This window comes from Rhododendron vialii, chromosome 10a (assembly GCF_030253575.1).
Source record: "Rhododendron vialii isolate Sample 1 chromosome 10a, ASM3025357v1".
Classification (NCBI taxonomy): domain Eukaryota; kingdom Viridiplantae; phylum Streptophyta; class Magnoliopsida; order Ericales; family Ericaceae; genus Rhododendron; species Rhododendron vialii.
Window position 1 is genome coordinate 37,182,915 of NC_080566.1, and position 140,907 is coordinate 37,323,821.

Below are 140,907 nucleotides of genomic sequence, written 5' to 3' on the forward strand. Positions count from 1 at the left end.
AAAAAGGATAGTCATTTGATGATGAAGATAACAGGCTGTCAATTGATGAAAATACCCGGCATACGTTGGAAAAAAAGACTACAGAGAGAAGGTACAATTTTACACGCGTCCACTTTTTATTGAATGCTGTCAAAAATGCTGTACCAGCAGCATTTTTGTTTTGAGTGAGAGTTGACCCAAAATAGTTGTCCGAATACCCGCCATGACCCTTATATATACGCCCCCATCTTTTCTATCCCTCTCACACACACTTTTACGCGCAAACAGACACCTAGAATCTTCAGTTCAATTTCAATCGCTCGAGTTGCTCCTCGATCCGGTCTTTCCAATTCGAAATTTCTACTCGACTATACCTACTGCACATAATATGGCATCCTCCTCAAAAGCAGCGAGTTCCTCCTCCCACACCCTCAACCTCCCTCTCGAATCCAACCCCCCCCAACACAAAGTCGGCATCTTTTCCGCCCTCGCCATCCTCGGCAGAGTCTTCAGCTACATCATCCCCATCTTCATGGTCACAGTCAGCGCAGACGTCATCCCCATCCCCGACGCCTTCAAGCAATGGCTCCGCGAACCCCTGGGCCTCACCCTCTGCATCTTGATTCTTTTCTTCACCTCCATGTACCAGATGATCGTGGACCTCACCAAACCCAAGACCATCCGAGAGCACTTGGACTTCCCCGAGCGCTCCGATGCCGGAACCGTGACTTCAAAAAGAAAGCAAAAAAAGAGGTCTCGAAAAAAAAATCGCCGCGCCTCATCTGGTGTTCGATCTGACGAGAAATTCAATCAAGGAGTGGACGCAAGTGAAGATGGACACAAAATTGGTAAATTTTTTGTCTCCAATAGAGAGATTGATATGGGAAGCAATGGCATCCTACTCGAGGGAACTTATGACGGTCGTCGGGTTGCTGTGAAACGCCTTGTCAAGGCCTGTCACGATGTTGCTTTCAAAGAACACCTGAATCTTAGTGTATCGGACGGCCATCCAAATATTGTTCGACTGTATGGAATAGAATCAGACCGAGATTTCTGGTATCTAGCACTGGAGCGTTGCACTTGCAGCTTAAATGATTTAATTCAAAGGTCAACAGTTAGTGAAGACCAAGCTACGGAAGTTAAAGTCCGTTTGAAGGGCACTTTTCCAGAAGTTAAGTTGTGGACAGACAAGGGCTATCCTTCAACCATATTGGTCAAATTGATGAGGTTAGTTGAGTTTTTAGATTATACTCTGAGTATTCTACTGTTATTTTTGCATTAGGTCGTCAGTTTTCTTCTTCTTTTCTTTTCTTTTTTACATCCACAAGATAGGTGCTACCAAATCCTCGAAGCTTGTTGTTCCAGACTTCCAGGGTAGAATTCCATTTGATGCTATTTTTTAATGAAAATTGTGTTACTTACAATTTACAAGTAGAGTAGATGTATCCATTCCTTTTCCCGTTTGGATGGAGGATTTGTTTTGGGTGGATATAGAATAAAGATGGATATGTAATGAGGTGTAATATGTTACGAAGGGTGGCCCCACCTCTTAAGAAGAGTGGATTTGTAATGAAGTGTTTGGATGATTTTTTTAGAAGGAAAATTTGGAAGTTGGATATGATAAGATAAGATATCAAATAACTTAATTGCCCTTGTGTATAATTTAATGTTTAAAATACAAATAATTGCAATGTAATTATTATAGCCCCTGATTTCCCAACCCCAAAATTGTATTTATTATACTTATCATATATATTTACAATAATGGCAATTTAAAAGTCATTTTTATATATGTATGTATATGTATACCGACAGTATACTCCAAGTCCCAAACCCAATCCACTGGATTCACCCACGCACAACCCCATCCACTGGATTCACCCACGCACAACCCACTCCTCTGCCTTCGTCGGCCGCCGATCATCACCGCCGATCGTCACCACTCAACTGTTCAGTTTTCAGCCGTAAGTCTCTCTCTCTCTCTCTCTCTCGCTCTCTTGTTTTGCACAGATCGATCGAGTAGGTCGAGATGGAGTCACCAGTCCTCTCTCTCTCTCTGGTCTGGTCTTACCTCAGCCCGTTGGTCTAGCCTTTTCTCTCTCTTCGTTGGTATGGGTTTCAGAACGATGAAAGAAGAAATGAGATGAAAAAGTATAAACGAAAGGGGGATTTGGAGGGGTAAAATCGTCTAAAAACCCCCGGATTTGCCAACGACGGGTCGGACCTCCCCTTCTCAAATCCACCTTCAGCCAGAGATGGATCCTCTACAGTGTTCATCTCCCCCTTTCAAAAAACTGAACCAAACACCGGATTTGATGGAGAGCCGGACTACAAATCAGGGGGCTTACATATCCCCCTTCATCTCCTCCATCCAAACAGCCCGTTTTACAGCTTGTTTGGATGGGGGAGATGGAAGCCGGATTTGGAGTCCTAACCCCACATAAAGAGGCATTGTGCAATGTCCCATGTATTTTTTATCCAATTCCTAATGCCCACATAAGTTCTGGCAGCCAGTACTATTCGGAATTCGTAAACGGCCATATATAAGAATCGATGACCGGATATGTGAGCTATTGAGCTACATCAAGAATGCGAAAGCCAGCAATGTAATCTTAAGTTCCTATGGCAATTTTAATAATGCAGTTATAAGTTTATGCTAGATTAATGTCTTGTTGATCTTTTTAAGCACACTGGTTTAAAACTTGTCCTTTTAATTAGACTGCATCTCAGTATTTGCTTTTATTTTCTTTTGTAATACAGGGATGTGGTTTCTGGGCTTGTGCATTTGCATAAATTGGGGATGGTTCATCGAGACTTGAAGCCTCAAAATGTGCTGATATTGAAAGAAGGATCTTTATGTGCAAAGCTTTCTGATTTGGGTATCAGCAAGCGTCTTGTGGGGGATAAGTCTTCCTTAAGCGATCATGCTACTGGCAAGTATTCTTGACTAGCTATTATGGCTGCAACCGCATAGATCCTCCATTTACTTTATGGTCCGATGGAATCTGCCACTTGATTTGCTTTGCGAGATTTTAAACCTTTATGCAACCAATTTTTTTGATTTCTGACTCGTGTACAAAAATTTGTTAGTAATAATTTTCCAGTAACCATAATAATGTTCAAATTTATGATTTATATAGAACGGCCCTTAATTTGTGGAAATTATTTTAATTGCCATTATTGTCTAGAACTATTGCATGATCCCACTTGTTTCCCATAAATTACTGGTAGCATCACTTCATCAAGTTATTAGATATGCAAATGGCTTGTTCTGTCGTCCAATTCTAAAATCACAAGGCTTATTTTGCTTATATATATATATATATATATATATAAATATATAATATGGGAAATGCTAACCACCAACCCAGGGTATACATCTAAATTATATATGGTAGTGTATTTTTTCACATAAACTACCTAGCTTCAGTATTCCCATTCAAATTGTTTATTGTTATTAATCCTATTGCTCAGTATTTAATTTCATTATCTGTTACAGGTTGTGGAAGTTCAGGATGGCAAGCTCCTGAACAGCTTCTCAATGAGCGCCAAAAGCGTGCTGTTGATATGTTTAGCTTAGGCTGTGTCCTCTGTTACTGTATGACCGCTGGTGGACATCCGTTTGGTGACCGTCTTGAGCGCGACAACAACATTGTGAAGGGCAAAGTTGACCTCTTCTTAGTGGAGCATATTCCAGAAGCTGTCGATTTGTTATCCCGTTTATTGGATACGGATGCGGAATTAAGGTAAGACGTTGTCCTGATGACTTCACAGCAATAGTTGTGACTTGTCTCTTCTTCAATATGTTGTCCTCCGTGCCATTTGGAGACAGCGAGATGCTAAGCTATTTCTTTGTTTGCTGTGAAGGGGAACCACTAATGCTGAGTTTGATATGTCTAAATCGTCAAGTTTTTTTGCTTTCTAAATTCTAAGAAAAAGCCAGCTAAAGAAAAGCAAAATTGTTTGGGCTAAAGTGCATTCTTTTTATAGCAAAGTTGTTTTAGTCATTGACTCCATGCTAAGCTGTTTGAGCTGAAAAGTAGAGCTTTTTTGTGTTAAGATAGAACGACAAGCTTTTGTGTTTTAGCCTAAAACGACTAAATAGACAACTAAACACTGTCTAGGCTGTTTCATAGGCTTAAAAGGTCATTATACTTCCATTTTAGAATTTGTAAAAAGTTTTTTTGCCCAATCAACAGATAATACAGTAACCTTAAGTGAGACATAAGGCACGTTCCAACTTGGTTGTTGATTATAGTTATTGCAGCTCTTACATTTAGTACACGGATCTTATTCTCTTTTGTAGGATTCTTAGTTCTTTTTCTTTGATTTCATTTTTTTAAACACATTTTATGAGTCTAATTTTTTGCAGGCCGAAGGCATCGGAGGTGCTTAATCATCCTTTGTTTTGGGATTCTGATACGAGATTATGGTTTCTCCATGATGTGAGCGATAGGTTAAGACTGGAAGAAAGGAAAGCCAACTCTGATATTTTAAAAGCATTAGAGAGCGTATCTTCCCTGGCTTTTGGCTCAAAATGGAACAGAAAGATGGAAAGTGCATTCCTTAACCACATCAAAAAATACAGGCGGTATAAGTATGACAGTGTTCGTGACTTGGTGCGAGTCGTGCGGAACCAGCTGAATCATTACTTAGAACTTCCTCTTGAAATTCAGGTTCATTTCTAATGCCAACTCTTTGAAATTGAATTTGTACACTTAAAGAGTTAAATGTGTTATAAGATATTTGACAAATTGAATTCCCTATCAAACTTTGACTGCTGCATACATAGAAGTAAATACTTGTTCTTCTTTCTACGCTTTCTTTACCAAATTGGTATTGGTACCCACGTACCAATCTTTTGAGTTTTCGAGGACCAGTCTTATCATTCCATTGTAGTTGATACTAGTTTGATTATGGTGTTCTTTTCAGAAAATTCTTGGACCAGTAAATGAAGGATTTGATGGCTATTTTCGGAGTCGGTATCCGAACTTGTTGATGGAAGTGTATAAAGTCATGCATCAGTACTGTAGAGAGGAGAAAGGGTTTAACAAGTATTTCAAAGGCAGTGTAGTTTGAGTTTATGCTCCAATAGAATGCAACCTCGGTTTAACAAGTAGTATTTCAAAGGCAGTGTAGTTTGAGTTTATGCTCCAATAGAATACACGAGGTTGCAGGATGCATGATATTTCTTCCTTCTGATCACTGATGGATGTGTGATCGTAATCGATCATCACTTCTTACTTGTGCCCAAATGTAAATATGCGGCTGTAATTGGATTATAGTAATTGAAGTTGTTGTGTCTAACAGAATACACGAGGTTGGAGAATACACGAGGTTTGAATTTTGAAAAATGATTGTTTCGTCGTCTTCTTTTTTAAAGTCGTTTTGTGGTTTTTTCGATTATGGAAAATTTGATCTTGCCCTCTTGGGTTTGATTCACTGATTGGGTTTCACTGTTAGTTTTCATCTCTGCTAGAATCCAGTCCGTTTGGCAAGCTAGGAGAAAAAAGAGCAAGGATTAGGTAGAGAAAAAGGAAAGAAAATTCAGGATACTACCAATCTTTCGATATTGTCTGGTTATTAATGATTTTATTAAGATAAAATGAAGGGAAAGGATGGTGTCATATTCTTTTGCTTGAGAAAAGTAAAGATACCAGTATCCTGCTTCAAGCATCTTTCGAAAGATAGAGCAGAGAAAATAAATGAAGATGCAATTTTACTATATATGGCCCTATTCTGGTAAGATTTTTTTTTTTTAAATACTTATTTTTCGTTTTACGAGACAGATCATAATACATCACTTTTAATTCAAAAAATAAGTATTTATTTGAAAAGGGAAATGGTTTTTACACTTTCTGTTTTACAATTCACGCCCCATCTTTTGTCTTTATCCAAATGAAATTACAATGTTGTCCTTGGATGTGTGAAAAAATGTGTTTAAAAAAGGGCAACATAGTAAATTCAAATGAATAAAGACGAAAAAAAGAGAGTGTGAATGATAAAAAAGAGAATGCGAAAATCACTTTGCTTTGAAAAATAAGTATTTATTTTAGTTAGTGGAATATACCTGCCATAATTGTTTGTGAAATAGTAAGGACTCAGTCGCCAATAATTAATTCTCCCCTAAATCCGTCCCCTTGGGAGAGATTTTGAAAGTGAATTTTAACTTTGCAAATGGGTCCAAAAACATCTGTGGTTTTGGACTATTTCCGAAATTATGTTTTGATAAAAAATAAAAAAAAACATAAAGATCAATACCCGGACAGCGAACTGATTTACAACGGAACATGAGACCCAACCGGATGGATTGACGGAAAACAAAAATGGAAGGGAAAATTACTGAAACGAAAGCAAACAGAAACGTCTCAAAGTGAATGAAGAAAGAGACGATAGAGATGACACAAAAAGGGAGAATGGCAAAAAACGAGAATGACGAAAATAACCTTACAAAACGGAAAAATACCGGACACAAAAAAATAAAACCAAGCCAATTTTTAAGGATGCAAACGGAATAATGAAAGAAGTCCGAAAACCTATTTTACTAATCTGGAAATCGAATGAATAGTGCATGAACAGTTTGTGGCCCCCACCACCAAAACATGCGAAAAGACAGAACTACCCCCAGCCCACAATATGAATCCACCCAGCCGAAGGACAAAATTGGAGAAATCAAGCAAACTTGTCCAAATCGGTTCTAAACATTAATCATCCTCTTATTATTGCCCGCAGGGAGGATTTCTCTCCACTATACAACCAAGTGTTTTGGGAGGGCTGAGTTTTTTCTTTCCTTCTATTTTCTTCTCTCTCCAACTCAGCCCTGTCACGAAAACTCTACATCAAATGTCCAGTTGCCTTGTTTGAGAATTGCGACAGATGAGTGAGATTCGTAAGGAGATGCGATTAAGATTAGGATTGATAATGAGATGAGATTGGTAATTTTCATGTTTTGTTTAACACCGGATTAAAAGAAAGGATTGTTATTAGTACCATATTTGTTTCACATGGATGGAATATGATCGGACTGAAAGTATACGTTTTCATATTTATCCTTGTGCAAAACTGAAGCATAACAACCATATCCTCATGTTTCAAATCTCTCATTTGGTAAAGAACTACAAATCAATTTATTATTGCGACAAAATGAGGACGTACATTTTAATCTATTTTTCTTTCTCAGCTTTCAACCCCAATCGTTCGAAATCTCCATGCCCAGAATCTACAATCCTTCAAAATTCACAAGAATCTACCATAGACTTATTAATCTCAGATTTTAAGATGCTGGTAGTGCTTGGTGTTGGAGCAAGGGTGGTTGCTTATGGTGTAATTTTCTAGTTTCTTTTTCTTCCTTCAACGTTTCGTTGGAAGATTTGTCTCTTTTCCTCGCCTTTCATTCTGCTTCATGGCTTTTCATGTTGCTTATGTTAGACTAGGCCCTTTTCCCTCGATGTATCCGTTATTGCGTTTTTATAAATTTTCGTTTTGCCGATCACAAAAAAAGTTATGTACTTGAAATGGTAAACTTTTGATCTCTTAATGTGAAAGGGAGAACACTCACTTATCCATGCGGATAGCCATCGGAAAACAGAGAAGAGTATTAGTGTTTGTCTAATCAACTTGAACTAGCTGAGAAATCAAGCTTTGGCAAAATTGATTGTCTCATGGCCCCATGGAGCCTAAGTTCAAGCCGCACGAGGGGCAGGTTTGGGGTTCAGAATTATGTACAGCCTCTGAACCACCTGTTAACTAATATACTAACACTCCGCTAACCCTCGCTGATATATAAAGTGTGACAAAAAAAAAAAACTACGAACTAGTTAAAGTGGCCAATCTTCGGCTCATACATCGGGAGTTTGGGTTAAGTGTGTGTGTTTAAAAGGGTCCTCATACCCCTCCCTAGTCAGCAATTGCCGAGTGGAGGTGGTAAGTGAAATTACCCTCTTACCCTTCCATGTTAAAACAAAAAAAGACAGAGTCTTGGCCCGCCCCCATGTGGGAGCTAGATCCAAGTCTTAGGCCCGTTAGTCCGATCATTATAATCATGCTAGTATATGGATAAGGTTCTTGGGCCTGTGATCTGGGTTGACTCCCACATCGGAAATTTGGGTTAAGTGTGTGTGTGTGTGTGTGTGTGTGTGTGTGTGTTTAAGAAAATCCTCATAACCCTCTCTAGGAAGCAATTGCCTAGTGAAGGTGGTAAGTAAAATTACTCTCTTATCCTTCCGTTTTTGTTTTTTCTTTAAATGGCCAGTCTTGTATATTCTTTACGGTCAAGAATTGAAGTCAAATTTTATCGGAGGAAAATAGTTGCTTAAGGGTTCTCCTGCATAGTAGTTTTTCGTTATTTACTAGTAGTTTATTTAGATTGTTGCGGACTAGAAGTTTGGAACCTCACATGATTAATTGTAATATCCTGTAATTATTGTAGTGTTTGAATGCATAAGAGGGGGAGAAATTCATCAATCAACTATCAAGATGAGATATTTAGCGGGCGCACCGGCGTGGCCCCATATACCGACCACACCTAAATCCTCATAGCCACAAACTTGATCAAACTGGTTCCACAGGAGCCTTCAAAATCAAAACCCATTGTCCTCCTTCTCTCTCAAAAAACCCATCCTCCTCCCCCTCTCTCTCTCAATTACATACATTTTTTTGATCCTTCATCTCCATCGGCGGATCTTCAAGAATCGAAATCCTCCACTCCACAGTCCACCCACAGAATTGGCAGATATAAAAAACCCCATCTTCTCTCTCTCCATTATATACGTACTACTACACAGAATATGACGACATCCTTAAAAAAAGTGAGTTACTCCTCCCACACCCTCAAGGATGCCCCCATCCTTCTCTTCGGATTCATCGCCGCGAACTTCTATTACCTCTCCGTGAGCTTAAGAGTCTGCATTTTCCTCGGCTGTCTCATCCCCAGCTTCCTTCTCCTCTACGGGTACATGACGAAATTCCACACCCTCAACGTCCCTAATGCCCTCTACATCATATCCTTAACTTCGTATTCTTCAGCACGAGCTTCCTATACTTCCCCGAGAACTTTAGAATCTACATTTTCCTCGGCTGTCTCATCACCAGCTTCTTCTTTCTCCTCTACCCGACGAAATCCCTCCTCGTCACTGGCGCAGGCATCCTCGTCATGACCATCGTCACCATCCCCGACGTCCTCCTGGTCGTCCTCCTGACCATCCTCCACGTCGCTCTCACAGGCATCTTCGTCTTCATCCCCATCCTCAGGGCAACCATACTCGGCCTACCTTTCACCTTCAAGCCCATCAAATGGCTCTACGACCTCCTCATCCCTTTCACGTTAAATGCTAGGAAAGACGGTGTGGGGAATAAGCAGCCCAATGACTTAAACGCAAGAACCGTGCCTCCCAAAGGAAAGAAAATAAAGAGGCCAAGGAAAAGTAACGGCCGTACCTCATCTGGTGTTGGATCTGATGAGAAACTCAATCAAGGAGTGGACGAAAGTGTAGATGGATGCACAATTGGTAAATTGTTTGTCTCCAACAGAGAGATTGCTATGGGAAGCAATGGTACCATTGTACTCGAGGGAACTTATGAAGGTCGTCCAGTTGCTTCCAAAGAACACCGGAATCTTAAATCCGGACCACCCATTTATTAAATTAATTAATAAAATAAAAAAATAGCTTAGCAAGTTACAGGTTGTTCTCTCCTCTTAGACTTTATCTTTTGCCAATCTTTTCAATTGTGCCCCTCAAATTGGAGAGCCTTTGGTTATGCCATTCGGGGTAGTTTCATCTTTCCGGTTATAATTTATTGATATCGTGCACGCGTTTGGATCTTTGGTTTCTCTCTTCGTCTCTTAAAGCGTAGATGGTTCCAGATGATCTCAAGAGCTGTTGGGGGTTTCTTGGCAGTCAAAATTCCGATCAGAAATCTTTAATGCCAAGGTCTAAGTTAATAGAATTTGTTAATGTGTTTTGTTACTTGAATATTAGACATTGATAAATTAGTTATGTTTTATTTCTTAATTACTAATTTAAGCTACCATTCATTATTGTGCAGGAATTTGTTCGAAAACTATCTCCGGTTCTTCATAATTTAAGCTTGGATGAGATTTCAATCAGAATGGGCAAATGAACCTGGACCATTCATTATAATAATATGTCTCTCAACTATCCTATCTTTGGTGAGTTTATTGAAGCGTTACAGCTCGAATGGACAGGTTTTATCTTTGTTGCAATGCCGGCAAACCACGAAGTTAGGGTTGTGGTGTTTGATGCAATACAAGATAATGAAAGAATATTTGAATGGTTATGAACATTTGGTAATGCTATGTTGCATTTGACACAGGTGACGATAGTAAAAGACAGTATAGAAAGCTTTAACTTGTGCGGTAGCATCTCTTGCTTTCTGTTTATTGTGATGAAATCTGAGTCAATATATATAAAGTGAAGGTCTTGGTCTTTACAAACTTATTTCAGAATGTGTTAATTATAGTATTGCATAATTGTAGAAGAAAGTAACAAAGACTGCTTTTGACTTAGCTTATATGATGTGCGACCGTGTCTATTGTTAGCTTCACTATCCTAGAACTTTGAAAACAAATTTTTTGGTTTGCATGATTTGCTTTTAAACTCCTGCACTCTCTCCTTGTGTAACTAAATCAACTATGACTTATAAGTACATGCAAATATATGCAGACTACCTCCAAACCATATTCTACTGTAAATAGCTTAAATTTAGAAAACTAGGCACGAAACTCCTCGTGCTGGCACGAACCAATCACCTAGTATATATATACACAGCGTCATTTTCAAATGAGAATGTCCTTATTTTAGTTAAATTAAAGGACCTCTCCATTTCTCCCATTTTCCGTTCGAATTTCGATGATTCAAACCGCACAATGTGCTCAGAACGTGATTTTAAGAGTACCAGCAAGGAATCAGCAAAAAAAAAGATCGAAATGACTTCATCCGAGCAATTTTTATTTAAACCATTTGATAAAAAATAAACAAAAACTGCTTGGATGAAGCCTTTCCGGTCATTTTTTTTTGCTGATTTTTCGCAGGTACTTTTAAAATCACGTTCTGAACACATTGAGAGGCTTGGATCATCGAAATTCTATCGGGAAAGGAAGGTCCTTATAATATATATATAATATTATATATACAGTCAAGATCAAGTCAGGAGGTGCGGACCGGAGCTCCGGTCCGCACCACCCCATTTCTCACATTTTCCGATTGAATTTCGATGATCCGAGCCACTCAATGTGATCAAAACGTGATTTTAGGGGTACCCACCTGAAATCAGCAAAAAAAATGATTGGGAAGCTTGATCTGGGCAGTTTTTTTCTAAACGGTTCAGAAAAAAACTGCTCTGCTCAGATCAAGCCCTTCCTGGTCATTTTTTTTGCTGATTTCTCGCGGGTACCTTTAAAATCACGTTCTGAACACATTGAGCGGCTCGAATCATCGAAATTCAATCGGGAAAGGGGAGGTGCGGACGGGTGCGGACCGTAAGGGTGTGGACTTGATCCGGACTGTATATATATATATATATACATATATATATACACACACACACACACACACACACACACACACATACATAGATACACACACACAGCGGTTCTAAGAATACCTTAAAAAAACACCTCATAGTTTTCAGTCAAATTTTGATGATCCGAACTGTTCAATGTGTTTAAAATGTATTTTTAAGGGTATTCGCTAAAAAATCAGGTTAAAAAAATATCGAGAAGGGTTTGATCCTTGCAGTTTTTCATAAAACAGTTTATGTAAGCATTTATGAAAAACTGCTCAGATCAAATTCTTTTTGGTCATTTTTTTGTCGATTTCTTGTGAGTACTTTTAAAATCACATTTTAAACATATTGAACGGTTCAGATCATCAAAATTTGATCGAGAAATATGAGATTGAGACTTATATACACACTTAGCAAGCAAGAGAACCCTACTCACAGCATCTTGTCCTAAGATTCACCTTTACCCCTTTAAATTCAAGATTTTGTATTTCCATGATTTTCCTTCTCCTCCAAGACTACAAGCCCTAGGAAAATCCCTCAAGATCTAGAAAGTGGGAGAGAGAGAATTCGGTGGAGGGAGAGTGCTGTGTGAGAGAGGAAAAGTAAAAAAATTATGGTCTAAACTTAATTTTTTTTATAAGAGTTTTTTTTCTTTTTATCCAGAAAATATGCGCATTTTCTCTATTTAGTCCTTAAACTATCAATTTAACGATTTCATCCCATCAACTATCATACCGTTATCTACTTAATTCAATAGATAACGGAAGTTAGGAATTTAGACAGAAAATGCCCTGTAAGGCCTATTTGGGATCCTGTATAACATATACTTTATTATAAGAGTCTTAGAGGTAAAAATTAATTATGACCATTTAAGATAAAATGATTAGAAAAATAAGACCTTCGCACTGGTTTCAACAGATTGAAAATTGAAACACTTAATTTTGTAACCATATTTTTTAGTATATAAACATTTTAAAAAAATTAAGTGCTCGAATTTTCAATCCGTTTGGAATGGTGTAAAAATCTTATTTTTCTGATCATATTATTTTAAAAAGTCATGATTAATTTTTATCTCTAGGGCTATCATAATTAAATATATGTTTTTTTATTTGGGACCCTTTAGAGCAGGTACTTGATTATGAGAGCTCTAGAAAGAAAAATTAATTATAACCTTTTAACATAAAATGATCAGAAGAATAAGATTTTCACACCGGTTCACAAGGATTAAAAATTAGTGTGCTTAATTTTTAACCATATTTTTAATATATAAAGAACTCAGTAGGTAACGGTATGTTAGTTGAGGGGATGAAATCATCAAATTGATAGATTATGGACTAAGTGAGGAAAAAATGCATAGTTTAGGAGATAAAAGTGGAAAAACTCTCAGCCAAAAAGGCTTTACTAGTAGGAGTAATATATGATTGGAAATTGATTTTAGCGCTCTAAAAATTGATGGTGGGGCTCCAAAACGACGTCGTTTTGTACATCAACACAGTTCAATTTTGGAGCTCCTCCATCAATTTTTAGAGTGCCAAATTCACAATCCTATATGAATTGGTCCACTCCTACTTCTCCTCCCACTCCCTCCCATCGGCAACTTCTTATCGTTCTCTTTTCCTCCAGGACCTCCACTACTTCTCCTTCTCCCACATCCACAGTTCCACTCTCACCGAAGAAGTACCTCAGTTGTCGTCGTCGTCGTCGTCCTCCTCCTCCATTTGGTAATTGGGGGTTTTAATCGAGATCCGCCGTTTCGCCGACGCCAACATCTCCTTCTTCCTCCTCCCTCTCCTCCTCCCTCCCTCTCTCTCTCTCTCTCTCTCTCTCTCTCTCTCTCTGTCTCTGTCTCTGTCTCTCTCTCTCTCTCTCTCTCTCTCTCTCTCTCTCTCTCTCTCTCTCTCTCCTCTATTTCTTCCTCACCTCTCTTTCACTCTCTCATCTCTGCTTTGGTCCACCTTTGTGGACTTATCATTGGACTCCCAACTCCACTGGAAAATTTCACTCACATCTCTTATCCATTCCTTTCCGCACCCTATTATTCTTTCAAAAAACAAACAAAACCCACCATAGATTTTTTTTTTTAGTAATTGGAGTGTCTGAACCAGTTTACGCGAAAATGAGATTTAATTGAGAGGATATAGTAGTATCTAGATGGCAATCCTTGGACAATTGGGCGAGCATCGAGCCGTGGTTCAACTCGTGGATCTCCGAAGCCTTCGCGCGCAACACCGAAACCCTGACGAAAGCCCTGCAAAAGTCACTGTCCAACAACCACTCCGCCGCTGTGGACAGTAGAGGCGCGGCGGCCATCTCTTCCTTCTTTAGGGATGGCAACGGGGCGGATCGGAGGCGGACATTGACATATCCGAATCCAAATCCAAACCCTCCACCGACCCGACCTCCGAATCCGCCCCAATCCCATATCGGATATATTTTTGGTCCTCCGTCCCCGCCCCAAACGGAGAACGGGGATCTGATCTAAGATTCGGATATCCGAATTTGAAAAAAAAAACTAGATTTTTTTATCAAACAGAGTATTCGGGGACAAATTGGAGGCGGATTTTTTATTAAAAAAATAGATTTTTCTAGTATACGGGGACAAATCGGAGAGGATCGGGGATGGAGATCGGATTCCAATCTGATCTCCGGGCGGATCCTCGTAACTGTGACTCCAACAAGAAACATTCAAACATTCAAGAAAACATAATGGCCGCACCTCATCGGACCGGGAGACCCTGCTTGGCAGGGGTGCCGAGCGCATCTCGACCATCCAAAAGTGTTTTGGACAGCCCGGATGCAAAGGTACGGAACGGATTTTAAAAAAAAAGAAAAGGAAAAGGAAAAAGATGTTTCGATCCGGGCCGTTGATTCCAAGATGAACGGCCGGATTGGCTGCTCGGCACCCGCGCGACAGGGGTGCCGCTCGGCAGGGTCCTCGGATCCCACCTCATCTGGTGTTGGATCTGACGAGAAATTCAATAAAGGAATGGACAAAAGTGTAGATGGATGCCAATTGGTAAACTTTTTGTCTCCAATGGAGAGATTGCTAAGGGAAGCAATGGTACCATTGTGCTTGAGGGTACTCATGAAGTTCGTCCTGTTGCTGTGAAACGTCTTGTCAACGCCTATCACGATGTTGCTAACAAAGAATACCAGAATCTTTGTGTATCAGATAGACATTCAAACATTGTTCGATTGTGGAGTTGAAGAAGACAAAGATTTCGTGTATCTGGCACTAGAGCGTTGCACTGGCAGCTTAAATGATTTAATTCAGATGCAGTTCTTAGATGCTCCAACCACAAATGGGGACCAGCTATGTGAGTCAATATTCAGTATAAAGTCCATTTGCAATCAATGAAGGGCACTTTGCCAGAAGTTAAATTGTGGGAAGACAATGGCTATCCTTCACCTGCGTTGTGGAAATTGATGAGGTTAGTTTAAATTTCAGATGATGTCCTTAGATTATACACTAGATCTGTCACCATCTCATGCTAAGTGTGCCAGTATAATTTTTGTATTGATGAGGTTAGTTGGAATTCAACTTATCTCTCAGTCGGTCAACTTTAAGCAGACTGGATCTATTTCATGGTTCTCTGCATTGATTCTGGAATTTCCACAAACTAAGGGGTCGTTCTATATAAATCATAAATTTCTACATTATTAGGGGTACTAGAAAACTATTAGTAATAAGTTTCTGAACACAAGTAAGGAATCGAGAAAAAAATTGGTTGCAAAAAGTTTTAAAATCTAGCAAAGCAAATCAAGTGGTAGATTCCATCTGACCATAAAGATTCAAATAGAGGATCTATGCAGTTGTTGCCATAATAGCTAGTCAAGAATACTTGCCAGTAGCATGATTGCCTAAGGAAGATTTATCCCCCACAAGACGCTTGTTGATACCCATATCAGAAAGCTTTGCACATACAGATCCTTCTTTAACCATGAACACATTTTGAGGCTTCAAGTCTTGATGAACCATCCCCAATTCATGCAAATGCACAAGCCCAGAAACCATATCCCTGTATTACGAAAGGAAATAAAATCATATCAAGCAAATACGGAGATCAAAAATGATACTAACACAAACTCCACACACACTACTATGTGTGGGAGTATCATTTTTTATCTCTGTATTTGCTTGATATGATTTTATTTCCTTTTGTAATACAGGGATATGGTTTCTGGGCTTTTGCATTTGCATGAATTAGGGATGGTTCATCGAAACTTGAAGCCTCAAAATGTGTTGATAGTTAAAAAGGATCTGTATGTGCAAAGCTTTCTGATATGGGTATCAACAAGCGTCTTGTGGGGGGATAAATCTTCCTTAGGCAATCATGCTACTGGCAAGTATTCTCGACTAGCTATTATGGCAACAACTGCATAGATCCTCTGTTTGAATCTTTATGGTCAGATGGAATCTACCACTTGATTTGCTTTGCTAGATTTTAAACCTTCTTGCAACCAATTTTTTTCTTGATTTCTTACTTGTGTATAGAAACTTATTACTAATAATTTTCTAGTACCCCTAATAATGTGGAAATTTATAATTTATATAGAACGGCCCCTTAGTTCGTGGAAATTAATTAATTGCCAATATTCTCTAGAAATATTGCATGATCCCACTTGTTTCCCATAGATTACTGGTAGCATCGCTTCAAGGTATTAGATATGCCAATGGCGTGTTCTGTAGTTCAAATAAAAAATATTAAGGTTTGATTTTTGTTGATATATACAGTACTATATGGGAAATGCTAACCACCACCCAATGGTATACATCTAAATTATATATGGTAGTGTATTTTTTCACATACACTTTCACTATTCCTATTCAAATTATTTATTTCATTAGCTGTTACAGGTTGTGGAACTTCAGGATGGTAAGCTCCTGAACTGCTTCTCTATGGGCACCAAACGCGTGCTATGGATGTGTTTAGCTTAGGCTGTGTCCTCTTTTACTGTATCACCGGTGGTAAACATCTGTTTGGTGGCCCTCTTGAGCGCGACATGAACATTGTGAAGGGCAAAGTTAAACTCTTCTTAGTGAAGCATATTCCAGAAGCTGTGGATTTGTTTGACCATTTATTGGATCAGATGGCGGTATTGCCGCAAGATGCAAGGAGATTGTTGCCTTGATGACTACACAACAATAGTTATGACTTGTCGCCTCTTCAATATGTTGTCCTCCATGCCGTTTGGAGACGGCAAGATGCGTAGCTGTTTCTTTTTTTGCTGTGAAGAGGGACCACTAAGGCTGCGTTTGATATATCTAAAAAGTCAAGTTTTTTTGCTTTCTAAATTCTAAGAAAAACGCCAGCTAAAGAAAAGCAAAGTTGTTTGCGCTAAGAAGTCGCGTATTCTTTTTATAGCGAGGGTGGGGCTACAAAAATCTAAGCTGTTTGAGCTGAAAAGTAGAGCCTTTTTGTGCTATAGATAGAATGACAAGCTTTTGTGCTTTTGTGTTTTAGCCTAAAACGACTAAAATAGACAACTAAAAATTGTCTAAGCTGTTTCATACAGTTTACGAGCTTAAAAGACCATTATACTTCCTTTTTAGTATTTGTAAAAGTTTTTTTACCCAATGAAAAGATAATACAGTAACCTTAAGTGATACGTAAGGTAAGGCACATTCCAACTTTGTTATTGACTATACTTACAGCAGCTTTTGCATTTAGTACACTGATCTTATTCGCTTTTGAGGGATTTTTAGTTCTTTTTCTTTAAGTTCATTTTTGTAAAACAAATTTTTATGAGTCAAAATTTTTTGCAGGCCAAAGGCATCGAAGGTGCTTATTCATCCAATGTTTTGGGATTCTGATAAGGGATTATCGTTTCTTCGTGATGCGAGCGATAGGGTACAACAGGAAGACTTTGGATCTGCTATTTTAAAAGAATTAGAGCACAGAGCTCCCCGTGTTTTAGGCATAATACCAGGATCAGAACGAGGCAAAAACATGGTACTATTAGAATGGGACAAAAAGATAGAACCAGCATTGCTTAATGAAATCGACAACCAAAGGTGTTATTACTATGACCGTGTTCGTGACTTACTCCGATTCATCCGGAACAAGAAGAATCATTTCTTCGATCTTCATCGTGAAATTCAGGTCACTTCTCATGCCAACATTTGGAGATATTTGAAAAAATTGAGTTCCCTTTCAAACTTTGACTACTGCATGCATAGAATTTGTTCTGCTTTGTACTCTTCCTTTGCCGAATTGGTATTGGTACATAATTACCAATCTTTTAAGATTTCGAGGATCAGTCTTGTCATTCCATTGTAGGTGATACTAGTTTGATTACTGGTGTTCATTTTAGGATACTCTACAACCGGTATTTGATGGCTATTTTAGGAGTCGATTTCCGAAATTGTTGATGGAAGTGTATAAAGTCCTGCATAAGTACTGTAGAGAGCAAGAATGGTTTAACAAGTACTTCAAAGGTAGTGTAGACTGTGTAGTGTAGTTTAAGTTTATGTTTATGTTCCAACAGAATACATGAGATTGCAGAATGCCCGGTATTGCGTCCTACTGACTGATGGATGGATGTGTGATCGTAATTGATCATCACTTCTAACTTGTGTACAAATGTAAATATGGATGTACCTTGATTATGATTGAAGTACGTTGTTGATGGATGTGTGATCGTACTCGATCGCCATGGTTGGCCCCAGGGTTCCTCCCGACCTTCGCATACGTCTTCAGCACCATCGGCACCCTCAACCTCTCTGCCTTTGCTTCCCTCACCTACCACTGCACGATGCTCAACGTCCGCTCCCAAATGAAACGCGAGCAATCCCTCCGCTTGTGCGGCCGCATCGGCAGGTTTAGCGTGGACGGTAAGGGGAATAAGCAGCCCAATGACTTAAATGCAAGAACCGTGACTACAAAAAGAAAGAAAAGACGGAAGTCAGGAAAAAATAATGGCCGCACCTCGTTTGGTGATGGATCTGAAGAGAGACCATGGTTGAAACTCAATCAAAGAGTGGACGAAAGTGTAGATGGACGCACAATTGGTAAACAGTCTGTCTCCAGCAGAGAGATTGCTAAGGGAAGCAATGCTACCATTGTACTCGAGGGAAAAAAAATTATTCGATTGTATGCAGTTGAATCAGACCAAGATGTCGGGTATCTATCACTGGAGCGTTGCACTTGCAGCTTAAATGATTTAATTCAGATGCACTTAATAGATGCTCCAAACAGAAGTGGGGGCCAAGCTATGGAAGTCAACATCGAGTATAAAGTCCGTTTGGAATCAATGAAGGGCACTTGGCCAGAATTTAAGTTGTGGAAAGCAACGGCTATCCTTCACCTATGTTGTTGAAATTGATGAGGTTAGTTGAAATTTTAGATAATGTCATTAGATTATACTCCTACACTAGATCTGTCACCATCTCATGCTGAGTATGCCACTATCATTTTTAGATAATTTACAAATAGAGTAGATGTTGTATCCAATGCTTTAAGGCCATGAAGTTTGGTCGTTGTCCATAGGTGGGGAATCTCTATGATATTTTCTGGTACTTCTAGTACTGGATAACGCTTAATCTCTTGCTCACAGATCATAGATTAGGATTTCATGAGCTGATTATGTTTAAGATTTGAGACGTATTGAACCGAAAAGCAATTTGTGAATCGACATTGTGCAATGTCCCATGTATTTTTTTTTTTTATCCAAATCCTAATGCCCACATAAGTTCTGGCAGTCGGTACTATTCGAAATTCGTAAACGGCCATAAGAATTGATTACGGGATATGTGAGCTACTGAGCCTACATCTAGAATGCAAAAGCCAGCAATGTGCTCTCACGTTCCTATGGCAATTTTAATAATGCAGTTATAAGTTTATGCTTGTTTCTTTTTCTTCTTTCAACGTTTCGTTGGAAGATTTGTCTCTTTTCCTTGCCTTGCATAGACTTCATGGCTTTTCATGTTGCTTATGTTAAGCTAGGCCCTTTTACCTATGTACCCATTATCGCGTTTTTATGAATTTTTGTTTCGCCGATCAAAAAACCAGTTGTGTGCTTGAAATGGTCAACTTTTGATCTCTTTATGTGAAAGGGAGAACATTCATTTATCCATTTGGATAACCATTGGAAAACAGAGAGAGTAGTGTTTTGTAGTCTTTGAATGCAATTATAGGATGTGGGGAGGGGAAATCATCTATCAAGATGAGATATTTAGCGGGTCGTATCATACGGGCTTTTGCTTCAGCTTTAATTGGGCCCCTCATTAGTGGATGGTGGAATTAGTCCTCTAGAATTAGTCGAGCTACATACGAGTAAGTTTGACTTAATAATGATAGAATGACGTAAGAAATAAGGAAAATGGCATGTAAATACTGAATAGTCATTGCAAATTTCGTTTTCATAGCGTAGATATTACTATGACTTTTGAGTTGATAATATTCATTGCATAAGAAATTAAGGATTTCTTATCGTACACTTGACTCAAAATAATCTATCTATCTAATGTCTAAATGAAAATACATGGGGCCACGCTTTCTTTTCCAAAGCCAAAAAGCACAATGAACCATATGAGACACCTTTACTTTAAAGGAAAATATAAGAACCATATGAGACACCTTTGATCCATGCTCCGTTTGTTTCGATGTAAAATGTTTTACGATATAAAATGTTTTATCATGTAAAATATTTTTCATGTAAATATTTTTTCAGTAAATAAACTTCAAACTTTTATTTCAGTTGTTTGGTTGGCGCTTAAAAATATTTTCAGAAATCAACAAAATAGTGTAGGTGGGCCTAAACGGTGGAGAGATCTGAAAATATTGTTATTGAACGTGAATCAGGACTAACAATCGAGGAAATTGATCAATAAAAATTGCAGTAGAAGACAGCGGGTTCATTTTGGAAAATAACTTTCGGAAGATTTAAGGGTAAATTATTTTCATCTAATTAATGGAAAAATTTTTACATGTAAAATATTTTTCTCATTTTTTACACAACCGAACATTGGAAAATAGGTAAAACATTTTATCGGAAAAATATTTTACGCCCAAACAAACGGAGCGTCAGTAAATAATATAAACTATACTATCTACTAGTATGAGATTAAAATTGAAAACAGTACCTAAAAATTTAAGCAAGTATTGGATTTGGGAAAATGGTTCTTTATGCGTATTTATTCATTTTCTTTATCTAAATTTTCAAGGTTTTTCTCTTTCGCTCAAGTATAAAAAAAATAAAATCCAATTTTCTTTTTTCAACAACCCCAAAATATCACTTTCACCATAACTATCACTTTCAAGCACCATCATCGTACAATATACAATGGTTGGCAACTTTAATTCTTTTTTTCTTTTTAGAAAATGCATTTCATTATTTCCCCTCCCCTCTTTTTTTATTCGTATAATAAAGTAAGTACTTATTTATCAGCATCAGCATTAATAAATGTTGTGATAAACCCAAAATATATTTACATTTGCGTTTTTGCACAAGTGAATAATCCAGATCACGTGGTAGTCTAGTGGCTTATGGCTTACTCTCAAGATTAGGGTGGTCAAGAGGTTTAAGGCCCCGTTTTAGAAATCTTCTTAAAAAATTAACAGTTTATTTTACATTTTCAAATTCAAAAATAATGGTTTACGATTGTTACATTCAGCGTCCCCTCCTCCAACCCTTTATGAAGAAAATTGATAAACATGATTAATACTATTTTCAACGGGTGTTAGAAGTAACCCGGTTCATTGTTAAAATGAGCCCACAAAACCCAAAAAAACGAGTCGGCTTGAACGGTCGTGGAGGGAAGAAGTGCTAATCCCTATGGACTTTACAATAATACAAAGCAGGATCGGATTAAAAATTGTCCACTTATTAATTACTAACACATAGTGACAAAACCTACTATATTATTTATTCGTGGGTTACGTAAAGGAATAATTCCCAAGTGTCGGTAAATTTGTTACGTTTGTAATATCCAAGGTTTTTTTGTTGTTGTTACAATAGATATCTAGCTTGAAAAGGGATATCGCTAAGCGACATACGGATGGTTTGTTAGAAATTCATTAGTGTGTTAATTTCTGGTCGAAATCTATCTATCATCTGGGTTCTTGTTTTTTTTTTCTTTTTGGCTAGCAATGTATTCTTTTTGAGACTGCTATAGGATATATGAATTTTTCGCTCAGCAGAAGGTGCGTCAGGCGATGCCTGAGCTGGGGATGAAAGACATCAATCGCTTCGTTCTTTCTCATTATGTATCAATTAGATGATTAATTTGACTTTGTCCAAGTTATCTGTAATGAATTTCGTTGTGTAAGTGCCGTTAAGTTTTATCAGTGCAATACCTCTCATTTTTGTCCCCCCCCCCCCCCCCCCCCCCAAAAAAAAAAAAAAGCAGCATACGAGTTGTCAGTTTTTTGTTTATTTATTAAAAAATAATAATAATAACACATATTTGGTGACCATAATAGTTTTTATTTTTTTGGCTGCCGAAAGTGTTCTCAAAATAAATGAAAATGAGATTTTTGTGTTTCTAGAATTTTCGTAAACTAGTGGAATTGATTATGTATTTTGTAAACAAAAACAGTAACACAAACATGTTTATGGTGTTTGTTTCAAAAAATATCAAAAACAAAAAAAATTGGAAATAACAACTTTTTCAAACAGAAGCCTGAAAGATGATTATTTTTTATATTTATTCAAGAAATATTTTACATGTTAATTTTGCGTTAATTTTTTGAAAAGTCATTAATTTGTCTCGAAAAGAAGATCTAAAAAATGAAAATTTATGATCGAAATTTTATTAAAATTTGCCAAAAAAATATAATCCAAAACAAATAGACTTTTGGATTATTTTGTGTTTCCTAAAAATTATGGTTTTAGTTAGGTTTCATTTCTTTTACCCCTCTTGTCAAGATGAAACAGTTTTACTCTACCAAAAAAAAATTGATGCAAATATAATGGAGTAGTAGAAAATGATAATAATAATCATAATAATCATTTTAAATTATTACAGCGAAATACCCCAAGTAATTTTTGTGTGCTGGGTGGGTACCACATCACCCGATGATGTGGTGCCGAGCACCCACATTCGGATCGTCCAAGAATATGTTGGATACACTCTCTCTCCTCTTTCTTATTCCAAATCCGAACAGTCAAAAACCAAAATAAGTATATCATGCACTAAGCGAGCACCATGTGGTATCTGCTAGGCACCGAAAAATGTCTCATCCATCAGGAGAGAGAAACTCATTCCCTCGTCTCATCTTCCTCCCTGTCCTCCTCCTTTTGCAGACAGAATATATCTTCTTCCATCACAATTCCAAAAGCGCTCTCTCTCTCTCTCTCTCTCTCTCTCTCTCTCTTCCATCCGATCCTCGAGAGAACTGAAATCCTCTCTCCTCCTGAAGCCTCAAAATTGAACAACAAAAAACCCATCAAAACCTCTCTCTCTCTCTCTCTCTCTCTCTCTCTCTCTCTCTCTCTCACGCACACACACACACACACACGCTCGCGCGTTGTTATATCAATCCCTCAAGTTACTCCTCGATCCGATCTTTCCAATTCGAAATTTTCTACTCGACGCAGCGAATTGGGCAAAACCCCCCATACATCCTTCTCCTCTCCCTCGCTCTCTCTAGATTATATATTTATATTTCTGCTACGTAAAGAGATGACAGTTTTTTTTGATAAGTGTAAAGAGATGACATTCTCAAAGGAAGCTTCCACATCCTCCCACCAAATCACCGTCCCTCTCGAATCCACCCCTCTCCTCCCCAAATCCCCACCCCCTCTCTCCTCCAACCCCAAGACCTTCGCCAACGTCTTCATCGCCATCGTCGGCGCCGGCGTCCTCGGCCTCCCCTACACCTTCAAGCGCACCGGTTGGATCCTCGGCCTCCTCACCCTCTCCGCCGTCGCCCTCCTTACCTACCACTGCATGATGCTCCTCGTCCACACCCGAAAAAAACTCGAACAATTCGGGAAATTTACCAAAATATCCTCCTTCGGGGACCTGGGTTTTATCGTGTGCGGCCCCATAGGCAGGTTTAGTGTGGACGTGATGATCGTGCTTTCCCAAGCTGGGTTTTGCGTCAGCTACCTTATATTTATAGCTAACACCTTAACTTATGTCTTCAACTGTTCGACGAAATTCCCCAGTGGAAATTTTTTGGGGATGTCGTTGAAAGCTGTTTATATTTGGGGGTGTTTTCCGTTTCAATTGGGTTTGAATTCGATACCCACTTTGACCCATTTGGCTCCCTTGAGTATATTTGCTGATGTTGTTGATTTGGGAGCTATGGGCGTTGTGATGGTGAAAGATGTAATGATTTTCTTGCAACGAGAAAGGCCTGTTTTGCAGGCATTCGGTGGTTTTTCGGCGTTTTTGTACGGGTTGGGGGTGTCTGTGTATGCATTTGAAGGGATTGGGATGGCTTTGCCGTTGGAATCGGAGACGAAAGACAAGAAAGAGTTTGGGAAAATTCTGGGTTTGTCAATGGGTTTTATTTCGTTGATGTACGGAGGGTTTGGGGCATTGGGTTACTTTGCTTTCGGGGAAGAAACAAAGGATATTATCACTACCAATTTAGGGCAGGGGTTGTTGAGCAATCTGGTGCAGTTGGGTCTGTGTGTGAATCTTTTCTTCACTTTCCCGTTGATGATGAACCCGGTTTATGAGGTGATGGAGAGGAGGTTTTGTGAATCGAGATATTGTGTGTGGATGAGGTGGGTTGTGGTTTTGGGGGTGAGTTTGGTGGCACTACTGGTGCCTAATTTTGCTGATTTCTTGTCCCTGGTGGGGAGTAGTGTTTGCATTGTGTTGGGGTTTGTTTTGCCTTCTCTTTTTCACTTGATGGTGCACAAGGAAGAGATGGGTTGGAGTGGGATGGCTTTGGATGGGGCAATAGTGGTGTTAGGGATGTTTCTAGCAGTGTCTGGAACTTGGTCTTCCCTCTTGGAGATATTTGGAACCAAGGCTTGATCGAGATTGAAATTCTTGTTCCAAATTGCACTAAAAAAATGATGAAACGAAGTGTGGGTAGGGTTGTTTTTAGCAGGGTCTGGAACTTGGTCCTCCCTCTTGGAGATATTTGGAACCAAGGCTTGATCAAGATTGGAATTCTTGTTCCAAATTGCACTTCAAATATGATGAAACGAAGTGTGGGTAGCTACTTTTGTTTAAGAGGAATTGTGAAACAAGGTATTTGTGACTTGTGTTACGTGGCTTCTAAGATCATAAATGGATTATTTGGTTTTGTTTCTCCTTTGCCTTGTAGCGATTTTATACTGAAAGTGTGTTTCATCTGAGAATTTATCCTTGCTACTGAGTACAAGTGATCTCTTTTCAAAGAACAGGTTGCTCCATGTTTCATGTTTGAATTGCGAATTAGAGTAGGTGTTTACCCATCAGAATGGGAAATTTTCCCGTTCCGTTTCGAAATCAATAATGCTATATACACAACAATCCAAACACAGCACCATCCACAATTCCTTACAATTGCAATCCAAATTGTCGTAGAACAGGTTGTTACAAGTGATTACTTTTATTCATCGGAATTCATGGGTAGGTACTACTCCAACCGCACAAAAAAATCCTTTGGGCCGGCTTAGACTCGAGAGTAGTCGAAATGTGTGTAGGCTGGAAAAAAAATCCTTCGGGCCGGCTTAGACTCGAGAGTAATCGAAATGCGTGTAGGCGTGTAGGCTGGTGGTTCCTTTCATGAAAAAGGAAAAAAATTGTTCCGATTATGACAAAAGGAAAGACCTTGCGTGCACAGCCAATTGCAAGGTGGGATTTTGACTGGACAAAGCATTTGGACGGTCAAAATCGGAGACGCAATCTCCTTGTTTTTTCAGCCAGCACTTTCCCAGCAAATTACATTGATAGATACTAGTACATACAAGCACCTTTTCATAGGGTTCGATCTCATCTGTTCCAAAAATTGAGGGATTTTTGGGCAGTTAAATTGTGCGATTTTTTTTTTATATTTTAAATTTAATGGTCAGAAAATCCCTCCGTACAAAGGCAAAGGAATTTTCGGCAAAGAGGATCCGGCCTCCCTTTCTATATGCATGCATGTACCGAAATTTTGTCCAGGTGACATAATTGAGTTTTGCTATTTGTCACTTTCCCCATTATTCAGAGTTCCTTTTTTGACAACTCGTTTATTTCGTCGCTTCGTGGAAGCATCACAATTCACACATGCAAAACACACTTTCTCATAAATTTGGTTACTCTTTCTTTATTTCATCTTGTAATAGATCCACGAATCAAAGAGTTTAATCTCATTAGGGGGGGAGCAATGCTAAACACAGCTTTAAAATATTATGTTCGGAACAGTTCAATGCACATCGGTCCTATGCATCAAACGATTATAAACACAATTGTGTTTTAAAGTTGTGTTCATAGACTCCCTCAACTCAGAGTCCCCCTCCCTCTCACATTTTTGCAAGTGGTTGGTGATTCAAATCTTCACTCACATCTCTTTTTATTCATTCATGTAAGTCCTGACTTTTTAATCGTTCATACAAAAAAAATCAACTCAATTGAATATCAATAAATACTTTATGTTTAATTTTAGGTTAGATTAAAATGCTGATTTTTTTTTTGAACAGCCTAAAATGCGGATTAATAGCTAACGCCTAACAGAAATAGGATGGAGTTAATACCAAAAAAGATGTAGAATGGAATTGATTCTCTACAAAAAAAAATGTATAACTAATCAAGCCCTTCAAACCTACGTATTGATTTCATTTTGTATCCTTGTGATGAATGAAATTACTTTTGTCGATAAAAAGAATCAAGCCCTTCAAAAATGAATCATCAGCTATTCTCTATAAGCTTCAATTAAGTGAGGAATGCAACAATGAGGAACCAAAACAAATACAACAGATACTTGTCCATACAAAAAAGTTCGTTACAATGAAATAAGGACATCCAAATTAGAGAGAGGAACAAATAGAGAGGTGGATGAAAACCAAGCCACAAGCTTCAAGTCTTGATTAATGAATAGGTATCCAAAACAACTTGTAAAAATATACATGGGTATATGGTACACGTCTAGGTAATACAGTACAAATTGAACCTAAACCAACAGGAAAAGAAAAGAAAAGAAAAGAAAAAAAAGAACTCTTCATTACTATATATAAAAGAAAGATGAAGAACAAGGGGAAACCAAAATCAGAGCGCCAAAAAATAGATGTGCTAAAACCATAAATCACGAGCTTCAACTCACTGTCACTTCGTATCTGAATAAAGAACCGATTACGATACCCAAACCCACAAACCTCGCATGCCGGCTTCAAAATGGGAACCCAGAAAGCGAATACGAATCAGAAAGATGTACTATCACCAGACTAAAAAGCCCTCCATTGATCTGAATCTCTCCTGGGAGTTTGAGTCTCTACTGACGTCTTAAACGGTCCACTTGACCCAAACGGATCAGCATCATCAAAAGAGTGGAAACCGCGGGTATCATCAGAGTAGTCTGCGGTGCTACGGATAGAATCAAACCTAGCATAGTCTTTAGTTGGGAAGAACCCCTGACTATTAATCTCAGAGTCTGCAGTGCTTCTGAACGAATCAAATCTTGCAAATGAGTCTTTTGGTGGGAAGAACCCTTGATTATAGTCAGAGTCCCTGGTGCTGCTCATGGAATCAAACCTAGTGAGGGAACCCTGAGTTGGAAACCCTTGATTATAGTCAGAGTCCCTAGTGCTGCTCATGGAATCAAACCTACTGAAGGAACCCTGTGGTGGAAAACCCCCGGTGCTTTCATTGAAGGAATCAAATCTTGAGAAGCTGTCAAATGCATGCTCTTCGTTGCTATAATTATAAGCTGGGGTGCTTGGAACAGAATCAAATGCAAATGTGCTCTTCTGTTGAAACAGGTTGTCTGACAGTGGGGTGCTCGGAACAGAATCAAACGCGAATGTGCTTTTCTTTTGGAACAGGTTATCAGCCTGTGGGGTGCTTGGAACAGAATCAAACGCAAACGTGCTTTTCTTTTGGAACAAGTTATCAGCCTGTGGGGTGCTCGGAAAGGAGTCAAATGCAATCGTGCTTTTCCTTTGGAACAGGTTGTCTGTCAGCGGGGTGCTAGGAACAGAATCGAATACAAATGTGTTCTTTTGATAAATGTTGTCTGCCTGCGGAGAGTTCCCAGAATTGAATAGAGGGGTGCTCGTAACAGAATCTCCAAAGGCAAATGGGCTCTTCCTTTGGTGGGAGGAATCTGTCCTTATAGGAGGTAAACCCAAGTCACCAGCATCAAAGAAGGCACTTCCACTATAATCCATTGCCTGATAAAACAATTCAGTTAGAACGAATAAGCAATGCAACTAAAAAATGTCACATTCATAACGAAAATATTGAATAATGAAGTTTAAAGAACTTTTAAGCAAATAAAAGGGAGTATGTTTTCCCGTGAAGAAGTGGATAAAAACCACAAGATAGGTGGTTATTTGCCAACACCCTCTGCTAGTAATCAATGTACTATTTTATTTTGAAATTGTCCAATCATTTTTTTATTTTACAACCTTTTAGTGGGGAAGGGGGTGGAAATACATTGCTCCCAATTGCGCAACTTGTCTGTGCATACCTCGCGAGATAAGTTCAAAAGAACACTAAACCATAAACGCTGGGGAAAGGACAACATTCCAGCACCATAGAGAAAAGGAGGGAAGTGATCGGAGTGAAATAATTATATAGAATGAGGTGACAAACAATAGTAACATCCGATTAAAGCATGCAAACCTGCACTGAATAAATCTATGCAATGCACAGAGCAAAGTACCTCACACATCAAGAAGTGTTCATATACCTTCGTGGGACCAGAACCGAAGTCCCAGGCCGAGTCAGTATCATAATGAGTATCAAATGCACCCAAGCTTCTTTCATCAAAACCTTTGTCCCCAGAGAGCACAGATTCAGCAACTCCACGTTCACTGTACTTGTAAAATCATGGAGAACTTCAGATAAACGGGGGAAAAAAAGGGTTTTGTGAAATATCAAGTTGTTTGAGATATTCGTACACCACTATTACTTTGAGATATATGGAAAGATCAACCTCTCCCATGGACGTAGTCTAATAGAGCTGAACGACATAAATCTAGTGTCTTCTTGGTTAATGGTTCTTGTCTCCATTTTAGTATTTATTCAACTTTTTAGTAAATGCACCAACACACCATCTTCACGTAGATGGCATGGAAACGTTTTGCTTCTGTGCTAGAGCATCTGAAATGGAGGTTGGCGGAGGACAAGATAGGATGCCACGGTAATTTAAGGATTGGATATCATTAAAAACATGAAAGCCCATCAACAAGGTTTAAGAGCAAGAAAGATACAAATAAAAACCGTACCTCTGGTACTCTGTAGCATGGGGTGAACCATCTGCATTGAAGTTCTTTCTTGAATTAGGGGACTTCTGAGATGGGCTATCGACAGAATGGGCTGGACTTTCAGGTGGACTCCTAGCTACTCCCTCTTCATTGTGATCATCACCAGGGACCCTTTCCCCTCCATTCGGTAAGGTCTCTGACCTGCTATCAGAATTTCTTGATTGAACATCCACACCCTCTTTTGCTGAAGATGATTTTCCAACAGGCAAGGATTGCTGTTTGGGAGGGGCTATGATATTTTGCACATCAAGGCTAAGCTCTTTGACAAATGTGAACCCTGGAAGTGACAAGAGTTTATTGGAAGTACAATATAGTTATAGCTTACACACCATGGCTTCAGAATCCATATGGCAGAAAGTTTTCAGGAAAAAGAGTACGCAGATCAGAAATGGGAGAATTTGGTTTACACATCAAGAAGGGCACCACTAGGTGAAAGCTCATGATCATCAAAAAGTTTTCACCAAAAAAAAAAACACAAAAACAAAGAATAACTCAAAGGTGATTGTCACTTGATCCCCAAAGTAAACCGTTTGACATACCTTCATCTTCAAACTTATCCCAATTTTCGTCCCAATCTGCTGCCTCTTCTTGGAGTCCAGGTTGCCAGCCTTAAACAAACCAAAAAAATTAATTAATTGGAAATCACAACACAACAAAATCATATGCTCCAGAGTACATTTATTTACCAACATGGAAGCAGCCTTGTCAAAGGAATTACATGTCTTACTATTATAAACTCTGTGATAGTATGTCATGTGCTTCAAACAAACATAACACTTACAAAGATTCAAAACCCAATACAAACATTCCAACTACATAGCAAAGGATGTGAAAGGCAAAAAATGAGAATTACAGATTAAATGTTGATCTCATATGCCAATTACTGGAGTGACTGCTATCACCTAATAATAGAACAAACTCACAAAGTTATTCGGAACTGTAAGTTCTGAATTTAACCTCTTTTGGTTACAGTAGACGCAAGAAATTTGCCAATGCAAGCATGGAGCACCATAGATGAGGAGAACAATCTATTTCACCCTTTGCTCGTCATGTTTGTAAATAGTGTACTAGTAGATAGACAGTAGAATCTAGATCGGACATAGTTATTAACAACACTAAAAGGTAAGCATTGTAGAAAAAGTACCGAAAGGAAGTTCGACCAGTGTGGTTGGCTTTGCACGTAAACCATAACTTTTGCAACGTTCATTCAAGGATTTTACTAGCTCTTCAAGTTCCGATTGGATTCGATCGGCATTAACCTGCAGAGGCCAGAGTGCTGCAATCAGACAAAGTCCGAAATGGCCTCAACAAAGCATTTGGCTCTTGAATATACCTGAATATTATCAGGTTTTCCATCTTGCCCCATTTTGACAATAGCCCGATACAGCTCCATTTTTTTCTCCTACAAAATAGTCAGTGCCAATATATTACTTGTCTGACAGCGAAGTTGAGATTGCACACAGCAAAATAGTTACTGACCATCATTCTATGAAAAAAGGTGATAGATATACCTGAATATCACGAAATGTAGCCTCTTCAAGAGGTAATTTAGAGGCGACATCTCCAATCTGCTTGTATTTTTCTTCGTACTTCTTTGCAAGCGACTCAGCCTGAAAAATAACTTGGTCCATTAATCCATGAAATAAAACTTTCTGTTGAGGACATCGGAGTTCTGAAAACAAAAAGAAGTACCTCGCGTTTGTCCGCAGAAGTCCTTTCAATAATCTCATTTAGTCGATTGTCGCATCTGCTTTTGTATAAAATCTGAAACCAAATGGTACAACATTTAGCAGCACTTTGGTACAAATAAGCATTTTGACTTGCAATATTAGTCACTCAAAAAGAAGCCAGGTGTAAAGCAAAAACAAACAAAAACTGGTTGGGAATCACAAGCTTAGTGTTTTACCATTGTGCTTCTTTATTTATCTTACATATCTTGAATTCACTGAGTATTTAGATTGAGAAACTCAAGGCAGATATTCAGAACAAGTCACTCACAGCAGGAAACTAATTATCTAGTAATGGAAACACCATCAACGGTTTATTAACACTGTGTTGTGACAAACAAAGGAAGCCTTGACTAGATTGCACTACGGTATAGCTGTATATAACATCTGGAATTGATTATTCTGATGTCCTTCAGTATAATGTTGGAAGTCTAGAGCCACATCTCTACATTTGTCCAGCATCGACAGCAATAATGGATAAAATGACAAGATATTTATGCAATGGAAAACTTACTGTGATAGTGTAGAGAATGAGAATCAGTATCATCGCTTACCATTAATTTTAGCCAGAATGAGAACACAGTTAATTTTCTTTATTAGCAGGTTGAGGTATCCAAAAAATATAGGTTTACTTCTACTGACACCCCAAACCATCCAAAAGAAGAGGTCTATATTTCATTTTGGATACAATGAAGTAACGAGCAGTTGGAGTACACATGTTGCACACCTTTACAAATTCCAATACCATGCAGTGTTTCCTTAAGTCAATCAACGCTGTTACTAAGAAAAAAAGTAGTAATGTTGTACCAAGAAATGAAAGCTCACTTAGAATGGGACATGCCGATCAAAAACACAAACCTGTGAAATAGAGAATTAGAATACTTGCTTTCTCACACTTTCGTTTTTCCATGTTATAGATCTGTGAAGACAACCTTAAAAAGGTACAAATTCCGTCCAGTCTAATCTAAGATGTATTTTCATCAACTCTGACCATAAACAATGCAATTTCCTACATTATTTTTGGATCAATATCACATGTATCTGCTGCCCCATCATTATCTCAATCAGGATATCCAGTTCCCGCCCCACACAGAGAAAAGCATACCCTTTTCTCGCCCTTATCCAATTATGTGCTCAGATTAATTCTGCCTTAGAATGTAAGCATTTAATTCATAATACGAAAACCAAAATTTACCTACAGATACATCAAACATTTCATTTATCCATCAACAAGGCTAAAAGGTGTAGAAGGAAACATTGGAGAAAAAACTTACAAGTTCCTGCATCTTGGAGCGGTAGAACTGGTTCTTCTCCCTAGCATCTAAAATTTCCTTCTCCAATTCTTCTACCTGTAATTCAAAAAGGAAAAAAAAAAAAAAAGTTGGATATTACCGAAAAAAATTGAAGTTTTATTTTGCACCCACCAATTAAGTGATGCCGAAAAGTTAAATTGATGCAGTTTCACCATGTCAACAATACAACAAGCAATGAAGTGACCCTAGCGATTGGAAATCTGCGCCGATTGTCAGGTACCCATCCCTAATGACAAGGGTTTGGGGATCAGGGGAGAAATAATTGGGGTAGGGTCAGATGTTGCAAACTAAGTTGCAAAACCAATGCGGGTTGCTTCCAAGTTATCATAGTACACATCAAGGTCATGTTTATCCCCAAAGTCTAGGAGCTCCCATCTGCCCCCTTCTCTCCCTAAGACTCCTCAAATACCTTCTCTCTTCACCAAACATCCTCTCTGTTTCAATATTTTGAGGGCTAAGGAAAATTCTAGGACTTGAATCGACCACAATAGTCGCTGCTTGATTCCATGTATAATGGCATTTGATTTCCTTTTGGCTTTGTTTGGAACTTGGGGATGAAAGTGGAAAAGGATGAAAAATAATTAAGAAGAAAACGAGAGGGAAAGTTAAAGAGAAATTAGAGGAAAAATTGAGTTTGTGTTTGAAATTTTCTCCTCTTTCCTTAACAACCAAACAAAGGAAGAGAATTTTTTTAAAATTTTCCATCCATTTCCCTTCCATCCCCAATTTCCAAACCAAACATTTAGAGATTTAGTTTAGGAGACTACAACTTAAGTCTCTTTATTGGAAAATGTGACTTAAACCACTTCATGTCCCCTAATAAGATCCGAAACAACTTAAATTCCCAAATCCCATGATAAAGAGAAATAGACAGTAAATTTGGAGAAACGGGATGTACCTTTTTATTTGCCTCAGATGCCTCTTGGAACTTGGAGTTCAGCAAATTCTGCTCCTCTTCACTAAGTTGGGTCACAAGATGCTTCTCCAGAACTGGAACTTTGGACTTCTGCTGAGCAGGCTGCATAGCGTCATCTGGCAGAGGAACAGGAACTGGTTTTGGTGGTCTTCCTCTAGCAACATGAGTCACAGGCGGTGCACCAGGCCTCACTTGTGCCTGTTGCAAACCTACAATATACGCAAAAACATGATCAAAGAGATGGCTAAATTACTTGATGATGATGGGTAGTCAAAACAGACCTCAAAATACTAAATAGTCATACCTGGAGTAGGTCTCCAAGTTGCATTGCCATAAGCAGCAGCAGGTTGACCAGAGGCAGAGAACAATGCCTCATCAAACATACCATTTGGAAGTGTTTTGGGGAGAGGGCGGCCATCCCTATACCGTTCCATCAGATAAAGTGCTATACAGAATTCTCTGACAGAAAGCATGCTGTCACTATCTTGATCAGATAGATCCCAAACCTGCTTTAAGATCTCTGAAAACCAAAGAATAACAGCAGAATCAAGACAATACTACCAGGGAATATAGCAACTGCCTCTCAGGACAATAGTAAACAACAGAATATCTAAAATATTGTCAATGTCCACATGCTCCCCTACTAATGAGTTTAAGGTAACACAATCCGTATGTTCTATATTTCGTAACAATATTAGTCCATACCAAAAAAGAATAAAGGAAATAGGAGTTGTTCGCCTAGAGGCACTTTACTGGTCCCAAGAGAGGATTATGAGAAGTTATTATGGTTCCATAGTCTTCCACTTGCCCCAAGGATGGGAACCAAACAACCAAAACACAAGTAATGAATAAGCCCTCCATTTTCAGCCTTCAACACCATCCAAACTCCTATTTTCACCTCTAATGCAAACTCCTATTTTCACCTCTAATGCCAATTGTCCTACATGTGAAATCTAACTGTATGTCAAAAAACAGACTTCCATTCAAGATGTGCACTTCTATCAAGGACTCCAAACAGAGCTTCATGCACACTGAGTTCTGAGTACCAAAAGACAATTACCTACTTGACCCACCATACATCCCGAATAAAACCTCCAAAATGGTTTCCTTAGATATAGCATTTTGACCTGGACCTTTATTATTTTTAAGCAGTAAACAATACATATTAGGACCCACATCCTGAAATATGGACTAATAGTTGGCAAATACAACTCAGGTAGCTGTTATAAACCCAGAAGCCAACATAGCTTATCACCGTAATATTCATGGAACTGGCAAATACAACTCAGGTAGCTGTTATAAACCCAGAAGCCAACATAGCTTATCACCGTAATATTCATGGAACACCGGCTCTCACAAGTTGGCAACTAAGAGTGTAAATCACTTGTAACAATTGTCATATGTTCAGAATATCATCCAGTCCTTGTAAATTCAAAACTTTAGAAGGTTTACACCCAGAAAAGTACCTACTGGAAAGTATTAGCAAACCACTTTCTGGTCTATCTGTAATTTACAGTATAAGGAGAGGACCTGCAAAATATAGGTTATTTATACTCACAATTTCAACTTTTAGAACCCAAGGGCCAAGAGTCTTTATATCCCATTCCCACCCCTCAGTAGTCCATGAGAGAAGAAAATTGTCATGAGATTTTAAGGCATAAAGCTCAAAGAGCTCAGTTTGTGTGAAACTCACACATGTCACAACCCTAGTGTTAAACTAAGCTGAACAGGCCTTGACCCAAATTATTTGTGTTTTTTTGGATTTCTCTCGTACTCTCATTCTTTCAGCATCTCCAATTATGTTCAGCCACTCATACACAAAGCACGTCAGTCAGTTGACAATGCACAAGATTATACAATATAAACTAAGTACCTGAGATTTCTTTAATTAAACACACTTTGACTTCCTGAGATTACATCAATAGCTAGTTGTATCCCTCTTGTAAAACCATCTTGCTTAGCTACGTATCTTCTTAACACGTGTTTTCATGTAGTTGGCAATGTAGAAATCTAAAAGAATCATATATCTGAAGCAGAGAGAAAAACGTCAAAGGCTATGGTGTAATGCGGTTCACATTCAAAATCTATATAGAACTACAGAAGTACTAGTCATTTGTTGCAAGAATCCTAGTTTGGCTGTCGGTAATAGAAGATTACAACTCGGGCCCAACATCAGGATTGGTCCCAAGCAAAGTCCATCCACTCTAACAAGCTAGATTCCTTGAAGTAGCGTCCAGCACAAACCTATAGTGCTTCGCTGATTTTCCGGACAATATATTTATACACCCATACATTAACAGAGTCTTAAAAAATCAAAGTGATCAACTTCCAATATAGGATTAGAATGAAGCAAATCCTACCTCGTGGAAGCCTCCAACTTAAGAAAAGGTTGCGCGCCTGTTCACCAGTTATTTTTCCATCTCTATCAGTATCTACTTCCACAAATACTTTAGTGTACTTCTGAACATCAGACTGAGTCATCCTTGGCCATGGAACCTGGGATTGGCCAGAAGCAGGAATTCCAGCCGCAGCAGGCAAACCAGCATTAGAGGAATTAAAAGCTGTTGAACTCTGTACTGAAACTTGTTGGTTTCCATTGACAGTTGACTGAACTTTCTGATTCTGACTGCCCACAGGTTGCTGAGAAAATGCATTCTGTAAAGATCCATGTGGACTTGGCTTAACTGCAGATTGAAGCCCAGTGGAGGCTGGAACAATGGCTGGTGTAACAGGTAAGCCCCCAGAAGAAGATGCAGGTAAAGGTGCATCTTGCTTTGGTTGGGACGAGGTTACTGAAAAGACATCTCCAAATACAGAGTCAGAAGCAAACCCATTCCCTGCATCAGCCAGCGGTTTGGAATCCTTAGCACCCACGTGAGAGGATGGCAAAATTGGATCATTAGGTTTCGGTGCAGCAGGTTGCACCAGCCCAGAGTTTGCATTTGGTGTAGGTTGTGCAGAGGTGGTTAATGGCATAATCCCTCTGTTAGCAACTTGAGTAGTCACTCCTGCTGGGGAGCCAGCTGTCATTCCACCTAGCCAATCGGTGGAGACGTTTGTACCTAAAGCTTGAGAAGCTGCAGTAGTACCCATCCCAGGCATTCCTTGACTTCCAACAACCTGCTGCGAGCGAAAGGCAGTATTCGGAGTTGTAGGTCGAGGTGGTCTTCCCATTTGATTTTGCTGAGGTGGAAAAAACTGTGGACCCATGCTTGCATTTGAAGGTACCGGGGGCCCTCTAACACCCATATTTTGAGATGGTGATTGAGCAACACCACTCAACTGTGGGACTGCTGCGCCTGCTGCAGGATTCGATGGAGGTGCAGGGACAGCTGAAAGATTTATCTGGGGAGCAGGAATTTTAGATGAAGCAGGGCCATATAGTGCTGCCTTAACCATGTCTGGGGTGAGTTCTCGCTTACTTTGAGCCACCGTGACAAGTTTAAGAGCATTATAGAACTCGGCTCTGCCAAGGAAACCAGTTTTATGTTGATCAGCATGCATCCATATCTGCATCAAGAGTGAACAGATGATTGCCAGTGAGAAGGGAATTGCACAAAAACACATAAGGAAAGCTTTCCAAAGAGTTACAGAAGTATCCTAAGTAATCACAACTTCCTTCTAATAAGTATCTTACATAAATGGACATGTTAACAGGTCTTATCCAAATGCATGATCCATCAATGCAAGAATCATGCGTATTTTGACAAAAGGGGGGCAAATTATTTCTTTCATTGCAGAATGATCAGAGACCCCATTTGCTTAAAATAATCCTGTTCATGTAGGAAGACAAAAGGAAAGCAGCAACAGAAGGATCTTACAGACATCTCTTATGCTATTTATTTACCAGCATCAAAACTGCAGTGACACATTCACATCTATCTATCTAATAAATTACTCAAACCACAACACGCTCAGCAATACATCTTTTTCCCAAGATAAAGAAACTAGAAAGTGAAGAACCATGTTAGAACTCCTATTCTTCCTCTCTAGGTCCAACGTTTTAGGTTTTCCTTATGCTAATTTTCAAATTCAAGTCTCAGGTTTAAAATTCAATCACAACTTACCAAACCAAACCGAGCCTTACGTCCCAATCACTTGGGGTCGGCTACATGAATCTGTTTCCTCCATTGGACTCTGTCAAGTACCACTTGTTCACACAGACCCATTATACTCATATCTTTGCGCACTACAGCATCTAATGTCAATGGTCTACCCCTCCCCATAACATTGCTACCTAGAGTTATCCTATCCGCTCTTTTAACTACTGCATCTTTTGGTCTACAGTAGATATGCCCAAACCACATTAGCCTATTTTCCCTCAACTTCTTCTCTATAGGTGCTACACCTACCATCTCACGAACTGTTTCATTTCTAATCTTGTCTCGTCTAGTCTTACCACACATCCACCTCAACATTCTCATTTCTGCTTCACTCATTTTGCTCACATGTTGTTTCTTAATAGGCCAACATTCTGTCCCATAAAGCATCGCTGATCTTATGGTAGTTCCATAGAATTTTCCCTTCAATTTTGTAGGTACTCTCTTGTCACATAGTGAATTTTCCTACAATTCAATCACAACTTGCAATAAAAAAACAAAGTGGATCTAATACACGAACCAAACAAAACCGAACCAAGCCTTAAGCCCCAATCAATTGGGGTGGAGTACATGCATACCTTATCTCCATTGAGCCTTGTTGAGGATATCGTGTTCCGAAATATCAAACAAACCTAAATCCGCTTCAATTTTGGACTACCCCCTTAGTGCTACCCTCTACGGTGTAAAATTAAATCCCTCGGTAAAACCAGGAATAGTGTTTCTTACATGGTGCCATGTATAATTGCATCATAACAAGAGAGTTTATGGCCCTGTTCTGTCATAAACTCGAACTACTAGATATGCTCCCTATGTAAATGTTTTATACAATCAGAACAGTCAATGCAACATAGGGAACACTTCACCAAGAATAAACATACTCCATTTCACACAAAGGATAGTTAATTCACCACATAACTAGCGAAAATGGATGGATAAGAATACAAAAAGCACAATTCAGTACACACTCTAAATCATGGTATCCACATTAGTAGACCCAATTAGATCGAAACCAGAAAACATTGAGTAGAAGAAAAATCTGATTAATTTCGAATAGATCTACTTTCCGCCCCACCATTCCCAATTATACACCTGTATCTCTATCTATATATGAACCAAGAGATGAAAATTCTGAGTAAAATCGCAAACTGTTTTGAGCCTTGTTCTGCTATAAACAAGAACTACTAGTTATGCTCCCTATGTAAATGTCCAACTAATTTATACAATCAGAAGAATTAATGTAACATAGGGTGCACTCCACCAAGAATAAACATACTCCATTCACACAAATTCTCAGCGTGTAGTAACTTTAAATCTTGAATGTGGTTCTCTGACAGGTAAGTCTACAGTATACGATTAAACCACAACTTGCCATCAAAACCTTAATCGATCTAACACTCGTGTAAATTTAAATCACAATGCTAAAACCAGGACAAATGTTGTTAAATGGTAACCACATACACATTCATCATAACATGACGGTTTATGGCCTTGTTCAGCCTTTAACTCAAACTACTAGTTTGCTCCCTACAAAAATGTCCAACAATCCATACAATCAAAAGAGTCGATGTAACATAGGGTACACTCCACCAATACTAACTTCCACATAAAATTCCACGGTGTAGTAACTTTGCTTCTCGATCGTAACCCTACGGCACAGATGATAGTGAATTCATGACCAAATACCTAGTTTAGATAACTTAGGTGTCTGGCCAGCTTACGCGCACCTCGACTAATCCTGAGTACTAATCCCACCACTCCTGACGGGGCCCAATTAAAGCCAGAGCAAATGCCCGTAAGAACATCTCCAAATACTAGTGAATACCAATGAATTGGAATAGAAAATGTGATTAAAGTATCCACATTAGTAGACCTAAAACGTGAACTCATGTGTCTGGACCAGCTTACACACACCTCAACTAATTCGGGGTATTAATCCTGAGTACTAATGGGACCCGGTTAAAGCCAGACCAAATGCCCCATACGAACTGGCCCATCACCAAAACACCGAGTGAATACCGACGAATCGGAATAGAAAAAGCCACAATTCAGTATACTCCGCGTCTGATCAAGGCATCCACATTAGTAGCATTAGTATACCTAATCGGATCGAAAACCGGAGAAAAAAAATTCTGAGTTGAACGAAGTACCTGAGCAAGTACCGGTTTGGACAAATTGGAGCCGAGGAAGAACGAAACGGCCTCGTTCCCACTGATCCGGCCGTCGCGATCCAAATCCGCTCGCCTGAAGTAGGCGTCGAATAGATCTACATTCTGCCCCGCCATTTTTTTTTCTCCCAATTGCGTATCCTTGTCTGCGCAAGAGAATCGAGGGATTGGAGTGGTTTGGGGGAATCGAGGCGGGGGAGAAAACGAGGGAATGGAGAGTGGAAACCCTAGTGCCAGACCGGTGTGGAGCAGAGAGATTGGAGATGAGAGCGAGAGCGTGGGATCGGGCGTTTGGTCGGTCGTATGAGAGAGAGAGAGATGACGGTAGGAATTTTCAACGGGGACTTTGATGCAGAAAATCAATAATACTGAAATAATTTGGCGCACACCATAATGCGATCGGTCCTCCCATTTTATTTTTGCTTTCTTTGATGGCTGTACTGTGACAACACACGGGCTGACAATGACCTTCGACCCCGTCGTGAGCGTTTGAGATTCAAGCTATGAATTCGACCCTGTCGTGGACGTTCGAGTTTCAAGCTAGTATGAATTACCCTGTTAACCCCTGTCGTGGGCTTTTGAAATTCAAGTTATGAATTAATGCATACGATGTTGAAAAAAAAAAGAGGGTGATCATAATGAAATCCAAAATACATAAGCTAAATTACAATATGGCAGTAGTAGTTATACAAAACTTTTACGTTTCTATCGATGCTAAGTGTAAAGAGAAGTTTGGCTTTATAATTTTGGTGGATTATCTATGGGAATTGATTTCTATGCTCTTTTTTATAATCACAATCCTTTTTTTGAATTTTAATGTTGAAAATGTATGTATTTTTTTTGCTAAAAGACAAAAAAAATGAGTGTGGATATAAAAAAAAATGAGAGTATAAATCAATTCTCATTATCTTTTTATCTTCATTTTAATTTTTGTTGTCTTCGTTAGATTTCTATTAATTTTTGTGAATTACTCCGCTATTTGTTTCAATGAGAGAAATCTAAGAAGTAACAAAATTATGAACGAAATCCTTTTCTTTCTTTTTTTGAAAAAGGACAACAACAAAAAAAAATTGTGTTTCGGATTATTATTGTCTTTAGCGAATTTTCTTAATATAGTGATTTTCACACTTCCTTTTATGAGAAATGCACTCCATTTTTTGTCTTTTTAGTAAGCTTTATTGAATTTTATCCATGTTGACTAGTTTGGCTCTATGAATTGGGAGAAGACAACTATGCCCTTTGCATCATCAAATGAGGTGGGCCGTGTGGAACATTCGTTGAGTAATTTAAAATTTAATATTAAAAAGACTATGATGCCCTTGTTCCACTTGAGTTGAAATGTGGGTATTACTAATTATCTTTCTTATATTACTGTATATTAACACAACAATAGTTGGACAATCGTATTTAGTTGGCATATATTATTTAAGCTGTGTGGATCCGCAAAGCCGCAACAATAAGAGTCAAACGTAATATAATAATTACATTTAATAATGTTAGAGCAAGGAAGTTACTTTGATGGTTAGCATAAAGTAATTGACGATGAAAACAATCGAAATTATTCGAAAATAAGTTTCAAGACACTAAAATATGAGACACGTAGAACCAGATTTGATCTAAAAGCACCTCAAATCCAGTACAAACAGATTTTAAACCATTTTCGGCTTCTATAAATTCCTAGAATATCCAAATATGCTGGCAAAATTTTTGACCAAACAAGAAGAATTATTTTTGAAAGCCTAAAATCTTGATAGAAAAATACTAGTAGTTGATTGGTATGGAACAACCTCACCCTTGTCTTTTCTCTCCTAGGATAGGATAAAATAGAATAAGATTTTTTTGATCTGGAAGATATTTTCTTTAGATAAAAAAACAAAAAGTGGATTGGAATGGAATGGAACAACTCCCACCACCAATTTACTTCATCCGTCGTATTGTTGGTTCAGTTTGTAAAATGATATTTTAAAAATAATATCTTTTAAAAATAATTCAAACTTTTTTCATAAATTAAAAAAATTCATTGATATCTAGTAAGTTGTTGAAAAAAATTAAATCTTTCTAGCAAAAATTGGATTATGTTTTAAGATTTCGTTTTGCTGACCGCACAAATATTACAGGACGAATGTGGTACTTCATCACAATCCTAAACCCAAAATTGGAAGCATCGACAGAGAGGTGGCGGTTTGCTCTCTGAAAAAGGAGAGAGACAAGTGGAGAAAGCCGCGTGGGTAAATTGCTATTCCCCCTCCCCTGACACCACACCACTCCCAGCCCCACCCCCTTTTTCCGGCACTACCCCCGCCCGCCCCCCCCCCCCCCCCTCACAGTTTTTAATTTCTTTCTTTATTTAATTACTTTTATCTTATTTATTTAATTTTTATAAATACACTATTTCTATATGAAAAAATATAATTCAAGAATTAAGTGCTTCAATTTTCAATTTAATTTGATTGGGGTGAAGATCGTATTTTTTTTTATCATTTTATTCTAAATGGTCATAATGAATTTTTTGCTCTAAGACCTTTCAACGAGCACCCTATGATTCATTATTTAGTTTCAAGATTCTCTTAGGGTGTCCATTGAAAGGTCTTGAAGCCAAAAATTTATTACAACCATTTAAGATGAAATGATCAGAAAAATAACATCTTTATACCGGTTCAAACTGATTGAAAATTGAAACATTTATTTTTTTACACTTATTTTTTAAACTATTTTTTTAATATATAAACGGTGTAAAAAAATAAGTGTTTCAATTTTCAATCCGTTTGAATCGGTTCAAAGATATTATTTTTCTAATTATTTCATCCTAAATAGTCGTAATAAAATTTTGGCTCTAAAACTTTTCAATGGGCATCTCTAAACTAAATAAGGAATTCTAGGATGCTGCTCGTTAAATGGCCTTAGAGTCAAAAATTTACTACGACCATTTAGGATGAAATGATCATAAAAATAACATCTTTGTACCGGTTCAAATGGATTGAAAATTGAAACATTTATTTTTTTACAATTATTTTTTTAATATATAAATGGTGTAAAAAAATAAGTGTTTCAATTTTCAATCCGTTTGAATCGGTTCAAAGGTATTATTTTTATAATTATTTTATCCTAAATGGTCGTAATAAATTTTTGGCTCTAAGGTCTTTCAATGGGCATCCTAAGAGCTCTAAACTAAATAAGGAGTTTTAGGATGCTCGTTGAATGGCCTTAGAGCCAAAAATTTACTACGACCATTTAGGATGAAATGATCAGAAAAATAACATCTTTGAACCAATTCAAACGGATTGAAAATTGAAACACTTATTTTTTTACACCGTTTATACATTAAAAAATAGTTAAAAAAATAAGTGTATTCTAAAATTTACTACGACCATTTAGGATGAAATATTTAGAAAAATAACATCTTTGCACCGGTTTAAACAGATTGAAAATTGAAATACTTTTTTTAACTATATTTTTTAATATATATATATATATAGGAAAAAAATAGTTAGATTAATTTTTAACTATATTTTTTAATATATAAACGGTTTAAAAAAATAAGTGTTTTAATTTTCAATCCGTTTGAATCAGTGCAAAGACGTTAGTTTTCTAAGCATTTCATCCTAAATGGTTCTAATAAATTTTTGGCTCTAAAATCTTTCAATGGGCACTCTAAGAGCTCTAAACTAAATAAAAAGTCTTAGAGTGCTCGTTGAACTGGTTAATGTTGTACTTATATATATTCGTTTTTTTATATAGATTTTTGAAAGCATAGAAATATATTAGCTGGGGCGCAAAACGTTGATCTTAAATATGGTATTGTGGTGGTTAATTGAAAATAGAATTTCAGTTAATCAAAAAAAAGAGGAGGAAAAATAGGAAAGAAAGCAAATAAAGAAAAAATTGAAAATTAGAAAAAAAAGAAGAAGAAGAAAAAAAAGGAGCGCGGGGGGTTAAAACGGGAAGGAGGGGGTGGGGTCGGGAGTCGGCTGTGTCAGAGGGGGTGGGAAAAGCAGCTCTCGCCATGTGGATTGTGGGGAAAGACCAACACACAGTATTAACCCGGGCCCCTCCTCGTCAGCTTCCCCTTTCTCCTTATTTCCTTTGGATAACTCATGTGTCCGGGGTCAAATTTATGCATATTTCGATTAATTTTGAGGTTAATTTCACTGCTTACTCACGGGAAGTCTAACTTCTTTGAATAATTTTGGTGTTTGGATTAACTTTTGCGTATCTCGGTTAATTTTGAGACCGCCAATCTCACTGCTTATTTGCGGGAGTCCAATTAAAATAATAACTTAGATGTCTGGATCAATTTACACGCATCTTAACTAATTTTGTGATCAATCTCACTGCTTATTTACGGAATATGTTCTACTAACTAAAATAACTTATTTTTTGAGGTAAAAATAATGTATTGGGTACGAAAGAAGGAAGAATCTCGTAAAATGAGAAATAAATACTTAAAACTTGGCGGAACGGAAGGGAAGGACCGAAGGAGAGAACCTTCTCCCTCTACTACATCCCTCCGTACACGCATACATCTCCGTCCCCTCTCTCTCTAGATCATTGGCAAATCCCAACGAACAACTATACAAACTGATAAGAAAATCAGTTCGAAATCGGACACCGAAGAAGTGATAGTGAGAGAGAGAGATCATGTCGTGTTCGTCGTCCAGTGGGTCGTCGGAGGAGGAAGAGGGCGTGGATTCATATCGTAAGGGAGGCTACCACGCCGTGAGAGTCGGCGATTCGTTCAACGGCGGCCGTTATATCGCCCAGAGGAAGCTCGGGTGGGGCCAGTTCTCCACCGTTTGGCTCGCTTACGACACCCGATCCGCCGTACGTCTTTCCCCATTTCCATTATTTTGAACAGTTTTTAATCATTTCCCGTTTTTTTATTAATTGGATACAAACAATTTTTGATTGGTAGATTTGTCAATAACCAAGTTTAGGGCTGCTAAACGAACCAAAGCTACTTGAATCGAGTTTGAGCTCGTGTTAGTTCGTTCAAAATTTGTTCAAGATTGATAAACAAACCAAGCTTGAACATGTTTTTGGAGCTCGTTAAGATTTTAAACCAAGTTTGAACATGCTACTACTTGGCTCATTCGGCAAAATTCAAGCAGCTTGGGATCGGCTCATGTTTGGCTTGATTAAAGCTCGTTTAAGATCGATTCGTCTCATATAAACAAGTTAAGCGCAAACATATTTTCGTAGTTCGTTAAGTTTTCAAACCAAGCTTGATCAAATACCTGCTCGGCTCGTTTGGGCTCGTTTGGCTCATTTCTCACCTCGGTCTCTTCTTGTTTGTTTTTATTTATCTTGCTCCAAATTTAGTTTTTATTTACTTTAGGAGACGGATTTTCATTTCTGTAGTGGAATATTTTTGGAACTGCTATTTACACTTTGATGGTTACCCTAGACGACTAAGTCCTGGTGATACGTTATTCATGCGTATTTCTTGCACATCCGTTCAAATATTAGACAAACAATGATTAGTAGTAGGAGCAATACCTTGCTAAACTCGACCTTACAGATCTGCACTGCGGTGTCCTTTCGGGAAGATTGAATGAAGGCAGCTTACAAACTATTGATCATTGATCGGGCTAGTCATGAGGGGAAGTGTAAACCAATAGGACGAGCAGTTGGACATATGCATCCTCCTCCACTCGGCCGAAAAAACTGTTATTCCTGACGTGGTTGGCTATTCTCCACCTTTTCAAGTCTCTAGTCCACCTACCCGAGCCGAACCCAGCTAAACTCCGCTACCCTCTGCATCATCCCTAGCCCACTAGGCCTTTGCCACACCCAAGTGTGTGTCGATTTATCACCAGCTCTCTCACATGAGCAGTCTCTATTTCTCTCTGATCTCTCCCACAGTCTTTCTTAATTGCGATTGATTATATTCTTTTCAATCTTTTTACTTCTGTTTGCCTAGTAAGGGGATGGTGTTCTAGACTCTTGGAAATGAGAACACTGACTTAGAGCGTACGCCCACATTTGTTCCATCTTTAATCTTTTCTCTTCACTCCTGTAAATGAGAACAAGACAACTTTGGGTTTTTATTGCATACGCTGTTGACGTAAATTATGGAACCAAAAACCAGAAGCATGTAATTTCTCACAAAAAGGGTGTTCCTTCACAATTGGGTGCTTTCTAGTGGGGTCGTTTAATCTGAAAAGATAATCTATATGTTTTAGAAAACCCGGCCTCTGCTTGTTTCTTACATGAAGTATTCCTTTGCAAAAGGAACACCTGCTGGGAAAGTGTTTTGCGATCTTATGAGCTTCTCATTTGAGAATATTATACAATGATTTTGTGCTGCATCTTTTTTCCATGTTCTTAAGGTTACTAACATTATACTTGACCAGATCTGTCTCAGGACATATTGTACTGACGATATTGTTGTTTTTCTTCTTGTAGAGGTACGTTGCTCTTAAGATTCAGAAAAGTGCACCCCAATTCGCTCAAGCTGCTTTACATGAAATTGAAGTTCTCTCTGCTATTGCTGAGGGTGACCCCTCAACTAGCAAGTGTGTTGTAAGATTAGTTGATCAATTCAAGCATACAGGCCCAAATGGACAACATTTGTGCATGGTCCTTGAGTTTCTAGGTGATAGCCTGCTCCGGCTAACAAAATATAAACGTTATAAAGGTCTTGAGTTGAATAAAGTGAGGGAGATATGCAAATGCATTTTGATTGGACTGGATTATCTGCATCGAGAACTTGGTATAATCCACACAGACCTGAAACCTGAAAATATTCTTCTCGTTTCCGCTATTGACCCCGCCAAAGACCCTATTAGGTCTGGTCGCGCCCCTATTCTTGAAAAGCCTGAAGGGTATCCAAATGGCGGGGTCACAATGAATTTTATTGAAAAAAAGCTAAAGAGGAGGGCAAGGAGGGCTGTGGTAGGGATATCAGAGAGACGTGCTTCAGTGGGTGGGATAGGAGGAAATCCGACGGTAGAAAGATGCCTGAATGGGATTGATATGAGGTGCAAGGTTGTGGATTTTGGAAATGCTTGTTGGGCAGATAAACAGTTTACAGAGGAAATCCAAACAAGGCAATACAGAGCCCCTGAAGTTATACTTCGCTCCAGGTACTCCTTCTCTGTTGATATGTGGTCATTTGCTTGCATCGCCTTTGAGCTTGCTACGGGGGAAATGATGTTTACTCCCAAGTGTGGACAAGGATTTGATGAAGACGAGGTACTATAGTTTTGCCTCTTGCCTATAATACTGGTATAGTACCATTGTTATATGATATCTTGTAATTGTTGTTATGTGGAAATGAACGAGAGTAAGGCAAGCGCATTTTGACAGCCTCATTAATGTCTCTCTAAGATGATTGATATGAAGTTGACATCAAGTTTTCACAAGCATGATTCAGCAAACTAGAAACAGGAATAGCTTAGGCTAACTATAAATGATGACCATCATGTTGCACTTTGTTTCCACAGTTATTTTACTATCTACCTAATATACGTTTTCCTAACTTGTGAGAGAAGCTGCGTTAATACCCTTCATAACGTCAAAAGGGTATTACAGTTTATGAGACGATTACTCCCTACTGGAACCTATTTCTTTTTAGGATTTTGCTTGGCCGGAGTGTTTCCGTGGACCAACTTGTTACCGGAAATGGACTTCATTGTTCACCAAAAGAATCCAAAAATAAAAGTGACTTGGTTGTTGCACTGTGATTTGGGAGTACTATGAACTGAAAGGTCTCCTTAGCAACGGTATTTATTGTTTGCATAGGAAATATAAGCACTTGTAATTCTTCTTGGAACTGAGACTTTACACGTGATTATTTGTGACTCGCCCATAATGTGTGGAACAAGTTTGTTACATCAGAATGAACTAGCTTTGCCTGTTGGTGTGAACGAGTTTTTTGCCTTTTTTTTGGCAGGATCACCTTGCTCTAATGATGGAACTCCTCGGGAAGATGCCAAAGAAGGTGAGTCACCACATGACACGACACTTGTTGGCTGGGTATTCACTTGAATGTTTGCATGTTTTTGTCTTGAAATATATGATTGCATGTTTTCTTTTCTCCACCAAATGGTCTATATTAGAAGTCTAGTAATGACTCCCTACTTAAAGTTCTGCATATTATCCCCTCTTTTCAACGGGGAACCACCCAAGATGACGATTCCCATTTGTATTTGGTGAAACAGATAGCCATAGGAGGGGCCCGATCCAAAGACTACTTCGATAGACACGGTGATCTGAAGAGGATCCGGAGGCTGAAATACTGTCCGCTTGATCGTTTTCTGGTCGACAAATTCAAATTCTGCGACAGCGATGCTCGTGAGTTTGCAGAGTTTCTAACTCCCCTCCTCGATTTTGCGCCAGAGAAGAGACCAACTGCTCAGCAATATCTACAACACCCATGGCTCAACACAAGGAACCTGATCCAGAAAGAAGTGAAGAGTGAATCTAGTCTGGGAAAAGTAGAAGTGGGGATAAGCAAACTCCAGATAAAGGTGGGCAAATGAGGCATGGTTTTGCTCTGACCTCCTGCATGAGTAGTGCTTGTGATTTAGTTTTTGTATTCTGTTTTGTTGGTTTGACTTTTTTTTTAAATATTTTTTATTAACAAAGATGTAGAATATGAAATGATAATTGTGAGTAAATGAGATCAACGAGGAATTTGACATAGGTGTTGGTAATCTCTGCCTGTATGCATCTGTTGAACTCCTTCATCCTATCAGTTCTTTGATCCTCGTCTTACACGATTATTTGAAGTGACAAACGACAGAGTTCGGTCTGGTTGCATGCGACAATAACCAAAGGGCTTGCTCTCAAGAGGTGGCAAGATTGAGACCAAACGTTTCAAACTTTGGGGTCACTGGAGGACCGGTTGTTAACTTTAGGAGCTCGCAATTAGTCGAAGTCTGCGTAATCTGGCATGTACGCTTAGTTGTCAAAAACATGGAGCATTTGAAGTGACAAAAACATACAAGAGAATTGGCTGATGGAAACTTAAATTGGTGCCTCATGAGAAAGGAGAGCGATTTTGTTCAAATGTAGCAATTGGAGTCACATGGAGCAACCCACTTTGTGTCTTCTACACTCTACTCTGCATCGATGATTAAAATCGTTTATCTTGAACGATTTGTTTCTATGTTATTGTTGTGAAAAATTGAGTTCATTTAAGTACTAGTAAAATATTTGTATCAGACTAAAATTTTCTCTTAACGAGAATAATAAATTCTTTACACCGCCGGTGTAAACATTTATTTCCTCCAAATCAATTACATTGCGCCGCGTTGTAAAACAGTGGTCCCAACTCCCAATCAATAAAACATGGCGACGTAGCGCAATATAATAGTACAATTTCCCTTGACCATATGTTTATGTTTCACTGGAGGCCGGGTCCCTGTGGTGCTTGAAAAGCGCTGCTAACAGCAGCCCCTCGACAGGTCGTTGTTTGGGGCCAAGTTAGACATGCCTTTGCTCCTCTCTCTCTCTCTCTCTCTCTCTCTCTCTCTCTCTCTCCAATGCGCAGATTTAGTAAAAGAGAAAAGAATTTCCCATGATTGAGAAAATACAATGACTGCTCGGAGGAAGTGGAGGACAAGTAAGCTCTCGTAGTCTTGCTCTTTATCAGGAATTTAAGGTTCCTTCCTCACTGAATTTGCTCTTTATTAAAGAATGCTGATTTTGCCACTTTTTTTTTTTTAATGTCACTCCACTGCAAGTGTATTTTTGGTGCAAATATATACTTACAGGGGAGTGGCGTTAACAAAAATATGGAGTGGCAAAATCATTTCTCTTATTAAATGAGCATGATTTTTCTTCTCTCACCGGATATCCTAATGTAAATTCGTATGGCCTGAGGTGTTTTCGTGGGTGTATGATTGTCACCTATTCTGGGGTTGTGAACTTGTGTTAGAAAGTTAGATTTGCTTGCGTTATTTCTCAGTTTGATTTCGTTGTGTTATCTCTCGGTTAGATTTGTGACCCCTTCTTGAGAACTAAGGTGACTCAGTTCTGGCACACAAACATACCTTGAAATTAGATAATTTATGGAGTATATACCTTGAGGCAAACTATGGCCTTGTTCGGTTGAGGATTTGGATTTTGGCCTTTATTATTATTCTACTCCAAAATTCACTCATTATCCATATCTCAAATTATTACTTTTATATTTATCTCTATCCCTCTCCAATCATTACCCCTATCTCCCCACCCTAATCATTACAAAATCAAATTCAAAATCCTCAAAACAAACAACAAGCCTGTGACTTGTTCTTAGCTTCAAGGTTCGCTGCCAACGGATTGTTTTCGCACCGAACTGGTTGGGTAGTGGGGTGCTTCAGGAAATTTCCGAGGTGGTGCTTATCCTCCGTATTTGACGAGTACGAGTGGTTTGCGACGGCCAATCTGTAGGATTTCGGATCAGAGTTGTTAGATATTTCTAGCTCCGAGCATCCGCCAATGTTGTTTTCATAGTAATATTGGAAGAGGTAAACTGTGGATCAAAGTAGCATCCAAAAGGTGATTGCTTCGTCAATCATTACTTGGAAAAACATTTTTGTTCATGCTTTGGATTGGATGAATTGGAAAAGAATACTGATTTTATGGAATGCATTTCAACACCAAAGATGAATTGGTAGGTAACAGTAGTAACAGGCCCCACTAACGATTTTAAATTGTTGTTTGCAGGAACTTGAAGGCAAAGCCAAACATGTCAGCCAGCCTTGGGTTCGGGCGGGCAGGCAACGTTGAAGCTTCTGAAGAGGAACAAGATGACGAGGATGTAGTAGATATCTTAAGTGAAAGCTTCTTTGCTGCTTAATTTGTCTCTGACTGACTTATTATGTAATCCTCAAGGAGCCGCTGCTAGCTTACAGAGTTAACCTTTAAGGACTTTTGTTTTTGGGTAAACTATAGTTAATCCCCTCTAATTAAGCCTCGCGTGCACTTTGCTCCCTCTAACTTTTTTTTTTGGCACTCAACCCCCTCTAACTAACTGAAATTCAAACGGTTATAACTTCAAACGGTCATAACTTCTTTGTCCGAAATCGAAAACATGCAAATTATATATCGATTTCGAGGTCTTGAAGTCAGCTTTATAATGACACCAAAATCACATCACGATTCAAAGCACGCAGAAAGTTTTGATCAATACGGTCTTTCTGTCTACCAGCCCTTACTCTTTTGATCATAACTTTCTGTGTTCTTTGAATAGTGATGTGATTTTGGTGTCATTAGAAAGTTGACTTCAAGACCTCGAAATCGATATATAATTTGCATGTTTTCGATTTTGGACGAAAAAGTTATGACCGTTTGAAATTATGACCGTTTGAATTTTAGTTAGTTAGAGGGGGTTGAGTGCCAAAAAAAAAGTTAGAGGGGGCAAAGTGCACGTGAGGCTTAGTTAGAGGGGGTTAACTGTAGTTTACCCTTTGTTTTTTATGTTCTTCTTTTAATTATGTTAAGATTGTAAAGGTGTCTAGACTTGTGGATAAGCAGCTTATAATATAGCTCGGGCTGCTCTAACTCGTGGATGTAATTAGTTTGGTGTTTAATGCTATGATCTTGTTCGTCTAAAAAAAAAAAAATTTCCTACGACTTAATGTGTGGACTTTAGAATCGTCAACTTCATATGTACATAAATGTAGATTATCAGATATCGATCTACCCACCGGAACAACAAGCCTCGAGGAGGAGAGAGTTTTAATTGTGCGGGTAGATGGGAATACCAAACTATGTTTAACTTTTAAATGGTATGCACAAAAATAATCCACTATGGTCCTGTAAAATGATGCTGGTATGTACAAACTATGCTTAACTTTAGTGTTTTTCATTCCATGACTACAAAATCGGTTTCTTTTTCAGAATTACTATATCAACAATTCTGGTTCTCATTTGTGTTGGTATAAAAATCATAACTACCGATTATTATTTTCCATCCGTATCTTAACCCAAAACTTACATTCATAGCGATGTCCATGCATACCAAATTAATACATTGCCTAAACATATCATCATTACCATTTGGTCATACCTCCTCACAAACATTCATGATTAATTCAACCTCCAAATTTTACACTTACAAGCTCTATAAATTATCCGAGAGAAAATCAAATCAATGGACACGATTATTTCGTTCAGAGCACGTAGCCTTTATCCTAGTACGTTATGTAGAAATACATTATCGTAGTACACCCATATGAAGCAGAAGAGGACTCAGATCCCCTGTCCTATAACCCCTCTATCCCACCCTCCTACATTTGTCACGTTTCCCCTCCTTCATTTCTGGCATACTGGTTTCCCACCAAAACAGGGCGTTTGATGTCCCTCTCTACAACATCGAAGAGTTGAAGAATTCTCCTACACCGAAGAGGAGAAGAATTCTCCAACACCGTTTTGTGATCACTGCAACATTAGCGGTGAGTTTCTTTGTTGATTTTGTGAAAGATTCAATACATTAGTGGTGAGTTTCTTTGTTGATTTTGTAAAAGATTCAATTTGAGACTTTATCTGAAATTTTTTCAGATAAAGGAGATGTTTTGTCTAGACTTGTGAATTTTTCAAAAATTATTAGGAACTAGTGTTTTCAAATCGGGATACGTATTGTGTATCTTTTTTTCATTTGTATAGATTTTATCGGGATACGTATTGCTTATCTTAAGATACATTTGTTAGAAGAATAAGAGTTTCTATTGTTTAGTTGGACAAGATTAGTTGGCCAAGATTTTTGGAAAAGGGATAATACTGGAGACAAGATAGTTCAGAGTGGGGGCGCTACTGTCCCCTTGGGGCAGCAGCTTGCAGCTGTGCCCAAATTTCTGGGCCCACTCCGGTCTCGCTCCGATGATCGGAAGCGTTCACTTCGTAGAGCTTTTCGAGTAGAATAGTTATGCAAAAAATCAGCTTAATTGGATATCATTAAGTGTCTGATTGGAACCCATATAACTCTCGGTCCATGAGTTACAATGGATTTGATCTAGTGTTTCGGATCCATTTTTTTCAAGATAAAAAGGTTCCAATCCGGCAATGATATCCAATTAGGCTATTTTTTGCATAGTTATTCTACTCAACGAGCTCTACAAAGTGAACGCTTCCGATCGTCGGAGCGAGACCGGAGTAGGCCCAGAATTCGGGCACAGCCGCAAGCTGCTGTCCCCGCTGTCCCTAAGGGGACAGCAGCGCCCCCGCGTCCAAGATAGTTGGACAAGATTTTTGGAAGATGGAGAATAAAGACAAGAGTGGGGAACGAGAGTATTTATATTACACTTGAACTCAAACTTTTATTTTGGTTTGATATTTTTGTATAAGATAAAACTTTGAGATAATTCTAGAATTACATATATGACTAATTCTCACAAAAAACTCTAGATATTTCATAAGGAAATTCTAGAACTTTTAGAACTAGATATTTTAGAATTAAAGTAGTTTTTCAATAATATCTTCCCACGCGGATCAAAAAAAAATACTCCGTAATAATAATATCTTCCCACCAAGGGACCCAATTGGAAAAATTAGGCCGAAAGTGGACAGACATGAAATCGGCTTCATGGGCCTTTATTCGGGGAATTCTTGGCCGGTCTCATATTTTGTTTGGGGTTCCGTGCGGACCTTTTTTTTAGAGCTATTTCGTCTAGCCCCTTTTTAAAGATTGTTTTACTATTTTACCCTTTTATAGAATTTATATTTTGCCCTTTTGCGGAATTTTGGGGGGCTTGATCCACCACTTTGATAGTTTATCATTTTTCTTTCTAATTATGTGTTTAAGTCTCATAAATAAAAGGTTAAGAAATATTTTCATGTTTATTTGTTTCTTAATGTAGTTTAAAAATCATATATCATTGTTAGTGAAGAAATTAATTACTACAGCATTATAAATAGGAGTTGATAAAAATTACTAGTTAGTTTAAGCTAATTGAAAATGGTGGAAATTGTGGTGCTCGCAAAATGACATTGCATTGGTGGAGCAACACTGTCACTTTTTGGCAAAATGACACTGTACACTACCAAAAAGTGACTTCGGCAAATGGCATGAATGGGCACACATGCTCTAATTAACCAACCAAAAAAATGCTTCCCATTATGAATTGAGTGCCAATCTTTGAACTTGAGTGTGTGGCCCGTTGATTTGTTACACTCCCTCGCTTTTATAATCGCTTTTAGTTTAGAGTATAAAAGTTTTTCCTCGTCAAAAAATAAAAAAGAAACAACAATTCAAAAAATGCTTTTGCTTCTGGGTGTTTGGGAAACAATTATTTTTAGATTATAGATTGTGCATCATATATCATAAATCTATGAATGATAACAAGACTATGTAGAAGTATTTGGATGTTATGGGCAGAATAAAATTTGCAAAAAAAAATTGTGAGTGAAAGTATAACTAAAGTCCAAAAAACTCATTTAGATGTGATTTTTGAATCCCGTCGGTATTATTTCTGATAATGCCTTTTTGCAGAATTCATTCTATAACCAGCTCCCAAATCGTTAAAAATCCAAATCTGAAAACATAGATTGCAAAATAGAATAATGGGACGACCAAACAAGTCCTCCTTTTGGTTGGAAAGAGCACCATCAAAAGTCAAAACAACTAGTACTATAGTAGAACACCTCAGACTTGAGGAGTACAAATATCACCAGGCCAGGGCTCATCCTCAATCAATCTTCTGAAGTCAAGGAGGCAAGAAGGCTCAACAGTCAACACATACGTTCTCTACTACATTGACAAAATTCACTAAATTTTGACACAAAATTCAAGATCATACTTTAGATGTTTCCGTTTCGGACCCGGGGATGATTTTGTAGTGCAGGGACGCACTATGGGATTGTAGTGCGGTACTCCAACCGTTCAAAAGTATTTCTAATAGTTAAACTTTTTTTAAAAGACTCTTCCCGAAAAGAAACTACTCTTACCTAGAAGAATTTTAGTGCACCCCTGCACTACAATATCCCCTCATCCGTTTTGAGATACTCTTACCTTGAAGAGTTTTAGTGCACCCCTGCACCACTATATTGCCTGATCCGTTTTGAGATATGTACAACCCAAGTTACTTCCTCCGTCCCGGTTTGTTTGTCCACTTTTTGACTTTTTGAGAGCGTTTGATCTCTCAAAGAATTGGCTATAATTTTCAATTTGTAATGTTTTTAATATGCAATATGGATCTTGTTTGATAGATTTCAATTAGTTTTATTATACAAAATCTTCAAAATTAGAAAAAACATTATAAAATATAAGATATAAGTATATTTTTGAAAAACACGTATTTCGACAATTGGACAAATTGGGACGGAGAGAGTATTTATTTGTGGAAAGAAAAACAACAGATGCTAACGATTTATGGTCTAACCAATAAAATTCCTCCCAGGACCTCACTCCATGTTTTCGGACATAAGAATTTATAAAGAACCATTTAAATCTTTCCCAAACCAAGGGGTTAGCTCAAGTGGTAGAAAGAGCGGTGACAAGCCAATGCAAGCACAAGTCTTTAGTTCGACTACCGCAAAAGCATATTCTTTCGGGCCGTATGCGATAGTTTTCTCTTTTGAATTCTTTATATTCAGCGTAAATGAGCTACCTTTGACCTGAGTGGGAAGTATCGACACCGCTTCCTCTAAACCAAAAAAATAGAAAACTTTTCCAGAACATTGCAGGTAAGGTGTCAATGTTACAAACCCTAACTCTTACATAAAATAAAAACTACGAACACGAAAATTGAAGGAAATTTGCTCTCAACTTACATAACCACACCAAACACAGCAAGAAAAGATCAAGATTAACGAAGATAATAAGAAAACATCACAAATGATGGCCACCATATTGCAATTTCTATTACTAGCACAACTCCAAAGATTAGCATATCACCAACATTACCCAGCAATTTCTCTCCTCATGTTGACACAAAACCTATCACTACTAATAAGATCCAAAAATACCAATTAAACCCAACCCACTAAAATCAATTCAAAAGCATATCCGACATGCGGATTCTTAAAAAACCAATGATAATGTCAGTAAGACTGCACCTCAAAGGCTAAGACAACTTGAGTAATTAGAAGTACGTATAATATACAATGTGAAGAAGTAATTAGAGAGGGATAAAGATTCAAGAAACCTTCATTATCCATGTAAAGGATGGCAAATCAAATATTTATAGTCGATACCGAAGGTCAATCCGTCTATGTCATAATGGGTGAATGAATTGAATGTACTGCTGATGGCATGTGTCAAACTTACTTCAATGAAGTTTTGTCAGGTTAGCCTAATTTCCCTTCTCATTCTGCATTGGATTCTAATTACAATGAGAAAGGTCCACCAAAAGCGTTAACGACATCACAATGAATGTATTTAGACATGCACCTCATATCAGGACTAGAAGACGCACAAAAGTTTTTCCAGGAGGAATACAATCCAAATTTGTCAAAATTTTGGTTGATAATGTCGGAAATCTACTAACATCAACAAAGTACAATACAATATAATATACAAGTTGCATATGTTCGCTAGCTTTGCTGCCAAACAAAGAGGCAGGAAACATACTAAGACATGATGCAAAGGTGAGGGCAATTCAACAGTTAAATATACATTCAAGTGAGTTCAAATTTATTACATAGCCACAGACAAACAGAAAAGAAAATCAAAAAACCCAAAAAAGAACCATATGCATGGGAAAAAAGCATAAATGAATCCTACCTCGGCTAACAACTTCTATCTTGTAGCCGCATATCATGGCAGTAGGATAGGAACATCACGACTGCACGACTTTGTTTTGTTTGACACACGCCGGTGCTTTGAAAGCTTGACACTTCCACATTGATGATGTCTCAATTGGCATCAAGGGCTTATTATTCGAAGTAGGTTTGCCAGTGTTGTCTTCAGTAGAGGGAGAGCTCTCAGATTTCAGCTCTTCCTTCGGACTACCCCGATCCCTAAAGGTACAAATGCTTAATGGCAATTTTTTCTGCTTAAGTCTTCCCCTCTTTCTACATATATCATCTGGTGATTCCAACATCTTTTCTTTTGACTGGCTTGTTTCTGCTTCCCCATTTCCCATCTTTAACCTATCTGTCTTAAAGAATTTTGATATCTTGTCATCTACTCTAACAGTGTATCCCTCCTTGATGGTTACCCCATTCCCGTTGCTTTTTGAAGTGGCGTTTCTGTCCCAAACTACACCTCCATTTGAATCCCTAATTTTGTCCGAATCACACAAGCCCTTCAGTCTCTTATGTTTGTTATTCTTCGATTCAGAAGTTGGAGAACTCTTGGAAATTCTTGGGGAACTATTGATGACTCTATGCAAATTACGGGCTAACTCTTCATCCGCCTTGCAATTCTGAACACGACGGTGATTATTGTACAACATCTTAACAGGAACTTGCTTCTTCATCTTATTCTTCTTCAAGTATCTTTCATTACTAGTTGCCGCCTCAGAAACTGTTGCAACCAGTTCCAAAGCACTCTTTGCAGCAGCAATTGCCTTTGCTGCTATTGCAGCTTTCTCGTCAGCCACAACCCTTGCAGCTTTTGCCACCTTAGCTGTGGCAACAACCGCTAATCTTGACGACTCCACAATCTCATCATGTGAAAAATTAGGGTTACTCAAATGAGATCTCATCAATCTACTAAGATGGGAGTTTAATTCAGTCGAGTTACTAGAAGTCGGCAGCTGGTGGGAGTTGACATCGGAATTCTGTTTCTTCAGTCCGGCAAGAAGCCGTTTTCGAGGAGGCAAAAGGACATCGGAATCCAAGTGGTTAATATCACACAAATTAGCTTCCATCGTTCTCTACATCTGTGCACCAATTTGATCCACTTTGCTCACTAAAAACCAAAAATTCACAGCGTTAGTATGAGAATCTTAACCCTACCAACCAATAAATCTGAAATCGCAATGAATTTAAGAAACCCATTTGGCCATTTCAGATTCACGTACTTCACCCAACAACCATCAATTTTTTCAATCTAGCCAAACTGAAATTCAAATTAACTCGTTGAAATCCAATCCAAAACAGAGCATAAATAAACACGACATAACGTTTAAATTCGCGTGCAAAGCTGTGTACTCGTGTCCACTGATGTGATTCAATTAGATTACACTCACCAAATAGAACAAGAGGAAAATAACCAAAATCCACAGATTTAGTATGAATTCTTAACTACCAACCAACAAATCTGAATTCGTGGTGAATTCCAAAACCTAAGTCAGATTTTTCATACTTCATACCAAAACCAACAACAATTCAATCACCTCCTCATTCCAATTCAAAATTCAGAGCTTTACTTCGATATTCGTAACTATACCCACCAACAAATCTGAAATTCATCATTATTATTCAAAACCCATTTCTGATGTCGTATACTTCACCCAAAACCAACAGCAATTCAATCAAATTCCCAAATCAGATTCAAATTAACTTGCTGCAATCCAATACCGAAGCATAACATGTTCAGACATAACCTAACTCAAACGTGCTCATGCAAAGCTGCTAAATTCCTAACCTTATAACATCCAAAACAAGGAATTCTACAACAGCAAACCATAATCTACAAAGTAAGTACCTTGATTCAATAGAATTAATACGATTCTAAATTGGGTTCCTTTTAAAAATTCAAATCTAGATATTCGGATGAGAAAGAAACCCATCAAGAGTGGAGGTAATGAGGGGAAGTGCAATACCTGATCTTGTCATCTGGGTTTGGTTTGGAGAGAGAGGAGGAGAGAGAGTACGGCGAGTTGAAATTAGGGTTTCAAAGAGAGAAGAGAAGAGAAGAGAAGAGAAGAGAGAGAGAGAGAGAGGTGGGAGAAAATGGTGAGTTAAATTTCAGCTTGAGATGAAAATGTGAAGATCATTTTGTTATGTTATGACAGAAAGGATTTCGATTGGTTCTAGTTCTAGAAACCCAAAACGCAAATCTCGTAAAAAATGCGAACTTGATTTTATTGATAGTTTGACCTCAATCTTCTTCTAATTCACGTTCATGCCATTTGGGGTGGCCAAATGCCCAAATCCTCTCATCCACAAAATGGAAGAGAACAAGAAAAAAGGAATAAAAACTATTTTTTGTTTTTTTTGTTACGATTCAAAAAAAGAAAAGAAAAGAGGAATAAAGTAATTTGATTTAACATATGGCCCTTCGTCATATAATGCGCATGTGTGACCGCAAGCGGAAGCGGGAGCGTCAACGTGAAAGTATCCGTCCGAAAAATTCCCAAAACTTCTGAAATTCACGAGTAGGAATGATGCGGAAGCATAGAACAAGAATGAAGATCCAGATCAAAGAGTCCTATAAAAATGATGTAACTTAGAGATGTTTGAAGGAAATGATTTTGTCATTCTCTTTTTTATAAACGTCACTTCCTTGCAAGTGTATTTTGGGTTGGTACCAAAAATACACTTGCAGGGAAATGACGTTAACAAAAAATGGAGTAACAAAATTAGTAGCCATGTTTGAATTGTGTTTTTTGCAAATTTGACAGGGAAAAAAAAAGAAGGAAAAAGTGTTTTTTGGTAAGTAGTCGTATTTAGTAATTCAAATGAAACTGACATGGCAGTGCTTAACATAAAAATTATTGCTCGATAAACGAGGATGGAAAAAGCATTATGCCCACTTGTACCTAGGTGGTGCTGTGGTGACGGCCTGTCTTCCCGGACAGTAGCTATGACTCAAACCGGACATTCCACAGCGGGTAAGGAGCCCCTATGGTCACGCCCAAAGGGGGTTGCTACGCTGGTTGCCCCCTCCCACCCTTTTTTCTGATAAAAAAAAAAAAAAAAAACGAGGATGGAAAAAAAAAAAAAAGGATCTTTGTGCTTATTATTATTATTTTTTATCATTATCTTTGTGCTTATTTATTGTGCATGAATTTTTGTTATAATGAATATCTTAAGAATTACATAACATTTAACTTTTGAGAAAATCTAACACTACTGATTAATATAATTTGCAAGGAATGATCCGTTAATCACAATAACATATATTATGGGTTTTAAACTCAAAACCTCGATAGCTAAAATTGTTGTTGGATAATGACTTTTGCAATCCACTTTCTTACAAATTCATTCTAAGACTTTTTTGGGTAACTATTCATTCTAAAATTGATCATTTAGTAGTTAAATTTACACACAATACTGGTACTACAAGGCAAATTTTGGAGTATATTTATAAAAAATTAGAGTGCAAAAACCAAATTTCAATATTTTATTGTTCACTTAATTCCATAAGATTGCATGAGCATTGACAATATCAATTTTGATATAGGAAACTACTTATAACAAAACTATTGTATCTACCATCTGATAGTTGAATTGACACACACACACACACACACATATATATATATAAGCGGATTTTCAGTGCATATAACTTACTAATTATGTTGTGAGAGAGCTTTTTGCTTCAATGGTTAATAGTAGTATTGAGAGAGATCTAATTATACCTTTATATTGTACATGTGTAACAAATAAAGTGATCTGAAGATGTAATTTAATTTGCAAAATTGGTGGGAGAATAGATCCCAACTTGGATAGAATAGGGCGGGGGCAACTTCGTAATTGCACATGCTAACTACCAGCACCAAACCTAATTCATAGGACATAGATTATTAGATTCCCTTGATAATACCTACTAATTCACTATGTTTGCACTCGAGAAGTACTACTAATATTCTTCACTGCTAAGAGCAAATTCAACCGTTGGTACTAAAATAGCATTGTTAAAGTCACTAAGATGGGATATATTCACTTTTTTTACAGTTGTGCTACAGGTACAGCAACCCATGTACAACAGACGCGCATGGATCTATTTTGCGTCCATCTCGGGTTCTACAAAGATGATCGGAGCCGCTCATTTTGTTCTTAATATATTTTTTAGGGTCCCTGTGAAAAATCATCTCAATCCAATACGGGTAAGGGTATTTACGAATTATCCAACTTTGGTTCAGAAATTCAGGCCAAATTCTAAAGCAAATTTGTATGATTCGTCAACGCCCTTACTGGTATCCGATTGAGATGATTTTTAACAGGAACTCGAAACAATATATTTCAACAAAATGAGCGGCTCCGATAATCTTTGTAAGACCCAAGACGGACGCAAAATAGATTTGTGCGCGGCTGCTATACGAGGTCTGCTGTACCCCTAGCATTTCTACTTTTTTTAAGATCAGTTAAAAAGTCAATTTTTGACGTGTTACAATGTAAAAAAAAAAAAAAATTAACGATATTTTTTTGGGTACTTCAAAATTTATAAAAACAAAAACAAAAAAACACTAACGATGGGATTCTCAAATTTTAGATTATCAAATTGAACTCATATTAATTTCGATGCACATTTAATGACTTTAATGGAGTGGGATAATGAAAATGAGTCCACTTAGATTTTACTAAATGGCTATTGGCCGGAATGATCCAACCGAGTTCATTTCTCCAATCAACGGCTCAAATTTGTATGCGCTCATATTTAATCCGAGCTGTCCATCCCGAAATGAATAGTTAGATCGACCGTTCTACACAACTTTGCAAGGATGCCGCTCTGCAGCATCCCCTCCAAGCTTGAGAAAGAAAAAATGAATTCTTTTTGGGAAGTAATTTTGTCACTCCTATTTTTGTTAATGTCAATTCCTTTTGTATATTTATTGAATAATTTATTTTCTGAGGGAACGAAGGTGACGTTAAAAAAATGAATGACATTGACAAAATCAATTATTTTATTTTATTTTATTTTTATGAGGAAGAAAATATGAATTCACTCTCCGCAGTCCACTCAGAATCCACGTGTTTACTTTCAACTTACCTTTTCTGGAGTACTTGTTACGAGTGACGTAGTGGCGTAATTACTCCGTCGCCAATCGGTGCTCCCTCCGGTTATTCGAAAAAGTTACCGGGCGTCAATAGAACAGTACTGGCGCAACGTAGCACAGTCCCGGCGCACGACTATCATCCAACCGCCTCTTCTTCAGGACTCTGTTCGATTACGAATATCGATCAAAACCCTAACCCTAGGCGTCTCATAATCGTCTCCAGGTTAGCAAACCCACTTCGATTCCTCCTATTTAACGATAAAATGAAAGGCATGCATACTTTCTATATATGTTAGCATACGCATTTATCAACTCTGTGTTCAATTTCGGATGGAAATCAAAACCCTAGACGAGGTGTTAGGAACCCACTTCAAGATGGAGGGGTTTCATGAGGAAAAAAAAAAGGAAATGCTTATGGTTTCTTGTGAAATCACTAATTTGGATTGAGCATTTTGGTGAGGAATGGAGAGAAAAGTACAGAAATGAAATTTTATGATTGGTCCTTCCCCTTTCTCGCCAAGTCTCAGAAAAATGGTGAGATTTGGTGAGGAAAAAGGCTCCCCTTTCTTATCTCATTCTTTCGCACCATCGAAAGGGGAATAGGGATATGCTTATTTATGATAATATATCTGTCAAAGGAAATGCATAGGATTTTGTCATTGAAATGGAAGTACGGGATTTTCAACTTTCCAGTTGTTTTTTTAACTGCAGGTTGCTTGAACTCGAATTGTTGTAGTTGAAATGATTTCTGAAATTTGAAGAATTATTGTGATTGTCGGTGCAATATGGGGGGCATTAAGCACTTGCCTGAGGCTGTTCATAGTTCCGTTCGATCGGGTATTATCTTGTTCGACTTTGCTAGAGTTGTGGAAGAGCTGATTTTCAACAGTCTTGATGCTGGTGCAACCAAGGTATAAGTTTTGCAATGCCATTGCATGCTACATATGTGGTTCATAAATGTTTGTACAGCGCATGTATGTATCAATACATATATAGATGTGCATGCCATTGTATGTAAATCTTGAATTAGGTATACAGCTTGAGTCCATGTCTCGAATATCAGTTGTGTTATCTGGGTATTCTACTTAGAATGATAGGATTTCGGGGGTGGTGAGAGTGATTAATGATGTCAAAGTGCTCATAGACTAGGCAATAATGTATTCAGTATATAGTTATGATTCTTGTGAACACCCACTTGATGCAGAGTCTTTCGACAAAATAAAGCCGGTATAAACAAATCGAATGTAGGATTAACTGTTCCTGATCTTTTACTTTTTGTACCCGTTTTATACTAGTCTTGTTTCCCTTCAATAAATGTTGGGGTTTTCAATTCTCCTTTTTTAAAACCTTTCACCCAAATTTCCCTTCGATGGGCTTGGTCTGTTTATTGTTATCAACTTATCATTTGGTCAATAATGTACACACAATCATGAAGTTGGTGCCTAATAATTGGAACTAGATGGTTGCTAAACACTTACCATGCAAGGTTTTTTACTTCTATGATCTATGCATCCACTCAAATATTTGTTACATCTTTCTTACAGATATTTGTCTTTCAGATATCTGTTGCAGTCGGTGTTGGAACATGCTATGTTAAAGTAGTGGACAATGGTCAGTAATGCCCCTCTCCTTCCTGTCTAGTACTGGGTTTTTGTTTGTTTGTTCAATCTTTCATCTGCATATGGGCAGGTGTTGGTATTACTCGCGATGGATTGGTGTTGTTGGGAGAAAGATATGGTAACTTTCTATGCTTTTTAATGATTTGTTGTAATGCGAATTATATTGTGGCAGCTAACATTGGTTTGTGATGGTTTGGTTGGAGATAGAGGGGGTTATAGAATAAGAGACCACCCCTTTTTTTATTAGTTTAAGCAACATTGGACTTCCTTTTCAATTAACTGAGTGAGAACTCACAGTAACTGGACTTGAAACTTGTACAAGAAGGGAGTGATTCCAATGCAAGTGGGCAACTTTGCATCTCTTTTCTTATGTACTCATACCTACGTGAAATTTTGACCATGGGTACTTCGAGTAGTTATTTTGACCGTCACAGCTATAAACTACGGTCTTCTTTTGCACGGAAAGCATGTTGCCAGAGTATATGTGGAATGCGTTTTTTCAAAGGGAAAAAGAATTCTTGCCTCTTTTAAAGAGCTGGTGAATCCTATCGGTGGTATAATTCCACCAGGAATAGGATAAAAGCAAATTCTGAGACCAAGAATTATAGGCTCTATTTTTTACCCTTGAAGGTGATAATGACTGCAAGGTTAATTTTCTAGATTTCCAGATGTTGGTGCTTACTGCTTAGTTACTTCCAACTGAGAAAAGTGAATATAGCTGCCTGGTACTGGCATCATAATTTTCTTGCTGGGATGACTAATTTTATGAAATGGTACTGGAACTAGGTTTTATAGTGAATGTTTGATTTTCTTTATTCGCTATGTTATTGTGATTCTTATGTTTACTTTGCAATCAGCAACGTCCAAGTTTGATCAGCTGACTGAAACCAATGCTGTTACCAGAAGCTTTGGCTTTCGCGGAGAAGCACTAAGCTCCATTTCTGATGTTTCATTGTTAGAAGTCATTACAAAAGCTCATGGGAGGCCAAATGGATATCGCAAGGTCGTGAAGGTACAGATAGTACTTTAGGGTTATTAGCTCTTTTCGAGTTATCCTATTGGATTGCCGTTGGGAGCTGGAATGTACGAGGTCAGATGAAATCTGGAGATCTACGAAGGAATACCAATGGGGGGAAGGCAACTCACTGGGTGTCTAACTCCTTATGATTTTTTTTTTTTTTTTTTGCGTGTGTGTGCTGAATTTAGGTCTCTATTATTAATTTTTGGTATCCTTACCTTATACTTCTTGTTGAATTTCCATCATTCTTGTCAGGGATGCAAGTGCTTGTATCTTGAGATTGATGACGGTAGGCAAGATGTAGGCACCACAGGTACAAGGTTCATTACATTGCTTGTTCTGGTACTTTAAGTTTTAAAAAGTGGTCAATTAATAGTCTTCCGTCCGTGCAGTCATTGTTCGGGATTTATTTTACAATCAACCAGTTCGGAGGAGGCATATTAAATCGAGGTTTCTGTTATTTAGCATATAATATGGTTGCTTTTAGTTCTCTCTCAGAGATTGTTCCCACTACCTTAATTGAGACGATTTCTCTCATGGCTAATCATTTTCACTGACTTAAAGTGTTTGTGATTTCATAATTAAACTGGACCCAGCACAAAGAAAGTCTTGCAATCAGTCAAGAACTGCGCTCTTAGAATTGCCCTCATTCATCCGAAAGTTCTCTTCAAAGTTGTTGATACTGAGAGGTATGCCTTCGCTATAGTTATGGCACTTATAGGGTTATTTATGTGTTTTTTTCACATCGTCATTTGTATGCAGTGATGATGTGTTGTTCTCCACGGCCCCATCCTCGTCTACTTTGTCACTATTGACGAGTGGTTTTGGTATTGAGCTTTCCAGTTCTCTCCATGAACTGAGTGTCTCTGATGGTGTATTAAAGCTTCTTGGATACATGTCGACTCCTTGTGATACTTCATCTGCTAAGGTATAATGAAACATGGATCATATTGACCGTATAATTAACTGTTTTAATAGGTTTTACTTGGTAATATCTATATATGCTAATTAAGGGTGTTTTTCCATTGCAGGTCTTTCAATATGTCTGTATCCATTAAGTTGCAAATTTGATTTTGTTAAAAGTATATTGAACAAGATCAATAGTCATGTGAGAGTACTAAGTACTTTCTTCCTTTGTTTGTCTTGACGTCCACTTATTCAGATATCAACTCTCGGTATATATGCAAAGGCCCAATACATAAACTGCTAAATCAGTTGGCTACAAGGTTCAACTATTTGGATCAGCAGCAGGACAAAATTGGGACCCATAATGCGAAGCGAAGTAGGTCTCAAACTTCCGCAACCTATATTTTGAACTTGATTTGCCCAAGATCTTGGTACGATATTACTTTTGAGCCATCAAATACGTCTGTTGAATTCAAGGTAACATTCCTTCTTGTTAAGCCATGACAGTTTTGTTATTTGATTGGACATGTTCGACCATGAAATTTCATATGAATTATTCACTAATTGATTGTGAGCTTTTCTGGCTAGACTTATAAGAATTATTCAAGATTTATAAGAATTCATATTGTTGAACAACACATGTCTATGGGGCAGGATTACTCGACATGATGTTACTATAAGAAGCATATCGGCAGGCCCTTCTTCCTGTTATCAATGGATTATTTAGAATAGAAAATTAGTCTTAGGTCCATTATGTGAACTTCATAAGCCCACAAGTCCACCTATAATTTTGTAAGGTCTCGAGTCCACTTTAGGGTACCCTAGGGTTTAGGCACTTTCATAAGATTTATGTCTATAGTGGACCTATCACTAAATCTTCAATCAGTTAATTGGTTCAGTTTCATGGCCTTTTTCACCCCGTTTTTCTTGGCCATGAAGCTTTACATTTATCAATCTGAAAATTCTCCCTTCAAAAAAATATCTGAAAATTCTGTCTTGAGGAATGAGATACTAATGAGATATATTAAGCTAGGAAAAGACTAAAGGAGCCTCCCTGCGAGAGGGTGGTGTTAAGTACATGTGAGGTGAATGCTTGTCATGGAAAGTAAAGTAATTTCAAAATCTCATTTTGAGCAATTTAAGTAGAGATTTATTTTGTAAGAATTACCTTTTCCATGTATTATTGGATTTTCATTGAACCTAGAAACCAACAGTAGGTGTCCTCCCGTTACATGGCCAGGTGTTGGGGGAATTCTTGGTTCTTTCACATGGGTAAGTGAAATTGTATGCCGAAGCTGGTTATTATTAATTTAATTCAGGATGTTTTCACTTTTCTTGATCTTCTTGTTGGTTTTTTAAGAATTTGAATCTATATTGTGTTCTTTCCACATGCAGTTGTTTGGCATTTGGTAGTCATATTTGTCGTGTAGAACTTTTGTCAATTACAGGTCAAGACTAAAAGCTCTTACTCTGTACTCACAGTGGATTAATACTGTAGTTATATGGGAAGAAAGAACCTCAGAACCCTACATTACATCTCTCTAAAAAATCATGCCAAGTTATTCTTTGTTAAAATGTGCTGCTTTTTTTTTCAAAGGAAAAAAATGTGCTTCGATCTTAGTAATACGTTAATCTGCTTGGTTACCACTCTATTATGATGTAGTAGAACTTTTATCTTTTCTTGGATCCTACGTAATTTTGTCCCTTCATGATTTCAGGATTGGTTTCCACTAATTGGTTTTATTGAAAAGAGCGTGACACGCTTTTGGAGTGAAAAGTTATCTTACGGTAAAAGGATAAACTCATTAATAGTATTAAGCAGATTGTTATCATTTTTTTGCTTAATTCATTTCTTAAAATTTTCTTCACCCAATATGCTTCTAGGATACTCTCTCGGTCACGTTTCAGAAGAGGATAATGTGCGGAGAGACACTGACAAGACATTATCACTAGAAGAAGGTATGACAGATTAGTAAATGTCGTAATTCAAATATTGTAGTAAATAGAAATATACAATGTGCACTTTTTTGGACGGTTAAATTCCTCAAACTGGTAGGGAGGAGAGAGCATGACACATTTGCAGGATACCAGAATCTTATCAGTTATGAGCGATGCTTATGAACTTAAAAGGAAACTGGGAGAATTTTTTTTGCGTTCTTCCTTCAACTGTATCTAAAGACTTATTTCTTTGCCATAATTTGCCAGATTTGCCTATGAAATATGAAATTCCAAAAAGGAGGCGGGAGATGCAACCTGAAGAGAGTGACATAATGTACTATCCGAAAGGCAATAGATTTACTCATTGTAATGCTTCAGAATTTGAAGAACAACAGACTGGGTTAGGATTTGATTGTGAAGTTGACTTCTCATTCCAGTCATGTGATGGATCGCAGGCACCTGATACTAATGTCTTTTCTACCAAAGACCATTTCATGCAGAATGAAATATTTGCCGCAGAAAAATCAAAAGACAATACAGACTTCATTTTAGATTATAGTTTGGAGAATGGGCATCTCAATATGGCTGGCGACAAGAGCAATGGTTATACAGGGAGTGCATTATCTTTCGATTCTTCCGAAATTTGCAATGAGGTGGACAATTTCAGCAACTATTTTACAAAACCCTTTTTGCGGCATTGCTCCACTTGGAAAACCCCTGATAGAGAATCGTTGGTTAGTTCTGAAGGATTTGACTTTCAGATGGATGGCTTTAGGACCAAACGAAAGCGGCTTGAACGTAACCTGGTTGATGTTGGAGAAATGGATGACATTGACCAGAGGTTTGCCTTTGGTCAAAGGAATCAATGGCTTGATGAGGTTGCAGATGTTAGTCATTTTGGCTCTTCCGATCGTCCTTTTGATTCTGAACATTCTCCTGTTATGTCAGATTCATCTTTTCTGACCAAATCGCTTGGTGTAGAGAAATTCTTTGGTGAGAATGCTCTTGAAAGTTGCGTTAAATATGATATTGGCTCTAGATACGACACTCTGGAAGACTGGGAAATTAGGGACCATAGTTTCCGTTTCAATGATACTATTCAAAATAGCTCAACCCATGGAAACTGCTCCCCATCAAGGTGGACAAACATGTGCTCAGATTCCAAAAGTTGTGAAAGTTTCTCAGGAGACAGTCTTGGAATTTGCCAACAACACAAACCATATGATGCTGTTTATCCTGAAGATTTGGATGTGTTAAGTGATGACAGAGAGTGGTTATGTTTAGACTCACATGGTAAACATAATGGTAACTTGCATGCGACGTCACGCCGCTTTTCTTCAGCAATTAACAGGGACAAGGTTGAAAACCAAAAAGATCAGCTGACATATCATGAGAAAGAGTATGTTTGTAAGAAAAGGCCAAGAAGAAGCCATTCAGCTCCGCCATTCTACAGAGACAAGAAAAAATTCATTGCTTTGAATGATCATTTGGTCATGTCAGATGGGAAAACAAAAATCCACCCCGCCAGTGATGACGTCCCTACTTCAGAAGGTTTTTTTCTTGTACCAACAGTTTGTGCGATTTATTTGCTTTACAAGTGTGCCAGAACAACTGAGATATGTGTGTGTTTTGCAGAAACTACTGAGTTGATGTATTCACAGAGATCAGCCGGTGTATGTAAACTACACTCTGAGCCAAGTTCTGTGGAGGACCAATTGATCTATACCCGGTATCACGATCTTTGCGTTTCCATGTTAACCCTAAATTGATAGCTCAAATCTGCATTTCTAACTTCACTGAGTGCTTGCTTCCAGACCAGAGAAGAAAGCGGTGGACATGAGTGACTTTCAAGATTTTACAATGGAAAAGAAGTCAGAGGACCACATTGACAGTATGAATTCAGGTGAAGGTAACTGCTTGTTAAGTGAGAGCATGCATTAAGTTATGCTTCTCCCTGATTTATGGGAGAGAATTATGTAGGATGCTAGCTTGGACTTTTAATTTCATAATTTCTTGTTAATTTTACATTTTCCCTTTTCTAGAGCCTGCATATTTACTAGCATTATAAATGCATTGGTGGATAACCTATGTTCTATACATGTGTATTTGTACTTCATTTTTCACCAGTTTTTCTAAATTGTTTCTCACTTTCTAGTTATCTCAGTTATCTTCCTATAAGAATGCCATATTTTTGATATTATGCTTTCTTATCCTTCAGACATTCAAGATCCTTCAGATTCTGGGATAAAATGGCGGAAGTGCTGTCCCAGCACTGCAGTTGAGTACCCTAAAAATTCACTTTAAAATTTTCCACTATGGTACTTTCTTCTAGAGAATTTGGGTTTTTCAAGTTATGTGAGTAGTGATTACAAAGTTTTTTGCAATAGCAGCATGCAGGAAAATTACGTTGTGCTCACAATGAGGATACTGTGCTTGATGTCTCTTCTGGCATCTTGCACCTAGCTGGTGATTCATTGGTTCCTGAATCCATCAATAAGAATTTTTTGGTAGACGCTCAAGTTCTTCAACAGGTGGATAAGAAATTCATTCCAGTGGTCGGTAGTGGAGTACTTGCGATTATCGACCAGGTTTGCTTCCAGCTTGTGCTTTTCATTACTAACAGATTAGGACTTCTGTGTAATCTTAATTGTAACTGGTAGTGAAATGCATGTAACATAGGGTTCTTAAAGTTGATTAAGACATCAAAATAGAGTTTCTCCAATGATAAAATTGTAACTGGGAAATCATGTCAGCATGTCACTAGATGGCTAGTAAACTCACACCACACTGATTTTCTGTTATTAATTGATTTTACTATTTTACAGCATGCTGCAGATGAAAGGATCCGCCTGGAAGAATTGCGTCAAAAGGTGAATGTTTTAGTATTGTCATTTCAATCTTTTTAATGGCATCTGTGCGGTGGCTTAGTAGACTGGTGAAAATTCTTAGGTGTTATCCGAAGGAAAGAAGACAGTCACCTATTTGGACAGTGAGCAAAAGTTGGTATGTGAATCTCATGGTATATTTTGGGTTTATATTGTGAGCTGATAGCCCTAAATTCTGGTCTAAGTTTTACATCTGTCTGGTATACTTGAATGGGTTTTTGTTGTTTTCAAACATGTCAACAGGTCCTGCCTGAAATTGAGTACCAGTTATTACACACTTATGCTGAACAGATTCAAAGCTGGGGTTGGCTCTGCAATATTCATGCTCGGGGCTCAAAGTCTTTTAAAAAGTAATATGAACACTCCTGCTCACCAATCGTTATGCAAATGATGTTAAGGTTGTGTTTGGATCTTGGATTTGTGGAGGGATTACAAGGGATTTCCCTCCACAAATCCAAGCTATGTTATCCTTTTTCTTTTCCTTCCACAAATCTAAGGTCTAAATACTACCCAAATGATAATAACTGCAATTCTGGTGGTGTTGACCAAATTGGTCTCAGATGTTTGTTAAACTGGGAACCTTTGTTTATTAGTATCATCCATTTTTCCCAAGGTTTCTGCGACCTGCACTTTTTTTCTGCATTTTCACAGGAATTTGAATCTTCTACGCAAGCAGCCAACTGTTGTCACACTTGTTGCGGTAAACCACCTCTCTCTCTCTCTCTCTCTCTCTCTCACACACACACACACACACACACACACACACACACACACACGTTCACACACATGTATGAGCTAAATCAATTTGATTCTCTTGATTCCCAATAGTGTATTGTCTATATACAGGCACACTTGCCCATGGAAGGAATTGATATTCCCACAGGAGCTATTTTTATTTCTACAGGCAGACACCACTGATCAATTTACTTTTTACATGGTTTTGGATGACAAAATAAACTCTAGCTTAGGGTTATGCTATGGACCTTCATTGTTATGCTGATACTACATTGTGATTACTGGTCTCGTTACTGAGTGTAAGAATTGTGGTGACATGTAGGTTCCATGCATACTTGGAGTCAATTTGACGGATGTAGATCTCTTAGAATTTCTTCAACAGGTAATTTGGAGTTCTTAATGTTACTTTGTCCATGGTCTGTAGTTTTTTTCCCTCCTGATTATCATTGTTGATCTGACTCCGATTATTTTTACAATCAATAGCTTGCTGAAACAGATGGATCATCCACAATACCACCATCTGTCCATCGGGTCCTTAATTTTAAAGCTTGTAGAGGTACAATCAATGTATCGTTAGAGTAATTGCTAGATATATTCATCATTTAGCTGGAGAGTGCAAATATCGCAAACAAGTTGTAGCCATGAGACTCATACTTCGTTTCTTTTCCGCTTCCACTGGAATCAAAGCTTCTGCGGGGGTGTATTTTCCTGACTTTGCTTATCGGTTTTGTTATTTAGGCGCAATCATGTTTGGGGACACGTTGCTACCTTCAGAGTGTTCCCTGATTGTTGAAGAGCTGAAGCAGACCTCATTGTGTTTCCAAGTGAGTTGATCATACCTCTGCTCATTTTTTTTTGGGTCTATACAAAAGTGTGTGTACATGTTTAAATACCCCCCCTCTCTCTCTCCCCCCGTGTGTGTGTGTGCGTACGTGTAGAGAGAGAGGGAGGGAGGGAGGGAGGGGGAGGCTTTGGGTTGAATAATACCGGAGAGTTTGTTCTGCAGTGTGCTCATGGGCGACCAACAACCGTGCCTCTTGTCAACTTGGAAGCATTGCATAAGCAGATAGCAAAGCTTGGATCATGGAGTGGTGGCTCAAATGGATCGTGGCACGGTTTACGTCAACATCAACTCAGTTTAGAACGTGCATCCCACCGTTTAAGCTCGGCTATTGGCAATGGTTGATGAGATGCCCCATGGTTTTTCCAGTCTTAGTGATGCCTGCTTGGCTGTGATTTTTCGTGTCCTTTGTATTCATTGTGAGCTTATTCTTTTAATTCATCGTGTATAGTGTATGGTAAATTCCATTTGATAGTAGAAGTATTAATAATACGGTTATAACAGTGCAACAACCAGTGTAGAGTGACAATTGTACGGATGAGTCATGTACTTTTGTAATGCCAGTTATATGCAGATAATAAAATTCACCCCTGTTTGTAATGCTGTTATATAAACTAACCAAGCTTGCTGTTAAAAAAAAAAAAAGTTTGAACATATTTTTGAAGCTCGTTAAGTTTTGAACCAATCTCGAACAAATTATTACTTGACTCGTTTGACTTATGATGTAGGAGTATAAAAAATTCAATCTCCTCTAGATCGGTTCGTGGTCAACTCGATTAAAGCTCTTTTGAGATTGGTACATCTCATCAACAAACCAAGCTCGAATATATTTTTGAAGCTTGTTAAGTTTCAAACCAAATTTGAATAATTATATGCTCTGCTCGTTTATCAAATGCAGGAACGGACACCGGAAAATATTGGTTGGAACTTGGAACGGCTAGTCTATTGTTTGCCTCCTCTCTCGCTCTTCATTTCCGTGTAAGAGATATACCGATAACAGCAATGGCCTACGGTTTCTTCGCATGGTGGGAAAAGAAGAGAAAGGAGAAGTTTTTCCACTTATTTGAATAACTCATAGTGAGAGGGGGGGGGGGGGGGGGTGCGGGGGGGGGGGAGGGGGGGGGGGGGGTGTGGGTTGGCGGGGGAAAGGATTTAAATTGATCCATTTGGTTTCTCCCTGAAACTCTTCACTTTTGATGAGATTTGGTGAGAAACCAGACTCCTTTCTTTTCTCTCTTTCTCACGATGCAAAGAGCCTACTAGGGAGAATAGAAGGCAGAATTTGGCAAATCAGCTTATACGTCAAACCACAGACTTGGCAATAAGCTTATAAGTCCGACACAAAAATGCTTAATTTTTCTCCTCGAACAAATTTGAAAATCTAGCTGAAGAAGGTTATTTATATTTCTTATCTTGGGTTTCCTGGCTACTTTTGCAACAACAAAAGAATAACAGCTTGAAGCTGTGAATAAAACGGGGCGTAAGTCGTAAGTGGAATAGGCAGAAGCAGGCACGGCTTTACCAATGCACATGGTGAAGTACAATGCTAAATACAAACTTCTCCTGCAGGCAGCGATGGCAAACTCTGGGGTGAGCCTGAGAGCGATAGCTGAAAGCTCCAGACAGGGAAAATCAACTTCAGGAGCTTCCAATTGTGTCGCACTCAACAATTCAGAATGATAGAATGAAAGAAGAGCTGATCTCCTAAATGAGTGAATTTACAGTTCCTCGCCAATGATCTTGTAAAGCATTCAATTAGGAATACATCAGCAAAATCATTTTCTTGATTTTCCCTCTATCCTACCTACATACAACGAAATTTTGGAACAGTTTAACCATGTACAACAGTATCAGGTATCCAGAATGGCTCAACCCGGTTGGTCAAGAGTCTCTGGGCTGTCCGTAGCGGCGCACAAAGCCTTCCAGATTGGGATTAACATTTTGACTGGTGGTCGTAGTTCCTGGAAAATGGATCAAGTGTTTATGACTCAGTACGGGGAGGAAGGGTGGGAGAAAGTAGAAAAGAACCACACACACTAAGGCTCCGTTTGTTTGGATGTAAAATGTTTTACAGTGTAAAATATTTTTTCAGAAAACAAAACTTTAAACTTTTATTTTCAATTGTAAAGTCCATGACAAGGTCGTATCTGGTGTTTGCAATAAAGTTCATCGTGAATCACTAAGCTAGAATCAACACCACAAAACAACATAGGATTTAGGTATGAGACAACATCATATTCTTACCTTGAAAACTAACACAAGTTCTTCTTCCTCACGCACAATCAGAGACAAGCTCCAGTAACAAGTGACTGGGGTCACACATTCACTTAGGACAGGTTTCAAGATCTTGTCAATGGGAATGAAGCGGTGGATTGTTCTCCCTCTATATGAAAGGAAAAAAAAGGAGATAATCTTACTAGTTGAGCACGTGGTTAGAATAAGCAAAACAAAACAAAACCCTATACCAACAGAGTAAGCAATGATCCTATCTTTATGAGTCGAAGAACCACATAGCAACGGATCCAAGCATACAGTGATCCACAGTTGTCTCGCCGGACAAAGATGGTTGGTCCAGGGAAGAAGGGAGGGAGAGATATAGCTGCTAAATATTACTTGGAGATATAGATCCAGTGCAAATATACGGCGTACTTTATTAACCAATACTTCTTCAACTATTGCAGAAACAAAGTAACGACCAAAAACATCTTTAAGAAGGGGTATGGGCATTTATCGTCTTGTATGCATTGTGATCCAAGAAATGAGCAATGAGCAACGGTATCCAATATGAACACTAGTATTGATGAACCAAAATTTTCCTTTTCAGAACGACACCTAACAATTAGCCGAATAGAATAGTAAGATCCACAGTCGATAATTGGAAAATATTAATGTTACCTTCGGTAATGAGTTTCAAGTTGGACCCCAAAAGCTGGCATAATTATGACGGACTCTGAAACATACAAACACAGACATAGGAAAATGTGAAACATGCTTCCCAAAATGAATGACATATCTAACTATTCTTCTGGGAAAGAGATAAGAAAAGGCAGAAGACTCAAGACAAGGGTCTCAAGATATAACTGCAATCTTACCTCATCAATTACCAAACTATCAACTACAATAGCGAAGATTCAGTTTAGCATTATTCTTTTAAAAATGTTAGGATTCTGGCTTTTCAAAATTACGTCCGTTAACAAAAAGTGTTGTATTCCAATCAAGGGGCTTACACTCCAGATAGAACTTGGTCATAAGTCTACTGTGTTTGTGGCATATAGTCATTCGTATAGAAGAAAAAAGATAGCGGTTCGTTATATTCATAATATTTTCAAAGACGGAAGCAACTCAGAAAAAATTGGGCAGTCCAACAATTCAAAGTTGTGCGGAAACTATGCAATTCAATCTAATTTTATCTAAAAAAAGTCAACTTCATATTTCAGGCTCTTGCAAAAGGGGTGTGAGTTCAATTTCTTATGCAATAGTCACTAATTGCACAAATGCACTTCCACAGACTTCAGAAGTTTAAAGCAAATTAAGAGACTTTCGCAAGTACCAAATTTGGTACACACAAGTGGGATTCCATTGATCGGTCAATAGTTTGAAAGCTTTCCAATACTTGATAATTAAGGAACTCAGAATGCATGAAACAAGAGAAAGCACCAGAATTGACAATAATTGCATTGAGAAGATGTAAAGTTGGAAGGCATCACATAAGCCGAAAATAGTGAAAGCGTGTTGAAATAACTTATCTGACTGAGATCTGAATCACAAATCTAGATAGTCCAATAATGTTATACGAACCAAAACTTTTTACAGGAAAGAAGAAAACAATGACAAAAAACGTTAACGCATGACAAACAATATATGATAATAGAAATACAAAAGAAAAGGTCCTCTGGTCATGCATACCTCCAACAAAGACAAAATGATGTCTAACCATCCAAATTAGTTCGACTATGGATAAACACAAACTAATACATTAACTCCCAGACAAATATCCGCGGGACTCTAGGATATGAAAAGTACTGTTTACCAGTTTCTCACCTTTCTCCACTGGCTTCCGAAGAAAAACAACGACAAGGGTTGCACTTAGAAGTAAGCTCCAAAGAAGCATGTTACTTGATTCACCCTGCTGTTTGTTGGATCATACCCCTATGTCAGTAACAACGGATATGACTACCGTCCCATAACAATGTAACCTGTTATGCACGCCTCAAATTCAACAATAACATTTTTTCTATACAAAATAAACCAAGCATCTGAATTTGCACAAATAAATTTTTTATAAAGCCACCACAGGTCTTTATGGGAACTAATGTTCTTTCTCTTCCATGGTTTATGTGTGATGTCTATGTTCTTGATATCATTAATTCAGACAACCTTTCTTCTTTCTTCTGTTCTATTTCCCCAATATAGTTACATCAATTAGTAAACACACATAGGGCTGTTAACGAGCCGCTTCAAGCTGAGTAGTGGGTTGTCAACATGGGCGGATCCAATGAAAGGCCAAGGGGGTCAGGTTTCCCTTGGATTCCTATGAGCATGTATAATCTTCCATTTAACTCCGAAAAAATACACTAGTGCTCAATGTTCTAAAAGTCGCTAGGCGCTAGTCGGGTGGCTGGCCACCTTCGAGCGATTAATCGGATTAATCAGTGCATATTTATTAGTAATCGGTGATTAGTCGTTAGTCAGACCTAATCGGATAGGCCCAGCCAGCGATAAATCGCCGATTAATTCCTTGTTTTAGGACAAGGCTAGTGCTCTTGTTAGTTCAATCTATCACCTCTCATAAGCCTCACAAAGTAATAAAATTAATTTGCTCCATCATGTTTCTTTCAAAAATCACTTTTCCTCTTATCTTTATTGGATTATAGGACAAATATTTTAACTTCTTACATGATTCTGTAGTTAGGCTACAGTTCGCCCGATTTTCATGTCGAATAACAACTTATCTTCAAAGTATACGAAACAGGACCAAAAACAACAGTGGATTTGATTGGGAAGAAAAAATTTCGAGATCATAATCAATAAATACAAGTACCGAATTTATGGATCCGGCAGTGGCTATCAAGCAAAGTTCGAAAAAAGAAATGTCCAAACTTGATTTATCAAACCACCCCAAATAAGCTTTACTCAAAATGAGTACTCAAGTACAGCTACAATACACGAACAAGAAGTCCTTATTAAAAAAAAAAATTGGCAAAAAAATGCAGACTTTCACTAAACCCTAGCACAACCAAAAGTGCAAAAAATTGCAGAATCAGATGTGAAGGATTAATAAATTTAAAATAGTGAATATATTCATGTTCCTAAATGGACAAAATTTACAGTAAGAATCGTTATTTTCGTGAAGTTGGTAAATTACCTTGAGCGAAGAGAGGGAAAACGCAGTTGCAGTGAGAAGAAGGGCAGAGAGGAATGCGAGGAGAAGCTTTGAATTCGTGTTGTTGTGGAGGAGGACGTTGTGTGCGTCAATGGCTTCAAGAGGGCCCTTCGTATGATCGTCGTGTAGGTATGTGTATCGAGAATTCGCCATACAGGATTCAGCCGCCATTTTCAGGGAGAGAGAGAGAGAGAGAGAGAGAGAGAGAGAGAGAGAAGATTGGAAGTAGAAACCAGATGAGATCATGAAACCACCACACAATGCGGAGAGGTAAAATATTGACAGAGGATCCGGGTCTGTGCGCTAGTGGGGTGACGTAGTGCCAAAAGAATGTCTGATGGGGAGAATGGAGCGTAGGTCTCAGACCGAGACCACTGCCCCAACGTGAAATTGTGAAGTAGTAGTATTTTCTTGATAAACAAAAGGGTGGGAGGAGGTGATTAGGGTAGCAAGTAGCAACCCCCTAGGGTGACTTAAGGCTTTCGACCCATTGTGAAATGTATGGTTCGAATCATAACTATTGTTCGTGAGAACAAATAGTCATCACAGCACCATCCAAGTACTAGATGGTAGTGATACATTTTCTCCTTTGGCGAGATTTGAACCTGAGTTATTTCTGTGGGTGAGAACTGTCCTGCCATCTAGGCCACTTCCATCGGCGGTGAAATTACATAGTTAGAAACAAGATTTTGAATTCCGTGCCATACCGGTTGTTACAGGTATTCATCAGAGCATCAATTTCTCAGACCGAGATTAGTGCGCGCTATGGATTCACCCCAAGATCGAACAATGTTTTTGGTAGCTTTTCATTTTCTTTTGTCCTCTCGTTGGTAATTAGGCTTGTCTTGTGTTAACTCTACTGGTTGCTGTGGTGATCAATCGGGCTTTCTCATTCATGAGAATTATTTAAACCCTAGCCTCGAAAATGGGATGAATGACGATATTCTCGCGAGTTATATGCTATCGAGAAAGACATTGGTCGACTCGTCGATGTTGGTTCCATTATAATTTATAGCCTCGAATAAATATTAAGTCTATAAACGCACGCGCGCACACACATAAACACACGCACGTTCCTTCCCTTCGACATTTCGGGCGTTTCTTTGCTGCTGTTGTTAGATCTGTGATTCGACCAAAACTTTTCGGACGTTTCTCTTGCAAGTTTTGTTGGTGCGAAGGTCGTCAGATGGCATTGTATGGTGTTGGTGGGGTTGCTTGACGACCTTGTACGGCGGTGGTTGGGTAGAGGTTGGAGTTGCTTTTGTTGGACTTTTTTGATTGTTGTCATTTCTTAGTGTTGTTGTAGAATGTTTTTATTTTTGGGTTGGCTCTTCCGTTAGTTAGTGACATAGGATTAACGGACGGGTTGGGTGTGGTACGATGCCTTGTATTTTCTATCATTTTAACCTCTGATTTATAAAAAAAAATTTGCCATTTAAATAAACAAGACACATTTCTAAAACTCATCTGTATTATTGAATCCTCACCCACACGCCAGTACTTGGTATACCAGAATGCACAACAAATAGCATATAATACCCCGGTGGTGAAATCTCAGCCGTTGAAGGCCCAACTACATCTACCCTATACGCATTGGGCCCCACCATGGAGACCCCAGTCGTCCTCATCACCACCATCCGTTGATTCATGCCGAATGAGTGCGTAGTAAACGATGGTGCAACCATCCTCACTGAAACAATTCCCATTCTCAGAAACATTGACACACTAAACGTCACTGAAAATGATTGGTTGTACGCCAAAGTACCCCTGGCATTTGTAACTGTAGGACGGATTGGTCGGTACTCTGGTGCTAGGTATGGCGGTGAATAAGCTTCCAGGCTGAGGTCAGTTGGGTAATTTACCCCACTGAAGTTGTAGAACACGTGTGGGTTGCTACCCCCGACTATAATACGCCCATCAGTTATTAACACCGATGTGGAATGGTACATTCTGGGCCGTGTTGCTGGGCCCATGACCAAGAATCGAGTGCCCGGGCCCATTGCTTGTGGATGGTAAATCACGGGTCGGGTAACCGGATTTCTGCCAAACTCCCACCCCGCGGTACCCGACCCGGCACCGTTGATGATGATCACATCCCCAGTAGGTAGAATTACCATGTCGCCCATCACACGTGCCATGGGCATGGTCTCCATTGCCCAACTAGGATTTTCGTCCGTGACTTTTATTCGTCCGCACGTGGCAAGCGCACGGGAGAAGTTCCCGTGCGTTGCCTGTGTGAACGAGCCACTTGGGGCGCCGCCGCATACCATGATCTCGGCTTCCGCGATCCCATTGTTATTATCGACTATGGGGAGCAATACCGATGAACCCGAGCTCGGGTAGTTCCGAGGATGGCCACCGGGCATCAAAGGGAACTCTGTTACCACACGATTTTGCTTGTAATCCAGTGATATAGCTCGGGTGTTAGCAAAAACAAACAAGTTCCCATCTGGCAATAAGTGCACGAATGGGTACAAGTTGTTCTCATTCTCATCTGTAGTCTCTCCAAGAAAACCAAGCCGCTGAGTGTCGGAAGGAGACGATGAGGTTGAGCTTCTAGGGTAGAACTCATAGCTAAACTGTCTCCTTCCTCCAACGATAATAATCCGGCCATCCGGTAGTATTTGGTCTGTTGAGTACCATCTGCGCTGCGATAAATAACCATGGAATTCGATCCAATCACAAGAATTGTCGGTGCATGGGGCTAGAACGCGCACGACACGATCACCATCATTGTACCCACCGGTTTGGACTAAGGTTCCGTCGGCTCGGACGGAGCCAGAGGAGCACCAGGTGTCGGTTTGTACCATGAGCGGCCGGAAAGTGTTTGAGTCGATATCGTACAAGACGGAATGAGCAGTGCAATCATTTTTCAGGACGGTATCATTCATATCGTGGCGGCACAAACCAGAGGGGAGAGAGATGTTGGAGGGACCGTAATCGGTGCGGTCAAACATGACGACCTTGTTGTTGCGCAGGAGTTGCATGTGCATAGCGGAGATGCCGATGCTTGCTTGCAACAGTTGCCATTCGCCTTGGCCGCTGAAGGGTGACAAAGAAGTCCCGTCGGTTCTTTGAGACACTACTACCCGAGAGATCAGAGGGAGGACGACAGCAAGTAAGAGTAATATTGCGGGTAGAAAGCAAGCGACCATTTTAGTGAGCATTATGGGGAGGAATGGAGTTTTGGAGAAAACAAAGGTTTGGGGTATTGTTGTTGTCTTCTTGGTGTGGGGGAGTAGTTAGGGTTGATGGAAATGGGTTTTTGCATCTAAGTGAATGTTCAATGTATTTACTTATATTTTGTACTAATTAATATAACTCAGTATGAGGTTTCTGTGCAAGGTTTGAGTATTTAGAGCACAAAAAAGGTTATGAACATAAATTAGAGGGTCATGCCCTTTTTGCTGGCAGAAAGTATAGGGAAGTGAAGACTGGATTTCGTCTAAATTGTCTTGAAATTCATGCAAAAACCATGTTGGCACCCTGACAAAAAAAATGTTCCCCTTTTTTTTTTTTTCCTTTTTGTTTAGCAGCAAGTACCCCTACAAACCAGGTCAACCCTTGAACGTTAAACCTAATACATGCTTTCACACGAGTCGCGAGGAATGATTCTATATATAGGTACCGACCAAGCATGCATCGATAGATGGGCTGCGTCAAGAGTATGCTACTGAGAACTCGTTGGTGAAAATGTCAAACTTTAAAAGAGGATAATATCCTAATATTTCTTATAAATTGAGAAATATAATCGATCGTCACAATTTTGTAATCCTATATCAAGCTCTAATCCATCGATCAAATGAGCTGTGTGTATCAAATCTGAACACTAGGGAGAAGATATTCAATGCTCCTAGGGCAAGGTTGAACACGAATCTGAATCACATATTGGTGTGGGATGTGTAGACCCCACACCAATGTGTGATCCAGATTCGTGCTCAATCTTGTCCCAGGGCTGTTGAATATATTCTCGAACACCAGGATGCAATCAAGCTCTCCATATTCCATCACTTCATATATATACCTCTCCAAATTAATCAGATACAAACGCAATTTGAACCGTTTATCTTGTAAAACTCATCAATAAAATAGGCCTACAAACAACCCATTTTAATACGATATTAATAGGTATGCGAAAGGTTAGGATCATGGTTGGAACCCAACTACCTAGTTGTTCACCCCTATCCCATAGCAATTTCTGCTCACAGCCATCAAAATTCTTCCCTTTGAAGAGCCTGATTAGGTTCGTGCTTTTTCAAAATTCCCCTAAGTGATCCGATTTTTTATGGGGGATATATGCGATGCATGTTTAATCCGGGCCAAAATAAAATTCAGAAACCGAAGATACGTTTACCTAACAAACGGGCCGATAGGCTATAGGGCATGGATAGATGCAGTTACAACCTCGTCCGTACAGTAATGTATGCAAAAGTCACGTGTTTTGATGCACTACACGACGCCCTGTCCAAACCATCCATCCACAAAACAAACCTCTTACCTTTACCATTCATCCATTTGGAAACCAGATAAGGATCTGAACACTTAGGTCTGAGAATAACAAAAGCATTACCAGCATTCAAAGTTCAGCCAAAGAGAGTCAGAAACACAACCTCATCAGAAAATTATCATACACAAGCCTGAAATATATCAACACTATGAAACAAATCCATTTTAACACTATCTATATAAGCAGCCTTAATGTGTTAAGGGCGTGGTCCGCCTATCTTATCAAACCGTAAGTTTTTCTCTAACTGGTATCTGAACCAGTTACTTCCGTGTAATATATTTTGCTTCCCATTCATACTTACCGAAGCAAAATCCCAATGCTTCAAAATACTATCAGCTTGTCAAGTTGTAGTCATCTTCCTGCAGGTATGGGTTGTAGTTGCCGGAGACTTCCATCTTACCAATCAAGTGGTCGATTCCTGTATCCATAAATGAACGTGCAATTAGGAAACATCCATTGGCATTTGACAGTAATTTTAGGAAAAATGTATCAATGCATATCTATGCTACATGGACTCCTGTATGGATGTCAGGTTCAGATACGGATGTTAGGTGCGGGTACTTTGTCCATTTGTCATGGTGTTTAAAAGTTGTCTTAACCTTTTCATGCATATTGTAGGAATAAGCTAGATAACTAAAATCCTTAATATATCATTTATATTGTCGAGCTTAAATGGTATTTAGAAGTTGTCTTAACCTTTTCATGCCTATTGTCGGAGTTCTATGCATAGCTCATAAGAAATCTGAAATAGAAAATATGCTAGCTAAGTTATTGTCTGACTAAGCATGTCGGACATGGATATCATATTTTTATCCTAGTGGTGTTGAGTGTCAAGCACAAGTACGTGCTACATTTTGAAGGATTCATGTAACATTGATTCGCATATCTTGCCGTGTACAGTGGATAGGGCCTAAAGGTGAAAATACTATCCAAAATGGGAATAGAAGATGATCGATTCTCCCATATTTATTCACAAGGCTGTATTTGGATCAAATTTGGGGAGGGGTTTGTGGAGGCAAAACGAAAACTAAAGAAAAAGGATCAAGTCTGGAGACTCTGGACCGTCATTCAACAACTCCTATATTAAGTAAATCTACTTAGATTGTATGTGGACGTTCATATACCCGAGGCCCATTTGGATATGTAAATAAATCTTAAACAAAATAAAAATAGGCTGCAGGGTTTTTCCAGCAAAAAGAAAGTAGATGTTGAAAAGACATATACATACTTGAATTTGATAGCATCGAATCATAGAAAGACATCTGTCCCATACTCCTAGCAGGCTTTGAACTGCCATTTGATGGATACATTGGCTCCACTTTATTCAACTGTGAATCCACAGAATGCATAGCAGAGCTAACTTCAGGGTTTTGGAAGCACAAATCCTCAGCCCTTGGAGCTGAGTTAGGCTGAGACTGAAAATCCTCCGACTTAGTCTTCTTTTCGTTAGCTGATTCAACTTCTGTTTCCGCTTCTGATTCAGCATTGTTAGTTGTGGTGACCTGCTGCTTCCGTTTTGATCTAGCACGCCTGTTTTGAAACCAATTGTAGACATTAGTCTCTGAAATTTGACCGTGTTGAGACAACTCAGAGGTTATGTCTTTGATCTTCTGCTTGCTTGGTGTCCCATTGCCTTGTTCAAACATACGCTCGAGAATTTGAAGCTGCACAGGGGTCGGGGTCCACCGTTGTCTTCCAGTAATTTTGTGTCCAACGGATGTCACAAAGGGGTCACAGTAAAGATTTCCCAACCTGGCTCCTGAGGGGACAAAAGCAAAATTTTATCATCAAAACAAAAATAGAATTGAAGTCACTTGCATACATGTCAAGTGTTAACTTTGAACTGAACTCAGCAACGGGTAGCTGATTAGAAGTAAAATATAGTTGAGAAACTTGTAAAGCATATGATGAGGCAATACGGTTTCGAGTTTGCAACATGTTTATAAAGGACTGATGCTTCTTGATCATCACCCACAAATTAGCAAAACAGATAGATTCATATACGTAAAATAACTGGAAAACTAGTGGTCCAAAAACTTAATCCTATTTGCATATGAAAATGCGCCACTCTCAGAAGAAATACACACATCATCATAGCATTCAATTTCAACAGATGATTTTTACTCTTCTATTCTGTAATTCAATCAGACAAAACTTGGAGAAAGGAGGGAAGTCTCATTTTGCCAAAAAGGTTATCATGATATGGCAACCCGTACTAGTAGTATTTTGAAATTGAGGAGTTTCCTGGTTAAAAGATTGTACAAGGGCTGTTCTTGACAACTGTGATTGCTCATTCTCCTTCGCTAGAAAAAACAAACTCAGTGAGATTTTACTAACACATAGGTGGTCTTGGCTACTATAGTATGACGCATACCATCACCCATGTAAACAAACGCGATGGGCAAGTTTTAGGGGAGTTGAATGTAAGTTACATGGTTACAAAGCATTGCCTAAGGCAGCTTAATAATCCATGCAGTTGGGTGCGGGTAAGGGAGACTCCACCCATCCATTTCAGCTGAAGTCAACAAATGGGGAATATAAAACAGATAACTCCAAATAATAATGATAAACCAAAGCGCTTATTCGCTTAAATGTCAAACAAGAAAGCAGCATATTTTTTTATAGTAAGGAAGTGAAAGAAGCACAACGGTAAGACCTTCCTCCTAAGTCCAATCTTAGGTGCTTTTTTTTTTAATCCTTCGAGAGGGAGAATAGTAGGATGAAGTAAAGGAAAGCAAAGGGGAGGGATCTACATGGGAAAGGAAGCAAGTGAAAGGAGGAGTAAAGGCAACTTTGCTGGCCTAGCTTTAAGGTAAGGTGCTTTTGACCATCAAAAACACCATTCTCCATGGAGTAGGTGAAAAAATTCTGTCTTCCTCAGCCAACTAAAAAGGAGAAGACAACTTCCTTTCTATGAGGATACCCATTGCCTTTCCTCCTTTTCACATATTTTTGATACCTGATGACAATCAAACCAAAAAAGACACCAAAGTTCAACCCATTAACTTCTCTAATAGACTAATCAAAACCTAAAGAATACATCTAAGGCGAAACAATCTGAGTAAGAGAAACAATTAATACCCCCAAGATAAGACACAAAAATACAGTTATTCAAGAGAACATCTACATAATTTGCTTGAGCAAACTAACACAAACATCTTACGAGAAATAACCATCTTTATCTAAGCAAAAAGTGTGATATAAATGTATATATCACATGGAACAACAAATTATACAAACAAAAACTCCAGTCCTAGTAATTGTTTGAAACTAACCAAACCCACAAGCAAAAACTCGAAATCTTACTAATGAAAGGGAAGATGTACGACATCTGACATAACAAATTCTTTAAACCCGTAGGGTATTTGTTGAATGGACCAACCAACCTACTCCAATTCCAATTACTTAAATGAAATAACCTCAAACTCATAATGAGCTAATTGAGAACAAAAAGTAAGTAGGTCGAAAAATGGCTGACAAACAAGATCAATGTATTATATAAAAAAAAATTGAATTTTTAAGAAGGTACTGATTTTGACACTTATCTACGCTCCCTTTATTTTTGTTTTTATGCATGTGAATTGAGAATATTTTCTTTCTATTTATTATTTTTCCATACATGAAGGCATGATGTCATAGGCTCACATGGGTAAAGATAAAAGAATGAGCGCAACTAATTAAGGCCCCATTCCGCTAAGGTTATTTATTTTAAGTATTTAGTTTTCGCTTTACGAGACAGGTCATTCTCTCAATACATCACCTTTAATTTAAAATAATTAATATTTAGTTAGTGAAAGACACCCTAAAAAGAGTGCGAAAATCGATTCCAACAAGTACTCCCCAAAGTAATGACTATCATGTTGAATTAGTGCGTAATTTATTTACTAATGGTCCGAAAGTCATGAAGTTAATAGGAATTGGAAATACGAAAACACAAACAAACAAACAAAAAAACAGAAGAATAAAAAAGGAATGAGGTGGAAATTGATTTACTGAGGCAAAGTTAGGTAATATTTCAAACTCTGACAACTCACAAGATTTATTTAAAGAATGAGAAGGCTCTACGTTCACATTCTATAAAAGGTATCAAAATTCAAAAATGAACCAAAAAATCCTAATCTTTATTAGGTAACGTTAATTCAAAAAATGTTCATTACTTAGAAAATTGAAATTGGGTTTCTCCTCCAAAACTAATTTGGTTTACTCCTTTGTCATAATTTTCAGGATTAATCATATAGTACATAATGCAGTTCAAAAAAATCAGAGTACATAATAATTCGGTATTCGGTTTGACGAGAAAAATCAGAAAAGTAGTACTCCACAAAACTGCTATAAAACAACCGAGATAGGAAAAAGTCAAAATAAGGCGATAATTTTAAAAAATTCAAGGTTTTTTTTTTTTTTTTTTTATCATTCTGCAGTCGTAATTTATTACTTTTCAAACATATCCCGTTGGACGAATATTTTAATACAAAGGTGGAAAAAACACATCAAATGCAGCCATTTTTTACTCGAATTACACTCATACATGAAGAGAGAGAGAGAGAGAGAGAGAGAGAGAGAGAGAGAGAGATGTAATTATATGCTTATATGCGCGGCCCCGATTCATGCTCAACCTTTGCCCCAGGGGCATTGAATAATTTCTCATTAATCAGGCTATACTTCGCAATTCTGTTCTCAATTCCTACAAATTCAACGAAAATCTGAAGAAAAATTCACTGGAGAACGAATAAAAACAAAAAGAAGCAGTCTTTTTATTTATTACTACTTATAGCGGAAAGCCGACGGACGAAGTAGGGGAAAGGGAGACCTGAGAGATCGGGGTGAGAGGTGAGCGATTTGTGCATTTCGACGAGCTGCTCGCAAATGGTTGCGTACGCCGCGATTTGCTTCCGCAGAACCTCCATTTGCTCGTCCGTCATCACCTTCACAAACATACCCCCATTTCCATTTCCATTTCCGTTGCTGCTGCTGTTCACACCATTCATCAATTCCTCTTGATGTTGCTGTTGTTTTTCCCAATCCATCATCATCCTTCTGCTCTATCTCTCTCTCTCTCTCTCTCTTGGGTTTGTGTTGTGCTTTGAGGAGAAGGGAAGTAAACAGGGGAGGAGTAGAGTCTGGGTCTGGGTCTGGTCTGGGTTGTAGACTCTGCTGTTGGAGAAAAGAACAAAAAAGTAAGGAGAAAGTAAAGGAAAGGAATTTTGATAAGACGCCGACAAAAGCGTGATTTATGGGTCATTAGTGGTGCTACTGCTAGTGCTGCTGGCGTATCTTACGTATCCGTGCATGTTAGCACCACCCTCGTCTCATGCGCCTTCCATCTTTTTTTTTTTTCCCCCTAAATTTATTTTAAAAATGATCTTTCTATTGTCAACCATAAGCACACAAGAAAGGAAAAAAAAAAAAAGAAGCACGTATTTCTGTATATACGAGAAATTTTTGGGTGTTGGGTGGGTAGCACGTGGTGCCCGAGCAACCCATCTAGACTGTCAAAAAATGTGTTGGATGACCCAGATTGAATCTCTTTCCTCTCACCTCACCACTCTCTCTCCAAATACGACCCGTCCAAAATCGAAATGAACGACCCGATGTGCTGCTCTTGACACCCAAAAAATTCTCTTTTAATAAATATGTCAGCCCAATATTGGGCTGATTTTAAAATTTTCTTTTAAAAAAAATGAGTACTAGGTAGTGATTTTTTCACTCCCCCTTTATAACCGTGCTCTTTGTTTTTTTTCCCTTTTACATGGAGTATTAATTTACTCCCTCTTTCCAGAAATAAAAGTCCCCCACAAAAATACTGGGAATTTTTGAATAAAAAAAAGCTTCTACACATGATTTTTTAAATTTTTTTTGCACCAAATTAAGAAACTAAATGAGATCTTTAATTTGGTGCGAAGAAACTCAAAAAATCATGTTCGGGTGTATTTTTTTTCTTAAAAAATTACACATTTTTTCATAGGGAAACTATCAAAATGGGACGGAGGGAGTGTGAAAATTAATTAATAAGTACTAGTAAAAGATAACATAAATAGATCAGACGTATGTATAAGAATTTGTGTAACAGTCTGTCACAAATTAAAGCACGTACTTGAAGATTTCTCAAAACAATAAATTAATAAAAGATTGCGCAAAAAGGAATGAACCTTTGAAAAATATGAGAAAATGAGTATGGAATTCAAATATGAATGTGGTTAAAGGCATTTCGAAATCTTTTACCATGCGCATGAAATTCACACATAGGTGACGTAAATAAGATCCATCGTTCAATCCAATTATTGCTCATGTGGTAGTTCATACTTCATAGTGTGCACATTCAGGGACGAAGCTAGGATTTTATACGAAAGGGGGACATAAACTATATAAAAAAATAAAATTACATGTATTGACATTGTAACAAGAATTTTTAAGTTTTCGTTACATATATTTTGGAATTTCAGAATTAATGAAATTTTTTTGTTGTTCAAAAAAAACATTTTGAAATTTAAGTCTGAAACTATATTAAAATTAACTACTCCCATTTAAAATAAAAATCACTTCCTTGAGAGAAACAGAATGGTAGGAGATAAATATGCATCGGCAATGTGTTTCTCACACTTCAGACTATTTTGTGTAAAACTTTTCTCATATTTTTTTAAGTTGTTTTATTTTATCTTTGAATCTCTCATACGAGGGATGAAAAATAATGACAAAATACAAGTAACCTTTGCTTACTTTACAAAATAATTTACTCTTATTTATTATGTCTAATTTATTTATTTTTAGCTAAGGTCTGGGGTGCCGATATAGCACATTATTACTATTTAGATATGTACTTAGATTATGCATAAGGTGATTTATAATTTACTCTTATTTATTATGTCTAATTTATTTATTTTTATCTAAGGTCTGGGGTGCCGATATAGCACATTATTACTATTTAGATAGGTAATTAGATTATGCATAAGGTGATTTATAATTTACTCTTATTTATTATGTCTAATTTATTTATTTTTATCAAAGGTCCGGGGTGCCGATATAGCACATTATTACTATTTAGATATGTACTTAGATTATGCATAAGTTAGCAAAGTTGGAAGTTGGAGGTGGCCAGGGCCACCCAACCCCAAAGGTGGCTCCGTCCCTGTCCACATCACCTAGACAAAAAATCAACATAGACAGACTATAGTAAAGACTTGATTGAAAGTTATTTATTATTCAGAAAGTCTACACACACAGCAAATTTGTGCACAGATTGTGCACAGATTTTATTATGGGGCTCACCACAGGTCTCACACAAATCATCCGAGCCGTTCATTAAATGTAAAATATTTTTTCAAATGTCCCCGTAAAAAATAAGCTCAATCCAATACCTATAGGTGCTCGATCCAACCATATAACTTTTTATTATCCGAAAATCTGAATGAAAATTTAAATGGTTGGATGAAGCACCTATTGGTATCGGATTGAGCTTATTTTTTACGGGGACCCTTGAAAAAATATTTTACATTTAATGAACGGCTCAGATGATTTGTGTGGAACCCGTGATGGACCCCACAACGAAATCTGTGCACAGATCTGCTATGTATGTAGCAGGACTCTTTATTATTAGAGTGATAGACCGTCAGAATTGTGATTAAATATGATTCATTTATTCTAATGTCCCAAAAATATTGGCGTAAACCCCAAGGAATTTGGCTTAGTGATTGTGAGAAAGTAATAAGTGCTCCTCCTTCATACATACCGAAAAAAATAAGTGCTCCTCCATGAGGTCACAGATTCAATTCTCACGGAGGCCAAACATTTTAAAGCTTGGGGCAACTGGAGGTTATGCCATGTCGTTATTTTTAAGATTCCGAAATTAATCGAGATGCATGCAAACTAGCTTGGACATCCAATTATAATATATATATATATTGTCGTAATCACCGTTCATAACGCGTTTGTCATCATAATCGCGCCTCTTATACTTCGTTAATTACTAATTAATGGACTAAAAAATGAAGAAGACGATTAATGTTTTGTTTTTTTTGGGGCATTAAAGTTTGGATTGCACATGCGGCCGCGAACGGCGCGCAATTAGTATTTAATTAGTCGAGGCCTAAATTAATTTTTATTTTAAAAAGTAGTTTGTAGTATTGATGTTCAATGATTTTTTGGTATGGTACCATCAAGACTTTTCTCGATGATAAAAGTATGGAATTATGGACTGAGATTAAAAAAAAAATGGATTAGGCGAACAAAAATGAATTAAATATAAATATTTTTTGTATATTTATCATCTTCGGTGAATTTCTTCTTTTGCTTTTGGTCATGATTTTTTATTTTTATTTGGTCTATCAAGATCAATGGTTAAACAAAAAAAAAAAATTATGCGTGTTCTAGAAAAAAATTGAAAAAAAACGACCAAAAAGGTAATGGCAATAATACCTAAAAATTTATCAAGCTCGGCCTTATTTTCACCCCAAAATGATATAGAAGTAGATAAATGTACACAAATCCGATACAAATATATCTTGAAACCATTTATGCCTTGTTTGGATGATGTTTTGACAATTTTTGAGTTTGATTTTTTGGTAATGAGTGGAGATATAAATTAGGGTAATGATTGGAGGTAGGGATAATGAGTGAAGAGAGATAGAGAGAAAAATGAGAATAATGATTGGAGAGAGAAAAGGGAAATTAGACTAATGATTAGAAGTAGGAGTAATGATGAGTGTTTTTTGAGTTGGAAAATATTTTTCAAAAAGTGATCCAAACTAGGCATTAATGTGTGTGAATTTCACCATCTATCTATCACGAGGGAATCACATTGCATCGAATAATTCTTTAACACGTTGTTGTCCGAACGAAAATCTTGAAACACAATTTTCAAACACAATTCCGAACACAACTGAGTTTGAAATCATTGGATATATAGGCGTCTGTGCATCCAACTGATCTAAACACAATTGTATCCGAAGTTGCATTTTTGGAGTCGTACATGTCCATGCATCGAAGATTCGATGGGCCTAGCATTGCTCATTTTTTTCCTGACTTCCGAGTCTTTTTTCTCTGACGCACATGCTGTTGCCCTGCCCCGAATTGGTGGTGCGGTCGGAATGAATGTTCCCCCCATTTTCCGGCAGATTTTGCGCTTTGTACTTGACAAATTCAGATCTCTTGCCCTTGGCCTTAGGGCGGCAAACGGGTCAAATCAAGTTTTGTCAGTCACAACTCAGCTTGTTTATTAAAAAAGCTAAAAATTTGAGTTCGAGCCTTAACGAGTTAAACTTAGTCATTGACTAAACGAACTTTCTTAATCGAGCCAAATCTCATTTAACGAGCTAAGCTTTTTTCGAAAAAGCCAAGCTCCACTCGGCTCGTTTACTAAACGAGAAACAAGCCGAAAACTCGAATTTCGAACTCGGCTCGTTTAGCTGCTGTTAACGAGCTGAGTTGAGCCGAGTTTGCGAGCTGCTCAGTTCAATTGCAGCCCTACTTGCCATAATGTTAAATTTGTTAGTAAATTTTTGCGAGCACATTTATTTTGAAGCAGATGAGTTTTGATTATGAACTCTATTTCAGTCTAATGAAATTAGATAAATGTAATTTTTGTTATGGTTAATATGCTCCATAAATTTTAATTGGTGAACAATCTTGATTATTGAGGTGGAACCACAAAATACCGCAATATATAGTATGGTTCAACTTTTTCTAGAGACGAACAATGTTGCACAAACAGATTTAAATGTGTTCTTGTTCAGATGTACCCGGACCGTCCGATGCACAAGGAGGTCTACGTGTATCGGATGGGTCTAAGTTTGCGCACATAAATCAATCTACACAGACTACACGGACTTTTCCAAAGATTCCCATCTTACCCTGATATTCCCTTCGTCCCATTTTCTTTGGTATTTTTTGATATTCGCGTCGTTCTTTACACTCTTATATCTTTCAATTTATAATATTTTTCATAATTTTGAAAATTTTGTATTATAAATCTAATCGAGAACTATCAAACAAGATCTATATTACATATTTTTTGAAATTCATATTGGAAGATATAAGAGTTTAAAGAACAACACAAACATCGTAAAAGTCCAAAGAAAATGGGACATAGGAAGTATATTCAAGTTTAAAAAATCGACCCTATAACTCGGATTGAGAAATTCTGTAGTGCAAGGCCATACAAAGCACCATGTAGCCCGCGCACGGATCATCGATTTTAACAATGAATGATTGAGATATAATTTTTAATTATGATCGGTAAGAATCATTTATTACCTGTCATAATTGATTTTTAATGTGGACAACGGATTGATGAGATTGACGGCTGTGTGCCGCCCTACCCGTGCACTATACGAGAATGCACTACAGCACCCCTGAATCCCTATAGCTCATACTTTTGTATTTCCATTTGCTACTTACATATCTTGATAAGAACTTGGGGAGTGACACGGCCCATGCCATTGAGCCATCCCCTGCTCCGTATTTTTCATAACTCATGTGTTCGGATCAATTTACGCGAACTTCGATTGATTTCTGATTTAATCCTATTATCCACTTGCGAGAGGCCAATTAAAGTCAAAAGAGTTGATAACACCAAATAGGTTTTGAAACCTATCTTAGGCAAAAGAAAACACCTTAAGTCGATCTCGAGCCTTCCACCAGGGCAATCCTCTGGAGCCTGGAGTTTCCCTTCCATATGCTTGCAAGTTTAATCTTCCTTTTTTTTGGTTAATTATTTTTATTTAATTCTACTCTCCATTTGATCAAAAGTCAACAAATACCCGACAAGGCATGTGCACCACACCCGACAGCGTCACCGCCGGGTCAAAAGTGTCAAAACTGGACACCTGCCCTTCTAATCCCATGTGATTCGAGAGAAGATAGATTCTCTCCGCATACATATGGATTTGTTTTGTTTTTTTTATTTTTTATTTTGACACCCACACCTCACACGGCACCGTTTTGATAAGTGAAAAAAAACAAACTCTTCCGCTTGCAATCTTATGAAGCAGAAACGTGATTATGAGAGCTTTAGAGTTAAAATTTAATTATGTCTCTTTGGAATAATATGATCAGAATAATAAGATCTTCGCGTCAATTCAAACGGATTGAAAATTGGAGCACTTAATTTTTTAATTATATTTTTTAATAAATAAACGGTCTAAGAAAATTAAGTGTGCCAATTTTTAATTCGTTTGAATAAGTACAAAAATCTTATTATTCTAATCATATTATTCTAAAGAGATGCAATTAACTTTTGTCTATTGGACTCTCATAATCACGTTTCTGATCTACATAAAGAGTAGATACTTAATTATAAGAGCCCTAAAAACAAAAATTAATTATGATACTTTAGAATAATATGATTAGAATAATAAGATTTTCGTACTTGTTCAAACGAATTAAAATAAAAATTGGCGTACTTAATTTTTTTAGACAGTTTATATATTAAAAAATATGATTAAAAAATTTAAGTGCTCCAATTTTCAATCCATTTGAATTGACGCGCAGATCTTATTATTCTGATCATATTGTTCTAAAGAGACATAATTAAATTTTAACTCTAGGGCTCTCATAATCACGTTTCTGCTCCATAAGATTGCAAGCGGAAGAGTTTGTTTTTTTTTTTCCTTTATCAAAACGGTGCCGTGTGAGGTGTGGGTTGGGGCTGCTGCCCATGGTGGGCAGCAGAGACCCCGCGTCCGTGATTTTCGCACTTTCGAAATTATTTACCGCACTTCTAAAGGGAGGGCCAAAATCAATACGTATTGATTTTCGCACTCTCTAAAAGTTAATATTTTGAGGAGTGCGAAAATCAAAGGAGTGTGGTTAACAATTTGAAAAGTACGAAAATCGAATTGGGGGATGGTGCTATGCAATGGTGTGTGCAGCACTGTACTGCGCACCTTCGAGCTGTCGGATCGTGCATCCCACGGCTTGGATCTCATCTCAGCCATGAACGACTCTCGATCGTTGGTTGCCGAGATGAGATCCGAGCTGTCGAATGCACGATCCGATGGCTCGAAAATGCGCAGCACGATGCTGTGTACCTTACTACACTGCATCAACCCCAAGTCCGTGAAAATCACTCCCCTTACCACTAATACTAGTAGTAAACAAGTTACTTGTTGCTACTACAAGAAGTAACTTAGGCCCCGTTCCGGAACGGGTTTTAAGTACTTATTTTTTAAGAAATGAATTTCAAGCTAAAAAATAATGGGCTTAATGAAATCTAAAAATATGCAATATGGATCTTGTTTGAAAGATCTTAATGAGATCTTTTATACGGTGCAAAAAAAATTAAAAAATAATTTTTCATTTATATTATTTTTGAGTTTGAAAATGTAAAATAAGTACTTATTTTTTAAAAAGGTGTTCTGGAACGGACTCTCAGGCTCATGGATGACTACTCTGCCTTCATGGGGTTTCGTACTCTTTGATGTTTAAGCGTTTTTTGCCGTTCAGGTCAATAAAATTTCTCCATTTTGACCAAAAAAAGACTTAGGCTCGGTTGCGGGGGGAGTGGTAGTTAAGTGGTAGGCACAATGTACTCATATGCATTTGATAGGAATTTATACCTCACTAACTACAACTAATAATGGTCACCTCTATCGAGAAAAAAAAAAAAAAAGAAGAAGCTTAGGTCCGGGTTGGCCTAAATAAAAAAGTTAGACTATTTATGATTTTTATTCAAATTTTTTTTGTGTTTGTTTGTTTTGTGTCAAATTTTTTTTTTATGAATTATTAGTTCGTCGACGAGAAGAATTTAAAAGTAAAAAATTATAATCAAAATCTTTAAAAATTTTGCTAAAGACAAAAATACTCCAAAACACAGTTGTTTTTTTTGATTATTTTTGTCTTTGTTCAAAAAAATTAATTTGGTTCATAAATTTTTACTTTTCTGATTCATCTCGTTGAGACGGTTCACCAATAAGTACAAAAAAATATTGACGCATAAATGACAAATGTGAAAAAAAAATTGAATAAAAAAAACTTTTTTATTGCGAAACCGGGCCTTAATTTGTTTACTTGTCATTGTGATTTTATGTCATTTGAAATGTGCAAAAAAGTCCGTCAACCCGCCGGGTGGTGTGCACCAAATGTACATAATGTGAATGATTGAGTCGATATTTTTCTCTATAGGGTACATAATGAATGATTTGGATCGTTACTGAGGGGGCTTGAAATGGTGACCAAAAGAGTAAAAGTGTGGTGAAAGATTATGACAAGAGTATGAAGGGGAGTTTTAACCCAATTAATAGACCAAATATGCCTTTGTTTCAAATCTCAAATAACAATGGAATCGAAATTGGAGAAGCAGAGAGCAACCCTTTACCAGCTATATTTGGACAGGGAATTAGTAATGGATAATAAGTAAAGAAATTTAACTTTGGAAGACAAATTCTTCGTTTCAGTTTGGATAATATAAAACAGAATAAAATAAACGAACAGATTACAACTACAATAATCAACGAAAATACAACAAAACAAAACGAAGATAAACCGCGAGAAATAAGAACTAAGGTCGGACCCGTCAGACACACTCGTGAAGGAGGGTGGAGTGTTCAGATACAATCTTTATGCTTGATGGTTGATAGTTCCATCTAACTGCCCTGCAAAACACGATAAAGCCCTTCCAAAAAGAAACCAAAAACCTTGACAATATTTTCAACAAATCCATGCTGCCAAACAAAGACCCCTTGGAACAATTTAGAAGCAAGTTTTATTCAAGCCTGCCTTTGTCATTGGACCAACCCTACCTACTCAAGATTATTACCGATTTCAATACAAGACAACGTGACGCTCCAAAAACTTTCTGCTAAGATTATTATTTTTTAAGTACTTATTTTTCGTTTTACGAAACATGTCATTCTCTCACTATATACGTCAATTTCAATTCAAAGATAAGTACTTATTTTAATTAGTAGAACATACTCGCATGCTTGTGGTGTTTAGGCCAATTTTCCTTAGAATTTGTTGATATCTTATTAAATGCAATTTTCAAGTCTTAGGGATTGAATGTTTATAATGTCTACGAAAATAATACTTGCCCAATAAATTAAGGACTAAAAAGGTAAATAAACCCCCCAAAATTCAGGTATCATTATGAACCAAGGTTGTGAATCTCATTCCGTACCGGCCGGTACATAACGGATTTGTATAAAACTGGTAACCAACATCTCAAATACCGTTCCGACTCTGATACCAGATCTTTCCTGCGAGCACCGGTGATTCCGGCTGATCACAGACGAGATGGAGGTACCGGAGATTCCGGCCGGTACCGTGCAGAACGGACTGTGAGAAAAGATCATAATCGCAAAAGAGCGCGCCGATCTCGGTCAGATCTCGATCAAACTTCAAAGAGAGGGGGGGGGGCAGCTATACTTGTGCTGTTTGCCATGGTTGGTTGGAGAGAGTTAGAGACGCAGCAGTAGGAGAAAGCTGCTGGTACTCGTAGGGAATGGAAGCTGTTAGAAAAACATGGAAACCCTACACAAGGTCCAATTTCCTTGATGATAGTATAATTTTTGTTGTCTAATGAGAGTTTATTTTATGATGAATTGCATGTATGGGAAAAATAATTGATTTATAACTATATATCGCAGAAATAGCGCTAAATTCGAAACGGTATCCAGTATCTAATTTGTACCGGTACGTACCGTACCAATAAAAAAATCGGTACCCTAGCTGATGCGGGACCACTTATCATTTTTCTTGAGCAGTGTTAGGAATACAATTACGAACAAAATTGTATTCATAATCATTCGATGTACATGGGCTTAGTCCTCACATTCATTATAACTCCAAATATAATTGTGTTCCAAATTGTTGCAGGGATCCTTTGAATGAGAGAAACTTATTCACGGCTCAGCTGTGAACAAATCTTTTACAATAGTAACCAATCGCGATTGTCCAAAAGTATTTTCGCGCGACTGTCAGGATGTTATGAATTGATGAAAAAATTCATCAACATCCGGACAGTCGAAACTTTCCCAAAAAAAATTCATCAACATCTGAACAGTCGAAAATACTTTTGGACGGTTACGATTTGTTCAGTAAATAATTACTGTTATATTTACCGCTCCGTGGTTAAAAAGTTCTCCCTTTGGATTCAACTTGGACCAACACACCTCTTATTGGAACAGGAAGTTGATGATTGGCTGTCCTTGGATTACCCCCGAATTCCGGGACAATAAAGTTTGTACTCCGCCTAACAAGACCTAAATTCTCTGTCCTTTACTCAGAGAATCAGAGATCAACACGAAGAGAGAGAGAGAGAGTACATTCTTCAAGCTTGATAGACGTGTTAACATCTTTTTTTTCTGTTGATAACGGGATGACCAGATCAACTTGAACGTACCTTAATTAATTTTGGAGCCTAAAATTAACAATTTGATAAACTCTCTGGCTACCCAAAGGTTTGAAATATTTGAATTTCGTAAAATTCGAACATGCAATCTCATGAAAGTCATAATTAGCTGTTCTAGGATTACCCCCGAACAGGTATGAACGATGCTTCTAGTATAGCAGCTGCTGTACAGCAGCCCTGCACAGACCCTTTTTGCGCTCGTCTCGGGTCACGCAAAAATGATCGGAACCGTTCATTTTGTTCAAAATACTTCGTTTAGAGTCCCTATAAAAAATCACCTCAATCCGATATCGAGAAGGGTGTTTACGAATCATCTAACTTTATTTCAAAATTTAGGCATCTGTGCGGGGCTGCTGTACAACAGCTGCTGTTCCAGTAGCATTTCTGGACAATATATTGTACCTAACAAGACCTAAATTCTCTGTCCTTACTCACAGATCAACAGAGAGAGAGAGAGAGAGAGAGAGAGAGAGAGAGAGAGAGAGAGAGAGAGAGAGAGATTCTTCAAGCTCTTGATAGACGTGTCAACCTCCTCTTCTTTTTTTCCTTTCCGCTGATAACGAAATGACAGGATCAGTTTGTTTGCACTTCAACTAATTTAGGGGCCTAAAGTTAACGACCTAACAAACTTTTCAGTTACCCTAAGGTTTGAAACATTTGAACTTCATGGAATTCGAACATGCAACCTCATGAAGGTCAAATACTTATTAGATTTTTCTTTCTCACTCGACCAAAGTTCTTTGTGTCAACATGCTTGTGACATATCCCAGTAGATGGATCCTCCTGCAATTTGTAATATAAATAGTTTGGTTTGTTAGAGCTCATCGAGTATGTGTTAACTTCGTTTATGATTATCGCCTATTAAACATGTGATCGCAACGCATTTATCTTGAAAAAAAATATTAAGTTCTAATTTTAGTTTTCTGAAATCATATCAATATCCTATTAATATAATCAACGATATGTTTTTTTGTCATCAATTTGTCCCATTGTTAATATTCTGAATAAACTCTAAAAAAACATACGATCTTGTCCCATTTTTTTGAGCAGCCGAAACTTCTCATTAGCTTGCATTACTCAACAAATCAGAATGACAAAGATTAGAGAGTTGGGGAGGGGATTACAATCCAGTTGCCCCGTTTGGCTAAATAAGTCAATTGGCTTATTTTTCTTGTCCTTATTCAATTTTTTTTCGTATTTGTTAGTTTTTCATCAATTTTTTGGGGATTATTGTATCGTCATGACAAGAGGAATCTAAAAAGTAAAAAATTACGATCGAAACCTAATTTTTTTGAATAAAGACAAAAATAAACCAATTTTTTGTTATTTATTCAAAAAAAATTGAATTTCGATAATAATTTTTTATTTTTTAGATTCCTTTCGTCATGAAGATGCAATAATCTCTAAAAAATTGACGAAAAACTAACAAATACGAAAAAAATTGAATAAGAACAAAAAAAAAAGCCAGTTGGCTTATTTAGCCGAACAAGCTGTACATTTTATGGATCCAATACTTTTACGCCAGATTTAATATTTTACATATCATGGGTTCCACAAAGTTTAAATATTTATATGTTTAACTAAATGTGGTCGGTCCTAATATTATCATACTTATTTAATTTAATTTTCGAATTTTAAATTTGATAATGGGTCCCACATAGATAGCTTGCCCTCATTTTTAATTGAGGAAAGGAAGCATAACAAGTTTTGCAGGTTTCACAAAACTTGGCGGTGGATCCCATTTGCCCTCCAATGAAGATTGTATTGACGATTTTGGATTCCACAAAGGACATGATAGCACACACCTCGTAGAAATTTGATTGGAGAACTTTAGAAGTTACTATAACACGAAAGGTGAGCCTCACCTTACAAATTAAAGGCGGTGCAGATTCAACCGCTCATCTCAGTAATCGACGGCTAAGATCTTAACCGAGCAATGGATAGTTCAGATTTGTATACGATTTGTATGCGTTTAGATTGAATCCATGCCGAGATAAACGGCCAAACCAGCCGCTCAGTAGAGATGCTGCTCAATCAGCATCATCCCCGGGTCCTCCCCTCCATAGGCCATATGAACAAGGAAAATACTTGCACTTAGAAACAATGCACGAAGAAATCATTATCATCATATATCACAAAAATAGCCTCATACACGAAATAGTACTGTACAATCAGAAAGAACTCCAAACCAACCACTTCCCTATACCACAACCATTAACACAAAAGATGCACATCCAATATCCTCTTCAACACAAGTAACCAAACATTGCAGAAACCAGCTTCGGGCCTGCATGCAAGACTAATTATTAGGTACTTCGAGAAATAATTTACAAGCCGATCGAATCTAATGTTGACCAATCAGTGCTCGATTTGTGAGTTGGTTTTAACCCGAGTGACCGCGAGTATGGTCACAATGTATATATAAGGTTTTTTATGCACTCCATTATGAGTGCATATCCTTCAGGACCTTCACTATTTCCTCAATCAGATCTCCAGTTATCTGGGATTCCATCTCTTTCCCCAAAGAATCAATGTCATCGTTCATCAAACCCGCCCAGGGGGTGGAACGCAGATCTCTGGCCAACATACTATCAATCGAGTAAAAACATTTGTCTGACGGCGGGTATAAATGTCCACAAATGATCTCCCACACGCTATGCAATAACTTCCTTCCACGCAGAGGTCGACTTGTGGGACACATACCCGTCTTCCTGAATCTAGACACGGTCACTGGTGGTCCGAGAACAATTGTGAGTGCCTCATTTAGCAAATCAAGTAATAACTTATGATCCACATTGTCTCTTTTGGATCCTTCACTATCCTTCTTGGTCGTGTTCCTATAAGACTCCTCCAGTTCTTCAAAGATCCGGTTACTTATCGGTTTTGCAAATGGATCCCACCTCGATAAAACTTTCTCTGATGAGCCCTTGTACAGACCGGAAGCAACAAGCAAGTCTCTTACGTAAGCTTCTGCTTCATCCTCCAACTCCATTTCAGCTTCCAACGTATGCTCTTGAATGATTGTCTCCTTCGGACAACCAGAATCGAGTTCGTTCAGTTGCCTCCGCAACTCTGCATAATCACCAAGCAGAAAATGTCATAAATACTCTCAAAACCAGCTGCTTTTATTATTAATTCTTTACAATATTAAATCTCCATGTGTCCAATATATGCAACGTATCTACGTAAAAAAAATACAATCTCAAAGTTCAAACTTCATGAGTACGTTTGATGGCCTGATATGGAACAATTTGAAAGAACAAAGAAACTTATAAAATCTAGTGTATGGAAAGGGAAATATGAACATTGTCTTTGCAAGAAATATTCAAGTAAGCCTACATTTGATGTTCCAAAGCCATCATGAGATAAATGATCAAAGTTGTATGTGAGAACATAATAATCCAGAGTGAAGTCAGCAATGCATGATCAACATATAATACAAAATAATACTACTTGTGAATTAGGTGTAAAAACTAAGAGCATCCGCAATGGTAATAATCAAAACCAATAATCAAAATGTGCCACGTCAGCATTTGATTATCCATTTAGTCCATAATCAAACTTAATAATCTCTATCTCCATATTGGTTATTTTTGCATCCCTAACCAAAAAAAATCTCACAATACACAATACACATTTGTCCAATCGCAAATGAGTTCCAATCACGCACCCGACCACACCAAATTACTCGTCTCGATGAGACGATTCCAATATTGGGTGTTTTTGAATTTTTGAGTTTTGAGTTTGGAAAATGAGTTTGGTTATTGAGTTTTGGTTATTGGTAAAAGTTGTTAAGTTTGGTTATGGAATAGGTGGAATTTGGTTATTTGTTAAAATACTAGTAACTTTGCTTACTACAATGTGGGGTATTTTTTGAGCATTGTTGTTAAATTTGCTTATCTACGCTCATTTTACTTATTACAATGGGGATGCTCTAAAAGACATGAATTATGCCATACCAGTTAGATTAGAGCTAATCTCTCTGAAAGCCTGAGGCATGGAATCATCCAGTGGTGAAAGATCTGATGTTGATGTTGAACTAAGATGATCTGCTGCCCTCCAAAACTCCTCATGATTGCTGCTGCACACAGATGCAGGGCTCGGTGGCACCTCAGTGGAGTTCTCCTAAAACCACGATACGATGTCAATAAAGAAGGAACCAACAAATAGATTCAAAATTTTCTTGTTTTTCGATTTAGAAACCTACACGAGATCCTTCATGCCTCTCTCTGAGATTCATCACTACCGTTGGTCCACTTGTGATATCTTTCAAGGAACTACACTCATACTTGCGTGGCTGCTCCGCTGACTGGATCTTTCTACTGAACAGCCTCCCCCGGAGAATGAAACTGTATTTAAAACTGGAAACTTTTTCTTTAAAATTGAACCTTTCCTTCTTCCGCTTCTTTTTCAAGTCCACGGCTGCACTTTCAATAGCTTCATGCTTCCTCCTGATGTGGGCTCCAGTTAAAATATGGCGGTCCTCGAGAAGCAGCTTCCCAAATGATGTTCCTGATACCGGGGCTGACAAAGATCTAACGAGATTCATAGGAGACAAATCTCTATGATGCATTGAATAGTCGTCAGAACCACGTCTGAATGATCTGGTTTGCATTTCAGGTTCATCTTCTACAATGTCGCTGCAGCTCAACTTACTTGAGCTGCTACAGGGAACTGTCGGGTTATGCAAACTTGTTTCTCCCTTTAGAACATTCCTCAGCCTCTCAGCTAAAAGTCTTCTAGTATCTCTGTTGATAAACTCAGGAGAACCTGGGCCATTATTCTGTATCTCACTTCTATAAGATCTTGTGGATTCTGATCTAAGCAAATTCCTTCCAATATCTCTAGTTACACTTTCTCTTACCTGCTTTGCTATTCTTTGAGCTATTTCTTTTGGATCAGATGGCTTTTCGGTATATGGGGTCTCAATTCCGCCCCCTCTGATCATGTTTCCACTTTGAACTTTCCCTTGCAACTCATATTTCAGTCTTTGCTTTACCTCCTCAAGAAAATGTTCCATACTGCCTCTCTCTTCTGAAGTGCCGGACGAACTTACCCAGGACTCATCCATGCTGCTAATGCGGTCAATGCCAGGCCTCAGAATCACTATTTTTGTTGGAGCAGAAGAAATGTCAAAATCTCTACGTAGGGTTCTACTCCTTAAAGAACTCCTTAAAGAATGTGATTCCTTCTGCTCTGATGGAAAAAATTCCCTTCCGTATGCCTGATGTTGTAACTCACCTCCTTCTGGTGACCTTTCTTTTACAGCAAGGCTTTTAAGTTCGACAGGCTTCTTCTCACTTCTTGTAATTCTACTTGAATTTCCACATAAAGCAATCTTTTCCATGTTGAGGTTCTCCTGAGCAAGAACCTGGCTGGGAATTCTGTCAAGTTCAATAGCCTTTGTGCATTCCCTAAACCTTGCTGCTTGCCACGCTTCAAATTCTTTCTTAAACTTCTGGAGCTCCTCCTCTTGAGGATGTTCTCGAGGCCTTGGTTTTTTCAACTTCATGCTAACATGCTGATGGTTGGGATTTCTATCCTCATCATGTTGATCAACCTTTATCTGTTTTGAAGAATTTGAGTTCTGATGAACGTTGCCTCTGGAGCTTTTTTTGTTATTTTCCTTATTTTGGAGACTCGTTCTTGGCTTTTCATTCCTTTTTACAGCGTCCTGGGATTCAGTTTTGGTTTCTAAAGGTAGCATATCCATTCCCATCAGACGAGCGACAACGCTTGGTGCATTTCGTCTGTTGTTTGGTCTTTTGGATATCTCTTCATTGATCAATTTCTTCATTGAAGCCTCCGTTGGATAAGAGTTCTCAGACCACTCACTTCTGACTTCGTAAGAATACTGAAAAAAGTAACATAGCAAAGTACAAGTGAATAAAGACCACAAACGCATACAAAGCAAAACAAGAGAAAGATGGGATATAGAGCAATTGGCTGTTGGAAATATTGGATTGTTGACCGCCTATTCATCTAAAAGCCTAAGTTGTTAGAAAGAACCGTAACTTCAACTTTTATACACTGACATGCAGTCACGTTTGGCCAAACTCTCCTCCTGATGGGGGAACATATGTAAGAGTCATTACTATGTCAGAATAATCATAACACATGCGAGATTCAAATGTAGGATCAACGGCTTTTTAGAATACCATGCAATCCATCCAACTTGAAACTAGCAACTACTGAGTAACAAGGTTCATACACTGGTTCGAGAGGTGGTTTTTAACAATATTGGACAAGATCTGACACTCCCCTGCTTGTGCAATCCTCACTAGCACATGTGGCGGTAAATACAGTGCCCTAGCAATATGATTGCACTGGATTGAAGTCAACTTATGGTACAAACAAGAGGAAGTCAACTTACAGTACAAGCAAGAGGAAGTCAACTACTATGAAACAAAAATCTCTCAAAGAATCTGTAACCCTGCCACAAACTAAAAAAATTCAACAAGGACCACTTCCCAGTTCAAGCGATCTCCTAAAAGCCACACCATATAATTTGAGAAGAAATGAAGACAAAAAAAAAAGGGGTAGAGAAAAATGAAATTCCTGGCCACTTCAACTACCATTCACATCAAATGCTGACACCTATGCTTTCTTAGTCATAATTTCATGATGCAGTGCAAATAACAGAAAGCCCAAACCATACCATGATACATAGCTAAAACAAGATAAGATATGTGATGAGATTAATACCGGTATAATGTCTCCATCAGCAAAATAGCTTTGTGAAGTTTCTACTGGCAGTTCCAAGCTGTTTCGAGGAGCCTCTAGGCCTGCAGAGCAGTTATGTTGGTGGCGTTACACTTCTAGTTCAAGAAGCACAAAATAAATCCAGCGGGGGGAGTGTGTCGAACACAATGTGGCACTGGTGAAAATAACTTTCTACAACTTATGGTAAGCAATAAAGATTCTAAGACAAACTGAATTGATTGTATAAAAGGAAGTGTGCCTTCCCTTGTAAACCATTCAGATTGGCACCAGTCCAACCCAAGATAGCATCAGTGTGATGCATGTATACAAAACTCATAGCCCGGTAGAAGTATTCTACGATTCACTGGTGAAAATGACCTAACAATCTACTATCTTTTCATGGTTAGCAATTTAAACTACTATTCCATTGGACCGACTATTTTAAGTAGGCTGAGGAATTTTGTGCATCATGATTGGTCATGTAGCCAGCTTAACCCCACAGGTTCTTTTCCACCATACCCTGCTCTGATGCAAAAAAAGAAAAAGCATAAAAGAGGGAAACAATGAACTTACCACCACTTTGTCTCTTCTGTGTGATAACTTTCCTTGCCATGTTGCCCTGATTGAAGTCAAAAAGTTGTGGTAATCCTCCCATGCACCCAGCGGATCATACCCACAGCCACAACGTCCTTCGTAGTATAACTATGTTTTGCCCCACGAGATTCACTGTTACCATTTCTCATCGAGCAAATACAGCGCCAAAAAAAAAATTTACATCTGCGAAGTCGCAATGCAGATTGTTAGTAAATTACTAAAATCCGACTGTCATGCATAGCTCAAAAGGCAAGAGAGGATCAACCATGAGTTTTCCACAATACAGCCCAATTACGCATCACTGTATAACCAGAAAGGTCCAAGAAATCATGCCTCTCAATAAACTAGTACTTGATATCCTCTCTATCAAGGGAAGGACATTAAAGATGGTTTTATCTCCTGCACCCCCCTTAAAAAAGACTAAGGGGTATAATGAATTGCTACATCATGGTGAGTTCTGTTTATAACTTCAATCCGTGAGCGAGATTGTCTCTCTGGCATAATGTAAGTGTTACGAAATCTTGTAAATGTGATGAGACCATAAACAAAGACACAGAGCAATTGTCTTGCACGAACACACAAAAAAAAAAAAAAAACATCAAGAGAGATTATTTGGAATGCAGTTTTTTTTTTGGAAAGGCTTTTGGAATGCAGTTTGCACAACAAATAAATTTTTGTTCGAACTTACACACCAAAAAATCAAACTTCATTAAAAGTTCAGATTCTGAAGAATCGACTGAATGATCAGGATATGCTACCAGGGTCGCAAAATCGAGAATCATAAGCTCCAGAAAATAAAGACGGGAAACTCAAAACACTCTGTCACGAAGTACCAAAACCAATGCTTTAAAGAGAGAGCATCCAAGCGACACCAAATAATAATCCGAAAAAGAGCAAAGTACGAACATGGATCTCAGAGTAGCAAATTTGATTAATCAAATTTCATATACGACACCTAAACGAGTAAAATTATATAACAAAAAGAACGAAAACGTCAACAAATTTGACAAGTTAAAACCGTTCCATAACCTCGAGTAATTTCTCACAATCCGGTTCACAGAAACCACTAAAAAGTAGTCAATCGAAAACAGTTACCATCCACAATTGTCAATTGAAGCTGCACCGACGAAATTTTGAAAATTTAAACTCAATACTGAACAGTCGCGAAAAAGAATAAAAATAGAAACTTCAAATGTACCTTTGAAACATCATCACAACGACACAAAAATCGAACGGAAACTAACAAATTTGATACGTTAAAATTTTCCCCAAAACCGTTCCATTACCTTGAGAGCAATTCAACTCTGTTCTCCTATTTCGATTCATTTACCGGCCAAAATCGACAAAAATAAAACTGGATACTAAACAAAGAGATCGAATGTACCTCTGTAAGATCACAACGATAGCAAAAGGAACGGAAATTAAAGGACTTCATAAGTTCAAATTTCTACAAAACAGTTCCATAAACAATTTAAAAACGAAACGACAACGCAATTGAAGCAGCGCAATTAGACTGAATTCTCCTGTTTCGATTTAAAGAGCCTCTGAAAAAAAGGCAATCGGGAACATTTACCGGCTGGAATCGAAGCTGTAGGCGAATGTTAAACTTGGATGGGAAACTGAACAGTCGTCAAGAGAATTAATAAGAATTTGAAAGTGCCTTTGAAGGATCACAACCGACGTAAATGGGATACCAACCAGAGAATTCTCAGGTCCGAAGTCAAGGCGTTTAACAAAGACTGACATCCACCGCATTGAAGAGAGAGAGAGAGAGAGAGAGAGAGAGAGAATTTTCAAAGGTGGTTAACAATAATGGAAAGGGAATTAAGAAACGGAGAAAAGGTGAGCTTTATGAGAGAGAGAGGGAGAGAGAGAGAGAGAGGCCATTGCTGGAATTCACACACGCGACCAGAAAGCGAAGGGGTTTGGGTTTTAGTACTATCCTTAATTTAAATGCGGGAAAGGGACGGAGGAATCGTGTAGAGCGTGGACCGCTGAATGTAGGTGGTCTTAATCAATCGGTGCCGTTTAAATTTACTGTGTGAAATGAACTCTACGACGTTTTGACATGTTATGGGGTCCAGGAACCAAGATTATGCGACTAATTATTCAGTAGTTCGGGAGTACCGCCACGTGGTCTCCAAATCAATTTAAGAATTACACACTTACGTGGGATCTAAACATTTAGTCATAGTTTCAACAAGAATGTGTGATGGTAAAGTAATTCGGAGCACCACGTGACGATGCTCCCATACTGTTATATAATTTCACTATGCGAAAGGGGACTTGGGAGCTGCTGTAGCATTCAGTTGAAAGAATTAAACACTTCCGTGAAAGAATTATTTTAAAATTTGGATCATTGATTATCGAGAAAAACGATAAAATTGAACGCTACTGAATGTTATCCCTAAGCCCCCCATGTGGAGGATACTTTTTGTTTTCCTCGGTAGAAAATGTGGGTATAGCAGCCAACGTATTTGACTATCTTGGGGTGACCATAGGAGAATCCGCCCGCCTTAAAATATTTGGAAAGTAAATAGTCCGTATTTGTCGTGCACCATGTCGTCTATCACCAAAACCCCACCAAACTGCAAGTGAATATGAAACCCTACTACCAAACCATTTGGTCCTAAGTCGACTCGAAAGATCGACGGGCTCGGAAGGGTCTTAACTCGGTTGCCTCGGTCACTTGAATTACCAACCCGATGGTATGTGGAGGATACTCGTTATTGTCACGAGGTGGTCCTTGAACCAGTATATTCTCCCAAGGTTAATACTAATAGCTAGGGCAGAGATATCTATTGACAGAGGAAGCCCCATCCCTGCCCTGGTTTGTCTGTCTAGTGGTTTTTGAGTCTTGACCATGGTGCAAAGAGAGTTTGTACCTTCTTTTTTTTTTTTTTTTTTTAAGGAAAAAGAAGGCTGCCTCTGCACCTTGAAATGCTTTGTTTTTGAGATAGATTCTTGTCGTTTTGGATATGATCCACATGGGAGTCTCTATGAGGTCAAAGACAGAGTGGAAGGCATGAGAATGGAACTCCATTGGACTGAATCTTAATATATAAATTGTGTGCCATTTACGGTTTTTTCCTAATGTTGGGTGTTTCGAGCCAGTTTGCGTGCACCTCGGACTAATTCTTACCTCCCTTCCTACAGTATTTTGACACGTTTAACCATGGGGATGAGATGACCCTAATAATTATTGGCAAGAAAAATTAAACCTAAGACCCTTGGGAAGGACTAGCAAATTCCTAAGTCTCATACCGAGACTGTAGTACACGGGATTTGGAGAAGACGAGTGTTTAGTCTCATATTGGTTACGGGCTAGAGCCTCACTTGGTATATTAACACCCACTAAATATTACATGGTACTTTCTTGGGTATTTCTTTTTATTAAGTCCAAGTGTTTTGGTGATTTGCCAACCCCTTGGATTGATAATTAAATTGGGTGTTTAGACTATTGTTTTGGTTCTTTATCTTATAGCTTGGGTAGCGTTCATGTAAAGTTCCCTACTCCTAAAAGGAGAACCTAGGGTTTGTGGTGTGTCTATGCACAAAGCACTTAATGAGGGTCTTTTATGGCCTTATTATTGGGGCAATTTCGTGGGAACCATTCAATTTTCAAGGCTCATTCGATGTTGGTAATGATGCTAAAATTCAAGTTAATTAAATTAGGGGATTTCATTCGGCTTGAAACAATAAACTATTAGGTAAATATGCTCATTAATATACCGACTGGTAACCAAAAAGTGATTGGTTTAATGGATTAAGTGCTTAGAATTCCTCATTGAATTACTAGAGTTTTTTTTTTTTTTTTTTGATCCGCAATTACTAGAGTTCAAGTCTCCATAATCGTTTAGCGGACATAAATATCTCTATATCTTCTTTTTTTGTGCCAATCAATATGTGATCAACGTCATTCGAACTTAAAGCTAAAAGCGACGGACTTGTCCATAAATACTATGCATGTACATTACTCAACAACCCAAAAAAATTAACGTATCGTATCAAAGCACCAAACCCATATAAAATGAAACAAACAGCTTTGGGTTCATTGATTTTAGAAGAGTGTTAGGTACCTAGAAAAATTACCCTAAAATTATCTAGAATTGAAAATCGATGATCCAGATTTACTACTAGGTAAGTTTTCATGGTACATAGAATTTCTGTTGATCTTATCCCTGATAGGAGACATCGAGAAGCACATGAAACATCACTTGGCGATGCTCTAAGATGCAATTATTGTAATAGTAGTAATTTGTTTCAATCCATTTCTCTTGCAACTTGCAAGACGACTTCGTTTTGACAGGATGAGATTGAAGGGTGTTGGTGTCGTCCACGTAGAGGACAGAGCGGGGTGTAGGCCACAGGGTCCCGCTTGTAGAAGAATAGAATCCGAACCGTCCGTACGGTATTGGACCCCTCCTACGACTCTAGAGTGGTGCTAGTACCACACCCATTTTCACACCCAAACACACACCCACCACTCACATGAGTGGTGGGTCCCACACACACTACGCACTTTAGTGTGTGTATGGGGCCCACCACTCATGTGAGTGTGGGTGTGTGTTTGGGTATGAAAATGGGTGTGGCACTAGAATTATTGGAGGCACTTGTTTCTAGTGTAACGTACTTTTCGGGCCTTTTTTTTTTTTCTTATTTAATTTTTTTCCGCGTCTGTTAATGTTGTGTTTAACTTTTACGGAGCATGAATGATTGATTTTGTAGGAAGAATCGAAAAAGTAAATTTTTTTAACTTTCACCTAAATTTTTGCATAAATATACAAGAAAAAGCTTCAAAATCTGTCTTTTGGATTTTTGAGCTTTATCTTAGATATTTTCAAAAATATTTAGAAAAAAATCATACTCTCTCCATCCCGATTTGTTTGTTCAATCTTGTATTTTCAACTTATTAAGGAAACCAAATTTGATCTATTGATTTGAAAATTTACATAATCTCATTTATTGATTTTGAAATTTGACAGTCAATTTGGGACATTCATAAGTCAAAAAGGGGACAAACAAATCAGGACGGATGGAGTAATATTTTACTTTTTCAATTTGTCTTGCGAGACGAATTGATAATCCACAAAATTTAGGCACGAAACTACTAGACACACAAAAAAAATTGAATAATAACAAAACAAGAAAAATTCCAAAAAAAAACTTAGTGGAACGAGACCTTAATTTATTGCACAAATATGGAGAATTGTATTATATAGTACTACTAGTGATTTATTTTTTCTTAAAAATAGGGATTGGGAAAAAAGCATCTAAAAAGAACAGCTCAAAAAGAGAGAGAACATTTGCTTTTCTGCTCAGTGCTCACGACACCTCCTCCATTTGGCGGCAATTTAAAACCGTATAACCGAATGTGTTGGTTACACTCTACGCCGACGGCGTGCCTTTTCGGCTGTACCCATCCCCCATCTCTAACCTTTTTTTAATTATATTTTGGGCCAATTTTTCGGGCTAGTTTTTGCGCACTTTAACTAATACTACTGAGGAACCAATCGCACTGTTTATTAGCGGAAACCCCGTGGACTAGTTCCAAATGAGTTGATACTTGATAGTAACATCTAAGAAATTTCAAATCTGATACCGAAGGAGAGAGCAAAATCATAAGTCTCAGGTCTTGATCACCCGTTCAATCCCTTGAACCTTGGCAACTCGCTTGACTTGTTTGTTTGCCGGTCCTCTTTGCTCATGATCCTAGAAAAAGAATGGACGACGATGGGATGGAACGATCTGATTTCTTTATGTCAAAATTTGTGGACCAATATGTTAATATGAAGATAGACTAAGAAGTTCTAGGAAAAAATCAGATGTCGGAGCGGAGCGGAATAAGTGGAAGCTTTCACTCTCGTGGACGTACCTGGTATTGGGGAACCACGTATATTCTATGTTGATTTCTTTGTTGTTTTCTATTCGCATATCGTGTGTGTGTGTGTGTGTGTTTCATGTCATTTTGCGCCTACCTCAATTAATTTTTAGAAAGTTAATTTCACAATTCATCAATGGAGCACCTTTTTTAAAACTAAATAGAATTCCGTAGGAAGCTCCACCCTTAAAAACCTGAATAGGAACTAGCCTCACGGGAATTGCTATCAGCTAAGAAGTTTCCAACGTGATTCCTAAGAGAGAGAACCCTCCAAATCTCTTATCTTAACCATCATGCAACCCTCTTGGGTAGGGTTAGCTGCGAATGAACCGAGTGGTTCATGGATTGTTCGAGACTTGAATTGGTAAAATCTTGCTCAAGTTTGATTTGAGTACTAAACGAAACGAACTTCAACCTCAATTTTAGTCCTGTTTAATAAATAAGTCGAGCCTAAACCAATTAATATTCAGATCGATTAAACTCGCGAACGTGGAGCTTATAGATAAATCGAGGTGGGCATTTCAAAATTGGACCCAAGTCCTTTGGTCAAAGGAGCTGAACGTGGGATGATAATGAGTAATGAATCTGCTTTTTACTAGTAACATAATTGCGCCGCCTAATAAATTAAGTAAATACTCCTACTAAGTACTGTACGACAACGTTTGTATAGGAACCAAAACCTTGTTATCATAAGGTGCGGCGGAATGTCCCCCTTACTTTTTACTATTCTATCTGTTCCATGTTGAGAGTCCACTGCAAAAAGTCGTATCATTTTTTAAATTAAAAATTCAATTACTTTCGTGTATAATTTTTTAAATTTTTTCACACCAAATTAAAGTACTAATTGAGATCTTTAAAACGGTGCGAAAAAATTTGAAAAATTATACACGAAATTAGTTGTTTTTTTTATTTGAAAAATGGCGAGAGAGAAAGTATGAGACTCTCAATATGAAACGGATGGAGTACTATTTTTGTGACCTTACAAACTGCTCTACTCTTCATTGTTTTTGTCAAACAAACAATGAACTCCCATCTCATACTACTATTTGCATATCAAATGATATGGAAATATAATTAATGCATGTCTCTTGTACAGAGATAGCCAAAGGAGGAGGGGTGAGAGTCCCTCCTAAATTCCCCCACGGTCTTGGATTCCTAGCTATACCGCTTGCGAGTTGCGAGCAGTAGGGATCTTGAAACCAGATGCTGCGGTAGAGGGTGTTTCGTTCCACTCGTATGCACCGTCGTGAGGCTATGGCGACGGATTGTGTTTCTTCGGACTGTGATTAATTCACCATAACGCTTTGTGGGTGACGATCCTAATCGAAACAGATAGTCACAACTGATCATTCCGTAGTGAGTGTAGGAAACCTTGTTGGTCACATTATCCATGGGAGAAAGCTACACTGATCGCCCCTTCCCGTCCTTTTACTTGGCAAAAAAAAAAAATGTCTCCTTAAAATGCTTAATTAGATATTCAATATTAGTCCTTCTATGTATCTCTTTCTTTCCCAGCTTGTACTATGGTAATTTAGAAAGTCCTGGAATCTTTCTTATATTCTCTCTTTCCTTTTTAGAATATTTTAAAATAAAAAAACTAGACTGGAATAGATGAAATTCTCTTTTTCTTTATAGTTGGGCAAAAGAAGCAAACTTTTCAAGATGCCCAGAAGTCCAGGGTAAAGTAGGGATTGCGGTTGCTACTGTGCAGTGGTATGCGAAGTACTGTGCTGCGCACCACTAAGCTATTGAATCGTGCATCAGACAACTCGGATGCAATCAACGATTGAGAGCCGTTCATTACCGAGATAAAATCTGAGTCGTCGGATGCACGATCCAATGACTCAGAAATACGCAATATAGTGTTGCGCATACCATTGCACAGTACCATCTCCTTTCCGGTAAAGTATATATGGCAAATAAGTGAGGTGTGCGCTGCAAACACCGACAAGGCTATGGGTGTCATATTAGCATCCAAAATGTCCCTTCTTGTAACTGTTTCTAAACATGTACTAGCAACTTTGACGCCGGATGTCGCCTATGGAATTGGGAAATCTAGGGCAAGACCCTGTAAAGCACTATGCAGGGCGCACATGAATTTATCGATTTTGATAATAAATAATTGAGATATAATTTTTAATTATGACCGATAAGAATTATTATTACTGATCATAATTGATTTTTAATTTGGACTGTTGATTGATGAAATCGACAGTTGTGTGTCACTTTACAAGTGCACTATACAGGGGTGCACTATAGCACTCCCGGATCCGTCGCTATAATGGGGAAATTACTTTCACTTCGGGTTCAAAATTAAGTGTACCGACAAAAAGTGAATGTACGATGGTAAAAGTCTCCGAAGTATCACATAACGGTGCTCGAAGGGTAAATAATAATGATGGTGCTTTAGGAGCACTCAATAATCCCTCTGATAGTAATAGACTCAAACCAATGATATTTTTTTGAACACGGATTGTTAAGCAGCTCGACTCTGCAAGTTAAGCTCATGTTTAGCTCGGTGAATATTAGTTGTTGCAAAAACAAGCCAATTTCAATTGCTTTTGGATATGCATGGTTTATTGTATATGTGAGCTCGCATCTATCTTTAGAATCAGTCACAAACTTCCTTTAAGCTCGCATTGTGATTTACGTAATTATATAATAGTCGTTTGAAATCACTTGAAATAGTAACATGACAAACATATTATAACGGTAACTTTCTAGTAAATATTGTACGATAATCGTTTAAAGATCACTTGAAATAGTAACAAGACAAAAGCATAGGGTAACGGTTACTTTGTAAGTAAAATTTTCAATCAAACTTGTACAATTTACTACTAGAATCCATTAAATTTCATGACAATCTCTTGAATTGTCCAAGTTTAGAAGGATGATTGGAAAGTTAGGAAGACCCACAAAGTGGAGTTTCCAACGTTTAAATATAGGGGGAAAAAGGTGGGCAAAGGCTAACCCCTTACAACTCACGAATGAAAGAATATGATGATGGCCTATTTTGTGGGGCTTTAGCTTGTGACTTGTGAGAAAAAGCAATCTTTAGCAAATGATGTGAACAGCATGAGTCATGTGCAGGGAAAGCCTGAGAATCATGAGATCTGAAGTGAGCTTAATCAGTGTTTTTCTTCTTTGTATTATTAAACGCCATTATTGAGTTCGTTGGGCCATCCAAATGGGAACCAAGGTTGGGCCCAACAACATGAAACTTGGCAGCTTTCTTTGCCTTCTTTGGGTGTCCGGGTCAGCTTACACGTGCTTGAGAGATCAATTCCACCTTCCACTAACCTAAGACTCATCTAACATCAAAACAGAGCTCCGCAAGGATTGCCACGTAAAAATTGATGGTAATTCGGATATTTCGAACCTGAGACCTTAACAAGATTTTTGTGCGGTACGTACGAGATTAAGAATTAAGATCTTTGATCTAGGTACAAGATGGGGCCCATAAAGGAGGGTACAGATAGGGATCGATGTTGACTTGACACTTGAAACAAATTAAACAATATCTCATGTTCCTTCTCCACCACGTATTTGTGGGATGCTCGCTACAAGATTAATGGAGATTTTACATGGGATACGAGATTAAGAATTTATATCTTTAACATAGGCTCGAGATGGAACACGCAAAGGAGGATAAATATACATAGGAGGACTTGACCCTCTGAAGCAATACCTCACGTTTCTTCTCCATTACAAATTTGTAGGATGCTCATCACATAGATAGTCCCCACCCACATCAATGTCTGGTGGTGAGGAGACTGGCAATTTTACGAGGCACTACATCTACTAGACCCAACGAGGGTTGTCTCCATTGGCCAATGGGTTACTCACATTCTAGAGGTGTGAGTTCGATTCTCAGAAGTAGGTCAACAATTTGAAAGGTGAAAGTCTTTGTAGTCCCTCCTAGTTATGGAGTATTTCTAAATTCTTTCTGTGGTTGTTGATTCCTTGTTGCCGGCCCTAGATGGATTAGTCTCGTTCTGTTTGGCCGCGGGATATCTCCTATGTTGTGAAAAGGAAATGTCTCCTAGGATTTCGGTGCTGTTTCATTGCACCAGTCCATTTCGTGATTGTCACATGTGGGTCAAGTACAAGGCAGAGTGCTTTTCTACATATATAAACCGAGATTAAGCCCGGTTGGTGAACTTAAAAGGCATGTGACCTAGATTGGGGGCTCTAGTACCTGCCAGGTCTATAAATGTAGGACCACTTAAGCCTAGTCATAGGGGTCGAAAATGGGCCAGACATGAATAAACCCAAAATAATAAAAGTGAGATACCCCTTTGGGCCTGTGAGACCTAGCCCACAAGTTGGATCCATGGAGAGCAGAGGCCCAACTTGTTGGAGGTGTATTAGCATTGAGCCCAAAACTCTGTTGATGTAAAAAAGGCCCAGTTTGGAAGGAAAAAGTATGCTTTCCTGGCTACAAAAACAAGACCAAAAAAAAAAAAACTAGCCCTACTTTTGTTGTTAGGCCCAATCATGCTACATCCACACCTACTACACACACATATTCATGCAAAAAACCGTACATCTGTGTGTCGAGCTCACAGACAATGTCAGCTTATGGACTACACATAGCCATGTAAATATGTTTTCTCTTCTATTGTAAACACCCTTTGAATTGTATTTGATTTGAAAATGGAAAAAAGAGAAAATGCTGGCAGTGATACACTTTCTTCTTTTCCTGAGTCAAAGGGATGGAAGGGGTTGGGATACTCAAAATTCATGTGCGCGCAGTCTTCAATAAATTTTTCTATCATCTCTTGCCGATCATTACTTTTAAAAACCTCCCTCAAAATCGAAACTGAACAGGGCCCTAGTATTCTTAACCATGCGTGTATCCTCCTCCTCTATAAGAAGAGGGAGTTTCAGCCAATTTTTCGCTAGCCACAATTTGCTCAATTTGGACCAATTTGCCCCTCAATTGAAAGGCATGCAATGTTAATCAATTGGGGTGTTTTTGTAATTCTGCGTTTTCTTTGTCTAGCGTACGTGGCTTTACCGTGGTGTTACCAGGACCAAGAGAATTGAGAGAGAAATCCCCTTCTCTCTCCCTCCCATCGAATTACACGCCATTGTTCTATCTCTCTCTCTCTCTCTCTCTGTGGAACGAAACCTCAATGCCAGTGCTCCTTGAATCAGAGCCAACAGAGTTCCAGGCGGTGTTGGAGGTAGCCGACGAAAATCCGGTCAGAGGTGGTGTTGCTGGTACAGACTCTTCCGAATCGTTGGCCAAGCCATTTGTCGTTATCGTCTTCCACTCCTCCAACCGGTGGCAACTTCACTTTGGTTCTAAAATAATTTCCTAAGCTGGTAAATCACTATTATTTTCCAATAATTAGGGCTTTTTGTTGAGTTTTTGATTGGATCTCTGAATCTGATTCTTTTGTTTTCAATCGATTATTGGTCAATCGAGTGGTCGAAGTCATTATTTCAGACTTGCATTGGCACTTTATGTGCATGCTAACATTATGGCCTTTGAATCATGATATGTTCATCAATAGGCATGTTTGTCATGTTAAGCGCATCTCTCCAGTGTAACCGATTCCTGCCAAATTTCTGCAGGCTCCTGTACTTTTTCAGGGAAGGGGTCATTCATTGAATCCTACCAATAGCTTGGTAAACTCTCCTTCGTATCTGACTTAGTGCATGTTGACTCTACATTGAAAGAAATTAAAATTGTTCAAGGCTTGATTGATTAGTGGTGAAATAAAAATGTATGTTTTTAAATTTAACTGCTTTCTTTTGGGTGTTATTTTGCGGTTGTGGTTCGATTTTTTGATTATTTTAAGCTGTTGGTTGTTTTAATAGGTCTGCAATTGCAGAGGCAAGGAGGACAAAAGGGAGAAAATATCCCTGCCAGAAATGGAAAGCGATGGGATGATGGGTACAGTTTTGGAATTTTACTCGAAGGTTCAGATTCACGTCATACGTCTCTCCTCACGTAGAGAAGGTTTCTTTATTATAGGACCAGAGTTGCGACCAATTTCAGAGTTCTTGGCTTTCTATAGATCGTTATGTTGTGATCGGCGGCCATCGGCAGCCAGGTGATCCACTCAAATAAATTGGGGCTTCTCAAGTTTAGAGTTTATTTTTTGTGAAGGCGAAGTTTTAATTTCGGTGTTTGTGGTTTTGGTAGCTTCTGCATGTCTTCGCTTGGTTTCTCTTTTTGATATGTGTTTATGGTGTTTGTGGTATTTCTGTTCTGGTATTAGGTTAAACTGATATTCCTTCTAAAAAAAAGGTGCAATTTCAAGCAGATCAACGAAAATTAAAGTTAGGTTTCTCAATTCTCATCAGTTTACTACTTTCCCACTTCCTAACTCTACTACATAACCAATGGTGGATTATTGGGCAATAGAGTTCTCTAGCCTTTCATTCCTTCAAGCACTAATTTTTGTTTACAGCTCTAAGCAAGAATAAGAAGAGTCTCAATTAGTTTTTTTGGAAGCTACCAGCCTTGACAGAAGTCACAGAATGGAAGATGATCACCACTTCAGTTTTTTCTTTTCTGTTTTTTAGTCGCCTTACATGGACCTTTTATAATTTTGGTCTATATTTTTATACTTTCGAATTTCTCTCATTGAGACGAAAAAATTGATGTAAAAACGTTACCCAAATCTCTTAAAAGTTGAGAAAAAAAAAGGGGGAAAATGACGGCTAAGGATGTGTTTCGATCATAATTTTTTACTTTTTAGATTCCTCTCGTCATGACGAAATAATCCCCGAAAAATTAATGAAAAACTAACAAATATGAAAAAAAATTGAATAAGGACAAAAAAAAGAAGCCACTACGGTATTTTGTCATCATGCGCTCGGTATTCCAGGATTTGTTTAGGGCTATTTCCGTCTTTTTATCCCCCTCCTCCGACAGATAACGCGCCTCCGCTGTGGTTTTCTTCTCTCTCTCTCTCGCTCTTCACGGATCCAGCCCTCTTTCCACTTTCCCTTTCCACTTTCAAACAGAGAGAGAAGATAGACGAACAGCGGAAACGACCAAGAAGAAGACGAAGATCGAACCCAAAAAAGAAGAACAAGGTATCAAGGTATGTCTCTCTCTCTCTCTGGCTCGTTCTCTATCTAACGGCGTTAGGGTTTTTTCCCTGAAATCGAACCAGATATGTATGAAATGATGACGTAAGTGGATGTATTTACATTTAGGATATATCAATACGATCAGTCTCAATGTTACTAAAATGGGGAGTTATATACGTATATATTTTGTTACTTTCTATCATAATTCCTCTCGTAAACATTGATAACAACAGCTCACCCTATAAATGAGCTGATAGATTATTGATCCTTGCTGAAAATCTGTTTGCTGGGAGCCTCATGATCTAATGGGATTATTTTGCTGCATTTTTTAAATCACATACCCAGTGATTTTAGAGGTAAGTGAGATGATTTTACGTCAAAACAAGGCTCAAAGGTATAAAAATTCCCGTCCTGGTTTGAGTGTAAATTTATTGAATTTATTATGGATGAATAGATTTTTTCTTCTCTAATTTTCAATTTTTTAAAATTCTGATTACTGATTAGAATGAAAGCTACAGTGAAGTTCCATTTTAGGTTTATTATGTGGTGAACTAATATCTGTGGGGAATATAATTGCGTCATCCATTTTTAAATTCTGATTATTGGATTTTTTTTTTTTGGTGTGAGTGGTAAATGATTAGATTTTTATTCTGATTACTTTTGGCAGCAATGTGAATAAATATGAAGGGAAGGGCAGAATTCAATACCCATAGATTCACCATCGGGTAATGTTTGTAAGTCAATTTTGTTGTTCTCGTCTTTAGTTATTTGGGTTTGTTTCTCTGATTGGCTAATGTTTGTTAATCCTTTCTTTGTTTGTAACTAATGGGTTGCCACTAAGTAATTTGTGTTTGGTGCATGTCTCGTACATCCTTTACAGCATGACCTAGAAGGTTGGAGTACTACTAGATCAAAGGTTGAAAAAAATAGCTTAAAGATCTATATGGAGAAAATAGCTTAATTTGAAAATGAAATAGAGCATCAGAATTCATCATTTCTAGGGTGTATTTGACAATAGCACCAACATGAGCTAAGACTAAATAGCAGCATCGATGAGCACGTAGCGAAACTCTGGCTAAGACTAAATAGCCAAATCTCTTAACCCTCCAAGATACAGGAGTTGTAATGTTACTTCTTCAAGTTTGATGGTTTTAAACAATATCACATTAAGTAGCCCTGATTGCGACTGGAATCTCTTACTCAAGGCCATTTAGTATTTGCCCAACACTTCGTACTTTCTTTCTTTAATTCTTGGTTGCTTCCAGTTTAGTATCATCTGCAACCATTGACTTACCATTCGATAGGAATATTATACTGCTAACATTTCGTTGCTGATAAGATCCGCAATTGAATATTGCATTTGGCTTATTCCTGAGATAGGACACGGTATTTGATCCAGTCGCTCTAACCTGCGGTCATATTGACTACTATACATGTGCTTGCAAGGCTGCATCAGTGACCATTGTGGATGGATAAAAGGCTGCCGATCACAAGGAGAAATGCCCTCTCTGCTGAAATGTAAGTTAACTGTGCTGAAATTATTGAGCTTATTACTCCTTTTGCTTGGAAATTATTGAGCATATTCTTAGAAGCTCCTCCAATCAATCTGTGCACTAAAATTTTGGGAATTGATTTTTGTGCTCCCTGTTTACCATCTGCACCACTTTTTTTCCCCCTTTCTTTGTTATTAGTCATGTGCATTTAATACACCCCGTTTGATGTGTAATTGTGAACTTATAGTCATAGAAGGGTAAATGGTAAATTCAAATGAATAGAAACAAATATGGTTAAGTAATTGCAAATTTGTTGAATAACACGGTATAGGTGATTCGGTACACTTAAAAGGGCGATGATGAAACAATAACAATGTTAATGAAGATAGTGCCTTGGCGTGGTAACTTTTTTTGCAGCCATGAATACCCTCGTGCTTTTCCTAATACTTTTCTAAGCCCACTTTGTAAACTGTAATTGAAACCTAAAGCGCTTTGGCTATGCATTTTTTGGCAATGATGACAACATTTTTAAAACAGCAACAAAGGGTGTTTTTGCTGTGTCCAAATTGGATACCCACGGACTGAAAGAAAGACGTGAGAAACTAATTGCCGCGCCTGTGCCATTTTGGCTAATTTTTTCAATTGGGCCCTTTGGATTTGGAGCCTTGTGCTTCATGCCAATACTGGTTTGGGTTTAGTATTCTTGTAGGGTATTATCAGCACTCATTTAGTCCCCTTTGGCTAACTTAGTGTGTACACTAAACAGTATCTTTTGAATTTGCCCTGTGCCCTGGACTTACTCAAATCACCACTTGAAAATGAATATCATAACAAATGCATATTTCCAGTTGGAAATTCTCTGCAGGGCAATTCAACTGTGGGCTTTATGGTTGGAAACTTCAGGTAGTTGTTTTTATCTTTTAGGATTCACTTCATTTGAATGAATTTTCCTTTCCACTTATCAAAGAGAACTAACATTCATTTAGGGGAAGGGGTCGTTGTAAGCGAAGTGGGTTTAGAAAGAACCTAAAAAAACCTGAAACAAGCCGCCCTTTTGGGCTACCAGATATGATGGGGGGCAAACCAGAGGGAGGGGCTGGGCAGCATTCCTGGTAACAAGGGGAGAGCAAATTAGGATGGTCCCATGGGACCCATTGTCTCAATTACACATAAACATGACACGCTTTCTCAATTGCACATAAACATGACACGCTTTCTCAATTGCTTTTCCTTTTTTAGTATCGGGTGTCTGGTTCAACTTATGCGCACATAGACTAATCTTGAAAAACCAATCTCATCGTTCATTATCAAGTGCTCCATTTAAAGTCGGAGAAAAAGCTCTGTATATACTGATCCAAAAAAAGTTGATAGCACTAAGAGGGTTTCGAAACTGAAAGCTTAGGAGTTGATTTGCTTTGTAAGTGCCTACAAGCTAGGAATGAGGCAAATTTAGATCACTATCAGTTAAAAAGTAGGGTGGTTATGGTTTTGCAATCTTGGTTCCTTTTTCCTATATCATTTTTCCTAGGGAAAATAAATCATAATACTATATGCCTAGATAGTGGATTATGAGAATATACTCCTATATTAAAGGACACTTCAAGATACAAGTGCTAATCATAATACTAGATCGTGTATACAAGTGCCTGCAAGTGCTATAAAGCATTTCAAACATGTTAGGGAGTTTGTTCTTGTTTAACTGCCTAATATGAATTACTGGGCATCTCCACTACACACAGCCAACACGTCTGATATTCTCACATCCATACTCTTATGCAAGTACAGAGCATCCAACATGAGTATTTTGTACATTTAGAAGATTCCATTTCATAAAGACCATACCTACTTCATGCACAGGTGGGAAACTTTTTCCTGTTCTTGGATGTTGTTTATACACTATGGGATATTTCGGGAGGTTAAACAAGAAACAAGTGTGTATTTACTATTTAGAATCTTCGGGCAATCTGACTAAATGAAATACTCTATCCTCTTAAGCGGTGTAACACAAGACACTCAGAAGCGCGTGTGCGTAGGTACACACAGAGATGAAATGAATGAACTTACTAAAACAAGCACAGCTTGAGTCCAATGACAGAGAACGCATCCAGCGGCTTAAGTTAAGGTGGGCAGAAACTACTCTGCCTATGAAGTGTATGTACAAAAGACATACATAGAAGCATATAATTGTGAAGCTAAATCTTTCACTTTCTCTTTTTTCATCCCCTGGTCCATCCGCTAAATCTCTATTTTTCTTTTCTTGATCCAAACTTTTCTTGCACTAGAGTAATTTTTTCAGGAAAAAACAACTCCAAGAAAGTAGCTGCTGCACTTGGGGTTAGCTACCGCCTCTCTCATTCTCATCCGCAATTGTGTTCATACATATATTGGAGGGGAAATAGATCAAAAAAGCATACAGTTCTTAACATCACTGGTTAGTAACTTACAATTACCATTCTTCGATTTGCTTTGATTTGTTTTTTGTTTGGTTAACTTTGTGTTTTGGGTTTTGTTTTGTGCTTTAGAATAAAACCTATGAAAATGCTGAAAGCCTCCTTATCGGAGTAAAGTTTTCATCTATGTAAGGAAATGGAGTAGTTCTTAAAAATTCAGAAACATTTTCCCTTTTCAAGTTGTCTATTTCAGGAAATTTTCCCATTATGAGTTTTTGAAATTTGCTTTGGCTTCTTCATATCTGGAAACAGTTAAAGTAATGCATTCGCAAGTTCTCAAAACTTAACGTATACGAAAAAATTGAAGAGGAAGAGGTTCGACATACCACCGCTCAATAATCGATGGTAAGAATACATAATATGACAAACCAACATTAAAACCAAATGTATTAAATTAAGAACACTTTGCTAGATGAACCGTAAGGCTATAACAAACAATAAATGACAGTACTTCCAAAAACAGGAAACTTCTACAATAAAGAACAGGAACTCTATAGGTCTTGAACTGCTATAATCTGACAACGGTCACAGTACCAAAGGGAACTGAAAAAAAAGAACTGGTCTCTTGTTTCTTTTTCTTTTTCCTTTCATAAGTATGTATATTGTGTATATCAATGGTTTACAAGATCCTTAACAGGGGCCAGCACCTATATACATATACACATAGCATTCTCAGAAGTTAGAGCTTCAAGTTTCTACACACTATTTTAGCTCTAAGAACGTACTTGATGCCATGGGTTTTGGATATGTCTACAGGCAAAAGTTGGCGGATGAGACAGTAGTGGCCATATAATGCTTGAACGATGTAATAGGAACAGCTGGGGAATCACAATTTTGGACTGAATTGGAGATCATTAGCTTGTTATCCATAGGACTATATTGCGCTTAATGGGATACTGTATCATCCAGGGAAAAAGGTTTTTGGTGCATCCCTTAATGCGTAAGAACACTGTGATCACAAGGCTTAGAAATTAGTACCTTGCTTATTCTCAATATTAACTACGTATTAGTTCTTCATACCAATGAATATAAACCAGACATGGTAATATCGTTTTTCTGTCTTGCTGAATAAGTGTAGAGTACTATTTCAATTGTTCTTTGTTTTGCTGTGTGTCAACTTTGCTGCCTTTATTGTATTGAATATTAATTTCTCCTTGTTATAGATTTCGTTACTAACCATAAATTCAACTCTCACCTTACTTATCTCTCTCACGAATGCACAACAATAATTAGCTCATGCCTTTATTGTGACAAATCCATGTTGCCAATGCAAATATTTGGTAACAACAAACAACAATATTAGACCACCAAGCAAAACCAAACGTGCAACGCACGTAGCTAACCCCCTAGTTGTACAATGAAGGATGGCAAAAGTTTGATTGTTGGAAAGCATGGAAATCATTGAAGAATCTAGAAGTTAAAACCCGAATAACCTAGCAATTGTGGTAATTGGTAGGTTGATTAATCTCCTTCTAGTTTTTTTTTTTCCTTCCTTTATCGAGTACTAGTGTAAAACTAAGGTTTTTATTTGGATGATGGGCTCGTTGTAATTTGCTTTGAATTTAACCTAATCTTTGATTTGGGTGCTTTCTCTCTCATTCATGATTCTCGATTCAATGTGATAATCTGCTATCTCTACTTAATTTTTGTTGTATTTGCTGTTGATTGGTTTCGTTTTGGCTGTTATCTTGCTACAACTGTAATTCTTGTTTCTGAAAGCGGTTTTTTTGGTGATCTTGGTTGTAGGTTTTCTTTAATTTCTCTGATATGTTTTTTTGTTTTTCCGTTTGAAAATTGGTGAAGGTAATGTGGAATGGCTAGCTCAAATAGAGTGTGTGCTTTTTGAGTGCTTTGGCTTGCTTAGATAGATAGTAGGGTTGAGGGTGCCCTGATGTGCAGTTGTGAACTATTATGTGCTGCACACAGCTTAGGGTTTGCAACAGCTCAATTGATTCTGATGGAAAGTCTAGAATTTCTGATTCAACATTAATATTTTATGCACTGGATGAATGTAACTTGTATGGCATGTATTTGACTAGTTGTGTATGATTTGACTGATATAATGTGTAGTTAAATAGCAATATGTCCACAGATGTTATCTTTCATCGTTCAAACCTATGGCATTTCTGTTTCTCTTTGTTGTTAGAGACAATGGCTTTTAACAGGAAATTTTTGTGTGTTAGAATCCTAACTATTCCTAGTGATAACGTGTGGCCTCATTGTAAGATTTAGAGATGGCTGGCTTACTTCGTTTCCTCTCTTGTGTTTTTGTTTTTAAATTGGCCAATAAATGGATGTCCATAAAGCAATTTTCCTAGTGGTTATCACTCCATATATTTGACTTCTCAATTATTGAAACGTGTTTTCTTTTTTTGTGCCGTCAGTTCGAGAAGATCCACAATGAATAAAGGAGGTGGTGGAAGTGGTAGTGGAGGTGGTGGGCCAACTGCTGCGGCGGCAGCTGCTGCAGCTCAAAAGCAGAAGACATTGTTGCAAAGAGTCGATAATGACATTGGAAATATTGTTGACAATTTCAGTTTCCTTGTTAACGTTGCGCGGGTACTCTTACTCGCTCATTCTGTCTACCTATGCATATATGCTTCTTGTGTGTTACTTTGTGAAACAATCGTGGTTGTTTTTTGTTTATTGCAAAACCAACATTAGTTGTTTGAAGCATTTCTTCAATGCTATGGTTGATAGAATTAGCTAGCTGTATCAAGGTGGACTAGTCTGAGTCCTCGTCCTTGGGTCTATGTATGAGAGAGATGTGTGATTCATCGTTGCCAGTGTTAACCACAGGATAGTTCCATTTTCTTTCTTTTATGTTGGCTGGACCGTGGGTGGGAGGAAAGTCCTAACTCACTTGATACCGGTTGGCCTAACTAACTATAGTTGCTGTTCGAGGGCAAGGAGAAATGGCCTGCTTGTTAGAGTTTGTGAAGTTTAAACTCAACTTGTGCATCTATTTGTTGTTTAGTCTAATAGATTGAACTTGGGAATGCATTCTGAGATAGTCTCATGGCTATGGAATATTCTGGGCCTTATTTGTAATCATAAGAGCTTTTCTATGGGCACTTCTCCTGATTCTTTATGAGTCTTAACTATGAAAATATTACAAGAAGCTACCCCATTATCAGTAATATTTACCAACTATCAGCGGCTTTATACCTTATGGGTAGATTTATCGTTATCATGTCCATACGAAGAAGTAATGTAGTCACTGGCAAGCAAAGTTCTCTATCTTCCAAGAATTGGCTTGTTTTGCAGTCAAGGATATCTACTTTATTAGTAGCGCATATTTGCAAAAGAATCAAATATCCATGTAGACCATCGATCTAAATTGTAAATCACCGATGTTGAATGTAATGTCTTAACCTGTTGACAGAAATTGGTATTGTAGGTCAACGATCCACCAGTTAGAAATTCACAAGAAGCTTTCATGATGGAGATGCGTGCAGCCAGAATGGTAAGGAAGTTTCTTCTTTCACTGAAAGAAAGTTACATCAAAGGGTTTATACTTTTACTACATATCATATGTAATAGGCCACATGCATTCAAGCTTTATGTTATGATGTTACGTTGTAAGCTTAGCTTACTTGAAATAGAACCTCTACAGTAACACATTAGAGTTATATTGTTCAAATTTTTTGATTTGCATTTCGATTTACTTTAGCTTCTCAAATCCTTCAGATCACTGATGTTATTCAGACAGTAGTACTCTTAACAAAATGGTCAATAATGCTACATTTCGGTATTTGAGTCAAATTTTATGCGTGTGTCAGTTGAATTGTGAATAAATTGACCTGAAACCTTTTTTCAATATTTATGCCCGAAACCCATCTCTTTTCCCGCTTTGTTCCTTTATACTGATGCTAAATACATGAAAAAACAGGTACAGGCAGCTGACTCGCTTCTGAAGTTGGTGTCCGAGTTGAAGCAAACCGCAATCTTCTCTGGTTTTGCTTCACTCAATGACCATGTAGAACAAAGAATAGACGAGTTTAACCAACAGGCAGAGAAAACAGATCGCTTGTTGGCTAAAATTGGAGAGGAAGCAGCTGCTAGTCTCAAGGAGCTCGAGTCACATTACTATTCGTCTGCCTTGAGGACAAGCCAACTTCATCAGCCATGAATGAGGGCTCCATATATCTAAAGCAATTCAACATTAGAATGGTTCTAGTCACAGTTCAATTTGTGTCCCATCTTTTGAGAAGAGACCCATATTGTGCATTGTCTGTCATTTCCGGACTGGATTGTGCTGAACCACGCTTGATTGTTCTTGTTTCCTGATTCTTGTATGCGTCTCGGAGTACAAGGTTTTGTTCTTTTGTTTGAACTATTATCCAAACGGGCCTTGTAATTTATGAGCTATTGTTCACTACCGACGGTGACCAAGAAATGTGACAGGGCATCTTGTCTACAGCCAGAGTTGATTAAAACTAAAATCACCTCTATACATCATTTCTCAATCTTTTCTCGTATAAGAGAATCAACCCGTCACTCCTCCCTTCGCAAGCAGCAAGCTAATGGCACACGTCTTGTAACAGCTCTCTCTCTCTCTCTCATCCAAACGGGCCATGTAATTTACGAGTTATTGTTCACTACCGACGATGACCAGGAATTGGTTTATTAACAGTTCACTTGTGATTGGCTAATTGTGAAAAAAAAAAAAACCAAATCTGAAAGTATTTTGAAGTTTATTAGTTATCTTATCTCGGCTTGATAAGTTTATAATGCATTTAGACTAGTTAACTCGAGTTCAGCTCATGATCGGCACAAATGACAAACAAGTCAAGCTCAAACACTTCTAGAAGCCTGTTAACTTTTCAATCCAAGTTTAAACGACCCACTATTGAGCTCGACTTGGCTTACAACCCTGGTAACAAACAGTTTAAATGATTGCAATACTAATATAAGCAATGGTTTCTCGGCCATTTTTTTTGGTCTTCTAAGCAAATTTGTAAAAGTACTACATAAGCAAATCTGTAAAAGTAGTAGCAACTATTATGTTGACCTTATGTGGAGTAGGGTATTAAGCCTACTGTAATGATTCCGGCCAACTAAATCCAAAGGAGATACGCATTTAAGATTGATGAGACAGGTGAAAATGACCTACCACGACTTATCCACCATATACAAGAATAGATTTCTGAGTGTTAAATGATTCGTCCTCTACTCCCAAATGAGTCATTGTTAGAAAATGCAACCTTTTTAAATCATGTAATTAATACATCTACTTTACAATAGTATTTTATATGATATTTATTTGGTATAATCCGCATCCATTAACAAAGTTTTTTTTTTAAAGGAGATTTTCAGATTTTTTATTCCACTTTTGCAGGGATAATCACTCTGGATTGTTCTAAAATAGATTTTAAAAAGCTCAATTAGAAACAAAGCGATTATTCGGAAGAGTTGTGAAACCATGAAGTGTTAAATATTCTTTCAATAGTATTCCCTCTGTCCCGATTTGTTTGTCCTTTTTTTTGACGTTTTGAGAGCGTCTGGTATTGGTAGTGAAACCGGCAAGAACACTAGCAAGTATATTGTAGAAATAATTCATACATGTTAGAGGGCAACATAATGGCCCCAAGCATATAAGTTACAAGGTGTATACTGTCCAATGGGTCAACTTCTACAATGGCAATCTGAAGGATTGGAAGCATTTAGTGGATACATGCACTCAACACAATAACAGTACGTGATAGTACCCTCACTCCACAAAGACTAAAATGGCACTAGAGGTGGGATCCAGTGCAAGTAGCAGACCTCAATTGATCGGGGCACAAGCTTGGCTTGGTAGTTGGTAGGGAGGGGTTGATCATCAATTGTAATAGTAAGGCTTATCAAAAATGCAAATGAAGAAGCCAGACATACGGAAGCAATAATTCTACAATTGGTTGAATGTGGTTGCATTCAGTGCAACCACCAAAGGGTCAAAGATCCAACTCTTCCCTCCCCAAAAAAATGCGGCCATTGGGGATGCATTGAAAGAGAACCAAAAGGCAAAACACACAAGTTTTCAGCTATTTACAAAGTCCAGAGTACCCCAATGCTAGAAGCCAAAATACACAAATGACAGATGAGAAAAGGAGACAGGGGAAAAGTCTGGGAAGGCATTTTGGGCCCCACATATATGTGAAAGGTTGTGTTTGGTGTTGTGTTTCTAGCATTTTTGATATACTTTACTGTAAGAATCAGGTTCAAAAAATGCAATGCTACCATCAAGACTCATACTTAGAAAATAAAAAATAAAAAATCAACATCCGAACACTGGAAACAAATAAAATAGTACCTTTCCATCCCGTACTTCAGATGCACAAGTGGTTAAGGGGCACTTTTAATCTGAATTTTCCATCGAATTCAACAGAAAAATAACTCAAAAGCAGAAGACATTGTTGCAAAGAGTCGATAATGACATTGGAAATATTGTTGACAATTTCAGTTTCCTTGTTAACGTTGCGCGGGTACTCTTACTCGCTCATTCTGTCTACCTATGCACATATGCTTCTTGTGTGTTACTTTGTGAAACAATCTTGGTTGTTTTTTGTTTATTGCAAAACCAACATTATTGGTTTGAAGCATTTCTTCAATGCTATGGTTGATAGAATCAGCTAGCTGTATCAAGGTGGACTAGTCTGAGTCCCCGTCCCTGGGCCTATGTATGAGGGAGATGTGTGATTCATCGTTGCCAGTGTTAACCGCGAGATAGTTCCATTTTCTTTCTTTTATGTTGGCTGGACCGTGGGTGGGAGGAAAGTCCTAACTCACTTGATACCGGTTGGCCTAACTAACTATAGTTGCTGTCGGAGGGCAAGGAGAAATGGCCTGCTTGTTAGAGTTTGTGAAGTTTAAACTCAACTTGTGCTTCTATTTTTTGTTTAGTCTAATAGATTGAACTTGAGAATGCATTCTGAGATAGTCTCATGGCTATAGAATATTCAAGGCCTTATTTGTAATCATAAGAGCTTTTCTATGGACACTTCTCCTGATTCTTTACGAGTCTTAACTATGAAAATATTACAAGAAGCTACCCCATTATCAGTAATATTTACCAACTATCAGCGGCTTTATACCTTATGGGTAGATTTATCGTTATCATGTCCATACGCAGAAGTAATGTAGTCACTGGCAAGCAAAGTTCTCTATCTTCCAAGAATTGGCTTGTTTTGCAGCCAAGGATATCTACTTTATTAGTAGCGCATATTTGCAAAAGAATCAAATATCTATGTAGACCATCGATCTAAATTGTAAACCACCGATGTTGAATGTAATGTCTTAACCTGTTGACAGAAATTGGTATTGTAGGTCAACGATCCACCAGATAGAAATTCACAAGAAGCTTTTATGATGGAGATGCGTGCAACCAGAATGGTAAGGGAGTTTCTTCTTTCACTGAAAGAAAGTTACATCAAAGGGTTTATACTTTTACTACATATCACATGTAATAGGCCATATGCATTCAAGCATGTTTATGTTATGATGTTACGTTGTAAGCTCAGCTTACTTCAAATAGAACCTCTACAGTAACACAATAGAGTTATATTATTCAAATTTTTTTATTTGCATTTCAATTTACTTTAGCTTCTCAAATCCTTCAGATCACTGATGTTATTCAGACAGTAGTACTCTTAACAGAATGGTCAATAATGCTACATTTCGGTATTTGAGTCAAATTTTATGTGTGTCTCAGTTGAACTGTGAATAAATTGACCTGAAACCTTTTTTCAATATTTTTGCCCGATACCCATCTCTTTTCCCGCTTTGTTCCTTTATACAGATGCTAAATACATGAAAAAACAGGTACAGGCAGCAGACTCGCTTCTGAAGTTGGCATCCGAGTTGAAGCAGACCGCAATCTTCTGTGGTTTTGCTTCACTCAATGACCATGTAGAATAAAGAATAGAAGAGTTTAACCAACAGGCAGAGACTTGTTGGCTAAAATTGGAGAGGAAGCAGCTGCTAGTCTCAAGGAGCTCGAGTCACATTATTATTCGTCTGCCTTGAGGACAAGCCAACTTCATCAGCCATGAATGAGGGCTCCATATATCTAAAGCAATTCAACATTAGAATGGCTCTAGTCACAGTTCAATGCGTGTCCTATCTTTTGAGAAGAGACCCATATTGTGCATGGCCTGTCATTTCCAGACTGGATTGTGCTGAACCACGTTTGATTGTTCTTGTTTCCTGACTCTTGTATGCATCTCAGAGTATAAGGTTTTGTTATTTTTGTTCGAACTCTTATCCAAGCGGGCCTTGTAATTTATGAGTTATTGTTCACTACCGACGGTGACCAGGAAATGTGACAGGGGCATCTCGTCTAAAGCCAGAGTTGATTAAAACTGAAATCACCTCTACACATCAATCCTCAATCTATTCTCGTTTAAGAGAATCAACCCACCACTCCTCCCTTCACACACAACAAGCTAATGGCACTGGTCTTGTAACTGAATTCAAATGAATTGCAAATTGGCTCAACCTAAAACAAAGAAAGAAAAACTGAATTCAAAGTCGAAATCAAATGCTTGCGGTGGTTCAGGTCACTAGCAAGCAAGGTACCTACCAACACAAATCCCAAAGTTTGCGAGGGAGGGAGATATTCATACATGTCAAACATCAAGCTAAATGTTGCCTCACAGGGAGCAAATACAAGAAAGTTATATTTAGCAAAAATTCACGAAAGAATGTTACGTTTACTACTCCTATTTAGCAAGAAATCACAATGCCCTGACTCCTATGGTAGGATGGAGGCATAATTTCAATACCAAACCCATGAGCATTCATGGTCTTTGAACTGACTTATGATGTAACCCAACTGTATCCAGGCTGCTTTATTACCCCATGGCTCTTCATCATTTCCCTCAGGCTAGCTGCTTCTTCCCATTGTCCTGCATTTGCATAAATATTTGACAGTTGAACATAAACCGCCGGATTATTCTGTTCCTTTTGAAGAAGAAATCCAGCAACTGTTCTTCCTAATCTCAGATTACCATGAGCTGCACAAGAACTGAATAATGTCCACCACGTGTTAGAATCTAATTCAATGTGCTTGCCATTTAATAGCCTTTCTGCCTCATCAAGGTATCCAGCTCGACCTAATAGGTCAACCATGCAAGAAAAGTGATCTACTCCAGGCTGAAAACCATCGTTCCTCACCATAGAGTTGAAAATCCGAGTTCCATCATCAACTAAACCCGAGTGGCTGCAAGCTGAAAGGACTGATGTGAAGGTAGCCTGATCTGGTTGGACCCCACCTGAATCTAGCATTGCCTCAAAGCAATGCACAGCTCTCTTTCCTTCCCCATGTTGCGCATAAGCAGATATCAAAGAATTCCAAGATACTATGTCTTTGTTGATAATTGACATTGAGTTGAAAACTCTCAAACACAAATCCAAAACCCCACTCTTTGCATACATTGAGATGAGTGCATTCGCTAACAATGCCTCTGAAAAAAGACCTTGTTTGATAATGTAACCATGAACCTGTTTCCCATGTCTCAAAGATGAAACGCTAGCACATATGCTCAAAACAATGCTTAGAGTATAAACATTTGGCCTCAATCTTGACAACAGCAGGGAAAATTGCTCAAGGCCCTTCACTGCAAACCCATTTAATTGAAACCCATAAATAACTGTATTCCAGGAAATTAAATTTCTTGGAGACATGTCACTGAATACTTCGTAGGCCTGCTTCATGTAACCATGCTTAGAAAACGCAGAAATAAAAGCGTTTGATACTTCGATTTTAAAGATGAGCCCATTTCTAATCACTAGGGATTGAATCATTTCAACAATCTCTATAGACTCCGAGCTTGCTAGCAGACTTCCAATAGTAAACTCATCTGGTTGAGTTCCGTCCCTCTGCATTTTAATGTAGGCCAAAGTTGCTGCTCCCCCCAAATTCCCTTGAGCATAGCTTGTAATCATGGCATTCCAAGAGACAATATCCTTTCCTTCCAATCTCTCAAAAACCGTGCGAGCTGCATTTAGATCCCCACAGCTAGAATACATGGTCACAGCGGCATTACTCACAGATGTACACATCTCGAAACCCATCATAATAGCTTGGGCATGTATTTGATGGCCAACTCTTGCACATGAACAACTACTTATTACACTCACAAAAGTCAGCTCAGTAGGTCTAAGACGAACATTTTGCATCTCTACGAACATAATCAACGCATCTTTGTCTCTCCCCACACTTACTAAACCACCTATCATTGCATTATAAGTAATCTCATCACGTAGGCCTTCTGCCTCTTCAAATACCTGATAAGCATCATTAACATTTCCACAACCAAAATACATTGTCAGTTGTGCATTAATCACAGAAGCCCTGCCCAAAAACCCAGTTTTAATCACCATTGAATGCACCTGCCTCCCAAAATCAACCAACTCCAACGAGCACAAGCTCAACACACTAGCAAAGGTGTAATTATCATGCCTAACACCCAACAAGTGCATTCTCCGGAACATATCCAAAGCAACATTCGAATACCCATTTTCAGTACAACCAGTGACTATCGCATTCCAAACCGCAACACTCCTATGAGGCATTTTTTCAAACACCTCACAAGCATACCCAACTTGCCCAAGCTTGGTACACGCCGACATCAACGTAGTCCACGAATAAACATCTGGGTTTTCTAAATTATCGAAAACCCGCTTCACCGAAGTCAAGTCTTTTGATTTCGCGTAGAGAGAAAGGAGGGTATTGGCGACATGAGGGTAGGATTGGAGCCCTGTTTTGAGGGAGTGCGCGTGAAGCTGGCAGCCGGCGGTGGCGTGGCGGAGGCGGGCGCAGGCAGTAAGGGTGGTGGAAAGGGAGTAGTGGTCGGGGCGGAGGCGGTGGGAGGAGTGGAGTTGGAGGAAGAGGTGGAGGGTGTCTGTGTAGTGGTGGGAGCCAGTTAGAGTTGAGAGACGGGAGTTGAGTTTGATGAGGGTTTCGCTGGCGTTTTCAGTTATGGCAGTTAACATTGGAACTTCATGAGTTGTGGCATTTTCTGTCCCCTTAAGCTATTCAAAAAATATTTACTTCATCCTTCATGTTTTCCATCCATCGAACAAACGGAAAATTTAGTTGATGGCTATATGTCATTTCACGTATCAATACATGTATATGTATCTCCTTCTTCCTCTCTATCTATGTACAGTCCCCACCATGTTCTGTTCGTCTCTCTCTCTCTTCTAGACACTCTTAGAACCATTTCCGAAAGACCTTAGCAACACACCTGCTCAATGACTTCATCTGGGCTTGCCCATTTCCACTCTGAAAACTCTGTCTGCTTCCCCAATTGCTAAGTTGAGCTAACTTTCATCTTTCGTCAATCTCATCAGAAACCTGCCAATTGCCAAATTCTTTATCATGCTAGAATTGAACAAACAAGCAATCCTATACGCGCTTGTTATTTATACCAGGCAAACCCAAAGCCTGAGGTGGTATTGACACTAAAAAGCTGTGACATGTGCTCTCGTATCCCCAACCCATAATCTCAATTACTAATTTTCCACTAAAAAAACACTTTAAAAAAACGAATTTAATTTTTTATAATTATTATATAAAATTATTCCCAAAAAAAACCCTTTTTTTTTTTAAAACCGAATTTTATCAAATTAAAACTGATTTTTTTATTTTGTAATATTATTAATGTAGTAAATTTATTTGTTAGTAAAATTAAATATTACAACTTAAAGTGTGAAAGATTAATTATATTTGCAATTATAATTAAGTTTGGGACTGCACAAGAGCAAAACGGTTATTTGACAACTTTTTACGTCATCCACCCTTTCATATACCCCAATTTATCCTTCATTCAAACCAAGTACTATTTTATGCTCTTTTTGTAATACTTCATCCAAACCAAGTACTATTTAGAGCATCTCCAACGGGAGATGTCAAATCTGATGTGGAGCTTGTAACGGTAATATTTGACACTAATTAACAAACCAACCCAGATGCCTTTTTTAGGCCAAATCCTTGACATGGATGAAGGGGGAGGAAGTATGTCAATTTTGACTATCTACACCTTGCTTGCCAAATTTCAAAAAATGACTATTTATATTTTGACATAAGGGTTAGAAAGGGATAATTTGATGTCAAATAAATAGAATTTGAAATAAGGGTTGGAGAGAAGGTTTTGATGTCAAATTGGAGATGCCAAAATGTCACATCAGCCTTCAAAAAAAATTGACATCCCCAATTTGAAGTCAAGGGTTGGAGATGCTCTTAATACCCATTTCAAAAATATCACATCAATGTGGGTCATTCCTTATTAACTAATACCTCCTATTATCTTGTCCCACTTATTAACTAATATTCTCAATTATTTCCCCACATCCAATCGGGCCCTAAATGTAAGACCACTTAAGCCTAGTCATAGGGTCGAAAATGGGCCAGACATGAAGAAACCCAAAATAATAAAAGTGAGATACCCTTTGGGCCTGTGAGACCTAGCCCACAAGTTGGACCCATGGAGAGAAGAGGCCCAACTTATTGGAGGTGTATTAGCATGAGCCCAAAACTCTGTTGATGTAAAAAAGGCCCAGTTTGGAAGGAAAAAGTATGCTTTCATGGCTACAAAAACAAGACCAAAAAAAAACTAGCCCTATTTTTGTTGTTAGGCCCAATCATGCAACATCCACACCTACTACGCACACATATTCATGCAAAAAATCGTACGTCTGTGTGGAGCTCACAGACGGTGTCAGTTTATGAACTCCACATAGCCATGTAAATATGTTTTTTCTACTATCGTAAACACCCTTCGAATTGTGTTTGATTTGAAAATAGAAAAATGACAGAAAAAAATGTTGGTAGTGATACACTTTCTTCTTTTCCTGAGTCAAAAGGATGGAAAGGGGCGACTAGTGTAGCTTTTCCAATTGGAGTGACCAACGGGTTCCCACCCACTATGAAATGTTCAACTGTGTCTGCCTGTCCTAATTAATTTTATCACTATGGCATTCTTTCGAATAAAACGCTGTTTAGAGAAGGTTAGCGCGTCACCATAGCCCCATGCACAGTGGAACCAAAGTGCCTCTAAACGCAGCATCTAGGTTTTTTTTTTTTTTTTTGATCCGAAACGCAGCATCTAGTTCAAGAGCTCCAAAACCCACAAGGGAGGTTCGAACCCAAAACCCTGTGGGAGGCGGCAGCCCATGGGTCCATTTGGTTGGGCCCAACTCTCTTCTTAAATGGTGACCGGAGGGTTAAAAAATCCACGTGTGGTTGTCGACTTTAGAGTTTGGACCAAGATCAGGTGGTCCCGACGCCACCTGCGTCAGTTCCAGTAGTCCACCAAAGTCCAAACATCTGTTACGTGTCAAAAGTCACAGAAGTCAACAAGACTCATCTGTTACGTGTCGTATTGCTTGTTTTGACTAGAGCAAAACAGGTGAAAAGTTCACTTCCTCCATCGATCGAGACAAGAGTTTGAGCCTCGCGATGGATGGGGTTGGATTTCAGAGTTATGGACGGCCTTAATCTTTTGTAGGCTAATATACTAGTACCCCGCTAATTCTTACTGATGTATATAATATTGAAAAAAAAAAAAACTAGACCAAAATAAGCCGGACACATTTAGCTAGAGTAGAACAAATTTGCTTGTTTGGTACTCCCTCCGTCCGCAATTGTTAGTCCCCAAACGTGCTTTTTTAAGTCACACGTCAAAGTGCAAAGGAGAGGAGATTTCCTTTCTTGCCCTTCTTTTTTTGTATAGTCACATCAATATTTAAAATTTCACTTTTGAGCCAAATTTTAATTGGAGGGCAAAAGAGAAAATGTATTTTACAAAAAGCAATATTTTTTGTCCTTTTAATAAATTGAATTTCCCAAAACGGACCAACAAAGATGAACAGAAAAGTGCATAGTAGGGACAAATTATTACTCCGAAGATTTCTTCTATAAGGAACGAAATACGTACGTTGGACAAATTATTACTACTACGGAGGGAGTACGAGTACTATTTTCACGTGTCCGAAGATTTCTTCTAAGGAGCAAAATACGTACGTTCAATAAACTTATTGGAATTTTTTTTCCTTTCTTTCTCTTGAAAAAAAAAACAATTTAATTAGGCTCTGTTTGATAAAGTTGTCAATTTTTTATTTTTCGTTTATGAAAAACAAGAAATGAGTTTGTGTTTATTCATTAAAAAATAAAAACAAAAAATCATGTTTTTAGTGACCATAATAGTTTTTGTTTATTTGTTTTTTGGGCTGTCGAAAGTATTTTCAAAATAAATGAAAATGCAATTTTTGTGTTTCTAGAATTTTCATAAATTAGTAGAATTGATTATGTATTTTGTAAACAAAAATAATAACACAAACATATTTGTGGTATCTATTTTAAAAAATATCTGAAACAAAAACAAGAAACTGAAAGTAAAACTTTTCCGAACAGAGCCTTAACAAATAAATCACGACAATGATGGTATAGAATTCTTTTTTAGGCCGAAGTAAATTAAAGTGGCAATGATTTTCCTAATTAAGATGTCAGAGCGGGCAGAGCTGGTCCTGACTTGTAGGGGCTTAAAGCGAAGATTAAAAATTAGGTCTCTTTTGTTGGACAATAATAAGGGATAAAAAAATAGGAAGGACCCTTACAATTCAAAAAAATTTTGAGACCTAAAGTGGCTGCAACACTTGCTTTAGCTCAGGGTCGGCTCTGAGAGCGAGAAAGTGGTAATGTTCATTATGAGATAGTAGTATGGGAAAGAAATTGATTTTTCGCACTCCATTTTTACTCATTGAAAATCTACTTTTTGTATTTTTCTTATTTGAAATTACAACAATACCATTTAAATTGAATGAACACTAACAAAATAAAAGATAATTTGATAATTACAATAGGATAAAGACAAAAGGTAAAAGTGTCAACGACTAAATCGTGGAGTGCCAAATAAATACATCTTTGTTTGATATCTAGCCGATTCTAGAGATTTTATTTTGTATTTTTGCCTTTTCACGCACTTCTCCCACATCTCTTCCAAGCAAAAATCTACCCCTATCTAAGCTTACGTAATGCTAAAGAAGGCATTCCATATTTTACTAAGCAAAAATCTACCCCTATCTAAGCTTACGTAATGCTAAAGAAGGCATTCCATATTTTACTCTTTGCAAATCTTTTGATTCACGATTGACAAAAAAATAATAATAATCTTTAGATCCTGAAGATTTTCTTTATGTTTTTCACTTTGACACACCACTCGGTCTCACTATTGTCTGGAATAAAAAGTCGTCATGCAATACTATACATGGTGTGGATAACTGATCTACGATATCATTCTTTTCTTTTCATAAAATAAGTATTCCTTTCGTTCCATAATGTTTGTTTGGTCTGCAAAACGAAAACTTAAAAATAATACAATTTTTGAAATAATAATTTACTAGATATCAAAGAGTTTTTTTAATTTATGAAAAAAGTTTGAATTTTTTTTGAAATAAATGTATTATTTTTTAGTCTTCGTTTTGCGGACCGAACAAACATTTTGAGATGGAGGGAGTATCGTTTTTTACCATTTAAAATGTATCATTTGTGAACACAACTAACCCCTAATTCCGTTATCATATTGTCTGGAAAAAAAAAAAATTACCGTCTGTTTATTTATCTGCTTTTATTTAGTAGCAAATTGATTGATTTGTCTTTTGTCCTTTTGTGTGCAGTTGGTACCAAATCCGACCGTCCAACCATTTTCTCCTCTCGTAATCCTCGGATCAACCTCATTGCCCGCCACGTGTAACCCTCTCCTCCAATCCCAACCGTCCAACCTCTCTTTAACAAAACAAAAACGAAATAAAACCGCTCACTTGTCCGTCTCTATCAAAAATCCAAAACTAAAAAAAACCTGTAATGAACCGTTCCACTCTGTCAGTCTCTCGCTAAATCTCTCTCTCTCTCTCTCTCTCTCTCTTGCCGGCGGTTTTCACTGACCAGAGGTCCGCTGATCGCCATTTCTGATCTTCGATCGATCTGGAACTTCGCTCCGTACAGATTCGAAGGCCGATCCCCTCCATGTTCGTCAAAAAGCTCGTCGAGAAGGCTTCGAAGAAGGTAATCCATAAAACTGATCTCGCCATCTTCTTCAAACTGTGTCGTTGTTGTGTTAGCATTTTTTCAAATCGATTGACTCGACATTTCGATCAAATGTCGAGTTGCGTAAAACTCACAAATTTTCAGAATCATCATCAGCGAACGCACTGTCGAATTGATTTTCCGTGCTACTTGTTCTGATTCTATATTTCTTTTGAATTTGATTTTATAATTGTGTTCTCTGTTCATACGGAGCATTTGCACCGGTTTTAAGTGAGGTCGGTTAGTGATGATGGGTTTATGATTCTCTAGAATTAGTCGAGGACCCAAAGTGCGCATAAGCTAGTCCTTATAGTTCTCTAGAATTAGTTGAGGACCCGCATAAGCTAGTTCAGACAACTAGCTATTAAAAAAAAAAAACTGTGTTATCTATACTTCGCCGTACGTAGATCTTGATTCGAAAGTTTACGCCTATTTGAATATCTGTAATTTTTTGCTGGAGTTTTCGATATGTATTTTGTTTCAATCGGTCGCATTAGAATCTTTACACCTGAATATCATGGACTTGATAAAGTATATACCTATCGATTACGCGGAAATCTTACCTTCGAAGGCAACGATTTTGTGGAAGCAGTAATCGACGATAGTGGCAGAGAATTTGCGTAGAAAGAAAGTAGTTAAGGACTTGAAGCAGAATCTGCATTTAAAGTGGGTGAACAAAATTGTACTCAGTTTGTTTAATCTGGATTAGTAAGATTAATGTGCCTATTTAGTGCTGGGAGACGGTTTCACTGCATTTGAAGTTAATGACTTGGTAGGATTGTAGAAGAAGGAAAGTATTTTAGGATCACTTACCAATAAAAAAGATAAATTCCACATTTATCGCGACGCCAATCAGTGCGCTGATCATCTAGTGGTTACTAGTGATCCTCTCCATCTCCATCAGGGAGCTCATGCTTAGAGATAGCCTAAACATTAGGCAGATCCTGGATTAGGATTTCGGTTGGTCTGTGATATGTAGTCTTATTACTGACTTACTTGCACCCTTGATGCGGAGTATCTTTCTGTTTTAGTTGAATGAAATTCTGAAGTTCTACCAAAGAAAGAAGAAGAGATAAATGGATACTAGGGTTGACTCTCAAAACACGAGAAATCACCTTGATCTTGCCTGGGCTGCCTGCCCATAACCGGGTCGGTTGTACTCTAGGATAGAAAATCTGATTTGAAATCTCAAGAAATAAGCGGTTGCCTGCCCATTCACTTCATAGAGCTCGACACTTAAAATAAACATTTTTTGACTTGATTTTTCAAACATCGATAATTGTTTTTTTAAATATGCAATTCATTCACTAGCTTACCAACATCCAGTCGGTATTTTTCTTTTTTCTTCCCTCAAGGTTGTTCTATGTGTTGAGTTCAACGAAGTGAACGGTTTATGTCATCTTTTTGGGATTCGGGACGATGCTCTTTCAGTGGGCACAACAGCCTACAGGCACCCCGAATTTACAACTTGTTAAGGATATAAGACGATGATATCGCACTAGTTGTCTACTCCAGACAAAAATCTTGGATCCTCTGGTCTAAAAAATGGTTGCCCGTGTCAAGTCAACTCAAGGAAGTAAAGAATTGTCTTAAGAAAGGGAGGGAAAAAAAGTTAAAGCCACCCAGAAATGGACTGTTTTAATTTGGAACATTTAAAGTATGTTGTGGATATGGTGAGTAAATTCGGAAAAATATATGTTGTTTAATTGAACACTTCCAAAAAAAATGGTTGCATGCTGTCTGAATTAAAAAGGATGGAAATCAAGCAATTTATTGTTCGTCACTTTATTTAGAGTAGGATCGTATCATAAAGTATAGTTATGCTTCCTTTGTCATATTCTGTATTTTAAATAATAATTAGAAAAGAGAAGTCTTTTTATTTTTATTATTATTTTTTTTAAAATAATGGGAAGTCTCTATTATTCCCCATTTTGGCTTTATTCCCTATTTTCGACTCTCTCAACTAATACTCCTATTCGCTATAGCCAAGTATGCTCTATCCAGCGAGCAACTTGGAACGAAAATTTTTCGTTCTGAGTTTGTAATGAAGCTTCTTTATATGTTTCCGATTCGAGTTGATTAATAATAGTATGGTTACCGATTTGCGAAAAAAAAAAAACAACTATTAGTATATTAGCTGAAGCTTTGAAACCAAGTATCTTATCCTTTAACTTTATAATAATACTCTTTAATAATAGAAGTGTTAATTAGACATCACCTTCTCTGTGTAATTACCTGCTACGTGGTCCTGAATGCTTAAAGCACTATCTTGATTACTTTTGAGGCCATCATTTAACGTATTCTCTAGTGTTCCAAAAGCAAGAAAATTAAGATAATTATTGTTACTTTTAATGGACCCAAAGAGTTGTCTAATCTACCAATAGCATACTGGAGTACTTCTTGGACGGTGCGATAGTTATGGTCTTTTACTAGGGGCCCAACTTAAAAGGCCCCACTAGAAATATTTAAAACCTTCAAACGAAGATATGGCAGTGTTTTATGGGAGCTGCTACTACACAGCTCTCCTTATTGCAGTGCTCAATTTTACTGTCTGTCTCGACATTCAATTATTCGGATTTTAAAAGACTCTTTCAGTGCTGCGAGAGTTTTTTGAAATCTGAACCATTCAAAACACTTTTTAACAATGAGATTGAGAGCAATAAAAAGAGCGATGAAATAGAGCAGTGGGATAGACTTTATGGTGTTTTGTATACTCCACTACTCTACTGTTTGTTTCACAGAGCCCATTATATCTTTAACAAATCTTCTATACTTCAAAAAAAAAAAAAAAAAACTAGAAAGGCTAGACTCTTCTCACACTGACAATTATAGCCCAAATTGTTTTATGCGGTCCGAAAAAAAGAACTTAAAAATATTTAATAGGTATCAATGAGTTCTACTGATTTATGTAATTTATTTTTTGAATTTTTTGTAAGATAATTGTATTAATTTTAAGTTCTCATTTTGTGACCGAGCAAATATTTTTGAGGGATAGAGTAGCATTCTTTAGCAAATTATGATGATGCCTTTTGGATAAGGATTTCTACACTTTTTTTGATGTTAGCATTTTTTTTTTGTCTTTATTGACTTCGATTTATTATACTATTATATTTTATTTTCTTTATCCACTTTTTTTACGTATTGACGGGTGATGTTGTGAAATTTAAATGAATAAAAACAGAACAAAAAGGTTGCGAGTTGTAGAAAAATTTGTGAAAATTAATTTCCTTCTAAATGCGCGGGGAATAATTCTTGAAATTCATTTTTCATGTCCATGACATTCATTAAAAAAATGTAAATTGATTGACAAGTGTCGGAAGATGAAAAAAAAAATGAACATCAATTTTGGAAATTCCTAATTGAGACTGTTTTTTCTTGCCTTGAAGACACAAATTATCATTCAAAACACGAAATCTATTAAGTAGTAGTAATAATTTGAAATTTAAGTGCTAGGCCCTCCTCACATGAATTAGGATCCAAACATAAATAAACAAAGAAAGCGTTAGTCCGGTTAATTGGTGGGTTTGAACCTCATCAATTGATTAAAATTCGATTCTTGAGATCTAGTTAGTTGTGGTGTGGACAGGGTCTGCCTTTGACTGTATATAAAAAAAAATTAATTGAAGTGCGTTTGAGCTGATCCGGACAACCCGACCCTTAAGGAAACAAGAAACATATCCATGTGATAGTCGGTGGCAGTGATATCTACCTAGCTAGTGGAGTTGACGAGAGAAGTCGTTGACTGTCGTGAAACCGGAGACCCCACCGGAGACTGACAGACGTTGAAAATTTCCCATTGAAGTTTCTGCGCGCCAAGAATCATAAGAATTCGTGAAGAAATCTTGATTGCTCCGACAAAAACAGTTCTCACAACTTTGAATTTAAATCCCCGAAACTCGAAAAGATTCTCTCCCTTCAAAACAAAAAGATTTTCTATGTTTTATTTTATTCCTGCACGTGATTCTTTTCAGGTCCCTAGACTCTTTGTTAATTGGGTATTTGCATGAATTTGCGCACTGAAGGTCAATTGTTTGTAAATTTGCCCAACTAATTTGATATTAGCGAATCACCACCGTTTTCAAAGGGAATACAGTTTCTTTTGTTAGCCAAGATACACATGCACTTGGTCTTTCAAAGGGAGACGAATCTTATCGGTGTGAGGTCCTGAATGTTCATTTGTGAGTTTGAGTCTCCTTTGTGGTTGCTTTCCTCCTTCTTTGGAGGTGGCTATCCGTTCCCGATGTAGGATTTTTATTGATTTTCATATCAATAAAAGTACCTCTAAAGTTTGACAAAAGGAAGAAGAAGAAGGAGGTACACATGCACTTGGTCTTGCGCAGTATTGGAACAATAATTTCCGTTATTTACTCTTGCCACGGCGTATTTTATTGCTGGAACATGAGTTAAATTACGGGTTGAAGTGAGGGACGGAGCCACGACTTTGGTTTTTTTTTTTTGTTGGGGGGGGGGGAGAGGGGGGCGCGCAGGATTTGACAGAAAATGTTACCATGGTTACAGGAGTATAAATAATATCACATCTCTCATGATACTGCACATTCCATACTTTGTCAAATTACATTTTGATGCATGTTTAAATCGGTTAGTAATTACTTTAACCAAAAACCGGATATTTGGTTCTCTTGGATGGATAGTC

At 37.9% G+C, this 140,907-nt stretch overlaps 13 protein-coding genes, 1 long non-coding RNA gene and 2 pseudogenes across 34 annotated transcripts in view; 9 read left to right on the top strand and 7 right to left on the bottom strand.

Annotated features, from left to right (window-relative positions):
• The first annotated feature begins 251 nt into the window (after nt 1-251).
• Nucleotides 252-5,333, top strand: LOC131304105 (serine/threonine-protein kinase/endoribonuclease IRE1a-like). Of its 2 annotated transcripts, none has more exons than XM_058331210.1 (6): nt 252-1,206; nt 2,740-2,912; nt 3,479-3,725; nt 4,352-4,655; nt 4,912-5,069; nt 5,285-5,333. In XM_058331210.1, exons 1-5 carry the CDS (start codon nt 368-370, stop codon nt 5,056-5,058), a joined length of 1,710 nt encoding a protein of 569 aa, XP_058187193.1. In that variant the 5' UTR covers nt 252-367; the 3' UTR covers nt 5,059-5,069; nt 5,285-5,333. The 2 variants fall into 2 exon arrangements, with proteins under 2 accessions (XP_058187193.1, XP_058187194.1); XM_058331211.1 differs by having other exon boundaries at nt 4,912-5,044; nt 5,110-5,333.
• A 3,261-nt stretch (nt 5,334-8,594) lies between these two features.
• On the top strand, nt 8,595-17,260 carry LOC131304108 (serine/threonine-protein kinase/endoribonuclease IRE1a-like; annotated as a pseudogene).
• On the top strand, nt 9,694-10,156 carry LOC131304109 (uncharacterized). The gene is made up of 2 exons (XR_009192308.1): nt 9,694-9,908; nt 10,024-10,156. It is a non-coding gene; the product is annotated as an uncharacterized LOC131304109 (long non-coding RNA).
• Nucleotides 17,261-22,670: 5,410 nt separating the features above from the next.
• Nucleotides 22,671-24,719, top strand: LOC131304107 (amino acid transporter AVT3B-like). The gene has a single exon (XM_058331213.1). It carries the CDS (start codon nt 23,129-23,131, stop codon nt 24,437-24,439), a length of 1,311 nt encoding a protein of 436 aa, XP_058187196.1. The 5' UTR covers nt 22,671-23,128; the 3' UTR covers nt 24,440-24,719.
• Nucleotides 24,720-26,425: 1,706 nt separating this feature from the next.
• On the bottom strand, nt 26,426-39,464 carry LOC131304104 (uncharacterized). Its single transcript, XM_058331208.1, has 13 exons — nt 39,061-39,464; nt 35,174-36,323; nt 33,118-33,333; nt 32,796-33,022; nt 31,859-31,933; nt 30,550-30,621; nt 30,369-30,467; nt 30,191-30,259; nt 30,002-30,116; nt 29,397-29,465; nt 28,819-29,134; nt 28,281-28,404; nt 26,426-27,759 (listed from the first exon to the last, which is right to left on the bottom strand). The coding sequence occupies exons 1-13, from the start codon at nt 39,193-39,195 to the stop codon at nt 26,815-26,817; spliced, it is 3,612 nt and encodes a 1,203-aa protein (XP_058187191.1). The 5' UTR covers nt 39,196-39,464; the 3' UTR covers nt 26,426-26,814.
• A 4,046-nt stretch (nt 39,465-43,510) lies between these two features.
• Nucleotides 43,511-47,722, top strand: LOC131304106 (uncharacterized). Its single transcript, XM_058331212.1, has 4 exons — nt 43,511-43,899; nt 45,484-46,272; nt 46,973-47,020; nt 47,241-47,722. Exons 1-4 carry the CDS (start codon nt 43,717-43,719, stop codon nt 47,559-47,561), a joined length of 1,341 nt encoding a protein of 446 aa, XP_058187195.1. The 5' UTR covers nt 43,511-43,716; the 3' UTR covers nt 47,562-47,722.
• A 7,872-nt stretch (nt 47,723-55,594) lies between these two features.
• LOC131304110 (uncharacterized) lies at nt 55,595-57,951 on the bottom strand. Of its 2 annotated transcripts, XM_058331215.1 has the most exons (3): nt 57,823-57,840; nt 57,717-57,791; nt 55,595-56,860 (listed from the first exon to the last, which is right to left on the bottom strand). In XM_058331215.1, the coding sequence occupies exon 3, from the start codon at nt 56,817-56,819 to the stop codon at nt 55,785-55,787; it is 1,035 nt and encodes a 344-aa protein (XP_058187198.1). In that variant the 5' UTR covers nt 56,820-56,860; nt 57,717-57,791; nt 57,823-57,840; the 3' UTR covers nt 55,595-55,784. The 2 variants fall into 2 exon arrangements, with proteins under 2 accessions (XP_058187198.1, XP_058187197.1); XM_058331214.1 differs by having other exon boundaries at nt 57,717-57,951.
• A 2,855-nt stretch (nt 57,952-60,806) lies between these two features.
• Nucleotides 60,807-71,378, top strand: LOC131304111 (DNA mismatch repair protein MLH3). Of its 7 annotated transcripts, none has more exons than XM_058331222.1 (26): nt 60,807-61,059; nt 61,548-61,747; nt 62,396-62,447; nt 62,526-62,573; nt 63,313-63,467; nt 63,729-63,786; nt 63,866-63,923; nt 64,070-64,162; nt 64,236-64,401; nt 64,505-64,520; nt 64,636-64,856; nt 66,098-66,167; nt 66,264-66,338; nt 66,585-67,868; nt 67,953-68,046; nt 68,132-68,226; nt 68,536-68,594; nt 68,705-68,905; nt 69,143-69,187; nt 69,267-69,320; nt 69,446-69,552; nt 69,854-69,902; nt 70,260-70,319; nt 70,421-70,493; nt 70,676-70,761; nt 70,944-71,378. In XM_058331222.1, exons 2-26 carry the CDS (start codon nt 61,622-61,624, stop codon nt 71,121-71,123), a joined length of 3,525 nt encoding a protein of 1,174 aa, XP_058187205.1. In that variant the 5' UTR covers nt 60,807-61,059; nt 61,548-61,621; the 3' UTR covers nt 71,124-71,378. The 7 variants fall into 7 exon arrangements, 6 of the variants coding, with proteins under 6 accessions (XP_058187205.1, XP_058187201.1, XP_058187200.1 ...); XM_058331218.1 differs by having other exon boundaries at nt 60,869-61,059; nt 61,573-61,747; nt 62,381-62,447; XM_058331217.1 differs by having other exon boundaries at nt 60,870-61,059; nt 62,381-62,447.
• Nucleotides 71,379-72,455: 1,077 nt separating this feature from the next.
• On the bottom strand, nt 72,456-76,550 carry LOC131304112 (uncharacterized). Of its 4 annotated transcripts, none has more exons than XM_058331224.1 (5): nt 76,144-76,550; nt 74,820-74,904; nt 73,674-73,728; nt 73,023-73,161; nt 72,456-72,739 (listed from the first exon to the last, which is right to left on the bottom strand). In XM_058331224.1, the coding sequence occupies exons 1-5, from the start codon at nt 76,405-76,407 to the stop codon at nt 72,647-72,649; spliced, it is 636 nt and encodes a 211-aa protein (XP_058187207.1). In that variant the 5' UTR covers nt 76,408-76,550; the 3' UTR covers nt 72,456-72,646. The 4 variants fall into 4 exon arrangements, with proteins under 4 accessions (XP_058187207.1, XP_058187206.1, XP_058187209.1 ...); XM_058331223.1 differs by having other exon boundaries at nt 74,820-74,907; nt 76,144-76,542; XM_058331226.1 differs by having other exon boundaries at nt 74,820-74,927; nt 76,144-76,541.
• A 1,055-nt stretch (nt 76,551-77,605) lies between these two features.
• On the bottom strand, nt 77,606-80,343 carry LOC131304114 (aldehyde oxidase GLOX). Its single transcript, XM_058331227.1, has one exon. It carries the CDS (start codon nt 79,326-79,328, stop codon nt 77,634-77,636), a length of 1,695 nt encoding a protein of 564 aa, XP_058187210.1. The 5' UTR covers nt 79,329-80,343; the 3' UTR covers nt 77,606-77,633.
• A 367-nt stretch (nt 80,344-80,710) lies between these two features.
• On the bottom strand, nt 80,711-85,869 carry LOC131304115 (WUSCHEL-related homeobox 8). The gene is made up of 3 exons (XM_058331228.1): nt 85,479-85,869; nt 81,897-82,427; nt 80,711-81,086 (listed from the first exon to the last, which is right to left on the bottom strand). The coding sequence occupies exons 1-3, from the start codon at nt 85,699-85,701 to the stop codon at nt 81,001-81,003; spliced, it is 840 nt and encodes a 279-aa protein (XP_058187211.1). The 5' UTR covers nt 85,702-85,869; the 3' UTR covers nt 80,711-81,000.
• A 12,246-nt stretch (nt 85,870-98,115) lies between these two features.
• On the bottom strand, nt 98,116-105,224 carry LOC131303979 (uncharacterized). The gene is made up of 6 exons (XM_058331064.1): nt 104,881-105,224; nt 103,287-103,490; nt 102,717-102,796; nt 100,219-101,865; nt 99,971-100,136; nt 98,116-99,083 (listed from the first exon to the last, which is right to left on the bottom strand). The coding sequence occupies exons 2-6, from the start codon at nt 103,366-103,368 to the stop codon at nt 98,455-98,457; spliced, it is 2,604 nt and encodes an 867-aa protein (XP_058187047.1). The 5' UTR covers nt 103,369-103,490; nt 104,881-105,224; the 3' UTR covers nt 98,116-98,454.
• A 9,061-nt stretch (nt 105,225-114,285) lies between these two features.
• Nucleotides 114,286-124,604, top strand: LOC131302333 (mediator of RNA polymerase II transcription subunit 22a-like). 9 transcript variants are annotated; one of them, XM_058328893.1, is made up of 9 exons: nt 116,094-116,252; nt 116,909-116,966; nt 117,622-117,759; nt 119,768-119,856; nt 120,017-120,165; nt 120,941-121,124; nt 122,569-122,743; nt 123,585-123,650; nt 124,077-124,604. In XM_058328893.1, exons 7-9 carry the CDS (start codon nt 122,585-122,587, stop codon nt 124,314-124,316), a joined length of 465 nt encoding a protein of 154 aa, XP_058184876.1. In that variant the 5' UTR covers nt 116,094-116,252; nt 116,909-116,966; nt 117,622-117,759; nt 119,768-119,856; nt 120,017-120,165; nt 120,941-121,124; nt 122,569-122,584; the 3' UTR covers nt 124,317-124,604. The 9 variants fall into 9 exon arrangements, with proteins under 9 accessions (XP_058184884.1, XP_058184881.1, XP_058184876.1 ...); XM_058328896.1 differs by lacking the exon at nt 120,941-121,124 and having other exon boundaries at nt 116,909-116,975; XM_058328897.1 differs by lacking the exon at nt 119,768-119,856 and having other exon boundaries at nt 116,909-116,975.
• A 1,655-nt stretch (nt 124,605-126,259) lies between these two features.
• Nucleotides 126,260-128,428, top strand: LOC131303198 (mediator of RNA polymerase II transcription subunit 22a-like; annotated as a pseudogene).
• A 226-nt stretch (nt 128,429-128,654) lies between these two features.
• On the bottom strand, nt 128,655-131,624 carry LOC131302332 (pentatricopeptide repeat-containing protein At3g49740). Its single transcript, XM_058328891.1, has one exon. The coding sequence runs from the start codon at nt 131,159-131,161 to the stop codon at nt 128,984-128,986; it is 2,178 nt and encodes a 725-aa protein (XP_058184874.1). The 5' UTR covers nt 131,162-131,624; the 3' UTR covers nt 128,655-128,983.
• A 4,389-nt stretch (nt 131,625-136,013) lies between these two features.
• Nucleotides 136,014-140,907, top strand: part of LOC131304148 (uncharacterized) — a 17,383-nt gene continuing 12,489 nt past the window's right edge. The window contains exon 1 of one of the 2 annotated variants that reach the window (XM_058331278.1): nt 136,014-136,232. In XM_058331278.1, coding sequence (XP_058187261.1) covers nt 136,194-136,232 — 39 coding nt within the window. In that variant the 5' untranslated portion in view covers nt 136,014-136,193. The remainder of the gene's footprint in view (nt 136,233-140,907) is intronic. The other variant, XM_058331277.1, reaches the window with a different exon arrangement.

What these genes read in the sequence shown, in the direction of transcription:
- LOC131304105 (XM_058331210.1), top strand. Translation starts at nt 368, where the DNA reads ATGGCATCCTCCTCAAAAGCAGCGAGTTCCTCCTCCCACACCCTCAAC. An exon ending in CTTAAGCGATCATGCTACTG is followed by an intron (nt 2,913 to 3,478) that starts GCAAGTATTCTT and finishes TATCTGTTACAG; the next exon opens with GTTGTGGAAGTTCAGGATGG. An exon ending in AACTTCCTCTTGAAATTCAG is followed by an intron (nt 4,656 to 4,911) that starts GTTCATTTCTAA and finishes TGTTCTTTTCAG; the next exon opens with AAAATTCTTGGACCAGTAAA.
- LOC131304107 (XM_058331213.1), top strand. Translation starts at nt 23,129, where the DNA reads ATGACAGTTTTTTTTGATAAGTGTAAAGAGATGACATTCTCAAAGGAA.
- LOC131304104 (XM_058331208.1), bottom strand. Translation starts at nt 39,195, where the DNA reads ATGGCGGGGCAGAATGTAGATCTATTCGACGCCTACTTCAGGCGAGCG. An exon ending in GAAAACCTGATAATATTCAG is followed by an intron (nt 30,117 to 30,190) that starts GTATATTCAAGA and finishes TGGCCTCTGCAG; the next exon opens with GTTAATGCCGATCGAATCCA. An exon ending in ACTGGTCGAACTTCCTTTCG is followed by an intron (nt 29,466 to 30,001) that starts GTACTTTTTCTA and finishes GGTTTGTTTAAG; the next exon opens with GCTGGCAACCTGGACTCCAA.
- LOC131304106 (XM_058331212.1), top strand. Translation starts at nt 43,717, where the DNA reads ATGTCGTGTTCGTCGTCCAGTGGGTCGTCGGAGGAGGAAGAGGGCGTG. An exon ending in AAGGATTTGATGAAGACGAG is followed by an intron (nt 46,273 to 46,972) that starts GTACTATAGTTT and finishes TTTTTTTGGCAG; the next exon opens with GATCACCTTGCTCTAATGAT. An exon ending in TCGGGAAGATGCCAAAGAAG is followed by an intron (nt 47,021 to 47,240) that starts GTGAGTCACCAC and finishes TTGGTGAAACAG; the next exon opens with ATAGCCATAGGAGGGGCCCG.
- LOC131304110 (XM_058331214.1), bottom strand. Translation starts at nt 56,819, where the DNA reads ATGGAAGCTAATTTGTGTGATATTAACCACTTGGATTCCGATGTCCTT.
- LOC131304111 (XM_058331218.1), top strand. Translation starts at nt 61,622, where the DNA reads ATGGGGGGCATTAAGCACTTGCCTGAGGCTGTTCATAGTTCCGTTCGA. An exon ending in GATATCGCAAGGTCGTGAAG is followed by an intron (nt 63,468 to 63,728) that starts GTACAGATAGTA and finishes CATTCTTGTCAG; the next exon opens with GGATGCAAGTGCTTGTATCT. An exon ending in CTGTTGTCACACTTGTTGCG is followed by an intron (nt 69,903 to 70,259) that starts GTAAACCACCTC and finishes GGTGACATGTAG; the next exon opens with GTTCCATGCATACTTGGAGT.
- LOC131304112 (XM_058331223.1), bottom strand. Translation starts at nt 76,407, where the DNA reads ATGATCTCATCTGGTTTCTACTTCCAATCTTCTCTCTCTCTCTCTCTC. An exon ending in CTTGAAACTCATTACCGAAG is followed by an intron (nt 73,162 to 73,673) that starts GTAACATTAATA and finishes CCTTTCATATAG; the next exon opens with AGGGAGAACAATCCACCGCT. An exon ending in AACTTGTGTTAGTTTTCAAG is followed by an intron (nt 72,740 to 73,022) that starts GTAAGAATATGA and finishes TCCATTTTCCAG; the next exon opens with GAACTACGACCACCAGTCAA.
- LOC131304114 (XM_058331227.1), bottom strand. Translation starts at nt 79,328, where the DNA reads ATGCTCACTAAAATGGTCGCTTGCTTTCTACCCGCAATATTACTCTTA.
- LOC131304115 (XM_058331228.1), bottom strand. Translation starts at nt 85,701, where the DNA reads ATGATGATGGATTGGGAAAAACAACAGCAACATCAAGAGGAATTGATG. An exon ending in CTCTCACCCCGATCTCTCAG is followed by an intron (nt 82,428 to 85,478) that starts GTCTCCCTTTCC and finishes TTGTCCCCTCAG; the next exon opens with GAGCCAGGTTGGGAAATCTT. An exon ending in TTCGATGCTATCAAATTCAA is followed by an intron (nt 81,087 to 81,896) that starts GTATGTATATGT and finishes TTATGGATACAG; the next exon opens with GAATCGACCACTTGATTGGT.
- LOC131303979 (XM_058331064.1), bottom strand. Translation starts at nt 103,368, where the DNA reads ATGGGAGGATTACCACAACTTTTTGACTTCAATCAGGGCAACATGGCA. An exon ending in CTGATGGAGACATTATACCG is followed by an intron (nt 101,866 to 102,716) that starts GTATTAATCTCA and finishes TACTTTTTTCAG; the next exon opens with TATTCTTACGAAGTCAGAAG. An exon ending in GATTAGCTCTAATCTAACTG is followed by an intron (nt 99,084 to 99,970) that starts GTATGGCATAAT and finishes GTGATTATGCAG; the next exon opens with AGTTGCGGAGGCAACTGAAC.
- LOC131302333 (XM_058328901.1), top strand. Translation starts at nt 122,585, where the DNA reads ATGAATAAAGGAGGTGGTGGAAGTGGTAGTGGAGGTGGTGGGCCAACT. An exon ending in TCCTTGTTAACGTTGCGCGG is followed by an intron (nt 122,744 to 123,584) that starts GTACTCTTACTC and finishes TTGGTATTGTAG; the next exon opens with GTCAACGATCCACCAGTTAG. An exon ending in AGATGCGTGCAGCCAGAATG is followed by an intron (nt 123,651 to 124,076) that starts GTAAGGAAGTTT and finishes ATGAAAAAACAG; the next exon opens with GTACAGGCAGCTGACTCGCT.
- LOC131302332 (XM_058328891.1), bottom strand. Translation starts at nt 131,161, where the DNA reads ATGTTAACTGCCATAACTGAAAACGCCAGCGAAACCCTCATCAAACTC.